This window comes from Artemia sp. Qi Xiang Cuo, chromosome 1 (assembly GCF_049724085.1).
Source record: "Artemia sp. Qi Xiang Cuo chromosome 1, ASM4972408v1, whole genome shotgun sequence".
NCBI lineage: Eukaryota > Metazoa > Arthropoda > Branchiopoda > Anostraca > Artemiidae > Artemia > Artemia sp. Qi Xiang Cuo.
Window position 1 is genome coordinate 39222640 of NC_142794.1, and position 124469 is coordinate 39347108.

The following is a 124469-nucleotide window of genomic DNA, read 5'->3' on the forward strand; positions in this document are numbered from 1 at the left end:
TTGGAATATACTAAATAAAAAGAGCTACAGTTTGAAGTTTATTTTGACTTCGTCGCTTTTATACATGCCCTACAAGAGTCTAAATTGTGAAAACGTAAAACAATCGTGGATGAATAAATTTAAAAAAAAATAGAATGTTCAAATGGGCCAGTTAATTTTAAAAGTTTTTTTTTTAATTTATAGTACTGTCAATTTTTTTTTAATTTTCTATTTTTTACCCTCCAGACCTTTTTCAAAAAAAAGCTACCCAGTTTCACTTTAGATTTTTTTTCCATTTCTTGGGAATTAAATCAGAAAAAACAAAACGGCAAAATTTTAGATCAATTTTCAAAGATCCCTTGTGGAAAAATGTATTCTCCCTGAATAGCTCATATAGTACTGCCTAACATGACTTTTTACTGTGTTTTGTAACGAAATTGATTAATGTCAATGGTCTTAGAATATATTTAGGTTAATATTGTTGAAAGTTTCAAATTAATCCCTTACCTTTCCTTGAGGTGTTCTATTTCACTATTTCAGGAGATTCTTCTCTGTCAAATTCAATATTTTTTGCTTCCCAAGCTTCGTCTAATTCATCTCCATCATCATTCCCAGCTTCTCCTGCCCATGAAAGTTTTTTAGCTAGTTGTACAAGAAAATTCATCACTTGATTTTGGTCCCCATACTTTCAGCGTTCTAGGACCAACTACATTGTCCCATTTGGCCAAGACTACAGCTGCATTCAGGATCTTTGGATTTGGAATAAGCAACAACAAAAATATAATGCAATAAAAGCATTGAGTTCCATATTGGCAATAGCAAAAAATATATCAGTCTCTGATCACAAACTCAAACTTTTAAAGTTCAAACTTGTTCAATTCTAATATTTAATTGACAGTGTCTTTATTATGGGAGTCAGAGAAATGTCTCTTAGAAATTTTGGAAAAATTGCATATTATAGCTTGACCATTTTTTATTATAAAAAAACCTCTCGTCAAGCAAGGAAGATACTTTGCTATTGACAAGATATCCACTATTACAGACCGATTTTAAAGAACGGTTTTTCTAGCCAATAATCGGCAACAATTCAATAAGAAAGAAGAATACAAAATTTTGGTTGAATCAAAACTGACAAACTGTTGTTCCTTATGACATAAATTACTTTCTCTTTGAATTTCTGACAATTCCATAGCTTCTGATTTTCATTTTTTTTTCTTTTTTTTAGAAAAAATGTGTCAACACTTTACTTTTGGATGTATTTACGAAATTCCATTTCAGTTTGGAATTCTAACACAGGGAATAGATTCATAGCACTTTAGGAGCTGAACTGCAATGTTAATTACCTTAATCAGCAATTGGAGGTGAAATGCTGGGAGAAGATCGACCAAAATTAAAGTTTTCAATAAGGAGAAGGGGTTCACCACTAGTGGTGCATTAAAGAAATGAAAATAGCCTATAGAAAATATTTGGGTCTTATAAATTATTTGCGTCTTAAAGGGTATGCCAACAAGGTATACCATCCTGGCCCCTCTAAGTTCTCCGTCTTTGTAATTTATTGTTTGCAAAATAGCCTATGTTTTTGGGAAAAAAATTTGAAGGCCTCACATCAACAAAACTTATCTTCATTACAAATTCTTGTTTCCTATTACTATTATTTGTCTTCTGGGTTCTTTTAAATATTTATTTGTTATATCTATTTCACTCAATTAACCAGAAGGTGGTATTTTCTTGGTCACTTAATAATCAAGACTACTGACAGTCTTTTTGACAGTATTCATACTTTGTAGGATTTATCCTGACATTAAGGATTTTCGGACTTTGGTCAGATTTCCTACAGGGTTTTTGGACAATTTACGATTTCAGACTTTTTCTGAATTTATTAATGACATTAGCAAGAATTCATGAATAATCTTCCTCCCAAATAGAGTCGTGGGGCTCTAGATCTCCCTAAGCGAAGGAGCAGTCCTAGCCCCTTAGTGTAGAGGCCTTCAAGGGAGCTGTGGGCAAAGATTAGTCGTTGGCTCAACATCTTGACTAACACATACCTAGAGGATTATTTGTCGGATAATGTGACTTAAGGTAAACATGGTACTCAGTTGATAAGCTTGCTTCAAGAAATGTTTTTATGCTTGGAGACTTTAACTGCAATTTATTGAAAATTGGGTGTGATAATGAGTCTGACCGTTTTTTGAATCTATTTCTTCCTCTGGCCTTCTTCCTTGCATTTTCTTTCCTACTCGTGTTGATCCAGTCTGATCTTCTGCAACTCTGATCGACAACATTTTTCTGTCTTCTAAAAATGATATTGAATTTTCCTCTGGTACTATTTTCTCTGATCTTTCTGACCATTTTCCAATATATTGTTCTGTTCCCAAATTAAAAATGCTGAGCCAAAAGGATACCAGAGGTGAGTCTTATTCAAGAATTTATAGTCAGAGCAATGTTCATAACCTTATGTCTGATCTTAGTGCCAGTGGTTGGTGTTCAGTAATGAATTACCCTGATTCGTTTAAAATTGCAAAAGTACTCCCTCTTTTTAAGAAGGGTGATCCCATCTTAGTATCAAATTATAAATATATGATCAATTCTCCTAATTTTCTCGAAACTACTGGAAAAAGTTGTGCATAAGAGGCTTTTTTCATTCCTCTCTACTGGTGCTTCAATTGGAAGCGGTTCTGTTCTGTCTCATACCAAGTATGGCTTCCGACCTAAACTCTCTACTGCATGTGCTCTAGTTGACGCTACAGAATTCGTGCGTGTTAACATAGACAAGGATCGCTGTGTTCTAGGACTATTTCTTGATTTTTATAAAGCTTTCGACATGGTAGATCATTTTGTCTTACTGGGAAAACTGTCTCTACTTGGAGTTTGGGGAATTGCCTTTGAATGGTTTAAATCTTACCTGTCTAATAGATCTCAGTTTGTCTGTTACGATGAGAAATGTTCTGATCTAGCTTTGGTTTCCAAAGGGGTACCTCAAGGCTCAGTTTTGGGACCACTCCTCTTTCTTATTTATATTAATGACCTTCCTCCATCTCTCAACCTTGATACCCACACTGTTTTGTTTGCAGACGATAGTAATTTTTTTTTTGGTTTCTAATGATCTGCCATCTGCTGTTGCTAAGGCTCAGCTTCTGCTCAACCATGTGCGTGATTGGTGTGAACAGAACGGGATGCTGTTGAATAGCTCTAAGAGTAGTATTATTCATTTTCGAACCCCATACCACATGTCTGAACCTTCCCCAACAATCTTTGTTTTTTATGGTACTGATTTATTTCCCAGTGCTCTTTTGTTAAACATCTTGGTGTTTAACATCTTGGTGTGCACGTTGATTCTTTTCTTTCTTTCAAAACTCATATTTCCTATACACATTCTATAATTTCTCGTCAAGTGTCTATGCTTCATCGTGCCAATCAATTTCTTCCTCTCGGTGTAATGCTTTCTCTTTACTATGCATTTGTCCTTCCTTATCTTTCTTATTGCTGCACTGTATGGGGCAATACTAACTATTCTTCCCTTCAGCAACTCCGAAGAGTACAGAATAGAGCGGTGGAGGCAACTTTTCGCCTTCCCCGACTCTATCCTACAGATGATCTTTACAGTGATACAGGTCTAGATGCCTTGGATGTGGCTATCAAGAAGCAGAACCTAAAACTAGCTCATCAAGCCTTCAATTTATCACTTCCTCCAAATATCTTATCCTACTTTGATCTAGCAACAACACGTAAATGCTAGACTTTACTTCGGAGCTCTGTTCACCAATTTCGGCTGCCTAAAAGGGTATCCTCAGCAGCTCAGAGGTCACCAATTTATAGAGCAATTGCCCTTTTGAACTCTATTCCCAGTGGACTTTCTCTTATCAAAAACTCTTCTTCCCTCTGCAGAAAAATATTCTCTAAAGCTTGAATTAATTTTGTTTTTTTTTTGTTTATTTCTTTATTAATTTTGCTTTATCTATTTATTCCGCTTTAATTTATATAGCTTTTTTTTCTTTTCTCCTCTCTTATTATGTTGAATGAGTCTCGAACCCAGTTGTTTAATAATATTATTAATGGTTTGGATTTTTAATAAATTAAAGGACATTTTCAGTTCGGATAAAATTAAGTCAAAGGTTATTGTGTAGCAGTTGTTTGTTTTTTTGTTGTTTTTTTCTCGCATTTTGTTTATATTTTTGAGATATGGTTGTATTATTTTTCCTTCCCTGATTTGTTTTGTGTGGATTTTGTGATTGATACGTGGCCCTCTACAAGCTATGCTTCTTGGGACCTCTTGCGCTTAAGTGTATTTATGTATTTATTGTAGTATTTAATAAATTGAATTGAATTGAATTGAATTGAGGGAGTTCAGAGGCATGTCAGAAAGTACAAGGCTGGTTTTCATGATCTCCCTTCCAACAAGAGACTGGAGCATCAGCAGCTGCCAACACTTGTTTTCAGATGCTACTGTGGCAATATATAATACTGGCCTTCAAGTATAACACTCAACTAAAGAACCCCCTTTCTTTACAAAAGCATTAAATGCAGGAACATACGTGAGGCCACTCACAAAAGCTGTCAAACATCTATTTAATGCATGAACACAATAACTTTTCTTCTCTGAGTGTGCTGTCAACAAATGGAATAGTCTTCAAGCTAAAGTGGTAATTGCACCTTTTTAAGTCTAGAACTGACAATAAATGGAATCACAATTTGTGGAGATATTTGTAGAACTGCCCAACCCATTGCGGCCATCTTCATTATACAAGTTTCTTACAGGGAGGCTGATGCTGCTTGCCGTACCTAACCATCTCACACACTCCATCTAAAGTTGCTGTTGTTTAGTGGTATGAACTTTAAACAACTGAAGAAGGGTCATTAGAGGCCGTGCCTATCTTGTTGACACCATTACCGAGTGGTCTTAAATTGTATCTCTCCAGAAGAGCTCTTACAGCATGTCACTAGGTCTAAAAACAGTAACAAAATTTCCCCATCTTCAACATGGAGCACAACATATCCAGTAGGGACCCTAATTTTGCTCCAAAGTGCAAATTAAAGTGAAACAAAAGCAATTTCTGAAAGACTCCTTTCTGTCAGCAAAGATAGAAACAATGACTGTAGAAAACCATCTGTTTATGCAAAAGTACAAAGGTGAACTTCCATACCCCTTACTCTGTATATGCTGTCAAATTATCACTTTTTTTGAATATATCATAATTTACCCATGAAGTTTTCCAAAGCGTTAGGTATTTTTAGATATTGGTGGTATACTTCCTGGAAAATGAAAAAGAGCAACTATCTATCAGTGACCTGTGATCAAAAATGAAAGAGTTTTTGTTGGAAGATGGGCTTGTGCCACATAGCGTATGGTATATAAAAAAAACTGCAAGAACGCATCAAGGAAAGGCTTTTTGTTGCCAATAATGACTGAAAATCTAACATGGTTACTTCTAGCAAGAACACATCTTACATCCTTTACAAATACTACTACTATTAACAACTGACTGCAGCTCCAAGCCGCCTGAGGCCAACACAGCCACGCACGCTCCTCCTCCATCCCAGCCTATTCAAAGCCTCCCGTTTTACACCCTCCCACGAAGTTCCCACTTCCTTTTAATCTTTCTTTATGACTTCATCGCACCCCAGACGAGGACGACTTGCTTTCCATGTAGCCCTAGACGGTTGGCCGAAAAGAACAATCTTCAGCTATCTGTCATCCTTCTTCCACACAACGTGCCCTAGCCACCTCAACCTTTCTTTCATTTTAGCCTTAGAGTGTGGTATTGAACCACATTTTTCGTGCAGCCTTTTGTTTGAAATACGGTCAGTCAGCCGGGTACCCAGAACAATCCTTGAGCAATTTTTCTGGAAAACATGACAAATCTTCATTTGCTTTTCGAAGCCCCATACATCAAAGCCATATTTGACCACTGTCATCACTGTAGCTTCTAATATTCTAATCTTAGCTTGCAAACTAATCTTCCTATTCGTCCAAACTTTTTTGAACTGTGAAAAAACACCCTGAGCCTTGGCTATTCTACTTATAACATCTTCACTTCTCCCACCATCTATACTAATAATTTTAGCAAGGTAAGTGAAGCTGCCCACCTGATCAATGTTTTCATTTCCCAAAGTCAAATTTTCATCTTTACTTATTCCTAACCTTAGTGACTTCGTCTTCTTAACATTAATTTTCACACGTATTCTAGCACCCTGAACTCGCAAAACCTCTAAAAGGTCATTTATTTTGCTCACACTTTCATCTAGGAAGCTTAAATCGTCTGCATAATCTAATTCCAGGAGACTTTTACCCCCCCCCCCTCTCATCTGATTCCGTGGTCTCCCATTACCTATCCTTTGCTCCTTAAGACAAAGTCCATAAAAATAATCCATATAAAGGGGGACAGAACATAACCCTGCTTAACTCCTAATTTAATTCAAAACCAGCTGCTAACCTCATTTCCTACCTTAACCGCAGCAGTGTTATTCTCGTACATAACACTAATCACTTTAATGTATTTGTCTGTTATATTATACAAGGATAAAACCTTTACTAAAGCTCTTCTATCAACAGAATCGAACCCTTGCTCATAATCTATAAAAATGAGGACCAAAGGTGTTTGATAACTCAGGCACCTTTCAATTATTGACCTAAGAGTGAAAATTTGGTCGACACATCCTCTAGCCTACCCTTTCTAAAACCGCTCTTTTCTTCTCTTAAAACTTTGTCTGTGGCATCTCTCAGTCTAAAAAGTATCATATTACTAATTAATTTACTGCCTACAGAGACCATACTAATGCCTCGATAATTACCACACTCACTTTTATCCCCTTTTTTATAAAGTGGCTTAATTAAGGTTTTCCTAAAATCTTTAGGTACTTCCTCTATTTCAAAACCGTATTCATAAACTTCAGTAACTTATTTCTAACCTCAGAGCCACCATATTTAAGAAACTCATTTAACACCCTATCAGCACCTGGAGCCTTATTATTTTTTAATCCTTCTAGTACTGTCGCTAATTCCTCCTCACAAAACAAATCTTCCTTCTCATCCAAGACATCACAAACTTTTTCATTTCCCTCTATATCTAGTTCTGCAACTCTATCTTGGCTTAGCAAATTCTCAAAATGTTCTGCTCATCTTTCTTTAATTCTTCCCTTATCGCTAACTGTGAAAAGTTTTTAAAGTTAATTTCTGCTGGTTTTTATTAATAGTCTTTTTCATGGAAACAAATATTGCATTTTTTTTTAGAAGAACCCATAATTTGGGCTGTTATTTGTATATGGGGGAAACTTTTTCAATTTTTTTTTTTTATCCTAATACAAACAATATTTCTTACATGATTTCCCTTCAACACACTGAAAATTTCAAATTAATAGCATCAATCATTCCTGAAGCATTTCTGATGCATCAGCTTGACAACATGTGTGGGCATAGTGTATTTTGAATTATTTCCATATTGTTTCTATATATCCCAATTTTTTTACCTTAATATCATTAGTTTTAATAGCAGTAGTGATAGAAGTAGCAGTAGAATTAACTGTTGTAGCAAAAGCTTTAGTGGCAGTAGTAGTGATAGAAGTAGTAGCATTAGGATTCAAATATTTTCTTTTGATTGGTTCAACATCCCTCGACATCAACATCTGCTAGTTGGTTCAACATCTGCTACTTTCAACTAAAGCCACCAAACTGTTTTTAAGGTATTGTCTCACATCCTTTTAACAACCTGCATGCAGAGGTTGTCTTGTGATTCAGTTCACCTTTCCTGCTCAAAATCCTAGAAAATTTTACCTTCATACTCTTAAGTATAGTTGTAGTCTAATAGGAACCACAGTAATAGTATTGAATAACAGCAGTACTAATAGCAGTAGTAATAATACCATAGTGCCCTTGATCAGTAGAGCATCCCTCTCATCTAGTCCTGGAAGTTTCAACTTAATACAATTTGTCATTGCTATGATGTTGCTGATATTTCATTTTAATCACCTCTATGTTCATATACTTCTTTAGTTTTCATCTCAATGCTCTTTACCTTACAAGAATTTGATAAGATAAGATATTTATTTCAAAAAATGACTGTCACAAGCCCCGAAGGGCCGAATTCGCATTTCGGGGCCATAAAATGAAAAAAAAACAGAAATAGCACAACAACTAAAAAACTGGCTAAACAATGCCAAAAACAACAATATCCGAAAGGCAAAGCCATTAATTAGTCTAAAAAACAAAAAGTGTCAAATGTAAGAAAGTTAAAAAGGCACAAACTAAAACAAAACCAAAAAAAATGAGATAAAAGTAGTGTTAAAAAGGTTTAAAAGAGAGTAAAGGTTTAAAAGAGAGGAACACAAGCATGGGTATCACCAGTGCAAACAAAAACTAGTGGTTTAGTTGATTATTAATGAAGGAGACACAGTTTTTTTCATATAAACAACGGATGGAGGACAAGATAGGGACGGGTTCAGAAATAGTACGAGGCAGGCGGTGTCTGGATGGGGAGTGTCTTTTGGGGAAAATGTTTTCCGTGCGAGGGTTTATTATTGCATTTTTTTCAAAACGGAGACACAGTGTTCCTCTCCTGTGCGCAAGAGTTTCCAGCTTGGCCTTTTTTAAAAGGAGTGAATATGGTACCAAAGTTTCTTTAAAAATTATTCTTAGGGCTCTTTTTTGAATAGATTCAATTTTATATGATTCATCACGGGAGATGCCAGGATGCCAAACTGGACAAGCATACTCAAGATGCGGGCGGACAAAGGAAGTATAAATTCTTGAAGAATGGGATGGGGGACGTTAAATTTATTCAAGAGCTTAAGGAGAGACATGAACGCATTAGCTCGGCGAACAATATCTTTCACGTGAATACCCCACTTTAAATTAGAGGAAATTGTAACCCCAAGTAATTTAAAGGAAGACACAGACATATCTGGGGGGATAGGGTCAAGGAAGGCGGGAGTAGATTTCAAAAAATTTATCGTCATTATATTTGATTTAGTGGAATTTACTTTCATATTTAGGTTCTTAGCTTCATCCGAAATGTGGGTTAGAATTTTAAGGGGGTCACTTTTAATATTTCTGTGACATATTTCGAGTATCGACAAGTCATCCACGTATTTCCACCTTTGGGGGAAGTCCTTACCAATATCGTTAATCATGACTAGAAATAAAAGTGGTCCCAATAAGGTTCCTTGAGGAATTCCACAATATATAGGGAGGTGGTCAGAGAAAACATTTTTGTATTTAACAACTTGAGATCTATTTGAAAGAAACGATATAACAATATTTATTAACAGAGGATCAAGTTTAAAGTTAACCAGTTGTGGACGAATTAGGGTGGTGTGGTCACCCAGGTCAAAAGCTTTTTGGAAATCAACTAAGACAAGGTTCAGCCAAACATTTGGTTTATCAAGGTTACTTACGATGGTATGCAATAAGTGCCCAAGGTAATGGGTGGTGGAAGTTTTCTTTAAGTTACCAAAGTGCCGGGTGTCAATACGCGGACAAATTTTAACGTTTAAACCTTCATAAGGTTTGGAAAAAACAGAAGTGAGTGTAATGGGGCGGATGTTGGTGAAAGTCAGACTGGTGCATTTTTTAGGGACATGTGTTATAAAACGTTGTTTCCAGCAACTTGGGAATTTACCAGATTTTGTGATGTGGTTGAAAATATTTGATAAAGGCTCAGCAATTTTGTCCGAAAAGGCTTTATTTAAGTCAATTGGGATGTCCAAGAGACAAATACTTGATTTTCTAAGCTTAAGAATTTTATTTATAAAATCAGAGGGAGAAATAAGGGGGAAGGAAGTATTGGGAGGAATAGTTGGACGTGAGCCAGTGAAAGGAGGGAGACTTTGCACGATCAAAGCGAGGTACAAGTTTAAATCGTTGGCAGTCTTATTAGGGGGTTCAGGGAGATGAAAATCAATTTAGGAACGACTTTTTCCGCATATTTCTTTAATTTTTTGTACCATTGCTTAGGTTTGTTACAATATAGATCTTTGACTTTACTATTATAATAATTAGAAGCTGCTTTTCTCAATTTTTTCTTTAAGAACCTCCTTAGACTATTAGCCTCAGTAATACGACCGGCTTTGAAAAAATTGATTTTTTTCTTATGAGTTTTTTAAAAGACTCAGTAACATAAGGCTTATCTGTGGAACACGTTTTAAATTTTTTTTTCTCAGAGAAGTGGAATTCATAATTCCTCCTCAATAAATTTTGGAGGGACAAAGCCAAGTAGTCAACGTCATTGTTTGATACACGGTGGACCAATTTTCAGTAGTAATCCAGGAGCCAAAATTGAAAAGTTCTGAGTCAGTGAGAGGTCTATAAGTGGTTTCAGTTATAGAAAACGACTGTTTAACTTTAGCCAGCGGAGATAGGAAATGGCTAAAGTGGTAACTATCCCATAGAGGGGGCAGAGTGGAGACGGGTTTGTAAAACTTCGAAAGATTAGCGCAAATTAAATCAAGATTAGCATTGCCTTTTGTAGTAGGGACATTAACGACCTGTTTTAAATTAAAAGCGTTACATGTACAATCAAGTCTTATATGTAATTTTTCGATAAAATTTATTTTGTCAGCGGATCTCTGATTAGGGGACTAATAAAAACAACACATGACAATTAAATCAAAAGGACGCTGCAAGACTTTAGGTCGAACACACACCCACATAACTTCATCAAATGGAGTAAGACACGGAATTGGGATTTCACTTGGGTATAAATCATTACGGACAAAGAACAGAATTCCCCCACCTTTCTTGCCCAGAGGGTGGTTTTCTGGTCTGAGTTTAATAAATTGAGAAAAATAGTTAATCTTTAACATGTGCAAATTTTGAGCTTGAACAAATTTAAATTGCAATAGAAGTAGTATTATTAGTAGTAGATGTAGCAGTAAAAGTAGTACAAGAAGTAGTGTACATGTATTGCCTTTTGGAGAGATAAACAGTACATTGTGCCCAGATTATTCTTTGCTTAGGCAGCACTATCACTGCCTATGATGATCTTCCCTCTCAGCATTCTCTAGAAGTTCCAATTTAATACCCAAATCGATTCTTGAGTAATGCTATTTTTACAATTTTCATGCACATAGCATCTTTCAATTTAGTTCAATTTTCCCCTAAATACTAAATGGAGTAGTCCGGTAGTAGTGTTGATGGTAGTTGTAGCAGCCTAGTATTGGTAACATGCAAATACTACCTTTTTAATCTTATCCCCAATGAAAAGTCTAGATCACATACTATGTGTAAAGAATGGACAAAGTATTTAGCAAACAACTCTTGTCCTGAAGACTGTTGGGATATTGACATCCCCTAAAACATAATTACTGGGCCTCTCAACAAGACTGAAATAAATAGATCTATTAAAATTGTGATTGGATAGGTTTCGGGGAATGATAGGCTTGGAGAGAGGGACTTATTGCCCTCGATTCATTATTGACTCATAAAAAAGGCACTAAAACTTTTGACTTCCACTCAAATGAGCTCTATTCAATCCAAAGCTTATACAACCACCCTTTCCAGAAAAATCTTATATGTAATAGGGCATAACTTACAACCCTTGCCCTTACAACCCCCTAAAGGCATTGTTTTGTGATTTTTAGAATACTGGTAACAAAGATAATTTTGGAGACCACACTGCTTTTCCATGACGATAAAATAAAAGTTTATGCTTTACTACTGCTGACGGTCACTGTATATGTGACCGAAATATCTGGTATTTTTTGTGAAATTTATTATACACTGTCTATTTAAAAGGATTTTATCCCTATTTTGAACTTTTATTTTATTGACTGGTAACAAAATAACATTATTGGTAACAATATCATAATTTTGATTGAATTTGTTTTAGGAAAAGAGGAGGCAAGGAAGGAGGAGGGCTAGTTACACTTCATTATATTTGAGTCATAAAAAGGAACTGGAACTAGACATTTCCAACCAAATTAGCCTCTTCCAAAAGTTCATCTACCGTCCCTCCCATAAAAACTTGATTTGCCCTTGGGCATAACTTACAATCCTTACCCCCAGACACTGAGATTTTGTCAACCCCATAGGCCTTATTTTATGATCTTTGACTATTTTTGAACAAATGGCTATCTTGAAATTTCTATATGATGTATTTGGTCAACATACAACACAGGGGGGGGGGGCTGTCCCCAATCACTTTGACTCATAAAAAGGGCACTAGAACATCTGATTGCCTATCAAATTAGCCCATTCCAGAGTTTTTACTATTATTTCCATAAAAACCTTATATGCCCTTGGGGTATAACTTACTACCCTTGTGCTGAGAACTAGGGGAGGGGTTATCATTCTCAAAGACATTATTTCCAGACCTTTTAACTATGCTGAATGAAATTACTCAAAATTTGTCAGAATTGACAGGTGTGGGGGAGGTTGTTATCATACAATCAAATGACCGCTAAAAAAGGCACTAGCTCTTTCCATTTTCAATCAAATGAGGCTTTTTTAAAGCTTCTAAAACCAGGAATGACCATTTCAAAATTCCTATCATGTGCATTTCAGGAAATATGAAATGTGTTGGGGGAATTATCTACTGTCTGATCCCTCTGAATCTTAAGAAGGGCACTAGAACTTTTGATTACCAATGATCCCCTTTCAATATAAACCTTATATAGATTTTTTAAGAGGAACTGACATTTTTCAGCACACAAAAGTGCATGGCATATTTCTGCATAGTAGATATCAAGAGTTAATCTAACCTCATTAATGTCTTTAATGGAAGACTTTTGCAGAGGATGATATGGAACTTGGATCTTGTTTAGGATGCTATCTGAAGTTTCAATTTGCTGTGATATGTTGATTTTTCCCAATTGCAACAAGTATACCATATGAGCCTGTAGCACACCCCAAGGGCATAATTTCAAGACACAATTTAGCAATCCTCAGACATAATTTCTGGGCCTTTCAACTATGTAGAAGAAAATGTCCTTCTCAGAAATTTGGCTGAATATGGTTGGGGAAATGTTGGGCATAAAAAGGGGTTGAGTCACCCTCCAATCAGTTGTTTTGGTTGGTCCCCGAAGCCACGCCACGCCGACATGACGGCGGCGAATGAGTGATTTAGTATCGGCGGTGGCCCGCCGCCAGGCGCGCCGAATTTTTCTGATTAAAAATAATAATAAAATTCCACTTCACCAAGCACGTTCAACCTCGGCTTGGTTTTAGTAGCGATTTTTAAATGGTTGAATAAAAACATACAAGAACAATATGACAAAACAAGAATTTTTTGGGCCGTGCGGAAATTGTTCATGTTCACCGTCGATAAGACCAAGTAGAATTCTCATTTTTAGCCACTAGACCCACGGAAACCTATGTTGTGCTTATGTTTAACATTACATTGTTCCTATAAAATCGCGTGTTTAGTCATTTTCTTCTTGTTAATGATTTGGGCCAATGTGTGTGTAACTTTCAAAGTTTGAAGTTCAAACACCTCCTGTTCATCAAATACATACGAAAAGGAAATGAAAAAACAAATAACAACATCGAAAAAACACTGTATATAAGTCAGATACCATGGCTTAACAACACCAACAATTTTAAGTCAGCGGTTACATTACTTCAGTTACAATTGATGTAACAAAAGTGAGTTGGTTCACCCTGCCTGGAGCCAGTGATCTTTTTGCAATCACTATCAGTCCGGCCGTGCTAAAAATCCGTTTAGCTGGGGAACTTCTGGCCGGTACAGCTAGAACTTCTAGAACTAGAACAGCGGTACAGCGTAAACTGCCACTCGTGGGAGCTGATATTAGCATTGAACCTTGAGGTCCCACAGAATGCCGCAAATGGGCTTCTTCTTTGTATCTGCTGAAATAAGTTGTTTTTATAAGGGAGAACTAACCTGCACCTTTGCTATGGGGCATCTGCACCCTACATTGCAGGGGGAACTAAACTGCACCTTTACCCTCTTTTCTTGTCAACATGGAATAACCCTCCAAAATTCTTTTCTGAAAGAAGTGGTCAAATTATGAAGTTTCAAGTCAAAGTTTAAGGCTACTTCAACTTCAGTGTGCTCTGCTCTCTGTGCAAAAAAAGTAATTCATTTCTATAGATATATTTCTATACTATCTCTAGCTCTTTTCCAGATTAATTAAAAAAACTTTTTCCACAATATAAATTTTTCAAAGAAAAGTAAAAAACTCCATTAAACAAAAAATAAGCAAAAATAAAATCAAACAATCTACCAAGTGGGAAACTACCACAAATCACCATCGATAAATAAATGAAACCCAAAACGATCAGAAATTACAATAAATAACCGATTCAAACTCAAAACGAGCAGAAATTAACATAAATTGGGCTCAAAACCACTATGCCATCCCAAGGCCAGAACATAATTTACACTTTACTGAAAAAATATAAATGTTTTTGCTTTTATAACTTAAATAAATCAAATAATATTAACATTTTGATTACTAAATATCAGTATATGTATAATAAACTGCAATGCAGACACATTTGTATTTTTCTCAGTAAAGTGTAAATTATGTTTTGGCCTTGGGAAGGCATAGGGGTTTTGCGCCCAACTTATGTTAATTTCTGCTCGTTTTGAGTTTGACTTGGTTATTTATTGTAATTTCTGTTCGTTTTGGGTTTCATTTATTTATCGATGCTAATTTGTGATAGTTTCATGCTTGGTAGGTTATTTGATTTTATTTTTGCTCATTTTTTGTTTAATGGAGTTCTTTACTTTTCTTTGAAAAAACTTATTTTGTGGAAACAGTTTTTTTTAATTAATTTCTGTTCGTTTCATACTGACATAGTCTTTTCAGGGAAAAAGAAAATAATACTTTAAATCTTTTCGTTTTGTCAAGAATTCATAGTTTGGCCTGCTATTTGTATGCTGGAAAAAAAAATTTCAGCAATTTTTAACAACCTAGACCCTTTTAAAAATCTGGACACAAATAGTAGTGTTTAATTCAGTTTCATACTTCCTCTAGTTGACCTGAAATGGAAAACCTGATACCATTTGCAAGAAAATCTGTTTAGTTTCTTTGATAGCTTGGATACACTTATGCTATTTTCATTTGGTTAAATTTTAAGAGCAGAAGTAGCCCTGAAAGTTTGAACTCAGTCTCAGTCGTTTTTGGGATGCTGCTGAAATGCCTTATTGGGAATTAGCATTAACACAGTGCATTTTGATTTAACCTTAAGACAACATTTACTTTTTAAACATAAAGGCAAATGGGAGGGTGGGCGTGAGAGGGGAATTAGTTTCCCTCCAATCACTTGCAACTATTAAAAAGGACATCAGCCCTTTCTATTTTCAGTCGAATGAGCCCTTTTCGAATTTCCTATGACAACTCCTTCGACACGAAGTGCCTTGGTCTAAACAACAACAAAAGCAAAAAAAAATGATACATTATACCCAAATCAATCTTTACTATAAAAATGTTGAGCCTTCCAATCATTTTCGATTATTAAAAAGGGCACTAGGCCTTTCGATTTCCAATCGAATGATCCCTTTTTGAGTTTCTACGACAACGCTTTCTATAAACACCTTATATACCCTAGGGGCATAAATTACAACCCTTACCCTATGGGCTGTGAGGGTGGTTGTCATCCTCTAATACCTAATTTCCAGAACTTTGAACTACGTTAAACAAAATGGTTATCTCAAAATTTTGATTCGATGTGTTTTTGGAAATAGTGGGCGTAGAAGGAGTGTTAGTTGCCTTCCAATCACTTTCGACTATTAAAAAGGGCACAAGCCGCTCCAATTTCCAATTGAATGAGCCCTTTTCAAAGTTTCTACGACAACTTCTTCGATACGAAGTGTCCCGATCTAAAGGAAAAAAATAATAAATAGTAAATTGTGCCAACATCGTTGTTATACACCCCTAGGGCATAACTTAAGACCCTTGCCCTAAGAGTTGTAGGGGAGTATCCTCCACAAAAAATATTTTCCCTCTGGAAATCAGTTACTCTGAACAAAATGGCTATTTTAAAATTTTGATTGGATGTTTTTTTTGGAAATGTTGGGCGTGGTAGGGGTGATAGCTTCCTTCCAATCACTGTCGACTTATAAAAAGGGCACCAGCTATTCCAATTTCCAATCGAATTAGCCCTTATTGAAGTTTCTACGACAACTCCTTCGATACGAATTGCCCAGGTATGCAAAAAAAAAAAATGCCCTGCCTATGTTAACATCCTGGATTACCTAATGCTCTGTTACCTACTTCTTTTCATCCGAAAAATCAGAAAGAAAAATAAACAGAATTCTTAAGTGGAAGGTAGAATTTTTGTTTCAAGAAAAATTTCTTCTTCTCCTTCCTGCGAACCGATATACATGGGGAGCCCAAGGTGACAGTATTTATCTTTAAGAAACAGATTAGCCGGGATGACGGTTGAAGCCCGTAGGTCAATATCGATAAGCAAAAAAGAGAAGAAAAAATCAAAAAAACACGGCGGCGGATTAGTGACGCCACCGCCGATAGAATCAGCGGTGGCGTCAGCGCACTGATGCAAGCTCAGCGGTGCGCCACCGTTTTTTTTCGGTGGTGAACCACCGACCTTTCGGCGTGGCTTTGGGGTCTAGTTTTGGGATTTACAGCATGTTTTCTCAGGTAATATACTAGAATGATACCAAGAATCAGGTTGGGAGAAACTTAAATAATTGAAAACGAGTGAAACCACAAGCCAAATGAGAATCAAATATTGACCTAATTTCAATACTTAGAACTTTTGAAATGTTTGTCCTTAACTGGACGACATAATGAAGACAAGTGCGTAGGCAGAATAAGTAAACTATGCCATTATGAGCCGTTATTGCTTGCAAAATCCATAATGAAGAAAGGCTTTTAAAGGGCTAGCCCTTAAGGGTTGGGCACACGCAGCTCATTTCGGGAGCTGATTTCAACAAGGGTGTATTCCACGTCAAGTGATTCTAATTAATGATACTAAGAGGCGGGGCTTTGTGACGGTTTTCGGTGATTCATCATCATTAATTACGTTCTAGACAAGGAATGTACTAGAGCTTTAGGAATGTAATTATTCGTATTTAATGATTATCGTAAATTAATCGTAAATATTGATGCATTAATCACCGAAAAACGTCATTAAGCCCGGCCTCTTAGCATTATTGATTATAATCGGTTGACGTAGAATACACCCTTGCTAATATCGGTTCCCGAAATCAGCTATGTGTGCCTAGCTCTTTAGTTACTTTTTCACTTAAGGGCTAGGCACACGTATCTGATTTCGGGAACCGATTTCAGCAAGGGTGTATTCCACGTCGAGTGATTCTAATTAATGATACTAAGAGGCGGGGCTCAGTGACGGTTTTTCGGTGATCAATCATCATTAATTACGGTTTAGACTAGGAATGTACTAAGGCTTTTGAGCTTTAGGCATGTAAATAATCGTATTTAATGATTATCGTAAATTAATCATAATTAATGATGATTAATCCCCGAAAACCGTCACTAAGCTTTTAAGGGTTAGGCACACGTAGCTGGTTTCGGGAACTGATTTCAGCAAGGGTATATTCCATGTCGACTGATTATAATTAAGGATGCTAAGAGGCGGGACTCAGTGACGGTTTTTCGGTGATTAATCATCATTAATTACGTTCTAGACAAGGAATGTACTAGGGCTTTTGAACTTTAGGCATAAAATTAACTTAAATTACCTTAAATCGCAGCTTGGAGCGAATTTAAGGATTTTCCATCCTTGTAATGCTCCGTGATGACATCTAATGGTGTTTTTTTTGTCGTGATTCACTTGCTACATTCGGGTTGTAGACTCAGCAGCTTCCCAGTTGTAGAGGAACTCCTGCTGTTGCCAATCTTCGTCAAGTCTTCGCTTGAAGGCAATCGTCGAGTCTGCAGACACCGTATCTTCAGAGAGCTGATTCCACAAGTTGGTTATTCGTTGGCTGAAGAAATGGCTTCTCTCTCGGATAGAAGAGGGCTTCTTGAAAATTTTCATTGAATGTCTTCTTGTCACAAGGCATTCTGGGGGAGCAAGGAAACCAGGAAGAGTATTTTTGAAATGACTTTGTGGGTTAGAATCATGTCGCCTCGCTTCCTCCGGTATGTGAGAGTAGGGAGCTTCAGATGACGCAAACGCTCTTCGTATGGCACTTGGTTGAGGCCATCAACCATCTTAGTTGCTCTTCTCTGTACTTTTTCTAGCATTTCCCTGTCCTTCTTAAAATAGGGGGACGCCAGGGACATTCCAATCTCAAGGCGTGGACAAACCAGTGCCTTGTAGAGCTTCATAAATACTTTAGGACGCAGGCTAGAGATAGTTTTTTTAATAAGTCCAAGGGATTGGAAGGCAGAAGAAGATACAGATTTTTCATGAGTACTGAAACTCAGCCGATGATCAACAATGACTCCAAGATCTCTTTCTTCAGTAACTGCAGAGTGGGGGTTACCTTGGAGATGGTACTGCTGATGTGGATTATGTTTGCCAAAATGAATGACATGACATTTTTCAGCATTAAAGGAGAGGAGCCATATATCAGCCCAGCTTCCAAGAATATCAAGGTCCGTTTGTATAGATTGGAGATCAGATGGTATAGCAGCTTTGCCAACAAGTTTTAAGTCATCAGCATAAAGTGTGAGGAGGTTCGAGAGAAGGTTTGGTGCATCATTAATATAAAAATTGAAGAGACTCGTTCCAAGGATGGTCCCCTGGGGGACGCCACTTAACACAGTTATGGATGACGATAAATGAGGAACACCTTGAGAATCATAGACCCTGACGGCTTGTGTTCTTTCTGATAGGAAACTCTGTATCCACTGCACAGTAACACCATCAACAGCTGCTGCCTTCAGTTTGGTGATCAGGAATTCATGACGTACCCTGTCGAAAGCTTTTGAGAGGTCCAGGAGCACCATATCAACAGGAAATCTTCGATCCAGCAGTGATGGTACATACTCGTATGTCTGTATTCGGTTAGTGTCCACGGATCTACCAGATCTGAAGCCATGTTGAGAAGGAGTTAGTATGTTGTTAGTTTCAAAGTGCTCAATGAGAGCTCTATTTACAAATCCCTCGAGCTCCTTTACAACCACAGAAGTGATGCTGATGGGACGGTAATTTTCAGCACAATCCTTGGGGCCTTTTTTGTGGATTGGCTTGACATATGACGTTTTCCAATCTGTAGGTAGCTCTCCGTTTTCTTGGGACAGCTGGAAGAGTCTGCACAGAGGAGAAGCAAGGACAATTCTACACTCTTGAAGAAGCCTTGGATGTAACCCGTCAGGTCCTTTGGACTTGTTAACATCGAGTTTATCAAGGCTAGATAAGACCATTTCTACAGTAACTAACAGGCTAGGCATTGGGGCAGATACAGAATGTGATGGTGCTGCAGGGATGGTTGGACAAGACCGGGTGGTGAAAGCGGAGGCAAACTGGACATTTAGTAAATTAGCTTTATTTATCGGCGACGAGTGCGTTACCCCGCTATGTTTGAGGTCAGGAATGGTGTGACGGTTAGGACTTTTAGCAGAAACATGCCTCCAGAAGGATTTGAGGTTTGCCTTGATATCAATGGCAAGCTTCTCCTTATATTCAGACTTCAGTTTCCTAACTGAGTCTGAGACGAGATTCCGAGCTTTCGCATACCTTAGCCAATTTTCCTGTGTTTTTTTCTTTTTGTACCTTTTCCAAGCTCTGGCTTTCCTATTGATAGTCATCTTTGTATCCTTTGTGAGAAACGAAAGTGTTTTTGGTTGTCTTCGATAAATAACACGGGAGTGCTTCTTTTCTGTTGACAGGAGAGTTTCCTTGACCTTCAACCATGACGTGTTGATATCAGAGGTAATAAGCTCTGACCAATTAATTGATACCAATTCCCGCTGTATTTCATGATAGTCAATAAAAGTTTGAGGGCGCAATTAATCATATTTAATGATTATCGTAAATTAATTGTAATTAATGATGATTAATCACTGAAAACCGTCACTAAGCCCCGCCTCTTAGCATCATTAATTATAATATCCAGACTTGGAGTATACCCTTGCTGAAATCGGTTCAGCCCTTTATTTAATGATTTGTCTATAGATTTATATTTTCGGCAGTGCTGGACTGAACCATTTGAAAGTAAAAGTCATGCTTCGAATTTTGTCAACCAAGAGGCTTTTCACTAGCATGACGAACCTGATATTCGAAACACTTCTTGTTGAACATCCTTCACCTTTTGTTGCTCATGTTCACCTCAATCGGCCAGAGCAATTAAACAGCATGAATCAAACTTTTTGGAGGTAGCAGGCCTACTCCATTACATGATAAACTAGGCCTATTCGATTTACCACACAACAATTAATTTTAAGTTCTAGGCCACAAAAAATGAAGGTAAAATTCTACTTTAGCTACTTTTGGCTATCTTGGGAAGGGGTTAGGTTAGGAAAATGAGACTTTCAGGGATGGGTCTATGGGCTAAAGTATGTCCCGGGAAGGTATTTTGAAGTGCTCACCTCCACTCCTTCTCCCTCTAGAGGGTCCTGAAATGTGCCTACATGACAGGTCTATACCCATTGAAATTTTTACAAAACAACATTTTACATTAATTTTCAGTTATCAGTTTCTATGTCTCTGGCTTTAGCTCTGAAAATCCAAGTTCAGTTATTTGAGCAGAATTTTAAGACATATAAACAGTTTATTTCCAAAATTTAGGAAATGTATTTGCATATCTTTAAAACCTTATAAATTGGGATTGAGCAAAGTTGTGAAGCTGAAAACAATTTTGTTGTACTTCATTTAAGCAGAAGATCTACTTTGCTAGGTTTCACTTCTATAACTCCCATATTTTTTAAAGGTCATCAAAGGTCAGGACCCTCTAGAGGGAGAAGGAGTGGAGGTGGGTACTTCAAAATATCTTCCCGGGACATACTTTCACCTGTAGACCCATCCCTGAAAGTTTCATTTTCTTAACCTAACCCCTTTCCAAGATAGTCAAAAGTAGCTAAAGTAGAATTTTACCAAATCTATTTATAAGAAAGCGGTAAAATTCTATTTTTGGGTAGCCTATCATGGAAAGGGGTTAGATCAGGGAAATATCTCCACTCCTTCTTCCACTAGAGGGTAGGTTAAAATTCTACTTTTGCTACTTTCAGCTATCATGGAAAAGAGTTATGGTAGGAAAATGAAGCTTTCAGGGATGGGTCTACAGTGTAAAGTATGTCCTGGGAAGGGATTTTGAAGTACCTACCTCCTCTCCTTCTTCATTTAGAGGGCCCTGAAATGCACTTGCATGACTGAAATTTTGACAAAACAACATTTTACTTTGATTTTCAGTTATCAGTTTCTTTTTCTCTGGCTTTACTTCTGAAAATGCAATTTCAGTTATTTGAGTAGAATTTTGAGCCATGTCAAGGTTTTTGTTTTTTGTAAATTTTTACCAAATCATATTATTGACTCACAAATAATGTGAATATACCACGTGATGCCTTTTTTATGCTCTTTATGAATATAATAATGATTTTTGTCAGAAATGGATTTCAGCCCCTACCTCAATATATACCAATTCAGGGTATATATTTGCACATTAGGGGGGTGGGGGACAGTTTAATCTTACCTCTCATTTACATTGGAAATAAAATTTGCCCCCCCCCCCGTATGTGCAAATATATACCCTGAATTGGTATAAACATTGGTGGGGGTAAAATTCATTTCCAACAAAAATGATTATTATATTTGGAAAGAGCATAAAAAAGGCATCAAAGTGGTATTTTTACTTTATTCATGAGTCAATAATATGATTTGGTAAAAATGTATCTTTTTTTTCAAATTGTGATTGAGCAAAATTGTGAAGCTGAAAATAATTTTGTTGTACTTCATTTAAGCAGAACATCTATTTTGTATGGTTTCACGTTTATAACAAACAGATTGTTAAAGGTCATCAAGGATCAGAACCCTCTAGAGAGAGAAGGAGTAGAGGTAGGTACTTCAAAATACCTACCTGGGACATACTTTAGCCTGTAGACCCATCCCTAAAAGTTTCATTTTCCTAACCTAACTCCATTCCAAGATAGCCGAAAGTAGCTAAAGTAGAATTTTACCAAGGGTAGTGACTTTTGATGACCTTTAAAAATACTTCTGCAGAAATCAAGTACAAAAAAAAATTCAGCTTCACAACTAGGTAGGCCTATGCTCAATCTGAATTTATGAGGGTTCAAAGATCTAAAAACACATGAAACCATTTATATGGCTTAAAATTGGATGGGGAGGAGGGTGGGAGTTTTATATATTTTTCTAATATATAGGATCTAAGAAATTCATGATTTTCTTGTTAAAAAAAAATATAGGAAAAACAAGGAAAGAAGTGAAGATAAAGGTTTTCCCCCTGCAAAATGTGATAACTATCATTATTCTGTTTATCCTATTATGAAGTAAGAATTCTTTTCTTAACATGTTTCCTTATATCCAGCTGGGCTCCTAGGCTTATGCCCAAATTTCTAAGACTTAGAAATCAGGTAAGGGTTAACATGGAAGCTTGACAATACATTACCAGAGTATATTTTTGGCCATGGATTCATTACTAAAAGTTTTTTTCCTGACCTGACCCTTATCCTAAATCACGGAAAGTTGCTAAACTAGAATCTACCAAAAACTAAGCTATGTCACCAGTCTTGTATATTGAATACCCTGAACTAAAGAAGAGGGCTAGACTATAGTAACAAGCTATAGGATTTATCACCTATATTAAAAATAATAAATGTTTTCACAGCTCTATTCCAGTCAAGTCCCTCCTCCACTGCTGCCTCACTATAGCAGGGCTGTAACATAGGGGGATGCCCCCCCCCCAATGTTTTTGGTCACTTGGTAAAAAAATAAGTTGGTAAAAGCATGGCACAAAGCACTGCAATTTGTCTGATACTGCTAAAATTCTTTGTTCAGTTCAATAAAGATTACAAGAAAACATATCATCTACAGAAATTTTGAACTTGGTTGGTAAATGTGGCAGTTTTACAGAGTCCTGCCATAATTTTATGGATGGTGCCACAATTTTCCATTCAGTTGAATAAACAGCATTAAAATAGTGACATGATATTTACCAAAATCTTAATCTTGGTTGTAAATGCAGTGGTTTTACTGACTTGTGCAGTGATATTACATATTGTATTTGAAATGGAAATTATGCCAATTTCTGACAAAAACAGTCAGTAAAAATGACCAGCCAGTCAGTAAAATCTCTAGCCCCCCCCCCCACACAAAAAAAAATTGGCTAGGAACAACACTGCACTGTAGCACTGGAGTATATAAGAAACTGCAGATTGGTAGTTCATATTAGCCTAAATATTTGGCTATTTTATAGGACAGACTAGATATAAGATACAAAATAAAGCCAGATTAGAAAAACAAAATCAACAAATATGTAATCATTTAAGGTAATATTTGGCTTGATTGGAGATTTTAGATACTACTACTTACTACTCACTGCAGGACCAAGCTGCCTGAGGCCAACACAGCTATGCAGGTTCCTCCTTCATCCAAATATATTCAAAGCCTCCCTCTTTACACCCTCCCAGGAAGTTTCCATTTCCTTTAAATCTTTCTTTATGATATCCTCCTACCCCAGACAAGGACAACCTGCTTTCTGTTTAGTCCTAGACTGTTGGCCAAAAAGGATATTTTTGAAAATTCATCTTAAGTAGGCCACAAAATTATGTTAAGAATTTTTTCATAACCATTTTGTTGTGTTTTTACAAGCAGGGCAAAAAAAAATTAGGGAGTGTAGGTTCAAACCCCCTACCCCTTCCCCCTGAATACAGCCTTGCTGATAACATAATTATTTACATTTCTTAAGTTGGCTTTTTTTTACATAGTATCTGCAGCCTGTCCAGTGTATTGCTAAAGCATAGCTCTGCAGCATAATACACATCTTTGGTCAAAATGTATTTTGAATACAAGTGCATTAAGTTGAGAGTGAGGAAAGAATCTTCAAGTTGATGTAGGAATTTGAGTACATATTGATTGCTGCAGATATTGCACAAACAAGAAAGACTTTGAAAAATTATTGAAGTGAAAAAGATGGCCAGAGCTAGGGAAAATCATTCAAGATGGATATCTTCTGACATCCTATTCAAGAGAATTTAGTTTTAAAAGTTTCTGTTTATTTTGTTATACAACAGTTACCTTTAAGAGAAAACATAAGAAAGGATACTTTGATATCAAGTCAAAATTTATGGATCTGATTTTATTGGATCTAAAGCCTTCAACAAGGTGCCTCAACACTCAGATTAAAGGTTATGGTAGCACTGACAGGGTCAATTGGGTCATGGACTTTCTGACAGGTCAGACTCAGCAGGGGTGAATACTCAGCCAATGGTAAGAAGGTTTTCTCCAGAGCATGTGATAATGTAAGCAGAGTCCCCCAAGGCACTCTTATGGGTTCTAATATATTCCTTCTTAATATCAACAATATGGTGAATGGAATAAAAAACAACACCACTCTCTATGCTGATGCCTTCCTTGCCAAGGTGTTCTGAACAATATTCCCTGATGCTTTACCAGAAGGCTTCTTTTTGATTGCTAGAAAAATGACATACAGTACTTGTTGATGGAGCCTAGTTATCCAAACTTTTGAAAAATTCTAGTCAAATACACCCAGAAATCTCACTTTGTGCTGGAATATGATGAAACAGCAAACAATGGTGAGGTAAAGGAACTCCAAATAAGAATTTGATCAAACAGTTTGTGGTAACGAACTGTAAGTAAGGAGCGACCTGGCTCAATGGTAACCGAAACTCTAGAAAACGGGTTTTTGATACCAATAGATATATCAAAAGAATCAGATTTCAATGCTGATTTCAAATATATACATTTCATCAAGTTTAATGCTACCCATCAATATTTAGGCGCCTGAGAAAATTTTGAGGATTTTCAAAAAAGAGGGGAAAGACCCCCTGAAAACTATAGAACCTTAATGAAACTAACACCATCATATTCAGCGTATCAGAGAACCCTACTCTAGACGTTTCTAGCTCCTATCTACAAAAATGTGGACTTTTGCATTTTTTGCAAGAAGAAAGATCACGGAAGCGTGTTTTTTTGTTGTTTTTTTTTGTTTTTTTTCCCCAGGGGTGATCGTATTGACCCAGTGGCCCTAGAATATCTTAGGAGGGCTCATTGGAACGGAAATTAAAAGTTCTAGTGCCCTTTTTAAGTGACCAAAAAAAATGGAGGGCAACTAGGCCCCCTCCCAGGCTTATTTTTTTCCCAAAGTCACCCGATCAAAATTTTGAGATAGCCATTTTGTTCAGCATGGTCGAAAATATGATAAATATGTCTTTTAGGATGACTTAATCGCCCGATGTTCCCAGTGGGAGGGCTAAATTTTATTAATTTTACCAATTTTTAAATTTTTGTTTGGTTTTTTGGGATTTATACATAAATTTTCAGTTGTTTTTTTTTCTGTTAGTGGGAGGGATGGGTGGGTCGGGGGTTATGTTGGAGGATCTGTTCATGAAGGAAGTTTTCATGGGGGAAGGGAAATTGCCATGAAGGGGGCGCCAGACTTGCCAGCATTATTTGTTGGTTATTGGGAAGTATACAACCATTTTCAGGAAGGATTTTTTCTGGAGGGGGGGGGGCTAGACGAGGGGGTTAATCTGGAGAATATTTCCGTGGAGGATGTTTCTTTGGGGTAAGGGACATTTCTATGAAGGGGGGCGCCGAATTTCCAAGCATTATTTAAAAAACGATCAGAAATTAAATAAAAAAAAACAAGTTTTTTCAACTGAAATGTAAGAAGGAATATTAGAACTTAAAACGAACAGAAATTATAACGTGAGGGGGTTCTCCCCCAAGTCAATACCTTGCTCTTTACACTACAGTTTTTTTTTAGTTATTTAAAAATATATATATTTTATATTTAACCGTCCTTGTTTTTTCTTTTTTTTTTTAATAAAATTTTTTTTTAAATTTTAACTTACATTGCGTGGAATTTACTACGGGTACAACCCCCTCATATACGTAATAACATATACGTAATAAAAAAAACAATAAAAAAACAAGCAATACGGCTCACTAGTAATCAAAACTTTTAAACACGGAATTTTAATGTCAATAAATGTATCAAAAGAATGTGTTTATAATGCTGATTCTAAATATATAAATTTTATTAAGTTTAGTATTACTCATCAAAGGCTACGAGCCTGAGAAAATTTACTCGATTTTTAAGGAGGGGGGAAACATCCCCTGCATTACCTAAAAAACAATCAGAAATTGAATAAAAAAAAAACAAGTTTTTTAAACTGAAAGTAAGGAGCGACATTAAAACTTAAAACGAACAGAAATTATTCCGTATATGAAAGGGGCTGTCCCCTCCTCAACGTCTCACTCTTTACGCTAAAGTTTTTTATTGTTTTAAAAAATAAAGTTGTGAGAAAGAGTCAAACTTTAGCGTAAAGAGCGAGGCGTTGAAGAGGGGACAGCCCCTTTCATATACGGAATAATTTCTGTTCGTTTTAAGTTTTAATGTTGCTCCTTACTTTCAGTTTAAGAAACTTGTTTTTTTTTATTTAATACTGGTCAAAAGAGCAGAAACAAGTGGTTACTTGGTATCTTTGGACATATTATATGGGACATGCAACCAGTGAAGATCTGAGTAAAAAAATCCTGCAGAGTATTGAAGATGAAGGACCTTCACTTGAGATATTGTTAATGCTTGCAAGTAATGGCCCAGCTCTCAATAAGAAAGTGTGGTCAATTGTAGACTCAGAAAAGAGAAAAGGGTATTCAAAAGGCCTATTGAATATTGGAACCTGCAACATTCATGCAATGCATAATGCATTCCTGAAAGGGCTATAAGAACTTGTGGAGGAGGGCTCTGATATGATCATGACTGTTTACCACTTTTTCAGCAGATGGCCGGCTTGTTCTGACAATTTCAGCCAGTGCCAATGGAAAGTTAAAGTTCCTCAGCATGAGTTTGAGAAGGACATTCCCATGAGATTGTTCACCATAGGGGAAGCACCAAGCACCTTGATCAAACAGTGGCCTGCATTGATAGCGTATTTCCTAGAATTTGTGGCAAAGAAAAATAGTCTATATATATATATATATATATATATATATATATATATATATATATATATATATATATATATATAGTACTGGAGTCAAATGCACTGGAAGTACTGGATGTCAAATGCAAAATATTAGAAAATTGTAAGTTGTCTAAAAAAACCAACAATGAAAGCCAAAATTGAGTTTACTGCAAGTTCTGCAACAACTTTTACCACTTTTAGTGGTGTATTTCAAAACAGGAGCCATTAATATCATGCGGTACACTTTGTGATGGTTATGCACAGTTCTTTTGGGGCAGATTGTGCTGGCTGATGATGTCAATCTCCAGATCCTTGGTGTTTTTGAAGGCTTAGATAGTACTGCAGATATTTACCAAGAACAACCCTTGTGTAATGAAAGGGTCCTGGCTGCCCTGGATTATTTGAAAATTATTCTGAAAGATGCACATTTTTTTTTCCTGAGAATCAGGGTTTATATCAAAGCTGCTGTACAGTACCTGTTGACAAAGTGCCATGTGAACAACAAGTTTTTACAAAGCCATGCCTGCTAAAGCCCTCCCAGTCCAGACTGCCAAAGAGCCAGTTGCAGTGATATCCTCCACATTGCAAGAGAACTTCCATTTGAGACAGACATCAAGCAAGTCCAGGGAGGATGGTTGTTGTTACATTCACATCCCATGCTGCCTCCCATGGAGAGTACTCAAATCAACAGCTATTGGCAAAGGATCCTGGAACTGAAGATACCGTCTGGTGAAACCAAATATCAGGCGATAGGTCAGATTGTCCAGGCAGCTGCATTGCTCTGTCATGGAAGTGCAGACATAGAGAGAGGATTTTTTTGGTCAGCTCTGCTGATCTAGCCTTCAAGCGCATACAGAAGAGCAGAGACTGAATGCTAATGCTTTTGTTTTTTATGCATTCTGCAACTATGAGAATAGACAAGAGCATTTGCTGATCACAAAGAAGCTGCTTTGTTTGGCTAGATATATGAACTATACCTTATTGAGTGAAGACAGGAAGAATTAGAGAGAGAGGAGTTTGAAGCTGAGAAGAAAGATGCTGAACAAGAAATCCAGGAGATGGCGTTAATAAAGCAGAAAATAGCAGGCCTAGAGTCAGGCATTGTACACAAAAAAGAGATGGTTAAGCAGAAGAAGGAAATAGGCAATAACCTTCTGAGAGAGGTAGGGGAACAGTTGAAGAAAGCTGTGGAAAAGAAGGAATTCCTGAACATTGGTCTTGCTCAAAGTATGCTGGAAGCAGCATTAAAAGCTTGCTCCAAAGAAAGGGAATGGCAGATGATGCTGAATCAGTTGAAGCACTTGTTCTGATGAGGAAATCTGAACTAATTGATTGCCTTTCGAAAAAGTCAAAGAAGTGATGACATAATATCCAGTGATAGCTTATGCCTAGTGGCAAATGCTTGTTTTTCAATAATGAAGTTTTTTCTTTACTGATGTTCAGTTTTCGTTCCTAGTACCATAATCAAAGTTGTACATTTATCAAAGTTATCGTTTTGTATAAGTAAATAAAATCAGTTTAAGAAAAAAATAAGGATTTTAGCCTTTCTGTTCATAACCTCTTGGACTCATAGACTAGTGATGATCTTACGATAGTAGTTGGGATCCTTGTAATCTATCTGTCTATGCTCTGACAAATTCTGAGTAGTCACTTTTTGTCACTTTTGTGTCCTCAAGTAACTAAAATCACTTACTCGTGCACCTTGTTTTAGCCAACCCCTGAAGTTGGCTAAAAAGCAAACAATGAAAACCAAAATTGAGTTCATTGTAAGATCTGCAGCTTCTTTCACCGCTTCTACTGGTGTATTTCAACAACAAGAGCTGTTAATTCATGTGGTACACTTTGAGCTGAGATGGTTATGCACAGTTCTTTTGGGGTAGATTGTGCTGAATGATAATGTCAATCTCTGGATCCTCTGTGGTTTTGATCCTCTGTGGTCTGTGGTACTGCAGATGTTTACCTACAGCAACCCTTGTGTAATGAAAAGGTCCTGGCTCCCCTGAATTCTTTGAAAGTTGTTCTGAAAGACGGAAATTTGTTTTTCTGAGAATCAGGAAGCATATCAAAGCTGCTGTACAGTACCTGCTGATAAAAAGCCCTGTGAACAGCAACTTTATCCAAAGCTTTGCCTGCCTGATCCCTCCCAGTACAGATTGTCAAAGAGGAAGTTTCAGTGATATCCTCCACATTGCAAGAGAACTTCCATTTGAGACAGATATTGAGCAAGTCCAGGGAGAATGGTTGTTATTACTGTCAGATCCCGTGCCACCACCCATGGAGAGTACTTGAATCAACAGCTATGTGCAGAAGATCCTGGAACTGAAGACACCATCTGGTGAAGCTGAATATCAGGCCTTAGGTTGGATTGTCGGGACAGCTCTGTCACTCTGCCTAGGAAGTGCAGACGTAGAGAGAGGATTTTCTCAGTCAGCTCTGCTGATGACTAGCCTTCAAGCGCATAAAGAAGAGTTGACTCAGAATCCTATGGCTTTGGTTGCAGATGCGCTCTGTGACTATGAGAACAGACCAGAGCGTGTGCTGATCCCGAAGAAGCTGCTTTATCTGGCTAGATCAGCTAGAGCCAGCAATGAACTATAGCTTATTGAGCAGACAGGAAAAATCAGAGACTGAGAAGCTTAAAGCTGGGAAGAAAAATGCTGAACAGGAAATCCAGGAGATTGCATAGAAGAAGCAGAAAAAAGCAGACCTAGAGTCAGAAAGAGTACGAAAAAAAGAGGTTGTTAAACAGAAGAAGGAAGTAGGCGATACCCTTCTGAGAGAGGCAGGGAAACGGTTGAAGAAAGCTGTGGAAGAAAAGGACTTCCTGAACATTGGAAGCAGCATAAAAATCTCGCTCCAAAGAAAGGGAAAGGGCAGATGACACTGAATCGGGTGAAGTACTTGTTCTGAAGAGGAAATCTAAAATAATCGATTGTCTTTCAAAAAAGTCAAAGAAGTAATGGCATAAAGTCCAGTGATTGCTTATACCTAGTCATGGCAGATGCTTGTTTTTCAGTGACTGAAGTTTTTCTTTATGAAAATTCAGTTTTCATTCCTAGTACCATAATCAATACTGTACATATATCGACGTTATCGTTTTGTATAAGTAAATAAAATCAGTTGAAGAAAAAATAAGGATTTCAGCCTTTCTGTCTGTAACTTCTTGGGCTCTCATAGGCCAGTGAGGATCTGACGGTAGTTATTGGGATCCTTGTAATCCATCTGCCTATGCTCTGACTGCATCTGAGTAGTCACTTTTTAGGTGTCCTCAAGTAACTACAGTCATTTTTTTTTGCGTACCTCGTCGTGGCCGACCCCTGTAACATCTAACCGTAAAGAACCACTAACCGTCATAATATCTAAAAAATTTATCTGTTTATATAATAGTAATAAGTATATAATAGGTTATAAACAAATTTCGGCTATATATTCGCACATCAGGGGGATGGGGTTAAAGGATAGCATTAAGTCCAGAACTGCCAAGAAGTGGAATCACAATTTGTGGAGATATAAGTAGAACTGCCCAACCCATTGGGGCCAACTTCATCATACAAGTTTCTTACGGGGGGTTGCTGTTGTTTAGCAGTGTGAACTTTAAACCACTCAAGAAGGGTCATTAGAGGCCATACCTACCTTTTTGGCACCATTACCAAGTGGGCTTAAATTGCAACTCTCCAGAAGACCTCTTACAGCATGTCACTAGGTCCAAAAACAGTAGCAAAATTTCACCATCTTCAACATGGAGCTCAACATATCCAGTAGGGACCCTAATTTTGCTTCCTAAGTACAAATTAAAGTGAAAGAAATGAAATTTGTGAAAGACTCCTTTCTGTCAGCAAAGAAAGAAACAATGACTGGAGAAAACCATCTGTTCATGCAAAAGTACAATGGTGGACTTCCATACCCCTGACACTGTATATGCAGTTGTATGATCACTTCCTTTTTGAATATATCTTAATTTACCCATGAAGTTTGCCAAAGCATTAGATATTTTTAGATATTTGTGGAATACTTCCTGGAAAATGGCAAAGAGCAACTATCTATCAGTGACCTGTGAGCAAAAATGAAAGAGTTTTTGTTGGAAGATGGGCTTGGGCCATATAGCGTATGGTATATCAAAAAAGCTGCAAGAATGCATCAAGGAAAAGCTTTTTGTTGCCAATAATGACTGAAAATCTAACGTGGTTACTTCTAGTAAGAACACATCTTACATCCTTCACAAATACTACTACTACTAAGAACTGACTGCAGCACCAAGCCGCCTGAGGCCAACACAGCGGTACACGCTCCTCCTCCATCCCATTCTATTCAAAGCCTCCCTTTTTACACCCTCCCACTAAGTTCCCATTTCCTTTAAATCTTTCTTTATGACTTCATCCCACCTCAGACGAGGACGACTTGCTTTCCATGTAGCCCTAGACGGTTGTGCGAAAAGAACAATCTTCAGCTATCTGTCATCCTTCTTCCACACAACGTGCCCTAGCCACCTCAACCTTTCTTTCATCATAGCCTTAGAGTGTGGTATTGAACCACATTTTTCGTGCAGCCTTTTGTTTGAAATACGGTCAGTCAGCCGGGTACCCAGAACAATCCTTGAGCAATTTTTCTGGAAAACATGACAAATCTTCATTTGCTTTTCGAAGCCCCATGCTTCAAAGCCATATTTGACCACTGTCATTACTGTAGCTTCTAATATTCTAATCTTAGTTTGTAGACTAATCTTCCTATTCTTTTAAACTTGTTTTAACTGTGAAAAAACACCATGAACCTTTGCTATTCCACCTTTAGCATCTTCACTGCTCTCACCATCCATACTAATAATAAAAGCAAGGTAAGTGAAGCTGCCCACCTGATCAATGTTTTCATTATGCAAAGTCACCTTTTCATCTTTACTTATTCCTAACCTTAGTAACTTCGTCTTCTTAACATTAATTTTCAAACTTATTCTAGTGCCCTGAACTCGCAAAACCTCTAAGAGTTTATTCATTTTGCTCACACTTTCATCTAGGATGCATAAGTCTTCTGCCTAATCTAAGTTCAGGAGACTTTTTCCTCCCCATTTGATCCCGTGGTCTCCCATTGCCTTTCCTGTGCTCCTTAAGACAAAGTCCATAAAAATAATCCATATAAAGGGGGATAGAATATAACCCTGCTTAACTCCTAATTTAATGCAAAACCAGCTGCTAACTTCATTTCCTACCTTAACCACAGCAGTGTTATTCTCGTACATATCACTAATCACTTGAATGTACTTGTCTGGTATACTACACAAGGATAAAACCTTTACTAAAGCTCTTCTATCAACAGAATCGAATGCTTGCTCATAATCTATAAAACTGAGGACCAAAGGTATTTAAAAACTCAGGCACTTCTCAATTATTAACCTAAGAGTGAAAATTTGGTCGACACATCCTCTACCTTTTCTAAAACCGCACTTTTCTTTTCTTAAAACTTTGTCTATGGCATCTCTCAGTCTAAAATGTATCATATTACTTAGTAATTTACTGCCTACAGAGACCAGACTAATGCCTTGATAATTACCACACTTACTTTTATCGCCTTTCTTATAAAGTGGCTTAATAAAGGTTGTTCTAAAATCTTTAGGTACTTCCCCTATTTCAAAAATCGTATTCATAATCTTCAGTAACTTATTTCTAACCTCAGAGCCACCATATTTAAGAAACTCATTTAGCACCCTATCAGCACCTGGAGCTTTCTTATTTTTTAATCCTTTTAGTACTGTCGCTAATTCCTCCTTACAAAACAAATCTTCCTGCATATCCCAGGTATCACAAACTTTTTGATTTTCCTCTATATCTTCTTCTGTAACTCTATCTTGGCTAAGCAAATTCTCAAAATGTTCTGCCCATCTCTCTTTAATTCTTCCCTTATCGCTAATTTTTGCCCCATTCCTATCTTTAACTGGGCGAAGTCTAGATTGACTACTCCCTCTCAATTTATTAACATGCCAGTACAATATTTTACTATTATGCCATCTAGCAGCATCTTCCAGATCTATCGCAATGTTATCCATGTCCTCCACTTCACACCTCCTTAGTTCATATTTTAAAGCTATCTCCACTCTCCTTACAGTCCTTTTATTTTCATATGATCTATCACTCAGACAATTCTTTTACAAGTCCTTTCTCCTTTCTATCAAACATTAAGATTTTTTACTAATATTCTTAGCTGCAGTCCTAGCTTTCTTCCTAAAGACAACTTCAGCAACTTGACGAATTATTTTTCTAAAATTATTCCAACCATATTACACATTGTCAAATTTTAAACTCTCAAGTGTATTATTCAACTGTTCATGGAAAGTTTCTCTCAAATTCTCATCCTGGAGTCTACCAACATCATAACTTCCCGGGAGGTAGTTACCCTTCCGAAATTTGAGCTTTAAACTAACCCTTGACACTACAAGATTGTAATCTTTACTTTTAACATCAATAACAGCACTTCTATATACCTTATTATCTTGTATTGATCCTGCCAGTCTTCAGTTTACTATGACATAATCAATAAGGTTTGCTGTCTTACCATTACGAGAATACCATGTTAACTTATGAGCCATTTTATGACGAAACACCGAATAACTAGATTGTTACACCTGCAAAATTGCAAAAGTCTGTATCCATTACTGTTTTCTTTTCCTATACCAAATTTACCTTGGCTAGGATACCATCTATCCCTATTTCTACTGACTGGGCGTTAAAATCTCCTAGTAAAACCATCATATTTCTACCTGGGACCCTGTCTATTTGCTCCTGTAACTGTAATTAAAATTCGTTTGAGTCATTAGTATCTCCGTCAGTCGGTTCTACAAGGGTGCATACTACTATAACTGATACCCTGAACTTTTTAGTCATAAAATGAGCAATTAGTATTCTATTAATAATACCTTCCCAGCCTAAACAAGACTTAGCAGCTTCCTTATTCATCATGAGCCCTACTCCCTGTTTATGTACCCGATCCATCCTGCCTGAGTAAACAAATTCTATATTCCCTAATTTCATGATTTCTGCCCCTGGGATATGAGTTTCTGAAACTCCTAATAAGTCCAGTTCGAATCATCTGATTCCGTCAGTCAAAATGTCGATACGATGGTCATTGTTTATCATCGTAATATTCCAAGTTTCAATTTTCATGTTCTTTAAATCATTGAAATTATTTTCGCTTCAGGTAAAGGAATCATCCCGGATACCAGTGCAGGATGGGGATCACATATCTTCTCAAGTCTACACTGAAGTGCTTAAGCCAGCTTGGAACTGGACAGCAAGAAGTCCCTGGGACCTCCATGAATGGAGGCTATGTGCAATACTGGGCCCATCTTGGTCACAACATGGTTTTCAGCACTTGCAATGCTCTTCTATCAACAAAAGTCGAAATCCCGCACCGACAATCTCAAGCGTATTACCTCTAACTCATTATATACTCATGCCTATAAATATTTTGCTACTACGGGGAGGCAGCCCATGGTAGATAAATCAGCTAAGAAGAGGTTTTTCAGCCCGAAGACGCTCGTCAAAACATATCTAGCAAAGAAGAATTGTCTATTAATCAGAATCCCTTGCGAATGCTGAGTTGTTTACAAGGCTATAATTTCCATGAGGGGTGCCCTCCTCAAGTGGGAATAGATTTGACCGCAAGGTCCCCAGTCTTGCAGATACCCTGAAAGGGTTGAGGCAACCCTTTGCAGAGGCTGTTGTCCATATATCTGGATCTTACGCCCTGCCGCAGTTGACCTCCTACTGAGGATCCTCCCGCAATGGTGTTCTGCATCACCATGCAATGTAACCCATTACTGGGAGAAGGTTTGTAACTCATGGGACTTGTGGACATACCAGTGGGCCCTTTTGAGTGTACATTTGAGGCGCCTTCTTCCTCCTACGCCAATATTTATGACCCCTGGTGAGGGGTTCAACACTAACGAAGAAGAACAATCAAAAATCATTCTTGCATATGTGGAACATAATCAGAGGGATATCAAGAAGTTGCCATTGAAAAAAGAGACTTACACAATCCTTGAAGACATGTTTTCTGAATAAGAGCTGCACGAGCAGGCCTGTATATGCCAGACAGCTTAGGATTATTCTTTCTGATGCTTTAAAATGAACATTTCAATGAAGATAGGATCAATCTTATGTTATGTTCTTCAAGCAACACATTCCCACACTCCACTTTTGCCTTTGCAACTCAGCCCTGCTGTACAGCTAGGTCATCATCAGAAATCATTTTATTGTTATTGATAGTTTGAATGACTAAGGGTTCTGTTCCTCATACACTGAATTGAAGGAATGTAAAAAGTGTCCAGCTTGTCACCAACAGCCAGTTCAGTAAGGCCAAGTTTGCCCAACATAGGGATCTGTACTTTAGCTGGCAAAGGTAGTTTCTATGGAACAGTCTTGGCTCCTATAATAACTGATTTGTCTTCTGCCCAAGTGTATCTTATGAAAGTTGTGAAGTGGCCTTTAAGCCAAATAGCTGCAACTCAGAAAAGACGCTCATGCAAGAAGTAAGTTCTGGATTGCTCTATAGCTTGCAAATCCTGCTGAGAGATCCCCTGACAGAATGCCACAGAAGCTGAAGATGCTAAATCTGCCTTTAAGTGAAAACACTGAAACCAAAAAGACTTTTCTCAATTGACAGTTTAAGCAAATGGTAGCCAATTCTAGAGAGGAAGTATGTAATTTATGTTCTTTAATATTGCAATTGTTGGTGTTTTGTAGGTTATCAGTCTTTTGCTTTTCATTTATCTATAATCAAGAAAACCTGAGAAAATACTCTTTACTCTCTAATACAGGATGTTTGCTACTTTTTTGGTCTTCGTCCGTGTCACTTCAAACTCTAAGTACAATTTAAGAAAATGATCCTGCAACCTTAGTAACCATATAGAAGACATTATGTTTTATGTATTATCACAAAATAAACTTTCTAGTTGTTTGCTTCCTTCTCCAAATTTTAAGGGCAATTTGGCCCATTCTGCCTCAGGGTAGTGATGCTGATTTTTAATTTGCTAATAAGTGCTTTTTTCTCTATGGAATGGTATAAAAATTATGTCTTTTGTAATCTGTTCAAGGTCTAATTGTATTTTGACTGTACTAACGGACAACTTCACTAATTTTATGGATTATGTTCTTACTAGCCTTATCATGCTAGTTTGTATGATGTCTGTAAGTGGGTCAACTTCTTTCTAAGTTATATGTCATTTGTTTTGACCAATGAATAGACAATTTCACATAGGTCTTTTATGCTTTGTAATTAAGACAAATTTAATAATCACGAAGACACATAAAAATTGTAGAAGTTTGGAAGAGGGGATTTATACTTGCTTGATGACTTTTGTGCCTAATAAATAAAAGAATGAATCGAAAGTCCGAATGTAGGCCCAGGCAGGTTTTCTAAATTCCTACTTGAGCATATCTTATTATGTTGGGGCTGATAGGATACACAACTTTATATGAAGGTAAATCGCCCCAATTAAATTTGGCATGATTACCTACAAAAAAAAAATAAGATAAACAAAATGTATTGGTACAATTAGACATAGTTGATGAATTGTCCTTGGCTGCCTTTAGCACTAAGGAGATGTTCGTGTTTTTAATCTTGGCTTACATCGGTTCATTTTTATTTTTTTTTCTCATGTAACATAACTCTCAGATTTCCGAAGTTGCTTGGAATTCTCATCTAGTGTATTTTTAAATTAAGTAAGTCATTTATATTGCAATTTTTATTGTAAACGGAAAGGCAGGAAAATCAGACATACATTGTGAATAATATGGAAAGGAACACGTCTAATATCAACTGTCCATTGGGGAACCAAGAAGAGAAATAAATAATTGATCATAATATGTCATCAGTTCTTATTTGGTCATCAACTAAAACAAAATAGAATAAAGAACTGATGTGAAAACAAATTAAATGTTATTGGGGTCCATTTTATCGAAGGAAATTATTGCAAATGGATCCAGAAATAAAAAGATGCATTTTTGTTCTTTACATTCGTAACTTTTATTGTTATAGTTTTATGAAATAAGTCTCTCATCATATAAGGTATTGATAAAAACGAATTACTCAATTTAGCAAAGTTAAAGGACATTATAAGATGGAACATTGTGTGAAATTGAATAAAAAAAATCGCCATACCAAAGATGACTGTATACTTTAGTGATTTTGAAAGCAAGACAGAAGAACGTAGATTGCTATTTCCATACTCAAATAAGTATCACCTTATAGTGGAAACCTATTGATAGCCCAAAATATAACGGATGACATTATCAAAGGATTGATGAAACTTCGTCACTGGCCCAATTGCATTATTTTGCTTCTATAAATATCTAGCTTTCACCTTTAATGGTCTTTCTTATTAAATTTGTTGTAATGTTTAAATGCTGAATTGTTAGGTTTTCCCATTTGTTACTATATTATAATGATGCACAGCATTTTCAGTGATTAATTTATTATCCATCTTGTTTTAGTAGTAACAGCTTCATAATATCTGCAAGTTAATTTTAGTATCTGTAAGTGTTTGTAAAAGAATCCAACCAAAAAGATTATTTATCATAGAAAAGAGAAATAAAGGCTTAACTGATTTTTTATTGATGTAGATTGCTACTACTGCTACTAACAACTCACGATAGCATCAAGCCACTTTAGGGCAACACAGTTACGCTTGCTTCACCTCTATCTCGAACCATTCAAAGCCTACTTCTTGACACCCTCCCAGGAAATTCTCATTTCCCTTAAATGTATCCTTACAACATCCTCCCACTCAACTGATGATGACCTGCTTTCCGTTTGAACCTAGACAGTTGGCCCAAAAGGACAATCTTTGGCAACCTGTCATCCTTCATCCACAGAATATGCCCAAGCCATCTCATTCTTTCTCCAACTATAGCACTAGAAAGTGGGATTTACTTTTTGTACAGCCTACTGTCTGAAATATGGTCAGTCAGCTTGGTACCCAATTTCAATTTTAAAAAAGTGCATGTGTTGGCTAAGTTTAAATATTACTGCTACACATATTTTGAAGGAATGTGTTATTCCACTTTTCTCTTTATGGGGTGAAGATCTCACTAAGAAGAATGTTTAAAGTAGTGGCATTTTTAGCAATGCTTATCCTGCCATTATTGATGTCCCTAAAATATTTAATTAACTTGATATCATCACTGAAAAGTTCTACCAAGAAATCATAGGAAGATTATACAATATTGCTAACAGGAAGAAATGCTATAGACTGCAACATACAAACCTGCAGAGAAAAATCGGGGTCACTATACTGTTCCTGGTGCCCAAGCACCTGAACTTTCCTATAGATGCCCTAACAGATGGAAAAAACAATATTCGATTTCTGTTGTAGAAAACGGCAACTTTAAGGTGGTAATTGGCGTAGCTTCGAAATCTGCACTCCCTAACTGTGATGAGAGGGTGGGTTCCATAACGTTAACCTCTTCCAAAATCTGGATGTATGTGGCCTGGGATTTATTGGGGAGAAGACAAAAAGACAAGGTGTAGTGCTGCTATTAAGAAGAGCATAGACTGTGTAGAGCTGATAAAACAGCCATGGGGGGATTTTAAAGGTTTTCTCCACAAACAAGTGATCAGGCTGACGGAGGATATCCAGGTTTTCCTGTGTTTCAATAATGAGCAACCTTTAAAAGTCTTCTACACTACTGTCAAAAAGCAGGAAATTCTTCAAAGTTTCAAGTTTTGGGAAATGGTGGAGGCCATTGATGTCAGCCTTAGAAAATTGATGTCAGCCATGCAGAACAATGGACTGCCTAGTTTTTTTTTACTGAATGACCTGACCAAGGAAAGCCTAACAATAGCTAGGTGAAACGAAGTGTCAAACCTCATGCAACCCTCAGAATAATGTGAGAAGAAGTTTCGGGAGTTTCATTTGCCTATCCTATGATTTCTTGACAGGCAAAAAGGACTTCTTCAGCCTCTGGATTAAGGGGATGGGTATGGTCATTCAACTCTTAAAACCATATTTTTCTCAAGTGCCCAAGCTTTATCCTGCCCTTTTTTTTGGACCTAACACATCCAAAACATGGTAAGCTTTGCGTTCACGCTCCACGTTTCAGATTGCCTAGGAAATGTAAATATATTTTTTGTTTGTTTCAAGTTACAAACTCTTTCCTTACTTCCATCAGAAAATTTCAGTTGTTTAAAGTATTTTAATTTTAGGTTTAAAAAGTATACATAATAAACCTTGCAAAAAGATATTTTTCTGACATATTCAAAGAAACTAAAAAGTCAACATCAGTTTTAGATTACAAAAGGCCACATTAAATAACGCTTTACCTCATACCCCCCCCCCCTCTTTATCTATCTCTCTCTTTCTTTTTCTCTCTCCCTTTCTCTCTTCTCTCTCTCACTCTCTCTCTCTCTCTCTCTCTCTCTCTCTCTCTCTCTCTCTCTCTCTCTCTCTCTCTCTCTCTCTCTCTCTCTCTCTCTCTCTCTCTCTCTCTCTCTCTCTCTCTCTCTCTCTCTCTCTCTCTCTCTCTCTCTCTCTCTCTCTCTATATATATATATATATATATATATATATATATATATATATATATATATATATATATATATATATATATATATATATATATATAATATATATATAAATTGAGTTTTATATAATTTTTATTCCAATTGTTTGGCTTCAATTTCTGATCCAGTATCATTTTCAAAGGGCTTCTGCCATTTTTCGAAATTCGCATGAATTATTTTTTCCTTCAATAAATTTTTACCATTAAAAACCGCACAGTTGCCATTCCCATATCTGGTTGTTATGGTGATTCTTCCTTGCTTCTCAGTTTCTTGTTTTTTTTTTAACCTTGTTTTTAAGTTACAGTTTACTATGGGTTGGAGTACGCTCTTTGTTAGGTTGCAGCAACCACTGTTCTAAAGACGTTCACATAGTCTCTCCACTAGAAGCGAATACCGAGCCCTATAAGGCGTTGCTGTAGCTTAGTTCAAACTCTGGTTCAGTATTACCAGACAACGAGCAATGCCACTGAACCACTGTAGGACACGTAATTGCCCATTACATTGACATTTAAGCAATGTTTAGATTGATCAAATTGCATAATTAAAAGAACCTTTGGATATTCAGGCAGCTAAGGTAGCCTATCCACAGTTATAGTTACGCTCATCTAAGGCTGCTTAAATTTTAAATGAACGTTTAATCCTAGCAACATTGAAGATTCAAATTGGTAGGAAATGTAAACCTGACAATACATGTGCACAAAAACCTTATGGCCCATTACGCCTATTGTGATGTAATTTAAATTTTTAAAGCCTACACATGAACAAATTGTTACTTACTCTTGTCAAAGTAAAATAAAATATGAATATATTTATGTATGTTTGTTTTTAAATTTGAAAAAAAGTCAAAATTTGATTTTGATTTTTGTTGTTATTTAAAGCTTTGCCCCAAGATCAACTAATTTCCAATATTCGCCAACACTCGGAGCTCTCATCTCAAAGATTATTGTTTATTATAGAGAATTTAAAGAATGCTTCAATGGTCTAGCAGAAGATGAAGATTGCCGTGCTATAGTGGTTTCTGGCAATGGAAAACACTTTACTGCAGGTAATATAACTGTTGATGTACAATTTCACCTTAAATAAGTCTTAATGTTCCCAAAATAAGCATATGTCGTCCAAACAGCGAATACCTCAAGATCCTGAAATAAAATTACTATTACGCAGCTGCTGTTTCAATACTCAATTAGTATAACAGTAAATTAGGTTTTGCTTAATAGAAGAGAAAGCAGTAAAATGGAGTTATTGGAGACTAATTTTGTTTTGCCAAACTTTTTTTCCACAATCAAAAATAAACCTTTATTTTTAAATAAAAAAGAAATCACATTCAAGGACTCAATAAACTAGAAATAAATTTATTTGAAATCACATTCTGTAAACTGATAAACTCGCATTCAAGAAAGTAAACAAGGTCATCTGTCTCTGTATGGCAATAACTATTATATAAATATGAAAATTATAATCTCAATCCCCATTGTGAAGTGATTTGGTGAGTGAATGTCTTCAACTGGTTGCATTAAGAAATAATTATCAAATCTCCCATTTTTCAACATTGCCTGTTTTATTACATGTAAGGACTTTTATGGTATACTAAGTTTTATTAATGATTGCTACAAACAATGTTCTGTGTTAGCAAGCAGAAGTAAGTTAATAGAAACATTCAGTGGAACACGAAACGTCTTCCATAGTTGTTTCTTAAAGATAGAGGCTTGTAAGTTGGGCTAAATTTTTTTATTCTCCGCTCAAACTCAATTAAATTTATCTAATTGGGTTTTCAAGTACCAGGAAATTTCACTGCATTTTCTTCACCGGCTATCAGATGCATAACTATGTTAGGGGAACCATTTTTTCGGTTTTGCTTGTTTATTTATTTTTATGTCATGATCTTACCTCTATGGTTCTTACTAAAATTTTGGATCTCAAGGCTGACTTATGTAAATCGTTTACTTTGAAAAGCTGGATATTATTTTTACATGGGACCAAAAGCAATAGCATTGCAAATGCTTAAGCTAGTCCCACACAGTGTAAGCTGAAGTGAAACTATATGATTTCCACTAGAGAGTTAGAGAGGAGATGTTAGAGACGAGCACACTGTATTATTTCTCAAAAGCTTTAAGTTTTCTGGACCATGCTGCTGCCTTCAAGTGGAAAGTTCTATTTTCGATGACAAGCTGGCTGACACTACCGATTGAATCTAGCCTAAAATATAAATGCAAAATGATAAATAAAAATATTTAGATATAAGAGAAAAATAGATTATTGACAAATCGTTTGTATGCACAGCTTCGATAAGGGGGTGAGACAAGAGTATCAGGGGATCTTTATGATGTTGGATCAAAACATCAAGGGGGGCAAACTTGTGCCTCTTTAAAGAGGCGACCCACCACAATGTTAACCGATTTCCGGTCCTAGCGGTCGCAGAGAGGCGGTAGTGATCGCATTTTTAGCCTAAGCTCAAACTAAGAAACATGCAAAATTTCATCCCCCCCCCCCTCCGACTTTATCTTCATGGGGAAAAGTGGGCCGGAAATTTCGACCCTCCCACCACAGCCCCCCTTTAACGTTGTCCGATCGGGCAACGTAACATCTTTGAGGATAAGCTTTTCTAGGGCCTGAGAGCTTATCCTCAAAATTTCAGCTCAATCCAATCACTCCTTCACTGTTTTCCAAAAACCAAATATAGCCACTTAATGTTCATCAATTTTTTTTTATCAGCCACGCTTACAGGCCACAATTGGCAACGGATCCGGGTGAATGAGGACTCATTCGAAGCGGAATTTGACCTCTTAGGGCCTTTTGATATTTTCAGACCGAAAAAATTATCCCCTCGAATTTATATTTACGAAAAACCTCGTTTTGCCATAAGAGCCCATGTTAATTTTTGAAATTCTTAAAAACATAGTATTTCATTATAAAATTAGATCAAAATAGTCCTTTTAACCTGACAAGACCGACTGCAAGCTTCCAAAAATTCCAGCTCTTTCCCAGATGTTTTTTTCTCGAAAAACGAAAATCTTACTTTGTATTTGCTTACGTTGAAAATAGATTTCAGAGACTTCGAAAAAAAAACTGTTGGGTTTTTTCTGTTACCGAGTCAATGAAAATAACTAAACTTGATTCTCTGATAGTACAGTGGTCACTACTCCTGTCTGTCATGCGGAAGACCTGGGTTGGATTCCCCGTCAGAGTAAATTTTTATAGCTTGTTATCGGTTAGGGAAAAATCTCCTGTAAAAAAATCCAGCAAACAGGCTCAATACTGTTTCTAATCAAAGAGATGCAATAGGATGTTCTTACGGTAAAAATTCAAGCAGACTTCGTTCGTGTTGCAAAGCATTTCTTTGCAAGGGGAAAAGCTGGGGTTGAGAGGGGGCGGCAGACCCCCAAAATAAAAATTTTAACAAAAGAGGCTGCAAAAGGGGGGGGGGGCGGCAGCCCCCTACTGTACCTCCTAATCCCTGTACGTTTTAAGGTTCGAACTTGTGGCTCAGCCTCTTTAACTCTTTAGAAAACTTAGTTTTTTTTCAAATAATCACTTACAGGATCCAAAACACTAATTTCTTGAATTGTTCTGAAATTCCTTCAGTTTTATGGGGAGAGTTTTCCAATGTCTCTTGGTGGGATGTCATTGTTAAGGGATCCTTGAATCCAGCGGCTATATCACTAAGAGATCATCATGCATTGGATATAATACCTTTAGATAACATACCTGTAGACATAAGTAAATATTAGATAAAATGCAATAGGGATATTTTTACGAATTGAAAAAAATGGGCAAATACGGAAAAACAAGAACTTACGGTAAATTATGAAACATCTCAAGACTATGGGGTTGCATTGCTTCACATTAATACTAAAAATTCCAGATCTAGGAGAAAAATATATTTTGAACTCTCCGTTTTGAGGGGTTTTCCAGTAATAAGACAGGGAAAACACGGAACATACTGGACACTATTGGGTATATGTAAATACAGCAGAAACATAGTAATGTTGTGTATTCCTATACTTTATGTCTAGTATGATTTATTCTTATATTTTTCTCCTTTTTAGGATTGGATTTAACTGACATGGGTAACCTAAGTGAACAATTTTCGAGTGATGATGACATAGCAAGAAAATCTAAAAGACTCTACAAAATAATTAGAGCATATCAAGATAGTTTTACTGCAATAGAACAGGTACAGAACAATAATAAATAACAGTGGAACGACTCGTCGGTTTTGGTGGCGAGACATTTAATTATTTTTAGTTGTTTGTAAGGACTTGGCTAAAATTCGGACAAATTGCTCAGAATGAACAAAAATGTTCCTGCTGAATACCACATACATCTTGATAAGCTACTCTGGCAACACTGAAAACGCATGCTTAAACACATTCTGGGGCTTACTCTTTTAGCAACAACGTTTCACTCTCATTTGTCAAAGCTTGTTGTTAGTAATTAGTCTTTGTTTATAAGAATTAATAACAGTTAATTTTAAAAGTCTATTCATTAAATGACGAAAACGAGATTTTCTTGTGGCATATAATGTCAATTCGATGACGGCGTGGGTGCCAGCTCTCTCTCTCTCTCTCTCTCTCTCTCTCTCTCTCTCTCTCTCTCTCTCTCTCTCTCTCTCTCTGTCTTCTTCTTCTTCTTCTTCTTCTTCTTCTTCTTCTTCTTCTTCTTCTTCTTCTCTCTCTCTCTCTCTCTCTCTTCTCTCTTCTCTCTCTCTCTCTCTCTCTCTCTCTCTCTCTCTCTCTCTCTCTTCTCTCTCTCTCTCTCTCTCTCTCTCTCTCTCTCTCTCTCTCTCTCTCTCTCTCTCTCTCTCTCTCTCTCTCTCTCTCTCTCTCTCTCTCTCTCTCTCTCTCTCTCTCTCTCTCTCTCTCTCTCTCATTTTTATTAACATTTTTATTACATGCACCATCTTTAGTAATAATAATATTTAGGTGAGTGAAGTTATCCGTTTGATCCATCTTCTCGTTACCCTGTACTACTCTTCGCTCTAACTAATTTTTATTCAATGTAACTTAGTCTTTTTAACATTAATTTTCAAACTTATTTTTGCACCCTTAGCTCTCAGAACCTAAAAAAAAATTCATTCTGCTTACGTTTTCAAAAAGGACAGTCAAATCGTCAGCCAAATCAATATCTGGAACAAGTTTTACTTTTTCTTTTTGATTCCATGACCTTCTATAGCATTTATGGTGTTCTTTTGGACAGAGTCCATCAAACTGATCCGTATAGATGAGCATAAAACGTAACTTCGCTTGACTCTTGAATAAGAACGAACCAAAACAATGTTATCAGAGGCAATGTTTTATCGTTCTCTATAGAAAAGAATATGATGCCATAATTAATAGAATTGCACCTCCCAAGGAAAGGAAGCCCGATAATCTGGCTGCAAAATGTAATTTTTTTCATTTCTTGTGGTGCATGTCTAGATGGTGAATTAACGGGGTCAACTGACCTTCTAGGTATCTGCCGGTTCCTGTCTTTTTCATTTTTCTTTCTGATTTGAAACTGCGTCACTGAAAAAAGATTAAACTTTGCAACATTAATCTTTAGGAAAGAGCATATATTGAGTAATATCAATGACACAAACCAAGTTCTAAAATAGACAGAGGACGGGCTTTGGAAGTACAGAAAGGCACACCGCTATTGTCGTCTGTTCTTTGCTAGAGGTTTGGGATATTAGAACAGCTTTTATTTTATTACTCTTTTATTAGTTTTGATTATTTTATTACTCTTTTTTTAATCCTTTATATTGTAGTTTATTTATTTCATTAATTATATTAATTTTATAATTTTTATATTAATTTATTTTATGACTATACATATATATATATATATATGTGTATGTGTGTATATGTATATATGTATGTGTATGTACGTATGTGTATGTATGTATATGTATATATATAGTGTGTGTGTGTGTGTGTGTGTGTGTGTGTGTGTGTGTGTGTGTGTGTGTGTGTGTATATATGATATATATATATATATATATATATATATATATATATATATATATATATATATATATATATATATATATATATATATATATATATATATATATGTGTGTGTGTGTGTGTGTGTGTGTATATATAACATATATATATTCCATTACTTAGCTTTAATAAATCAAATAATATTAACATTTTGATTACTCAAAACGGGCGGAGGTTAACATGAGTGGGCTCGGGACCCCTTGTGCCTTCCCAAGCTTGTCAGTTTATCTGGCCTCCCCCAGGCCATTCAGCGTGTCCCCAGATGGCGATAGGGGAACGCTCTACAGATATGTAGGGTACCTCCTCAGGAGGCACGGACCAAGGGGGACCTTGTCCCTGGGGGTCCATAATAGAATCTGGGGCACCCTCGCCTGGGGTCATAAATACAGGCGGAGGAGGAAGAAGGCCCCTCAAATGTACACTCAAAAGGGCCCACTGGTTTGTCCACAAGTCCCATGAGTTGCAAACCTTCCCCCAGTAATGGGTTAAATGGCTTGGTGATGCAGAACACCATCACGGGAGGATCCTCTATAGAAGGACAACTGTGGCAGGGCGTAAGATCCAGATCTATGGACAATGGCCTCTGCAAAAGGCTGCCTCGACCTTTTCAAGGTACCTGCAAGACTGGGGACCTTACGGTCAACTCTATTCCCACTTGAGGAGTGGCGCCCCTCGAGGAAATTATAGCCTAGTAAACGACACAGCATTCGCACGGGCTAATTTATCTATTATGGGTTGCCTCCCTGTAGTAGCATAATATCTGTAGGCATGAATATATAATGAGTCAGAGGTAATAGGCTTGAGACTGTCTGTGCATGATTTTGACTCTTGTTGATAGAAGAGCATCGCCAAGTGCTAAAAACCATGTTGTGACCAAGATGGGCCCAGGATTGCACAAAGCCTCCATTCATGGAGGTCCCAGCGACTTCTTGCTGTCCGGTTCTAAGCCGGCTTAAGCACTTCGGTGTTGACTTGAGAAGATATGTGATCCCCATCCTGCACTGGTATCCGGGATCATTGCTTTTCCTGAGGCCAAAATAACTTCAATGATTTAAAGAACATGAAAATTGGAGCTTGGAATGTTACGACATTAAAAAATGACTACCGTATCGACATTTTGACTGACGAATTCGGACGCTTCGAACTGGACTTATTAGGAGTTTCAGAAACTCATATCCCAGGGGTAGGAAACATGAAAATAGGGGATATAGAATTTATTTACTGAGGCAGGAAGAATGGGGTACATAGACAGGGAGTAGGGCTCATGATGAATAAGGAAGCTGCTAAGTCTTGTTTAGGCTGGGAAGGTATTAATAATAGAATACTAATTGCTCATTTTATGACTAGAAAGTTCAGGGTATCAGTTATAGTAGTATACAACCTTGTGGAACCGACTGACGGAGATACGAGTGACTCAGATGAATTTTACTTACAGTTACAGGAGCAAATAGACAAGGTCCCAGGTAGAAATATTATGTTTTTAGTGGGAGATTTTAACGCCCAGGTTGGTAGAAATAGGGATAAACGGTATCCTAGCCTAGGTAAATTTGGTGTAGGAAAAGAAAACACTAATGGATACAGACTTTTGAAATTTTGTAGGTATAACAATCTAGTTATAATCAATACGGTGTTTGGTCATAAAATAGCTCATAAGTTAACATAGTATTCACGTGATGGTAAGACAGCAAACCTTATTGATTATGTTATAGTAAACCAAAGACTGGCAGGATCAATACAAGATACTAGGGTACATATGAGTGCTGTTATTGATGTTAAAAGTAAAGATCACCATCTAGTAGTGTCAAGGGTTAATTTAAAGCTGAAGTATCGGAAGGGTAACTAACTTCCGGGAAGTTATGATGTTGGTAGACTCCAGGATGATAATTTGAGAGAAACTTTCCAGGAACAGTTAAATACTAAACTTGAGAGTTTGAAATTTGATAATGTTGAAGATGGTTGGAATAATTTTAGAAAAATAATTCGTGAAGTTGCTGAAGGTGTATTAGGGAAGAAAGCTCGAACTGCAGCTAAGAATATTTGTGAAAAAGCTTTATGTTTAATAGAAAGGAGAAAGGACTTGTACAAGAATTATCTGAGTGATAGATCGTATGAAAAGAAAAGAAATGTAAAGAAAGTGGAGAAAGCATTAAAATATGAACTAAAGAGGTGTGAAGTGAAGGCCTTGGATAAAATTGCTGAGGATCTGGAAGATACAGCTAGACGGCATTGTACTGGCACGTTAACAAATTGACAGGGAGTAGTCAATCTAGACTTGTCCCAGTTAAACATAGGAATGGGATCGCAATTAGCGATAAGGAAAAAACTAAAGAGAGATGGGCCGAACATTTTGAGAACTTGCTTAACCGAGCTAGAGTTGCAGGAAAAAATATACAGGAAAATTAAAAAGTTTGTGATGGCTTGGATGTGAAGGAAGATTTGTTTTGTGAGGAGGAATTAGCAACAGTACTAAAAGGATTAAAGAATAAGAAGGCTCTAGGTGCTGATAGGGTGGTAAATGAGTTTCTTAAGTATGGTGGCTCTGAGGTTAGAAATAAGTTACTAAAGATTATGAATATGATTTTTAAAAAGGGGGAAATGCCTAACGATTTTAGGAAAACCTTAATTAAGCCACTTTATAAGAAAGGTGATAAAAGTGAGTGTGGTAATTATCGAGGCATTAGTCTGGTCTGTGTAGGTAGCAAATTACTTAGTAATATGATGCTTTTTAGACTGAGAGATGCCGTAGACAAAGTTTTAAGAGAAGAGCAGTGCGGTCTTAGAAAAGGTAGAGGATGTGTCGACCAAATTTTCACTCTTAGACTAATAATTGAGAACTGCCTTAGTTGTCAAACACCTTTGGTCCTCATTTTTACAGATTATGAGCAAGCGTTCGATTCTGGTGACAGAAGAGAGTTAGTAAAGGTTTTATCCCTGCATGGTATACCAGACAAATACATTAAAGTGATTATTGCTATGTACGAGAATAACACTGCTGCGGTTAAGGTAGGAAATGAGATTTGCAGCTGGTTTTGTAATAAATCAGGAGTTCAGCAGGGTTGTGTTCTATCCCCCTTTACATGGATTATTTTGAAGGACTTTGTTTTAAGGAGCACAGGAAAGGCAATGGGAGAGCACGGAATCAAATGGGGAGGAAAAAGTCTCCTGGACTTGGATTTTGCTGATGATTTAAGCATTCTAGATGAAAGTGTGAGCAAAATGAATGAGGTTTTAGAGTTTTTGCGAGTTCAGGGTGCTAGAAATGGTTTGAAAATTAATGTTAGGAAGACTAAGGCTAGGAATAAGTGAAGATTAAAAGGTGACGTTGGGTAGGCTGATGAAAAGATTGATCAGGTGGGCAGCTTCACTTACCTTGGTAGTATTATTAGTAAAGATGGTGGGAGTAGTGAAGATGTTAAAAATAGAATAGCCAAGGCTCAGGGTGTTTTTTCCCAGTTAAAAAAACTCTGGAAGAATAGGAATATAAGTCTGCAAACCGAGATTGGAATATTAGAATCTAAAGGGATGACAGTGGTTACATATGGCTCCTAAGTATGGGCGCTTCGAAGATCGGATGAAAATTTTCCATATCTATTCCAGGGAAATTGCTTAAAGATTGTTCCGGGTACCCGAATGACTGACCGTATTTCAAACAATAGGCAAAACGAAAAATGTGATTAAATACCGCTCTCTAGGGCTATGATGAAAGAAAGGTTGAGGTGGTTAGGGCACGTTGTGTGGATGAAGGATGACAGATTGCCGAAGATTGTTCTTTTTGGCCAACCATCTTGGGCTAAACGGAAACCAGGTCGTCCCCGTCTGGGGTGGAAGGACGTCATAAAGGAAGATTTAAAGGAAATGGGAACTTTGTGGGCGGGTGTAAAAAGGGAGGCTTTGAATAGATTGGGGTGGAGGAGGAGCGTGCGTTGCTGTATTGGCCTCAGGCGGCTTGGTGCTGCGGTGAGTTGTTAGTAGTAGTAGTAATCTCGTAAGCTACTCAACCAATGACCGCTTTCAAAATGAGAGGGTTTTCTTTGCTCTGTTTTTATTGAGATTAATCAAATTAACCTCGGAATGGGTAAATACGAGTTTCAACACGATTTTTTTCACAGTTTCATGTACCCCTGTCCAGGCCTTAACATTTAGAATAGAAAACAATAAAAAAAAATGTCTTATTGATGGGGAGAGGGGGCAGTTGGATCATAAATAAAATTTAATTGCCTGAGCTTGATCAAAGACGAACCGACCATCCTTTTGTATCCACGCAACCTTACATGGCTTTTGAAAAGATTTCATGATAGCCATTTAACTCAAAAAGGTCGAAAGGAAAAATTATGAACCTTCAGGCTATCTAACCCTTGCAGTTTGAGGAACGAAGGCAACAAACTGTACGAATAGCTCATCCTAAAAAGAAAAAATTTTTGTAAGAAGTGGATGTTCTCCAGCTTACAGAAATTAGAGTCATAAGAAAATTACCAATCTGCGCCTTCAATCTGCGATAGAGTGAATATTGGGGAATTTCTATCGACGGTGGATTTTTTCAGGTTCAGTAATCTCCCAGTTTTGTGCAATGTTTACCTTTTTTTTGTCGACGTTTGTCTGCAACAGCATCGATTTAAGACTTGAACATTCATACAGTTTTTTCCTTATGAATTCCTGAGGCAATCTATCTGGTTGGGTTTGTTTCAGGCTGTAGGCGTTTCAAGACTTGATGAGTTTAACCTAGAATAGCTTTGTAAAATTTGTAGTCAAATTATGTACTTCCTCTAAATTTGTTGCCTTTTTATACTATATATTTTTATACTATTTATTGATTTAATTAAAACGCCTATTTTTATTTCCCTCGGTAATATGAAGGTACCTTTTTAGTTTCCAAGAGAATGCTCAGTCCATGAACTGAGCCACAATGTTTTACAATGTTTCTCGTTTGTCTTTTTGGAGGGCGATCTCAAACTAGTAAGCCTTTTATATGAGCGTTTGTGCTTTTATCCCATCCCTTGTCGAGGTAATTTAACTGAAGTATTATTTGGGCTATTTTTCAGTGTCCCAAACCTGTCATAGCTGCAGTGCACTCAGCTTGCATAGGAGGTGGCGTTGACTTAATTACTGCTGCTGATATTAGACTCTGTACCAAGGATGCATATTTCTGTGTCAAAGAAGTAGACATTGGTAAGAATGTTTTCGTCCTGATTTTTTTGTCCATTTTTGTCCTGATTTGTCCTTACTTGATGTCCTGATGGTTTTTTGTCCTGATTTTTTCTTTATTCATAAAGAAAAATCTCAAAACCATGAAACGGAATGTAAAACATAACTCCGTATCACGAAATAAAGCACAAAAACGGAACAGCGATACAATGCTTCAAAAATTTATACAATTTTAAGGAAGGTAAAATTAAAAACCTTAGTGCCAGCATTGGTAATATCATTGGGCTTGGAATGAAAAGCTATACTTCCAAGGGGAAGGGGGCCAAATTATGTAATAACTCAATTAAAAAACAGATACTTCATATACATTTTAACAGGAAAGTGAATACGCTACATCTTATTGAAATCAAGGTCATACAAGGAGTTTAGTCTGCGTTAATAACGTTTTGCAAAGTAGGAGCCGACGCCGCGGGTGCTAGATTTCCTACCCAGCTTTGGTAAATAATGCAGACACTCTGCTTTCGTGAAAAAACGCGCTTGTTTTCAGCGGTACTTGTGTCTCAAGTACAGAATGAACATTATAAGACACAGTTATGGTAAATAATAGCTCCAAGTTCAAAAATAGATACTGCGATAGTCCTAACTGCCACAGCTGTTTGATCAGCTGTTTTATTTCAAACAAATTGATGGTCCTATGTCAATTCTAAATTCTTGGTCAACCTTCTTAAGACCATAGGCGGGTGTGCCTTGTTTACCTCTCATTCCAGGCAATCTAACGGTCCTATGTCAATTTTTAATTTTTTGATCAACATGCCTGAGACTCTAGGCAGGCGTGCCTTTCCTAAAACTAACAATCAAGTGTGCGTCCAATAAGAGTCATACTTACTCTCACCATTTACCCGTGCCGCAGCCATTTAAACATTTGCCTCGCAATTGCTTGGACTATCTGTCTTGGCTTTTCTCTTTCTACAATTAGCCATGTCTTGATGCAACCTACTGCAAAATACTTGATAACTTCAATTGCATCTCAATTACTTGGACTATTTGTCCAAGTAATTGAAGTTATCAAATTGAAGTTGAATTGAAGCTATCAAATATTTTGCAGTAGACTGCATCAAGACATGGCTAATAGTAGAAAGAAAAAAGCCAAGATAGATAGTCCAAGTAATTGAGAGGCAAATGTTTAAATGGCTGCGGCACTGGTAAATGGCGGGAGTAAGTATGACTCTCTTATTGGACGCATACTTGTTTGTTAGTTTATGGGAAGGCACGCCTGCCTAGAGTCTCAGGCATGTTGACCAAGAATTTAAAATTGACATGGGACCGTTAGATTGCCTGGAATGAGAGGCAAACAAGTATGTGAGAGCAAGGATAGTATGTTCAGTATTGTGTCCAGGCCTGAAACCAAATTGGGAATCTGTAAAGAAATTAGATGATTTGAGAAAATCTTAAAACCTCTTATGATTCATATAATGTTTATATCATAAAACATATATTGTTTTTTCAAATATTTTATAAGAAACTGAAAAATAGAAATAGGGTGGTAAATGTATGGGTTTTCAAGAGAGTCACCTCTGTCAAGTGGAATTATCCTCGCTTATTTAAAAGCAGAAGGAAAAACTCGAGTTTTAAATTAAAGATTCATTATATGCTCTAATGGTAAAATTACTGCAGACAAAATTTCTCTAAAAACTATAGAATTATACCCATCTTTTCCCGCTGAATTTAGATTACAGACTATTTTTACTATTTCAAGTTGAGATTTAAGCCCAAGAAAAATCGAGTTACTTCGAGGAGATAGAAATCACGAAAAAATGTTTATTACTGCTTGAATTAAACTGGTTCATTACTGATGATGAAATTTTCTCTCCTATAGTAGCAAAAAAAAATTTCATAATATCAGCCACTTCCTCAGATTAATTAGTAGTCAATCCACCCTCCGAACTAATAACTTCCGGAAACTTAGAATTTTTATTCTTTTTTTATAAAAGAATTAACTAAAGACCACGTTTTACGTTGGCAGTTTTGAGCTTCTTCAAAATAATGTCTATAATACCGTTTTTCGACAGTCTTATAAGTATCGTTAATTTATTTTTAAAAACCTAAAAATTTTTAAGCTTATCATCAGTTTAATATTATAAGGCCATTCCTTATTTCTTATTAACAGCCATAAAATAGGATTTTAGGGAACGTTTTGGGATTAGGTGAACAATAAACGTGACAAAAATTTCGTCAATGACATAGAAATAAAAAATAATACTTTTTCCCCTTTTTCACATCGTTGGTCTATTTTCTATTGTTTTCGCTGTTTTAATCTATTTTTATCCATATTTTTTATTTATGTCTAGTTGTCGTTAAATTTTGACGATAGGCCCTTCTCTCATTACAGATAATTTAACTTGAAAAAAGTATTTGATAGTTTTTCTTTGCAAAAATTAACATCATTTGAAGCATTGGGTTATTCTTTATTTTAAATCGCTAATGCTACAGAGAACTGTGTTTTTGGCAGTTTTTCATTTGCGTTGCAAATAATTGCAAATAACATAACTAAACTATCACCTGTACTTTTAGGAAAAGTAAATGGAACTGTCTTTTACAATCCTATTCCTGGGGTATTTCGCATTCCCAATTCAGCTTCAAATGGTCCTTAGTTTACAGTTTTTTTTTTTCGAAACACGTTTTTAAATTTTAAGCTTTTATGGATTATATATTTTTCTTTTCTTGATTGTCCCAAAGCCATCATTTAGACACAGGACCGCAAATGGGAGGAGAGCAATTGCTCCTTAGATTCCCCCTCCCCCCTGTATTTCAATAAACACCTTTCTTTGTCTGTTTTACTTTTTTAAATGGAAAAACATAATTGCCCATCCCTGGATTTTTAAAAACACCATTTTTATATCTTCATTGTAAAAATTGAAAGAATGGCTCCCCCTTACCTCCCATACACTTTGGTGAATTGGTTTCCTTGTTCGAATAAGAGGAGCCTTTTAATTTTATTTTATTCCTTTTTAAATCTATTGTTGCCACCAGCCGAAGAAGAAGAATAAAAATGTTCGTAACTCCCTTAATTAAAGCTTCTTATTTATAGAAAATAGTTTAACCATTCTTATTTCTGTTCCTGTTTCTAAACAATGTTGGGACATATTACGCGTCATAGTTTTGTTAAGAGTGTTGTAACGTATCGTAGTCTTTTTCTGACTTTTATCGATAAATATATTTTTTATATGTTGCCTTATTTGCTTCATCAGACGTACTACAGCTTGTGTTTGATTTAAACGGATCTACATTAATTTTCACATGCCATAAGAAGAATATAAATATGTCTTAGCGCTATTGAACCGCACCATATAAGGCTGTTCTTCCTCGATTGGTCCAATTCCAAAGGTGACCCTAGCGTAGCTCTTGGGGATACCCATTTTCATATCTAAGTAATCATAAAATACCTTTTTTTGTCCTGAGCAAAAATTCGATTATATGAGCCACTTGCACAGAGACAGAGAAATTTCAACTGCCATAGGTTGAAGGTGGAGACACAATGCATATTGTTTTCAAACTTTTGTTTTTTAGTTTTACTACTATTGATAGGGTCGTTCTTTATTTTCTGATAGCTATTTTGAATTATTTTATTAAAAATACGTCTTGCATATAATTTTGTTTATTTAGTTTTGTTTGTTAATAGTAATTCAGTCTTTGTATGGTTCTTGGTTTGTCACTAATCTTATTAGAAATGTGTACATGATTTATATCTTTTACTGAAAGAGAGATTTATAGAGAGAGAACAAAAACGCACCGAATTATTATTTATGCATCAGCGTTCTATATATTGTATCGATTTAATCATGATTTCGGCTCTTCTTTTGTCTATATTTTACTTCTAATGGTCTCGGCACCATGTTTTTATAAAGATGAATACCCATATCCGTCAGCTTGGCTTAGAATAGAAATTGCAAAGGAAGACGGTATGGTCGAAAAGAAAGCAGTAAAAGTAGGCCTAGCACATACTCTTGCAGTATATGTTTTCGTAGGGGGAGACTTCGGAGATATGCCAGGAATCTCCTATCGCTAGAGGTGACTTCTATGACAATGTGGATGGGCGTGGTGAACCGCTGGAGAATAGATACGTTTAAGCGGAGCCCACCCGTCTTAAGTGATGAAGCACATGTGGCTTCGGTGACAAGAGGATAAGTGTAGAAACCCGTAGGTGAGACAAGAAGATGGGGGAGGTGAACGTAGCTTGTCTAGAAATAAAGCCCTTTACATACCGATTTGGTGTGTAGATAATTCTGCAAAGCAGGGTTTTCCTTGCCACCTTATAACCAAAAATGATATAACTAGAACCGTGTAATTGCCAAGATGAGGTGGCAATAATTTTACGCCAAAACGAGGCACCTAGGGCGGTCAGAAAAGGTTGAGAAGAAGTGAATAGTACGTGCTTTCCCTCGAAAAATTTGAGAGAACAAAGTTGAATATGAGAATGAAATGGGATAAGAAATGAACCGCGGGAATCAAGTTCCCAATTGGTTTTCTGGTGAAATTGAGGTAAAGTAGAAAAGACATAAAAAAAAATGCAAAAAAGAGATTATAGTATGAAAATTCAGACTAAAAAGACAGAAATGAGCATTTGATCCCTAGTAACAATTCAATAAAAACAAACAAACAAGTTTTTCAACTGAAAGTAAGGAGCAATATTTAAATTAAGGATAATATTTAAGTAAGGAGCAATATTACGTATATGAGGGGGGGGGGGGGTCATCCCCTCCTCAATACCTTGCTCTTTACGGTAAAGTTCGAATTTTGTCCTAATTCTTTAAGAATGACTCCTGAATCACAAAGGCGGTTTAATTAGAATTAAAAGTTCTTTGAAAAATACTAAAAAAAACTTTAGCGTAAAGAACGAGGTACTGACGAGGAGGCGACCCTCCTCATATACATAATAATTTCTGTTCGTTCTAAGTTCTAATGTTGCTCCTTACTTTCAGTTGAAAAACTTGTTTATTTTTATTTAATCTCTTATCATTTTTTTTTAAATAATGGTGGAAAATCAGTCTCTCCCTCCATGGAAAATAGCGAAAAATTCCTCCATGGAAAGATCCTCCCACGCCCCCCCCCCCTTCACCTCACAAATACCCCCTGGAAACGTTTTTATACTTCCCAATAACCAATACTAAATATAAACAATAGGCAAAATTGATGACTTGCATTACTTCCCCCAGAGATTGTGAGGGGTTAAGTCATCCTCAAATACATAATTATTATATTTTTCGTCTGTGCTGAAAAAAATGGCTATCTAAAAATTTTGATGGGGTGACTTTGGGAAAATTTTTTGGTTCTTAAAAATGGCACTAGAAGTTTCTATTTCCGATCAAACGAGCCCTCTCCCGATCTTCTACGATTACTTGTTCGATACGATCACCCCTGAAAAAAAAATAATAAACACGCATCCGTGATTTCTCTTCTGGCAAAAAAACTAAATTTCAAGTTGTTGTGGATACGAGTTTGAACCTCTACAGGAGGGTTCTCTGGTGTTCTGAATCTGATGGTGTAATTTTCATTAAGATTACTTGATGTTTTGGGGGTGTTCACTCTTTTTCAAAAATAGGGCAAATTTTCTCAGGCTCGTAACTTTCCATGGGTACCATTAAATTTGATGAATTTTGCATATTTTGAATAAGCATCAAAATTTGATTCTTTTTATATATCTATTGTTATCAAGACTATGTTTGTTAGAGTTTCGGTTACTACTGAGCCACATCGCTCCTTACTCGCTGTTTGCTACCACGAACTGTTTGATGACACCTGTTTTTACCTGGTATGAAACTAAGGAAAAGCAACAGTAGAGAGGGGGGTGCTACTCCGACGGGGACTCCTTATATGGGCATAGAGTCCCTAGGGGAAATGGATTTCTGAGAAATTGATTGCGTAATCAAAGTGTGTCAATGACCTAAATTTCCAAAAGGTGTTTTGGCACGCTCGAGGCGAATGTTATGATCCAGGAAAGAGTATTTGTTGTTGTTGTTTTTGGCCAAGTGCCCGCTAGGGGAGAATGTCAAGGTCGATGTTCTTGTTGTTGTTGTTTTGGCCATGTGCATAGAGTCATTAGGGAGAACACGTGGCTAATTAAAACGATTGGGAATTTGGAACACCTGTGCTGTCACTCATTGATCAAATTGTTTCCGGACAAAGTTTAATAATGTCTGACAGGTACTGTCAATCATTAATCAAATTGTTTCCAGGCGAAGTTTAATAATGTCTGACAGATGATGTCGTGATTGATTGATTGACATGAAAGGGGAATTAATTTGTTGTTTCTAAAGAGAACTGTCTCCGAGCGAATGTTTTGATCTTAGCGATGAAGTGATTAGCGCGCGAAAGGGTTTCTTTGTAATTTCAAATGTGTCAGCGCAGAGAAACCAAACCAAAAGAACACGCTGAAATTACGTTTAAGGATTATTTGGGTGAAACCATTTTAGCTATTTTATGGAATTATTTCGGCGAAACAGTTAGAGACATTTTAAAAGATGACTTTAGAAGAGGATTTGAGTGCGAAACTCTGTGGTCTTTATAATACACAATTTGTATTTTAACAGTGTCGTGAGGTCCCCTTACCCCAACCCCAAAGGGTTCCGATCCCCCAACCCCAACCCCAAAGGGTTACAATACCCCCACCCCTACCCTGAAGGAAGCCCCTGGTCCTCAAAGGTCCCCCAAGCTCCCAAAGGGCCCCCAGACCCCCAAAGGCCCTCCCCAGACCCCAAAGGCCCTCCCCCGGTCCCCAAAGGCCCACCGGGCTCCCAAAAGACCACCAGGCTCCCAAAAGGGCTCCCGGACCCCAAAGCGGCCCCCAGACCCCCAAAGGCCCTCCCCAGACCCCCAAAGGCCCTCCCCCGGTCCCCAAAGGCCCACCGGGCTCCCAAAAGACCACCAGGCCCCCAAAAGGGCTCCCGGACCCCAAAGACCCTCCCCTGGTCCCCAAAGGTCCACCGGGCTCTCAAAAGACCAACCCCCAGACCCCCAAAGGACCCCCCGGGCCCCAAAGGACCCCTCCCCCCTTGACCCCCAAAGGGCCCCGCCCCTCCCTCTCCCTCCCTCTCCTCCCCCTTCATCACCGCCCCCTCCCCCTCCCCTCCTCCTCCCCTTCCCCATTTTTTAATATTTTTTTTGTGCATTGAGACAGAAGGACCCCCTCCCCCCGGCCCCCCCCCCCCCCAAAGGACCCCCGGCGCCCCAAAGGCCTGATTTTTCAAAGTTCATTTTGAATTTCTTTCGTTGAAAAGCAAGAGTTGGAATATTTCAGTAGTGTTTGGTTGTGGTTTACCATGTCAAAGTTACATTATCTTGATTTTTTAAAGTTCATTTTGAATTTCATTCTTTGAAATGCCAGAGTTTGAATATTTAAGTAGTGTTTTGTAGTGGTTTACCATGTCACAGTTACATTCTCTTGATTTTTCAAATTTCATTTTGAATTTCTTTCATTGAAATGCAAGAGTTGGATTATTTCAGTTGTGTTTTGTCATGGTTTACCATGTCAAAATTACATTCTCTTGATTTTTTAAAGTTCATTTTGAATTTCTTTCGTCGAAATGCAAGAATTGGAATATTTGAGTAGTGTTTTGTTGTGGTTTATCTTGTCACAGTTACATTTTATTGATTTTTCAAAGTTCATTTGTATTTTTTATTGAAATGCAAGAGTTGGAATATTTCAGTAGTTTTTTGTTGTGGTTTACCTTGCCACAGTTACATTCTCTTGATTTTTGAAAGATCATTTGGATTTATTTCGTTTGAAATACAAGAGTTGGAATATTTCAGTAGTAGTTTGTTGTGGTTTACAGTGTCACAGTTACATTCTCTTGATTTTTCAACGTTTATTTTGAATTTCTTTCGTTGAAATGCAAGAGTTGTAATATTTCAGTAGTGTTTTCTCGTAGTTTACCTTGTCACAGTTACATTCTCTTAATTTTTCAAAGATCATTTGAATTTCTTCCGTTGAAATGCAAGAGTTGGAATATTTCAGTAGTGTTTTGATGTGATTTACTATATCACATTTACATTCTCTTGATTTTTCAAAGTTCATTTTGAATTTCTTTCGTGGAAATGCAAGAGTTGGAATATTTCAGTAGTATTTTGTCGTGGTTTACCTTGTCACAGTTACATTCTCTTGATTTTTCAAAGTTCATTTTGAATTTATTTCATTTAAATGCAAGAGTGGGATTATTTCAGTAGTGTTTTGTCGTGGTTTACCTTGTCACAGCTACAGTCCCTTGATTTTTCAAAGTTCATTTTCGATTTCCTTCGTTGAAATGCAAGAGTTGGAATATTGCAGTAGTGTTTTGCCATGGTTTACCTTATCACAGTTACATTTTCTGGATTTTTCAAAGCTCATTTTGAATTTCTTATGTTGAAAAGTAAGAGTTGGAATATTTCTGTGGTGTTTTTTTGTGGTTTACCTTGTCACAGTTACATCTCTTTATTTTTAAAACTTAGTTTTGAGTGTCTTTAATTGAAAAGCAAGAGTTGAAATATTTCAGTAGTTTTTTGATGTTGTTTACCTTGTCACAGTTACATTATCTTGATTTTTCAAAGTCTATTTTGGGTATCTTCCGTTGAAATCAAAGAGTTGGATTATTTCAGTATGGTTTTGTCATGGTTTACTTTGTCACATTTACATTTTCTTGATTTTTCAAAGTTCATGTTGAATTTCTTTCGTTGAAATGCAAGAGTTGGAATATTTCAGTAGTGTTTTGTCGTGGTTTACCTTTTCACAGTTACATTTTCTTGATTTTTCAAAGTTCATTTTGGTTTTCTTTCATTGAAATGCAAGAGTTGGAATATTTCAGTAGTGTTTTGTCGTGGTTTACTTTGTCACTGTTACATTCTCTTGATTTTTCAAAGTTCATTTTGGATTTATTTCGTTGAAATGCAAGAGTTGGAGTATTTCAGTAGTGTTTTGTCGTGGTTTACCTTGTCAGAGTTACAATCTCCTGATTTTTCGAAGTTCATTTTGAATTTCTTTCATTGAAATGCAAGAGTTGGAATATTTCAGTAGCGTTTTGTCGTGGTTTACCATGTCACAGTTACATTCCCATGATTTTTCAAAGTTCATTTTCAATTTCCTTCGTTGAAATGCAAGAGTTGGAATATTGCAGTAGTGTTTTGGGTTGGTTTACCTTATCACAGTTATATTCTCTTAATTTTTCAAAATTCATTTTGAATTTCTATCGTTGAAATGCCACAGTTGGAATATTTAAGTAGTGTTTTGTTGTTGGTTTACCTTGTCACAGTTACATTCTCTTGATTTTTCAAAGTTCATTTTGAATTTCTTTCATTGAAATGCAAGAGTTGGAATATTTCACTACTGTTTTTTCCTGGTTTAACTTGTCGCAGTTACATTCTCTTGATTTTTCAAAGATCAGTTTGTATTTCTTTCATTGAAATGCAAGAGTTGGAATATTTCAATAGTGTGTCGTCTTAGTGTTACTTGTCAAAGTTGCATTCTCTTTATTTTTCAAAGTTTATTTTGTATTTATATCGTTGAAATGCAAGAGTTGAATTATTTCAGTAGTGTTTTGTCATGGTTTACCTTGTCACAGTTACATCCTCTTAATTTTTCAAAATTCATTTTGAATTTCTACCGTTAAAATGCAAGAGCTGGAATATTTCAGTAGTGTTTTGTTGTGGTTTACCTTTTCACAGTTACATTTTCTTGATTTTTAAAAGTTCATTTTGAATTTATTTGATTGAAATTACAGAGTTAGAATATTTAAGTATTGTTTTGTCGTGGTTTACATCGTTATAGTTACATTTTAATGATTTTTAAAAGTTCATTTTGAATCTCTTTCGTTGAAATGCAAGAGTTGGAATATTTCACTAGTGTTTTGTTGTGGTTTACCTTGTGACAGTTACATTTTCTTGATTTTTAAAAGATCATTTCGGTTTTCTTTCGTTGAAATGCAAGAGTTGGAATATTTCAGTAGTGTTTTGTCATGGTTTACCTTGTCACAGTTACAATCCCTTGATTTTTGAAAGTTTATTTGGACTTCATTCCTTGAAATGCAACAGTTGGAATATTTCAGTAGCGTTTTGTCGTGGTTTACCATGTCAAAGTTACATTATCTTGATTTTTCAAAGTTCATTTTGGATTTCTTTCGTTGAAATGCAAGAGTGGGATTATTTCAGTAGTTTTTTGACATTGTTTGCCTTGTCAGATTTACACTTTGATGATTTTTCAAAGTTTATTTTGGACTTATTTTGTTGAAATGCAAGAGTTGGAATATTTTAGTAGTGTTTTCTCGTGGTTTACCTCGTCGTACTTACATTATCTGGACTTTTCAAAGTTCATTTTGTATTTATGTCCTTGAAATAAAAGAGTTGTAAAACTTCAGAATTGTTTTGTTGTGGTTTACCTTGTCAAACTTACATTCTCTAGATTTTTCAAAGTTCATTTGAATTTTTTTCGTTGAAATGCAAGAGATGGAATATTTGAGTAGTGTTTTTTTCTGGTTTACCTTGTCACACTTACATTATCTTGATTTTCCAAAGATCAGTTTGGATTTCTTTCATTGAAATGCAAGAGTTGGAATATTTCAATAGTGTTTTGTCGTGGTTTTCCTTGTCAAAGCTACATTCTCTTTATTTTTCAAAGGTCATTTTAGATTTATATCGTTGAAACGCAAGAGTTGAATTATTTCAGTAGTATTTTGTCATGTTTTACCTTGTCACAGTTACATTCTCTTGATTTTTCAAAGTTCATTTTCGATTTCTTTCGTTGAAATGCAAGAGTTGGAATATTTCAGTAGTGTTTTGTTGTGGTTTACCATGTTACAGTTACACTCTCTTGATTATTAAAAGTTCAATTTGAATTTCTTTCATTGAAATGCAAGAGTTGGATTATTTCAGTAGTGTTTTTTAGTGCTTTACCATGTCACAGTTACATTTCCATAATTTTTCAAAGTTCATTTTGAGTTTCTTTCATTGAATTGCAAGAGTTGGAATGTTTCAGTACTGTTTGGTTGTGGTTTACCTTGTCACACTTGCATTTTCTTGATTTTTCAAAGTTCATTTTGGATTTCTTTCGGTGAAAAGCAAGAGTTGGAATATTTCAGTAGCGTTTTGTCGTGGTTTACCTTGTCAAAGTTACGTTTTCTTCATTTTTCAAAGTTCATTTTGGATTTTTTTCCTTGAAAAGCACGAGTGGAATTATTCCAGTAGCGTTTTGTCAAGCTTTAACGAGTCACAGTTACATTCCCTTGATTTTTCAAAGTTCCTTTTGGATTTCTATCGTTGTAATGCAAGAGTTGGAATATTTCAGTAATGTTTTGTCGTGGTTTACCATGTCACAGTTACATTCTCTTGATTTTTCAAAGTTCATTTTGAATTTCATTCGTTGAAATGCAAGAGTTGGAATTTTTCAGTAGTGTTTTGTCGTGGTTTACCTTGTCACAGTTACATTCTCATGATTTTTCAAAGTTCATTTTCAATTTCTTTCATTGAAATGCAAGAGTTGGATTATTTAAGTAGTGTTTTTTTTTGTAGTTTACCTTGTCACAGTTACATTTTCTTGATTTTTCAAAGTTCATTTCGGTTTTCTTTCATTGAAATGCAAGAGTTGGAATATTTCAGTAGTGTTTTGTCGTGGTTTTCCTTGTCACAGTTACATTCCCTTGATTTTTCAAAGTTAATTTTGGATTTTTCTAGTTGAAATGCAAGAGTTGGAATATTTCAGAAGAGTTTTGTTGTGGATTACCTTGTCACAGTTATATTATATTGATTTTTCAAAGTTCATTTTGAATTTCTTTCATTGAAATGAAAGAGTGGGATTATTTCAGTAGTGTTTTGTCGTGGTTTACCATGTCACAGTTACATTCCCTTGATTTTTCAAAGTTCATTTTGGATTTCTTTCATTGAAATGCAAGAGTTGGAATACTTCAGTAGTGTTTTGTTGTGGTTTACCTTGTCACATTTACATTGTCACGATTTTTCAAAGTTCATTTTGGATTTCTTTGTTTGTAATTAAAAAGTTTAAATTATTGCTCTACTTTCGTCCGTGGTAGACATTTTTACACTTACATTTCCTTGGTTTTTTATTGTCCAGGGTGTATTTATTCAAATAAAATTAGAGATTTTTAATAATCAAGTAGCGTTATGTCGTGATTTACCCTTTCGCACTTACATTCTCTTAATTTTTCAAAGTTCATTTTTAATTTCTTTCGTTGAAATGCAAGAGTTGGAATATTTCAGTAGTGTTTTGTCGTGGTTTACCTTGTCACAGTTACATTCTCTTGATTTTTCAAAGTTCATTTTGAATTTCTTTCGTTGAAAAGCAAGAGTTGGAATATTTCAGTAGTTTTTTGCAATGTTTTTACTTGCAACATTTCCTTGCTACAGATTTTTCAAAGTTCATTTTGAACTTATTTCACTGAAATGCAAGGGTTGGAATATTTCAGTGGTGTTGTGTCGTGGTTTACCTTGTCAGAGTTACATTCTCTTGATTTTTCAAAGTTCATTTTGAATTTCCTTCATTGAAATGCAAGAGTTGGAATATTTCAATAGTGTTTTATCGTGGTTTTCCTTGTAACAGTTACATTCTCTTGATTTTTCAAAGTTCATTTTGAATTTCTTTTATTGAAATGCAAGAGTTGGATTATTTCAGTAGTGTTTTGTCGTGGTTTACCTTGTCACAGTTACATTCTCTTTATTTTTAAAAGTTCATTTTGAATTTCTTTCGTTGAAATGCAAGAGTTGGAATATTTCAGTAGTGTTTGGTTGTGGTTTACCTTGTCACAGTTACATTCTCTTGATTTTTCAAAGTTACTTTTGAATTTCTTTCATTGAAATGCAAGAGGTAGAATATTTCACTATTGTTTTCTCGTGGTTTACCTTGTCACAGTTACATTCTCTTGATTTTTCAAAGTTCCTTTTCGATTTATTTCGTTGAAATGCAAGAGTTGGAATATTTCACTATTGTTTTCTCGTGGTTTACCTTACCACACTTACATTCTCTTGATTTTTCAAAGATCATTTTCGATTTATTTCGTTGAAATGCAAGAGTTGGAATATTTCAGTAGTGTTTTGACGTGGTTTACTATGTTAAAGTTACATTCTCTTAATTTTTCAATGTACATTTGGATTTACTTCGTTGAAATGCAAGAGTTGGAATATTTCAGTAGTGTTTTGTCGTGGTTTACTTTGTCACAGTTACATTCTCTTAATTTTTCAAAGTTCATTATGGATTTCTTTCGTTGAAATATGTTTTGTCGGGCTTTACCTTGACACAGTTAAATTTTTTGATTTTTGTTAGGTTAGGTTAGGTTAGGCTAGATCAAGTTAGGTTAGGTTAAGTTAGGTTAGGTTAGCCTACGTACGCGCGCGTACGTAGGCTATATATTCCAACTCTTGCATTTCAACGAAAGAAAACCGAAATGATCTTTGAAGAATCAAGAAAATGTAAGTGTGACAAGGTAAACCACAACAAAATACTACTGAAATATTCCAACTCTTGCTTTTCAACATAAGAAATTCAAAATAAACTTTGAAAAATTAAGAGAATGTAACTTTGATAAGGTAAGACATGACAAAACACTACTGCAATATTCCAGCTCTTGCATTTCAACGAAGGAAATCGAAAATAAACTTTGAAAAATCAAGGGAATGTAACTGTGACATGGTAAACCACGACAAAACGCTACTGAAATATTCCAACTCATGCATTTCAACGAAAGAAATTCAAAATGAACTTTGAAAAATCAAGAGAATGTAACTGTGACAAGATAAATCACATCAAAACACTACTGAAATATTCCGACTCTTGCATTTCAACGGAAGAAATCCAAAATGATCTTTGAAAAATCAAGAGAATGTAACTGTGACAAGGTAAACCACGAGAAAACACTACTGAAATATTCCAACTCTTGCATTTCAACGAAAGAAATTCAAAATAAACTTTGAAAAATCAAGAGAATGTAACTGTGACACTGTAAACCACATCAAACCACTACTGTAATATTCCAACTCTTGCATTTCAACGAAAGAAATCCAAAATAATCTTTGAAAAATCAAGAGAATGTAACTGTGGCAAGGTAAACCACAAGAAAACACTACTGAAATATTCCAACTCTTGCATTTCAATGAAAGAAATTCAAATGAACTTTGAAAAATCAAGAAAATGTAACTGTGACAAGGTAAACCACAACAAAACACTACTGAAATATTCCAACTCTTGCATTTCATCGAAAGAAATTCAAAATGAACTTTGAAAAATCAAGAGAATGTAACTTTGACATGGTAAACCATGACAAAACACTACTGAAATCATCCGACTCTTGCATTTCAACGAAAGAAACTCAAAATGAACTTTGAAAAATGAAGAGAGTGTAAGTGTGACATGGTAAACCACAACAAAACACTACTGAAATATTCCAACTCTGGCATCTCAATGAATTAAATTCAAAATGAACATTAAAAAATTAAGAAAATGTAACTGTGACAAGGTAAACCACAACCATACACTACTGAAATATTCCAACTCTTGCTTTTCAACGAAAGAAATTCAAAATGAACTTTGAAAAATCAGGCCTTTGGGGTGCCGGGGGTCCTTTGGGGGGGGGGGGGCGGGGGAGGGGGTCCTTCTGTGTCTCAATTCACAAAAAAAATATTAAAAAATGGGGGAGGGGAGGAGGGGGAGGGGGCGGTGAGGAGGGGGCGGAGAGGGAGGGGAGGGGCCCTTTGGGGGCCAAGGGGGAGGGGTCCTTTGGGGCCCGGGGGTTCCTTTGGGGGTCTGGGGGTTGGTCTTTTGAGAGCCCGGTGGACCTTTGGGGACCGGGGGAGGGTCTTTGGGGTCCGAGAGCCCTTTTGGGAGCCTGGTGGTCTTTTGGGAGCCCGGTGGGCCTTTGGGGACCGGGGGAGGGCCTTTGGGGGTCTGGGGCCGCTTTGGGGTCCGGGAGCCCTTTTGGGAGCCTGGTGGTCTTTTGGGAGCCCGATGGGCCTTTGGGGACCGGGGGAGGGCCTTTGGGGTCTGGGGAGGGTCTTTGGGGGTCTGGGGGCCCTTTGGGAGCTTCGGGGACCTTTGAGGACCGGGGGCTTCCTTCGGGGTTGGGGTAGGGGGATTGGAACCCTTTGGGGTTGGGGTAGGGGGATCGGAACCCTTTGGGGTTGGGGAAGGGGACCTCACGTCACTGTTAAAATACAACTTGTGTATTATAACGACCACAGAGTTTTACCCTTAAATTCTCTTCTAATATCATCTTTTAAATCATCTTTTAAAATGTCTCTAACTGTTTCGCCGAAATAATTCCATAAAATGGCTAAAATGGCTTCGCCCAAATAATCCCTAAACGTAATTTCAGCGTGTTCCTTTTGTTTGGCATCTCTGCGCTGACACATTTGAAATTACAAAGAAACCCTTTCGCGCGCTAATCACTTCATCGCTAAGATCAAAACATTCGCTTGGAGACAGTTCTCTTTAGAAACAACAAATTAATTCCCCTTTCATGTCAATCAATCAATCAGGACATCATCTGTCAGACATTATTAAACTTCGCCTGGAAACAATTTGATTAATGATTGACAGTACCTGTCAGACATTATTAAACTTTGTCCGGAAACAATTTGATTAATGAGTGACAGCACAGGTGTTCCAAATTCCCAATCGTTTTAATTAGCCACGTGTACTCCCTAATGACTCTATGCACATGGCCAAAACAACAACAACAAGAACATCGACCTTGACATTCTCCCCTAGCGGGCACTTGGCCAAAAACAACAACAACAAATACTCTTTCCTGGATCATAACATTCGCCTCGAGCGTGCCAAAACACCTTTTGGAAATTTAGGTCATTGACACACTTTGATTACGCAATCAATTTCTCATAAATCCATTTCCCCTAGGGACTCTATGCCCATATATGGACTCCCCGTCGGAGTAGCACCCCCCTCTCTACTAGCAACAGCAAAAAATGATAATCAGATAAGACACATAAGTTGAAAATTCAGTCTGATCTGGCGGAAAGTAATATTTTACGGGAGTTATTTCTGTCAGCCCGCAATTGCGAGTTTAAGGGAAAGAACCGCACCGGGTGTTGGAGAAGTTGGGCGATATTTGTAGGATTAAAGATGTGGCTAGATTAAGTTAGCCTGGGAGGGTTTTCGAGGTCCTTTATATCAACTTTTAGAGACACTTGCCCAGAGAAGATGGTGGGAGGAATCCCTACTGGGGATCAGAGATGACAGTCAGTTGGTTCAATCAACTGCTGATTTTAGCCTTGCATGGCCAGTTGTGATTATCTTACCCAGGCTTAGAATTACCGAACTATGGTTCACGGAGGATGCTCTCTCCCATAACCAGGTATTATCTATTCCTCCTGAAGCTTTACCCTATCGTTTTATACCCTTCTTTTATCCCTGATTGGCACCGACATTTCTTCTTTACTTGACTATCCCATGGGTTGGGACCTGGAAGAAGTTGCTTCGTGTTTACTAGAAATTTGTACTCTAAACCCCTGTACTCCATCATTCCCGTGGACTTATGTAGTTTTTGCCTCGAGTAATTTAAACTATGCTAAGGAGAAAGTTTTGTGTTGATTCAGATGGGGTTCTGTTTCCACCAATGGAGGTTAAAAGGCTAGTGAAACCTGTCCCTCGTGACTTCTGGTATCAGCTCATGTATCAAAACCCCATTCTTTGTTTCTCTCATGTGCAAATTCGAGAGGGCGAGAAAATTTCTTCTTTAATCGTGCAAAAATCCCTCAACTGATGATCCAAAACCCAAAAGACTGTTTTCTCTTCTTGGTTGTTCCGTTTTTGTTGGTGGTTTGTTAGGTATATAGGATATATTTTCCCCCAAATGACAGGCCAAGCCCAGCTGGCTCTTCGCTGCATATTAACACGGTAATGTGCGAATTATCTTCTTCAATCCCAAACTTTTTCAATAAATATGTTGCCCATTTTTATTTTGGTTCAGTAGTGGACATACGTAGATGGATGGCAGTGGATCTTTCAGCCAAGCTGTGCCAAGCAGATTTGGTAGCCCACAAATCTTAACATAGGCTATCGAGAAAAAGAAGAGAAGATATAAAGATGAAGGTTTTTGAAGTTTCACTTTTGATTTCGGCCTGGAGGGATGCGACAATAGCCATTTATCTTAGTGGGGGTGTGTAGCATGTCATAGTATGCCGTCCGTTTTATTACCAGATACACATAAATATCTCAGATCAAAAAAAGTAGGTAAATATTTCACCACTGATGGAAATATTGGTTAGATTAATTAAATTACAGTCACGCGGGGACTTCCAATTTGCATGATCGGAGGGCCCATAATAGTGTTCCTGGATGGGTAACACCTCAACCCTTGCTTTTCATCAACGTATATTATACATATATTTACATACATATATATATATATATATATATATATATATATATATATATATATATATATATATATATATATATATATATATATATATATATATATATATATATATATATATATATATATATATATATATATATATATATATATATATATCATATATATATGTATATATATATATAATTTCGGTGCTTGTATGCAATTCATTAAATTGGTGAAATGTGAAGTTTGGTTAATGCTAATGAAATAAAAAATAGGATGAAAATATAACAATTTAGAAACAAATTTGGGCTATATATTTGCACATTTGGAGGGTGGGGGTAAAGAATAGCATATATTAAATACGTAACCTAACCTAACCAAGGTACCTTTTTTGCCCCTTCAACCCCAAAAAACTAAAGATTAAATAGTTTCCACGAAGTGAACAACAACTCACTAGCTAGTGAAACCCGGTTTTGAATAAAATCTTTGACATTCTATATGCGTTTCTCTTTGCGTGTTTACTGGATTGCATACAAGTACCATAATTTCCAACGCTTTCGAATCATAATAATTCAGGATTTTTTACAGAATTGTTCTTAAGGAATGAATGTTGAGCATTAATAATAAAATCTGTGGAATCGTAGTATACTTCCTAAGTACACGAAGGGCATTTTTGACAAATGTTGTTTGATTTCCACTAAAAGTGGCTTTAATGCTATTTCTGAGCCTAATATTGGAATATAAAAGGAAACAGTCCCCGCTAAAGATAAAGCCCTAAAACAAGAAGCTACACTTGGCTCAAATCTTAGATGACAGATAAGTATAACGTCCCTGTGGAAAAATGGTCCCATGTTACAACACTTGCTTTCTCAGTTGGATATAGTGACCAAACTAATTATAGAATAACAGATTGCTGTTGAATTTAAAAGTATGTGGTGACAGGTTTTTTTTTCAGTTATGCCATAATTTACGCACCCGTACTTTCGAGCCGTAAATGAGTCACTTTCAATTGTTAAACCTAAGATTCTCTCTGTTATTCCAGACTCCATGTTTTTATCTTTCCTAGTTACTGCACAAATTAAAATTATAACGATAACTTGCATACTTGTGTAGAACAATCCATATTTTTAACATAACCTTTGCTGATATTTTGCTTTAATTTTCCTTTCCCTCGTACATCCTGTTACTTCACTTCATCTTCCTATCATACCTTTCCTAAGGAGAACTTTTTTTTGACTGTTTTAGAAGTATGATCGTTTAGAGTTCTAACTGAGCCTTGTAAGCGAAGTTTTTTTTTCTCTGCCACTTAAATCGGCTTACTACTGCTCTCTGGATTACTAGAAAGCTGAGCTATGGACTTCTAATTACTTTATTAAAAAAAAAAGGTGCCATACAAATTCGTAAAATTTCAAATCGAAGCTTTGTCGATTTACATAAAGGATTCGCTATGAAGTCAATTGATAATCAATCTTACTAATCAGCATTCAATCTGATTTTATATATTATGGCCTTCAAATCTTGAAGCTCATTTTGTGTTCATATATATATAGAATATATATGAATATATAATTATATGAATATAGAATATATATATAGAATATATAATTGTGTTCATAGAATATATAATACATAATAAATAATATATATAATAAATGGAAGGGTGTTTTTTCGTCCCATATAAACCACACTATGGCCAAGTAAATATTTTTGCGTATTCTCTGAAAGAAATAATATGTTCTCAGAGTACCCACTCAACTGCCAAAATACTTAAGACTTTGCACAAGTTAAAAATCAGCTCATGGCCAAACAAAAGAAAGAGTTTTCAGCAGCATTGGCGTTTCTGTACTTTCAAATCGTAAAATAAATTTGGCTCACTGTACCACTAAATCCTCTTATTACAGGTCTTGCTGCTGACGTTGGGACTTTACAGAGACTCCCAAAGGTAATTGGATCAGATAGTCTTGCTCGTGATTTGGCTTTGACTGCTAGAAGAATGTATGCTGACGAAGCAAAAGAATCTGGACTCGTTTCAAGGCTATTTGATGACAAAACAAGGTGAGGTTTTTTTTTTTGCATTTTTTCCTCTCATTGTGCAGAAGTAGGAGTAGAAGAGAAGTTTACCAACATCAGTGCTGCCAGTAAAAACACTGTCGATCACTTCAAATGAGCTCACGTTAGTTATGTAACAGATTTCCTGGATATCACTCAAAAAGTATATTCTTTTTCCGCGAAGACATGAAATTGACATGATAGGTCAGTTTTTGGGTAAGTAACTTAGGAAAGACCATCTCTTTTTTGCTTTATTTTGGATCTATGGCCACTTGAACTTGAAAAACCAATCTTGTAGCATTTTGTATTATAAATTGTCTTGGCTAACGGGGGGGGGGGGGTCAAGTTCCTAAAAGTGTAAACTCAAATTATATAGCTCAATCTATTATTTGCATGTGTCAATGACTAACTGAAGGTGTCCTACTATTCAAAACGGATTGATAATTTCCCCTTGTCCTATTCAAGTGAGTGAAGTAATATCTACTTAAGTTGTATGTAGAATGATCAATCTTAGGCAGCCCGATAGCATTGCCTAAGTAAAGAGCAAAGTGAGCTCTTTGTATCTCAATGTGCGTCACCGCTGCTGTAACATTGAGCCCACCGCCATGATTGTCAAACAGAGAAGACTGCATTGGCTTGGCCATTTTCTAATAAGACTCAATGACCGTATCATCAAACAAGGGCTTCTAGATGCTCCGTTGGCTGATTGGCACAGAGGACCAGGTGGTCAATTGAAGAATTGGTGGACAACTGTTAAAAACAACCTCGACTCCTTTGGCAGGTTTCGAAAGTTTGGACAAAAGTGGGAAAGCTGCTGGCTCCGGGTTTCTGAAGAGCTGGCACAAGGTCGCAACAAATGGGAGTCAACCATACTTAGTCTTCTTGATGCCGGTTGAGGCGTCTGCGTCTGGTCCCGCAAGAAGTATAAGTAACTAAGTCTGTATTTATTTTTCACCAAGGCACTTCGTAGAAAAGGAATTGCCGTAGAAACTTTAGAGGGGGCTCATTCAATTGGAGATTAAAAGTTCTAGTGCCCTTTTTAAGAATCAAAAGATGGAGGGCAACAAGCTCTTCGATTTATGCTAGGCTGTTCATCTCGCTCACCTCTTCAACATCTTGTGTGGGCTCCTATTTGCGCAAGAATTGGCCTTATCCACTTAAAGGGTAGACTATTCAATATAAGTATCCTAATAGTATATGCTGCGACCCGTGATGCTGCCTACGACTAGATAAATGCGTTCTACGTGACGCTAGAGCATACAGGGAAAAGTTCTCTAAAACAGGACTGCCTTATAGTAGCAGGAGACTGGAACGGCCGAGTTGGCTCAACTGATCAGTCACTCCCTGATGTAATCGGCCACTACAAACGTGTAATACGATGCTAAAATGGCATACACATCGTCCAACTTGCTCGAAATCATAAAGTAGTGGTCGCAAGCCCTCTGCTTCAACACAAGGCTTGACAACGCATCACCTGGCGATCTAATGATGATGTCACTGCAGCCCAGATAGATTATATCCTAATGAGGAGAAAATGATGAGGCTCTCCGTTTAAAATGCCCGTCCTGGGTCCAGAGCAAGCAGTGATCATACCCTAGTTGGAGTAAAGATTCTTCTCAGTGTTAGCACGATAAAGAAGCAGGTACCAATGAGAAGCCTGACCATTGCCAAATTTGATTCTGATCACATGAAACTTGAGTTTTTGCCTTCAGCTCCAAAACAGGTACGATGTCCTACCCACTGATGTACAAAAATCCGGATAAATATGGTGGCAGTTTAAAAACCTCCACTACTGAAGTTGATCTCGATATGCTTAGCTACTCCTGCCCTTTTAAACAGAGCTGAATATCCAAGAAATCCCTAGAGTTGACTGAAGAGAGATGTACTTCAAGCCGTCCTACCCACTGATGTACAAAAATCCGGATAAATATGGTGGCAGTTTAAAAACCTCCACTACTGAAGTTGATCTCGATATGCTTAGCTACTCCTCCCCTTTTAAACAGAGCTGAATATCCAAGAAATCCCTAGAGTTGACTGAAGAGAGATGTACTTCAAGCCACCTTGGCAAGCAGTCGAAAGCTGAACTGAGAAAGTATATTAAACAAAGCGTAAGAAAAGATTGCACCCGCCACTGGGAAGAGGCCTCCCACTATCTAGAAAACGCAGCGCGAAACCACGGTTCTAGAAGTAAATGTCCAGTTCTCAAAGGAGCTAATAGTAAGAAGTCTTCAGTGCCTGACTGAGTTAAAGATAAACAAGGTAATGCCATAACCGGTCGTGCCCAAAAAGTTGAGTGATGGAAAATGCACTTAAGCGAACTTCTAAATCTCAGTGTAAACATGACTGTAGAAGCGGAAAACACGCTACCTTCCGTCTCAAAGAAGTCGTACGGTATAAACACGTTTCCGCCAGACGTTTTTGAATTCATCAGTGTCATCCTAAGTCTCAGACGGCACAAGTTTCCGGGTGAGGACTGTATTCCGTCAGAGATTTACAAAAATTTCTTCCGCCTTATTGCAAACCAACTTCTGAGGTTGTTTACAGAAATTAATTTAAAAAACTTCCACAATATATTTTTTTCAAAGAAAAGCAACTACAATTAAAAATCAATTCAAACTCAAAAGGAGCAGAAACTAAGATGAGTAGGGCTGACGCCTCCATGAATTCTGAAGACCAGAACATAATTTGTACTTTACTAAAACAAATTTTATTTTGAATGTTTTCACTTTTTTAGCTTTGTTAAGTCTCAAATTATTAAGATTTTAAAGAATAAGTATCAGTATTTGTGTCTTAAACTGTGAATCCACATCCATTGTTGTTATTTTTTTTAGTTTTCTTGATTTTACCGTGTGTTTTTTTTTTAATCTTTCGATATTATGAGGAATTCAGCTCGAAGCGGAAAACACGCTACTCTCCGTCTCAAAGGAGCCTAACGGTAAAAAAAACGTTTCCATCAGTCCTTGATGAAATCATTAGTGTCATCCGAAGTCTCAGACGGCACAAGTTTCCTGGTGAGGACGGTATTCCGTCAGAGAATTACAAACTTTCTTCCGCCTGATTGCAAACCAACTTCTGCCGTTATTTACAGAAACTAATTTTAAAAACTTTTTCACAACATAATTTTTTCAAAGAAAAGCAATTACAATTAAAAATTGAGTCAAACTCAAAAGGAGCAGAAACTAAGATGGGTAGGGCTTGACGCCACCATTCATTCTGACGACCAGAACACAATTTGCACTTTACCGAAAACAAATTTTATTTTAAATTTTTTAACTTTTTTACTTTGTTAAATCCCAAATTATTAATATTATCGGTAGGCTAAATGACGTTGATAGTTTTTTTTTTTTTTTTTTTTTGTCAATAATAGTGCCCGTTTCCACTCCTACAATTTATCTATACTCTTTAGATGCTACATCAAAATATATCTGAAAATGGAAGCCGGTCTTGGGTGGTGTTAGAGCTGTCCCTACTAGCCATATTCTACATTCTCTAAAGTAATGCCAAATTAGTTTTAGAGCAACAGTATAATTAGGAGAGCCTCATGTCTCGTATTAGACTTGTGCACATGACTGATTTCAGTGGAGAATGCAGTGCTGGAGAGCGGAGGGTACTGAGTGGAAGAATTTTTTTTCAGTTGAGAATTAAAAAAACAGTTTTTGTCTATTTGTTTAACTAGACTTCAGTCAATTTTTCAAAAACGACCACGAAGCTACTAAAATTGTAGGGTTAATAATAAATTCGAAAGAAGGTGAACAAGGTACCATGGAATAGTTTCTATCTCAAAGATACTGGTTCTAGTTACTATAAGCGAACAATAATAATACATTAATAAAGGAAACACCCTTTCCCTCTTCAACGTAATATATTATTACATAATATATAATGAATATTATTACGTAATATTCAACGTAATACGTTATTTCATCTATTATATGCATACAAAACTGAGCAAGGCTTTAAAAAAGCCTTTCCTTTCCTAAATACGTGTCTACCTGCTAAGTACTTATTCGTTATGTTTACTATACTATTATAAACATGTAGATTATGCATTTTTATCATTCGAATTTCGCTGTTCCTAATTATTGATTTTTCAGCATGATTCAATATGCCTTAGACGTTGCCGAGCTGATTGCTTCTAAATCACCTGTGGCTGTTCAAGGCACAAAAATTCACATGAACTATTCTCGGAACCACACTGTTGAAGAAAGTCTACAATTTATGGTAAGTTTTCACATATAATTTCAATAGTTTTTGCAGCTACTAATTTAATCTCTACATTAATCTAAGATGTCTGAAAGCTCCAGACGAAATCAGGACAAAACTATTAACTGTTAAAAAGAAAAAAGAACCCGGATACATGAATTTGTGTGAAGAGATTTTCTAGAAATACTTATTTATAACAATACTTAAAAGTTATACTTAGTATAATTTCTTAGTAGTTAAAGTTCAAGTTCTTTAATAAACAATAAAAATTTGCAAAAAAAATACTATCAAATTAATGAACCACAGTGAGGTAAACTCGTGTGTGGGTATTTTATTACCTGTTTTATTTAAATAAAATTTATTCTATTCCACTAGAATGTATATAGAATTTAGGTTGGATTTTTTTTTTGGGGGGGGGGGAAGGGTAAAAAATGAATATCCCTCTTCTTCATTACCACCCTGCTTTCTGCATGTGTGTTTATTTAAATATTTATATATTTAATCCTTTACTGAAAAAAACAGAAAACAAAATGACCATTGATTGTCAGTTTAATACACATATAATATTTATTCCTTAAAGTTTCAAGAATTTTTATTCAAGTAAAAAAAGTGAAAACATTCGAAATCTTTTTTTTCCAGTAAAGGGCTAATTATGTTCTGGTCTTGAGAAGGTATGGGGGTTGTCAGCCCTACTATTGTTAATTTTTGCTCGTTTTGAGGTTGACTTTTATGGTAATTTCTGTCCGTTTTGATTATTTATTTATTGATGGTTATTTGTGGTAGCTTTACGCTTGAAAAATTATTTGAAAAATTTGTTTTGTGGAAAAACTGTTTTAAATTAATCAATAATAATAGTAATAATAATAATAGTAATAGTGGTAGTACTAGTAGCAGCAGCAGTATTAACGTACTGCCTTTACAAGTAGTTGCAATAGAAGTAGACGTTGAAGTAGTAGCAGTAGTAATAAAGGTAGGAATGATAGAAGTATTAGTAGTAGCATGCATATATTGCCTTTTCGTCCGATTATTTTTCCCTTTTAGCATTCTCTGAAACTTACAACTTAATAACCAAATCAATTCTTGAGATACATTCTTTTGACAATGTGCATGCATATAGCGTCTTTTGGATTAGTTCGAATTTTCCCTCAAAATTGGAAATGGAGAAGGGGGGTAGTAGTAGTAATTGAAGCAGTAGTGTTAGCATTCAAATGTTCCCTTTTTGATCGTCCCCCTTATATCATTTCAAGAAAGTTCCAAATTACCATACCCAGTCATTCATGAGTCAAACATGCATATCTTTCTCAATAACATATACTATATGTAAACCATGAACGAATTGCCTAACTTACAGCCCTTATCCTGAGGACTTTGTGCAGGTTTACATCCCCACAGACATAACTACTGTACTTTTCAACAATGCTGAACAAAACAGTTCTCTTAAAATTTTGATCTGATGTGTTTTGGAAAATGATGGCATAACTTACAACCCTTGCCCCCCAGACTCTGGGGGGGGGTCAACCCCAAAAACCTTATTATGTGATCTTAGGACAGTTTTTGAACAAATGGATATCTTTCTATCGGAGGCATTTGGGAAAAATAGACCGTAAGGGGGGGGGGGCTAGTTGCCTTCCGATCACTTTGACTCTTAAAAGGGGTACTAGAACTTCTGATCGCCTGCCCAATGAGCCCCTTCCGTAGTTTATACGGCCACCCTTTCTATAAGAAACCTTATATACCCTCAGGGCATAACTTACAACCCTTGCCCTGAGGGCTGTGGGGGGGGGGGGGGGTTGTCATCCACAAAGACATAATTTCTCGACCTTTCAACTACGCTGAAAAAAATGCTGATTAGATGTGTTTGTGGAAGTGATAGGCCTGGGGGGAGGGCTGGTTTCCCTCCAGTTTCTTTCGACTATTATAAAGGGCATTAGCCCTTTCGATTTTCAATGGAATGAGCTCCCTTCGAAGTTACTATCACAACTCCTTCTATACGAAGTGCCCTGATCTAAAATAATAATAATAATACCTTGTGCACACATCGCTCTTTACTTAGGTAGCGCTTTTGCGCTGCCTATGATTTCAATTTGTAAAATCTAATTTTGTGCATTAAAACCTGTGAACCTGAAAAATTTGCCTGATTTTTGAAAAAAGTTGAAAAACACCGAAAAGTTAAGTGAACTTACAATATGTAATATAGTAATCACATGATTAATATATATATATATATATATATATATATATATATATATATATATATATATATATATATATATATATATATATATATATATCGTCTCTTACGACGGTAACGTCTCTTATCGAGTTCTCTTACGACGAACGTCCTATCTTCTTTTGTTTGTTTTTTATTGTATTCCATTGTTTTGTTATTTCTCTAAATAAGGATAGTAAATGATTATCTTACCATCCAGAATTTCAAAACCTCCGTCACTTTAAATAATAATGTCCACTTATCAATGTACCTTTATTAAAAGACTGGTTAATATAATTAACAATAATTATTATTATAATCAACTACTAATCTGGAGTCTTCTTCATTTCTATTAAAAATCCGTCATGCGCTTGTTGCTTCGACATCGGAACCCTGATGTCTTAGTACATCTGGAGGCGGAACTTTCTTCTCACAGTAGTTGGATAAATGCTGAGCAATAAGCAATTTTGTTTCTTTAATGGGGGATAAGGCCAGAAAACCTCCTTCCCTCTTCATTTTCTCATCAAAAAGAGCTTACAGTTAAAGTAATGAAAGATATATTCCACATCCAGTATAGATAGATTTATTTTACACGAAAGCCCATTTGGGCCATGGTGACATACACAAAACAAACGAAAAAAATACAGCAACAAAACATAAACTGAAAAGACACTAAAACTGATCATTTAAGAAAATCCTCGTGATACCTCATACCTACCCGGACGAACTTTCCAATATTATTTATATTTGAGTAACACCTACTTCTCAAAATTTCCAAAATCTAATATGTCCCTCCGACCTCCCTACCAAATATTTCCAAGCGCAACTCTCTCAACTCCCTGCATTCCCCTAAACAATTATGCAAAGACTCATCCATCTCTCCACACATAGGGCAACTGTAAGGACCATCCCTCAATCTGTCCCTCCCTAAATATCTCCTACGTTCTCCGAGAGGCATAAAGTTCTCCCTCACATACATTACCCATTTCAAATCTACCGGAGCCAATTTCATTTTTAAGTAAATTTCTTGGCCCCAGTTCTCCTTGACCTCCGCATATAGCCCAAGGGATGGCGAGGTGGCCTTCTCAGCTTGCCAAACCTGAACTTCCTGAGACTCTAGCCAAATAGCAACTAACTTAGATACAGTCCCTACCATATATTGACATGGGGTCTAATTCCTTTTTTTAATTCTAGGCTGTTTGGAACGCGACAATGTTGCAGTCGGAGGACTTGATGAAGGCTGCAATGGCTATGGCAGCGCGTTCCAAAGAAAACCCCTCTTTCAGTAAACTTTGAAATTGTAATGTTTGGTTTTAAGAACTATAAATTGGTTTAATTTCGGTAAACGTTTATTTCTTAAAAATAATCGACTTGAGTATTCACTGCTGTTACCTACTTTACTCATTTCAAAGAAAAAGACGCTAGTTCTATGCTATATATTTTGCGAGAATATTTTCCTTCTTCTTTCTTTTCTATGATGGGATTTCTGTTTCAGCCCAGTTTTTGGATTGAATAAGAAGTGTGTTTTTTTTTCTTTTACAATTGGTGTAATCTTCGTCAAGTTTGCATTGGCATGAGACTCACAATGTTGCCATTTTTGTATCAAGAACGTCCAGCTTGATTTGCTTCAGGATGGAACACAAAAAGCCAAAAAGAAAACACCTGAAATAGGCGAATTATATGTAATAGGAAAAACTGTACAAATCTCTGGGTTTCCATGAGGGCATAAGTCCGAAGATTCCCGAATACCCCCTCCTCTTAAGTATACTTGTCTTTTTCAGTTCCTCTAGATTTATCCTCTTTTAACTGAAACAACTAGAAAAATACAGAGCGAAACGCAACAAGAATTCGAACTAATGTAAACCACTGACCTCAGAAAATAACAAGAATATAATTCTTAACTATACAAATTGAATGTGGACCAAACTAGTTTAAATGGTTTAAGAACATAAATCATATAAAAAATAACCAGCCCTTGGTTGTTAAACAATTGGAGGAGAGGTGAGTATTTTGGAGATACTGATTAAGACTGAAGAGGGCATTATTTTGGGTGAGCCACATAGAGCTGCAGTCGTCCTGACATACACACAGGGTTGTCACGAATGGCACAAAAGTGTTATTTTAGCACTATTTCATCATGTGTAGCACGCGTTACATTGAATGTAGCACTTTTTATCTTATATGACCAAATTGGAAAAATAGACATATAAAATGCAATTACGTGATGTGTCTCACTTCGAAATATGTGTCAAAACATTTTGTATGCATGACAATAATCTAAATAAATTTAAATGTGGGATATGTGAGTGCGCGTATATTTTCTCATTCGTAGCTCTGATCAGATCAGTTTATGTTTTCGTTTTTTTTTACATTAGAAAACATTAAGAAAAACTGAGGTGAAGACTAATCTAAGTTTGCGCCACGACACGCGGGAACAATTTTTTGACCGTAGCACCGAAAGTCGCTGTGTAGCACGCAAATTTGGGGGCAATTGTAGCACTTTAGAAACTGACCTTAGTGGTAAACCTGCATACACATTCAGCGTAATAGCAAGCCAAACCATCCTTGTTTAAGAAAACTTTTATCGTTTCATAAATGCACAAAATTAAACATGAAAAAGAACATATAACTAATTTTACTTTTGGTGACTGGCTTCGACTTTTCAGCCTATTTTCGGAGTCGTACTTCTTCTTTCAGTAGGCCATTTCTCTTCATTTTGAAAACGAAAAAAAAGACGCAAGATTCAGTGCTGGCTATTAGAATTCATTAATTTTAAGGTTATGGTTGCAGCGGTAGCTGCAATCTAGTAATGAACGAACCACGGCCCATAGTAACCAAAGCTTAAAAACACGTTTAAAAGAAAAGATGACTAATGAGAAAAAATTTACATTTGTAGCTGATTCAGGAATGGTATCTTTTATCTCAATTAGTCTTAAAAGTAAACTAATTATTAGCATTGTATTTATATAAGGCTCAATCATCACAGCGGGAAGAACAGAGGCATTATCTTTGTTTTTAAGGGTAGGACTTAGAATTTTCCTTGGGCATAGGGGAAAACACTGCACATCAGGGTATTACAATTAACCCAATTACTTATTAATTTTCGAACCTTAACGGGAATGTACCCTAGCAATATCCCAATTGGCGATCCTATGAATTTCAGTTTTTTTTTTGTTTTTTTTGTTGTTGTTTTTTTGCAATTGTATACTTATTTTTCTGACTCTCTACTGCTTTACTAGATAAGCTGATCTATAATTACTAAAGAATAAATAAAAACAAATTAACTAAAATCCATTGAAGTACGATGATAATTTGACTAGATAAAGCCTTCCTAATATCAGTAATAAAAAGAAATTCTAAGAACATTCCTGACACCTAATATCGGTAATAAACAAATTCTGGGAACAAACCTCACACCTAGTATCGGTATTAAAAAAATTGTGGGAAAATTCCTGACACCTGATATCGGTAAAAAAAAAAAAAAAAAATTCTGGGAACATTCCTGACTAGCCCATTGTGTCTCACTTCCTTACTCATAGGAAAAAAAATCTTTAGCCCGAAAGGCTGCGGTCATGAGACTCCAGCCACTTTAATTTCAATGTTTCTTTTGTTTTAAGTGAATATAATTTTTAAGGGGCTCAGAAATGTTTAAAAAAAGGATTACAAATAGGTAGGCTAATACCAAAATGATATTCTAACTGAAAATTCAAAACCTTATCCTATGGCAATGATAACATATTAAGTGACTTTGTACTTTATTAGGCTTATAGGTTCACAGGGATATTAAAGAAGAGGGCTTATAATTATACTTTGAAAAAAAAAGTACCATATACAGAATTGATGAATTACATGAAAGATATGAAGAATCATAGAAACATGTTAAAATCTTGACATTTGTAAGGAAAGGGGCTTTGAGTCCCCCCCCCCCCCATCCCCATAAATCCTTATGTTTGTAATAGCTCACCCTATACCACCAGTTAATACATTTTGTTCGCTTGTTTAATAAAATTTCTTCATATCATATAAAATAAACGGATATAATGTAGAACATAAAAGAAATTTTTATTTTCGAGGTTTTGTAAATTTGGAATGAAACAGTCACGGAGTAACGCTTGACTAAGCGGTCGAGTACACATTTTTTTGAGTACACAATCTTGATGTCAGGTGACGCTGAAGCACTGCTGATTATTCTGCTAAAACTTCAATGTTTTTAAACAATTAACTATAGGTCTCTTCAACTCGAAATAAAGTAGAAAATTATATTTTCTTGAAGTTTTGAGCGGTTATATATGCTTTTAGCGGTCCGGTGTATATACATATGCAGTCAAAGATATTTCTGTCTATTTATTTATCATATATTTATCCCTTTTTCCATCAAAACCAAATATAAATTATTTGGAAGCATGAGTACAAATGTGATCAAAAAATTCCAATTAAAAAAAAAAACTGTAAATGTGACATATACACAAAGATATATATTACCTAAGAAAGCGTGTCAAAACCATTTTAAAAGAGTTTAAGAATATGTTCAGTGAAATTATTAGCAAGAAAGCTTTAGCCAACTTCGCCAGCTTTACCTCAGTTCCTTCCACCTGCTAAAGCCTTCGGCCTGCAGAAGGTTCATTCCATGATGTTCATTTCTGTTTTTTTTTTTTTTTTTTACCACTTTCTGTAGGCTTCGTCATTCCCATGGATTCAAAATTATACCATTCTCTGCTCGCTCGCTCCTTTGAGGTCACAGAATTAGCCTTGCAGTTGTAATGCTAGGTTATTATGCCTAGTTTATGACATCACTGCATGTTTACAGACAAACATATCCAACTATCACATTACATTATGTATAATCAGGAGTATGGTAATAGCTGCAACCTAGTAAATAGTAGTAAAAGAATCAGCTCTACTGGCTTTTTGAGACACTTTTCAATAATTCTGACCGGGAATAATGGGTGTGTCCGTGGCCTTAATAAAAACCAAGAGGCGAATTCGACCTCATTGTCAGTTTTTGGCTGAAAGTCGAAAACAATGAACCAAAAAGGCTTAAAAGCACATTTACAAACGAAAAAAATGATTATTATCAATTAGGAGTATGAAATGATAATTTTTATTATGAGAAAAATGGTCGTGCGCAGATGGAATCCCCAGGGTCCTCCCCCAAAATCCTATGTTTTATAAAATTTCTTGGCACTTCTTACGCAAATTGTCAAATACATTCTCACTCTTTTTTATTGACCACTCCCGGTATTTTTTTAAATTATCCCCCCCCCCCCCGTCCCGTAAAAAAAACTCTTTGGTACTAGGAAAGTCAAATGCTCCCTTATAGCCCGGCTATCAGGAAATATCCATCAACAGTTAGTTTTCCCTCATCAAAATAGCATGCTGTAACCACTATAACTCACGCTATTTATGTTTATGATTCTGATGAAAAATAGTGTGAATTTCTTAGTTATAAAAATTGAAATCTTGCAAGATACCCTATTCTGACATTACTAGTTTCCTCCGGCGGTACATTGTTCAAACAGACTAACACACAGCCAGTGCTGTCACGTGGGAGCATTTCCCATCCCAAGATTTGTTTACACCCCCCCCCCCTCGATGTTGAACAAATCTTTTATGGTATTTTACATTGTAAAATTGCTTTTTTGGGGTACTTTCATTGAAAAAAAAAAAACACATGCACCTCTCCAGACCTTGGAAGATACATTTTGCCACTCCCCCCTCTTATTTTGGTGAATTGACGCCAATACACACTGCCGTCTTGTTCGAGTGAATTATTATTTATAAGTTGCATAGTAGTTTGTTTTTTATGACTTTTCACCTCTACGGTTGAATAGATGCAGATTTACATACGAAATTCAGCATCTGGTGCAGTTTTTGAACATATGTAGTGAAAAACTCGTGTAAGTTCTCAAGTCTTCATTACCTTCATATAGTATTTAAAACTCTTCACACATAATTGGCTTTGGCCAATTTTGCCGTTATCAACGTGAACACCACTTAGCGTTTTGGAAAACTATTGTAACCCCACGACACAAGGAATTTTAGTGTGAGCTACTGATCATAGAGTATGAAAAACTCATGAGTAGAAATTGACGACAGTGTCAAAAGGAAAAGTACCCGACGGCATCTAGAATTTGGCAATTTTGTTGCTTTTTACCCAACCTTAAGCTATAGCGTACTTGTCTTTTCACGTATGTTACAATGTGGAAAAGGATAGAGAAAGGAGACTTTTATAGCCAAGCAACCTAAGTAGCTTAATATCAACTAGTCTACTTAACTTGCCAAGATTCTGTCAACATGACTAAGGCCTAATTGTACAGAATAGATTTCGACTTAAATAATTCATGAAAATCAAAAGAATATGGATTAAAACAAAGTTCCTGCTTTAGCGTATAAAATTACAGCACGAAAATGAAGAGGAGGGGGGGGGTGTCCTTTCCGAAACATAATTGGTATTTAATGAGCATCCACTAGAATTTATTTCGTTTCAATGGGACACCAATTTAAATTTTTCTTTAGCATCAAGTTTTAATAGATGGCATAGGTTCCCAAAAACACGTATTGCACTCCCGGCCGAAGGCATGGAAACAGGAAATCGGTACCTGCGCAGCGTAGCCTCATTGCACAACATGCGAAAAAGTTAGTTAGTTTATAGGTTCGAAAAAGTTAAAACATATGAAGGAGGTAACATTATAGTTTTTAAAACTTCACTAATTAGTGTCAATAACAAATTGAAATGCGAAATTTATATCAGTTGGATCTTTGGTAATTCAACACGGAAAGATAGGAATTAAAAATACTAGCATCAAACACAATTTGATGCTAGAACACCACAATAAAACCACAAGTGGTGTTAATTGATGAGGGGAAAATATTTTGAAAAATATCTTTGAACTGCTAACTGAAAAATAGTTTGAACTGCTTACCGAAAAAAAACGTATGTTTTCATTATCTTTACAATAAGACTTCATTCAGCGAAAGTCCACACTCTTTAGAGCCACCGACAAATTACTTTACGGGACATAATTAAGTTTGGTTTTTACTTTGATGGGAAAGTTTTCTTTAAATTAATCAGAAACGTTAATTTATTTTCCTCTGCGTTGGTCTAGGGGTAAAAGATTGCTATTGGCAAAAAGTGTCCTAACTGATTTATAAAGCTAGAAAAGGCTAGGGGAAAAAAATGCATTTTTCAAGTTAGCTTATTTTCAGAAATATTTAAGTTGGATCTGGATAAATTTGTAATCTGCTTAATTAAAAAAAAAACGTATTTAAGCATAGTTCAAAAAACAAATCTTTTTTTATAATAACGTATTCAATTTTATTCGTCAATATCGTATCTCAAAAACTATATAAAACTCCTCATGAAAGAAAAAGGCACTTCTTTATAACAGCCAATAAAACTTGGCTCCAAAACGAACTAAACAAAACCGGGAAAAACTAGTCTCCTCATAAATACGAATTACGAATGCGAAATGAGAAGTACTAAAAAAATTTAGATAAGCGAGTAAGAAATAAGAACCAAAAAGTGAAAGAAGAAAACGGAGAATAAAGCACAAGAACTACGAAGGGAAACGCAGATCCATTCTTCAAGCAGATCACTTTCAAAATGTTCCATAGTCTAGAAAAGAGGAAACTAACTCAACGCACAAATAATTGAAACTTAAAACAACGCAAAACAAGTCTTAATTTTTTTAACTACTAATTTGAATCTCGAATACGTCACAACAATTAATGAATTATGAACGAGACATGAGATATTAATACCGAAGCGAAAAAAAGAGATCATTTCCTCTAATTCTGTGGTAAAGAGTGTGTCAATAGATGACGTATTTTCAGGAGCCAATCATATAATGCCAAACGCATTTGCCCCACCTTTTTAAAACCTGAGTGGCTGTAAAATCTTCTTAATTCATTTTCAAGTCAGTAAAAAGAACAAATCTTGGAAAAACTACAAACTCCCTGTCATTGCTTTAAAGAGAGTTTTGACCAGAAACTTCTTTGGTGGGGTGTTGATGTTAAAAAATATTTCAATTGAGAATTTTTTAGCGTTTTAAGATCGCCCGGGATGAAAAAAGCGAAAATGTTGGTAAACAACCAGCATTTTTTAGTGTGAAGGAAGATGGTGGGGATTAAAACCAATAAATAATTTTCGTGCTGTCTCGATTTAAAATAAAAATATTAGATACAATTTTCTGCTTCCTATCCAATAGCCCGTCACATTTTATTTCCCCTCAGAGTTATAAACGTCCTTTTATCCTGTTTCTAAATAGTTATTTTATCTTGGCTACATTTTTATTACATAAAGTGTAACATGTATTTGGTAAGTTCATTTAATAGTATGAACTCATTCTAATATATGAAATGGTTTTTTTTCTTGATCTTATCCCAGTGAATTTCTGCATATAGTTTCTGCTCTTTTGTTACATTTTTAAGTATTTTAGTCCAGTTTTTATTTTTATTTTAGTCCTATTGTTTAAAATGTGTCCAAAAATATGCTACAAGTACCCTCAGGCGTTGGAGAAGAGTTCAGTAGGGTGCGTGTTGCACCAAAATAGCTCCTTAAAGATAACAGGGATTTGTGGCGGGGCGGGCCTAACTGAATCGAGACTCAGGCCTCAAAAGCACATCGCTTCCTAACTCGAGATGGCTGAGCACTTCCTAGTCCAGGCCAGAATTGGGTCTTGGTGACACCTGTATTCGGAACCGCAGCAAGCAAAAATTGATTATTATTATTATAAAACCATATTCAAGGGAATAAACACTGCCACAACCGAGTTTAAACTATAATCCTTGAATTCATATGGAGAGTACCGTCATCGCTGGGTTGTAAGAACTAACATGCGACTTTATTGACTAATTGTGATTCTTTTTTTTTACTAATATTTGTCACTCTTTATATGACAAAAGTATATATTTTTATTCAGAGAAAATTCAAGAGAAGAGTTGCCATTTGAAGCTGATTCAGGGTAGCTAAACTATTATTCCTATTAATCTTAATGGTAATAGTTCATTGGAAAAACAAATCTACGATAATTTTCAAAAAGAACCTGAAACCCGTCGAAAATCACGTTAGATTAAAATAAAAACTACACCATTGGAATCACTCTAGCGAAACACTCCGAATAGAATAATTACAGTGCCCCATCTTCAGCAACAAGGAAGATCACTTTTTCACATCTGAATCAATGACGTGTCTCCCTTTTCTCCTTTTTTTTTTTTTTTATTTGAAAAAGGCACTATGACGATTTGCTTTCAATAAGCTTTCTTTCAAGATTCTAAGGCCCCTAGGTCCAGTTGTGGCGTAGTGGGTTTGATCTCAGATGGTAATACAGGACCCAGAGATTGAACCCAGCGGTAGCAGCAAACTGGAGGGCCGACGCAAGGACCTTACTAGTCAAGAAGCGTTGTTATTCCGATGCAATGTAATGCTACGACTACTAGTTCGGTAAAAAACACCCTTTCCCCCTAAAAAAGAAGAAGAGATAAATCAATGCTTCTCCAATGCGAAAAAAGGTATTTTTCTTGCTGTTCGAGACAGAAGACTGTAATTCTCCCAAATGGAGTTTTCGGCTGGGGTGATTGAAAAAGTAGAGATTTTATTCCAATCTGACACCATTTTTGAGCTGTTTCAGGCTCTTTCTCAAAATTCCAAAATATTTTTTCACCGCTAACATCAATTATTGAGATTAGCCATAATAACAATTACCATTCCTGAATCAGCTACAAACGGCAATTTTTCGTCACTTAACAATCCTTTTAAATACCTTTTAAACTTGCTATTATTACGGACCGTTGTCCGCTCTTTACGAAGTTGTAGCCACAGTTGCAACCTGGACATAAAACTTTTTAGCCAACTTGATATGAGCAAAACCCACGGTAATTAAAAAAGGAAGATAAATTTAATTTTAAATCTCAGTTTTTTCCACAAAAAATTAAGTTTTTCAGCGAACTTAAAACTGTTTGAAACTTACAATGAACACAAGTTGTTGCTTTGTAGTTTATGCAACATGTGCTTACTATACTGTTTCGAATAAACTGACTCCTATCGTATTCATAGAATTATGTAAAACCAGTGGCACCAGTGTAAAACCATATGGGGTCGTGGGTTCGATTCCCACACCTGACAAATTTTCCAGCGCTGTTAGTTCAGAGTTCAGACGACAGAGCGTTGAACTTTGAATCAGAATGTCAAGGGTTTAAGACCCTTATCGGGCATTATTTAATTACCCACAATACAGTGGAGTAAGGAATTTTCCGTAATTCTGAAGAATGCGAGTTCAACGCACTCTGGCTGAAATCTGAGATTGAATTGTTTTTTTTTTAGACCTGCGCGCCAGTTAAGGACTTTTCCCTGTTCTGTTGCGTAGGTTTTGTGTTTCCAGGAAAGCATAAGTTTTAGCAAAATCTACAAATGCAACGAGATATCACAAGTCTGTTTAATTGAACCCATATTGGAGATGCAGGTCGCATAAACTGCGAAGCAATTTTTTTGTTCATTTTGAGTCTCAAATTCGCTGCTTATTTACATCAGTAGAACTTTGCTCTTTAAAAAACAAAGTAAGGGTAAAGACTTTATAGATTAGTTTATTGTGACAGAAGTGGTCATGGCATTCGTGGGACTACGGTTGCGGGAGTAATTGTGGTTAGATCTATATTTAAATCAAAAAGAGAGGGGCCGAGAGAGGGAGAAAAGAGAGAAATAGAGACGTTTTGATGTAGGGTTCTAGAACAAAAAATGAGAGGTAACTATTCTACATTTGCATGATTTTTTTTTAACTTACCGAAGGTAGCATTCAGATCAAAACTCTTCTTCTCAGTCAAACTGCGGGGATTCCCATTCCCTGGCATAGTCCGCAGAACTGCTTGAGAGACTTTGGGAGTCGCATTGGAGAACATACCAAATTGAAAGGATCCCATGGTGCTTCCTTGGAGTCGACGCTCTGAGGCTGGGGTAACCCTAGGATTCGAACCACTTTTCAAGCGATTACCCAGGGTACCAAACTCTAATCTACGACGGTAATCCTCGTTTGCTGCCTATTGAACTAATCTATTAGAAATGCCTCGTTTCAAGTCTCTGTCATATACATGTCATACGTCATTACCATTACGCAATTTACCATTACGCAGTTTAAAGAAACCTAACAAAAGAAAACTGAGTCACCACATAAAAAAAAGCTGAAATAATGCTATAACAGAGAGTAGATACTTTGAGGAGTCTTTGACAAAGTATTAACAGTAAGTTGTTGAAGCTTAGTGCAAAATCTCTATTTGTTTCGCTGGATTTCGTCCCAAGTAGCTGGTTTTCTTGAGAGGTACAAGTTGTGACCATGAACGTACCCTTTTTCTCAGATTAGAAGTTCTTCTTGGAATAAGGCAGACCCGTTATATTGGCTTGAGGATTATCACAAGGGCAGATTTAAGCTTTTAATTTATGTTGCTTCAGAATCTCTAAGATTTTCTTTAAGAAACTGTTGCATCTAATCTAACTTAGGATAAAATATACACCTCCTACAAGTAACATAACCCTTCAGTGAGCATGTGTAATAGAAATTCAGGAGGAGCTTATAACTACCTAAATCTGACAAGTTCCAAGGCTGCACAATACCCAAGAAAGGCCAATAACGGCATTTTGACAAAAAAAACAATAAGTATGTTTTAGGGGAAATGATATTTTTTGGAGGAAAGAGGGAGGGGGTGGGATGAGCAAGAAAATATTTAATATTAGACAAGGTAGTAGAGTAACAACATGTGGAGTTATTTTCTGTGCTTCTTAACATATGCAGGGTGGATGTTTATTTTTCACAGTGCCAAAGATGTGTATATAGACAAAACGCGAGGCACGAGACTAAACTGTATTTTTTTTTCTTGTTTTTTTTTTTTATAGCGAACAAAAACAACATTCAAGTTTAGGGTGCTACGCTTATTCCCTCCAACCTCCTCAGAGGAAAATTCCCACTCACATATAAAATATAGCTGCCACAGAGGAAGTATGACAGATAAAAATTATAGAATGTGGAATATTCTACCAATATTATAAAATATAGGCAGAATATGGGGTGTGGAACAGGGGTCAGCAACCAAAGACCCGTGTAATTTTATTTTTTATTTTTTAGATCAAACATGCCCCCTTTTTTCTCCAGTATAAAATCTATCTGCAAAGAATTGACAGTTCGCATAAGTTACGGCCTTTATTCCACGGGCTCTGGGGTTATGTCATCCTTAGATGCAGATTTATTGGTATTTTTAATAATTCTGAGCAATACGGGTACCTCGAAATATTGATCAGATGTCTTAAGGATTTATAAAAAGACCGAATAACTAAGTAGGTTCTAGAGCGGGGCTGGTTATTCACCAATCACTTTTGACGATGCATTGAAACTCTCCTTTGACGTTTCTTTTCTTTCTTTATTTCTTTACTTATTATATTATCTCTTAAATTAGCCCCCATCGAAAAATGTAAAAATAAATACTGTAAGATATTCTACGCTGCATATTCTGCCTATATTTGGAATACAGATAGATTATTAAAAAACAACCCTTTTTCTTCTTTATCTACATTTGTCACACTTTTTCTGTATACTCTACCACGCGGGTGAGGGGGGAGATTTTCTAGGGGCGGAATTTTCCGGGGGCGGATTTTCCCATGTGGAACTTTTTTAGGGGTAATTTTCCGCGTTGAGAATTCTCCGGATGAAAATTTCGAGGGTGGTTTTTTTCGGGTGAATTTTCCGGGTGAATAAACCAGACTCTCAAAATTAGACATTTATTACAGAAGAAGATGCAATGAAAATACAAGTTAAGAGAGTCTTTTGCCATAAAGAGAATAATAGAGATATCTGGTTTTAAAACTTTTTTATCGTTTGAATTCATTCCACTTTCTTAAAAATCTTATTTTGGAAATACTATCTTCCTCACGACATCACTGAAAGGCAGCACGATTTAAACCTGCAGCTTTTTTCTTCTTTTTAGGCTTGTCAGCTTAATCTTTACGTATTTTTTTTTCATTTACACAAACGATTTTAATCATTAAAAGCTTGACAAGAAACCAAAAGGGCCATTAACAATATTTTAGTGAAACAGGTTTTTTTTTACTCTGATCCGGAGGAGGTAGACAGAGCGCCTTGACACAGAGGATGACAAAGTACTGAACCTTCTTGAGGAGTTTTTGTATCTCTCACTGATTACATGGTGTATGTACACCCCCAATGCATATAGGATATGGGCACTATACTACTGACATATATTGCAAATATTACTGGAAATGATAAAAACTGAGAGTAAATTTGAAAACAATACCGTTACTGAAATGAAACAAAATCTAAAGCACTACATCTTTGATATTTTATTGGAGTTATTTTTGACGGCAGAGATTTATTAGTTTTCCAAAATAACGAATCCTTCAATCAAACCAAATACATAAGCTTTTACAAAATAAATAGCTTTGAGGTTTTAGGATCTAAAAATTCAACTATGGGGCTCTCATATTAATTGATATTCTCTTGAAAATTAAATGAATAAAAATCGACGCGTTTTTGAAATTGAGGCGAACGACTTTTTTGGTCAACTTCATAATCTCGAAGAGACGGCTGAATAAACGTTTGGATTTTTCTTACTAAAGGGTTTGTTTACACGCCATACTAAAAGGCGTGCAACGACGTCCCTTTTTTAGCCATTAGAAATGAAACACCTAATTTTCAACAATGTACTCATCCTGGGAAGCATTAAGGTGCTTCCCAATCAGAATTTTCCATTAATTCATAGGATTTGCAATACCTTGTTGCAGACAGGGTCGTCAATTTTATACAAAAACGATGTTTTTCAAAACCTAGGGGTAGGGGATAATACCCCCTTCCCAATTTGTACCCCTGGTTATAAATACAGGAGGCTCTTGGATGTAAGGAGTTCTGTAACATTGTTGGCAACATTAATCCTGTATCTCGAGCATTGTTATTTATATCTGCAACTTTTTCTGACTTTTTTTAGCCTGTCAACGTAAATTTCAAAGCGTGAAGCAGGTCGTCCGCGGTTGAGCTGGGAGGATGTCATAAAGAAAGATTTAAAGGAAATGTGAACTTCCTGGGAGGGTGTAAAGAAGGAGGCTTTGAATAGATTGGGATGGAGGAGGAGCGTGCGTAGCTGTGTTGGCTTCTGGCCGCTTGGTGCTGCGGTGAATTTATGTAGTAGTTGTAGTATATAGCAGGCAATCCGATATTGGCTTAAAATAATAAAGCTACGAGAAAATAGATTAGCTAGGGCAGCGTATGAAGAATTACCAAGTATAAGGAGCCAGACGAAAAGGCCATTTCATGTTACAAAGCTGCTTGATGGGGCAGGTTTTTTTGTATTTATGGAATGATAACATGGGCCCAAGAGAAGAAATAGCAGGTCTTTCCAATTAGAGTAAGACTAGAATAGCATGAAATTCAGAAATGGTGGTGTGAACTAAGTCTATACAAGGGTTTAATATTATATAGTCAAGTTAAAACCTAGATATAGAACAGAAGTTTACCATTAGTATAAAATCACCGCTAAATTTTCTTAGGATATGGATCCAGTTGAGAGCAAACTGTCCGACAGTAGGGGGTGGGAGCATATTTTGGAAATTTAGGGGAACTACTGATGCAAACAAAAATTGCCCGCTTTATGAGGCTGAGAAGGATGGTTTGGGCCATTTCCTCTTGAGATGCCGTGACTCGAAGTAACCCGGAACTGGAGGGAAAACTTTGATGAGCCGCTTCTTGGCATCCTTACATCAGGAACTCCACAAAAATTGTTATGGTGGGAAATTTTGTGCATAGTGTTTAGCTTCGATTTTAACCCTTTTGTAGTTAGATGGATGTAATCACAACTTTTTTATATGGTCTTCGGGTCCTCCAATACAAATTATATAATATTATTACTAATATGGGGCACTAGTATAATCCTATTTATGTCAAGTGACATTTTTGAGACGTTTCAGTTTTTAATTTATTTTTAGTTTGCCAAACATTGAAAATATGGCTCGTATAGACATACAAATGTGCGACCCTTGCACTTTTCCAGGGTGCGATATCGGCGACTAATCCCACGTTACAAGAGCAAAATTAACTATTTCTTTTTCGAAGGATGACAATGTTCCAGTGCAGAAGGGTGATCGGTGATCTGACTAGGGATCATCAGAGAAATACACGCTATCCCTTATGGGTTTCAGCGCTTTAAGTTCCTGACTTATGCATAGCGGCGCGCCTGCCATAAGTTATTGAATATGGTATCCCAAGACAGATGAACCTCGTAAAAATCATGCATTAAAATACCCATCAAGAACTAAAAAAAATACAAACAAAAGGAGATTCGATGTATCCCTGTTAGCAACAAACTAGTGAATGGGCACAAAAGAAATTTTAGAAAATGACCTATGTTCAAGAAACCAAGGGTAGCTTAGAAAATAAATTGTTTTATTGGTTGTCGGGAAACCGTTGTAAAATTCAGCAACCTTCCAAGCTGACACGGATACAATATGCCATTTGAATAAAAGAACTCAGATTAGAGAAACAAAGAAAAACTATAAAAAAACAATATTATTTGATAGCATTTCCGTATTTACTTAAAAGTTCATTATATTGGCAACCAATTTTTCTTAACTGCCACGTTATTTTTCATATCTATCGCTAAAACCCATATATTTTCAGCATTGTCTATTCTTACTCTCAAAGCAATTTGCATTGAATCACCACAGATCCTTAGAGGTTAAGCGTAACCCTCATGTTTATGCTTATACTGATAGTAAAGGCAAGTTGCCTTGAATTTAGCTTTTGAATTACGACAGATCCGCAAAGGCTTGCACCTTTGCACAGAGCACTACTATTAGACAGAGGTACAAAATAGACTTTACAACTGTTTCTGAGAACAACTCGATCACATCAATTACATCATATTTTTCCTGAGGAAGAAGATTAAATAGTTACCAATGAGGCCTAAGTGTTTTAACCATGAGAACAACTCGATCACATCCATTACATCATATTTTCCAAGACAAACCGAGGAAGAAGATTAAATAGTTACCATTAAGGCCTAAGCGTTTTAACTGGAGAATAACTCGATCACATCAATTACATAATATTTTCCGAGACAAACCGAGGAAGAAGATTAAATAGTTAAGGCCGAAGCGGTTTAACTCGAGAATAACTCGATCACATCAATTACATCATATTTTCCGATGCAAACCGAGGAAGAAGATTAAATAATTAAGGCCTAAGCGGATTAACTCGAGAATAACTCGATCACATCAATTACATCATATTTTCCGATGCAAACCGAGGACGAAGATTAAATGGTTACCATTGAGGCCTAAGCGTTTTAACTTGAGAACAACTCGATCACATCAATTACATAATATTTTCTGAGGCTAACCGATGAAGAAGTTTAAATAGTTACCATTAAGGCCTTAGCGTTTCATCTTACCTGTAATTTCTGATTTCGTCGCGTCTTCTCCGCAATAATTTTTGTCAACTCACTAACCTGCTTCTGTAGTTTTTCAACATCATGGACTCGATCTATTAAAAAATAAGGGTAAAAACAAACATTATGTAATAAAAAAAACAGCTACAAGGAGAGATAGTAGTGCGACAAATTACAGATATCAAGACTGATAAGATAGCTCACAAGATAATGCATTATCGTCCATCAGAGGCACAGACATTAGATAGGAAAACTTCAAGACTAGTTAAAGCAAGAAAAATATCCACCGGGAATAGCTAAAAGAGAATCATGTTTAGTCTACCATCGTTTCGTCTACTACTTCTCTTAGCTTAAGAGAAGGTATAAAATATAATCTTTACAGATGAAAAAACTAAATTTTCAGGATTAGCGGCATATTACCAGATGATGGCACTGTAAAACATGGTATTAAAAAAAAGCTCAAGATACATGAATTTCGTAACTCATTATTCTCTTTTCAAATTTCTTTTCAACATGGAAGGCCCAGAACTACTCATTTCTAAAAGGAACTATCTATTTGAACAATCTGAATTCAACATTTAGAATAATCCTTTTTCACATACTAATACTCAAGACTCAAGATTTTGTGAACAAAATTAATTTGAGGGGAAAAATATTATCGAACTAATGGGTCGAAGGCCAGTGAAAAAAAAACAACTTTCAACAGACTTAAGAGACCAACAAAAGAGATTTATTAACATTGAATCAATTCGCATGATTTCAAATCATCCTGTAAAAATGTAACTAATGACATTAGTATACTACAGGCTCTTTGCAGCCAAAAAAGACCGGCGGCTATTACTGTGAGAGGTTAGGTCGTCATTCGTTGCTTGTTTCTCTAAGTGCAGTTGATTCTGTTTTTTAAATTTTAATTGTGCTTTATCCTCTGTAAACAATGTTAATATCAATACATTCCTTGCTTTCATGGCTGTTATAATAGGTAGACTGAGGCCCCACCACTCTGAAACCAAATTCTGGGCAATTGTCTTTGATATAATATTATTTTTTATTTATTTGGTTCTCTAAAACAAGGGTCCCATAGGCAAATATAAGGAATAATGCACTTCTTTATTTTATATTTTCTAAATTGTGCTGCTTCTTGGCAGTTCCAAAACAACTAGTCGCCCAAAATAGAAACTCTCACTGCTTCTAACTTTTTTTAAATTCTGACTTTGTTGGCAAAATATTGTCATCCATTCTCAAACAAAAAAAGTCTACAACTAGAAATACTCATGACAAGTGTGTACTTTTAATTTCTTTACCTAGCTAACCCCGCCCATACCCCCCACCTGAAATCTTGCACTATGATAGGTAATTTTCTTTCTCACATGACTGCTATAAAAAGATAGACTGATGCCCCCCCCCCCCCCGAAACAAAATCCTGGATACGCCACTGTCCCAGACCTTAGCGTTTTTCTCATCTTTTTCAAATCCACATAGTCCTTCCTATCTATTGGGTTGGAATCGTTTCCTAGAAAAATTTTCTTCACTTCTCAAAAAAAGGGTCATTGCAATATGGACAGGTTTCCTCAGGAGTTTAAACCGTACTTTATAATGTCCAACTGCTCTGTTATTTGATTGGAATATCATTTTGCTTCTTGCCTAGTTAAACTCTTGTAGATATTTCTCTCTTGCTTCCAGTTTGTTCTTCTAGTGACAAAAATGTTTTCCCTTATTCATTATTTATTATCTCTTATTGGGGGAGCCAGGTTGATTGTCCATTTTTATCAGATCTTCAGAGCAAAAGTTAAACCTCACAACAACCTTTCAATTTTTTCTTCTCAATTTCCACCCTGCACCATCAAGCTGCCTGGTGTCAACACAGCTGTACACGCCCCTTCGCCCCAATCTATTCAAAACCTCACTCCCCCCCTTCTGTGACGTTCCAATTTCCTTTAAATCCTTTCTTTTGACCTGTTTCAATGCATGCTTCATGTATTTCATGCATTCCATTGGAACTACAAAAAAGAAACCTGCACATTGACTAATCTACTTTTTTATTTTGATTGTGTCCACCATCTTCACAAATAATTGAGGAGTTGGAGCCTTTTTTGGGACCTAACCGGAAAAATATCCCTATTTGTCCCTGGATGTCACATAGCCTCATTGTCTCCTCGTATCGTAAAAACAAATTATATAAGTTAGCCTGTAAGACCAGTAGTGAAATTGACCTATCTAATTATAAACATTATAAAAACTTATACACTAAACTCATCTGTGAAGGGAAGAAAAATCATTATTATACAAAAATTCTCAATTGCAAAGGAAACCTGAAAAAGATTTGGTCCACCATTAATGATATACTTTCAAAAAATACAAAATCAAAATCTATACCTATTCGCCTTAAAGACACAAATGGTAGATTAATTGACCTCTTAAATGCACCTGATGCATTTAATAATTATTTTTCTAATGTTCCTCATACTGACTCCCACTCCTCCTCACAGGCTGTATTCCCTTGCTTCAATTTTAGATCCATGTTTTTTTGCCCAACTGATAGCAATAAGGTACTTCAAATCATCGGTTCTCTCCCTATTAGTTTTACACCTGACTGTCTTGGATTAAGTAATAAGCTCCTGAAGACCATATCTCCTTTTGTTGACGATCCCATCGAGCACATTGCCCAACTATCTCTAACCCATGGAGTTTTCCCTGATTTACTAAAGTTAGCCCTTGCTATTCCAGTTCTTAAAAAGGGTAATCCAACTGAGATAGGTAATTATCGTCCAATCTCAATTCTTCCTGTTATATCCAAAGTGCTCAAGAGAATCATCTTCAGACGTCTGTCTCCCTTTCTGTTTGACAGTCAGCACTCCGTATCCTTGATTTCTCCACACCAATATGGCTTTAGGCCGAAATTCTCAACTTCTCATGCTCTAATTGACGCCACACAGTTCATACGCTCACAACTCGACCTTAAAAAAACTGTATTGGGCTTGTTTTTGGATTTTTCTAAGGCCTTTGACATGGTCGATCATAGTATTTTAATAAGTAAATTAAATAGTTATGGTATTCGTGGTGTTCCCCTCTCTTGGTTTGATTCTTATCTATTTGGAAGGATACAGAGTGTGAGCCTGGGTGGAGTATACTCTCAGCCCTTACCTGTTCGGAGGGGTGTCCCGCAAGGCTCCGTTCTAGGCCCTATTTTATTTCTCCTATATATCAATGATCTTGTTATAGACCTGGGCCCTTCAGTGTATCCTCTATTATTTGCTGATGACAGCAACTACTTTATAAGTGGCACCAATCTACTATTGGCAATAACGTCTGCCCAAGTCCTTCTGAACAGAGTCCAGGCATGGTGCCTTGCGAATAACATGACCATTAATAGCAGAAAAAAGTCAAATAGTATTATTCAGAACCCCCTACAACAAAAAAGTTATTCATCCTGCTCTTGGTCTCAGGTACTCCTCCGACATCCTCCCACAAGTGGAGGTTGCCAAGTTTCTTGGTGTATTTATTGACTCATGCTTGTCATTCTCTAATCATATTTCTTAAATAACAGCAATAATTTTGAGACAAGTAGCTATGATTAACTGTGTGAATTATTTTCTTCCTCCTGACATCCTAGTTACCCTCTATTATTCCTTTATTTTTCCTTACCTTTCTTATTGCGGATCTGTTTGGGGAAATACAAAACGGTCCTTCACTAAAAAACTCAAATTTGCCCAAAACCGTGCCATTAAAGCAGTTTTTCGGCTTCCCCGTCTATATCCAACTCGTGATTTGTGTTCAGATTTTGGAATAGCTCCACTTGATCAAATCATACAAAAACTAAACTTATCGCTTGCTTACTCTGCTTTCCACAATAATCTTCCACCTCAACTGCTAACCTATTATAATGTTAATAATTCGGAAGCCCACTGCCTCCGTTCATCCAATAGAGCCTTTAAAATTCCTAAATGTGTTTCAAGTGCTGCCCAGCAATCTCCCATTTACAAATCAATGGAACAAAATTCCCTCCAGTGTTGAACTTGCCACAAGTTTTTGCAAGTTGTATAAAAATGTAACAAAACTTGATATTATAATTTAATTTTTCCATTTTTAACCAATTTGTTCTAATTAGTAATGTTTTATTCTTCTATTATTTTTTTTTCTCAGTGTTACTTTAATTTTTTTTTCCTTTTTTGGTCCTTAACAAGTTATCTTCTAGGATCTTTATTGTTATTGATGTTTGTGTTATGTTTTTATTCAAATAAAATTGAATTGAATTGATTGTACTTATTGATAGTTTTTTTGGTTGAAATATATCTTAGACCTATCTTATTTACCCAGGCAAATAAAGTTATTCACTAGTTTGATTATCTTGTATTCGTACATCATCTCTTCCTCAGTGGCGAAATTTCGACAAAATCCTGAGGGGGGGAGGGGGCACAGTTGGAGGCAACTTTTCAAGATCAAGTGAAAATGACAGTGAAAAATGGAAAATGAGTCATATATTACCATAAAGGCCAAAATATATTAAATAAAACTGACCAGTTTCTCTGGATACTTGAATTATGCAGGCTTATCTTAATTTTGACAAGAATTCTTGCAGAAACTAAATTTCAGCTGGGGGGGGGGGGGGCAAAATGATGTCTGGAAGAACAAACTTGGGTCTGGAGAGGCAGTTGCGCCCCTCCAGACCCATATATATATATATTAATAGATATATTAAAAGATTTTGATTATTATGCTGATTGCAAAAATATAACATTCATTCAGTTTAGTGTTAGCCATCAAAAGCTACAAACCTTGGAAAATTGCCTGATTTTCGAAAAAACAAGAAAACACCCCTTAAAAGTCTAGGAATCTTAATGAAAATCATACCATCAAATTTGGCATATCTGAGAACCTTATTGTGGAAGTTTCAATCCCCCATCTGCAAAATGTGGAATTTTTTATTTTTGCCAGAAGAAAAATCACAGAAGCGCAATTGTTCGTATTATTTTTTTCCAGGGATGATTGCATCAAACCAACAGTCCTAGAATATCGAGAAAGGACTCATTCAAACGGAAATTAAGAGTTTTAGTGCCCTTTCTAAGTGACCAAAAATAAAAGGGGTTGCCCCCTCTTCAAGACCTCACTCTTTATGCTAAGGTTTGATTTCTTGTCCCAATTCTTTAAGAACTGACTACTGAAAAACAAAGGCTGTTTAATTAGAATAATAAGTTGTTTTTTTTAATTCTATAGAAAAATTTAACATAAAAAGCCAAGTCTTGAGAAATTAGGATAGAATTTCATTCAAAATGTTTTCCGGTGTCGACAATCTTATAATGAATAGAAGTCATTATAAAACTTTAATTGTAAAAATTATTGCTGATCAGTTAAAAGGGATAGAAACACAGTTCCTTAAATGTTCTATATTAAATACTGATTCCAAAAAGGTAGCTTGGATTCAAAAGTTGTTTTGAATTGACTTAAGTCAGATTGATTGCCTGCCATTTAAAGCTCAAGAGGAATTTGTTGAGTTTTCCAGTGACTCAAACTTAAAAATACAATTTCCAAAAAAGACCTTGACAGAATTCAGGTTCGGAACTAGAATTGGATTTCCCAAATTGCTGATTGTTGAATCATCTTCTGCCATTCAACATAACATATTTATACTAAGTTATTTTCTCACCTCTAACATACATTAAATCCCAATATCTGTTCATTGCTAAAAAATGTTGAAGAAGTCTTCAACAAGTCAAATGTGACAAACTTCAGAAGTCAAATGTGACAAACAAAAACCACCATTGAAAAACATGGACATCCACCACATGGCTAATAAGGTAATAAATTTTATTTGTGATTTAAATGTATTTTATATTTATATTGAGGATGCAATTCTATTTATATCTTTCCACATGCGGGGGGGGGCGGTATATATTCTGAGAATATTTAGGTTCTAATAAATTCATGAATTTCTAATAAAAGCTGAAAAAACAATTAAAGAAGAAAAGATAAAGGCTCTCCCCTGCAAAATGTATTAACTAGTATCATTCTGCATATCATGGAGTAAGAATTGTTTTCTTAATAAGGTTCCTTATGTCCAGCTGGACTCCTAGGCATAAAATACTGGTTGGCCAGTTGGCTAATTTAAAGATTTGTATATATATACATTGTCAAATTAGCCATCTGGTGGTATCCCGAAAAACATGGACCGTGAAAGAAGTACCAGTTTAGCCCTTTCATCTCAAACCAGTAGCTTTTTCAACCAGGATGAAGTTATTGCTAACAAAAAATACTATTATCCATCTTGCTAGGTTTTCATGCTATAATCTTTATTTACTTATTCAACTAGATGGATATTCTGCGAACTTAATTAAAAAAGAAATAGATTTTTTTTTCTTACTTCCTGATTTTAGACTTCGGACTTATCTAGCATGTTCATATTTTAAATATTTCCTTCTCAATGCCATCTAGAATAAAAAAGGGCCTAGATGACGTAACTGATAACAAGCTCATAAATTATGCTGACCTCAAGAGTTTCGCTCAGACTGCCCCATTTTTTCAATTATATGGATAGATCTTTATTGTTAATAAAAAAGTCACACATCCATAATAATAAATATAATAGCAACTATTAATTTACAAAAGAACAATTCAGCTACGTATACGAGTTGTGATTAAGTACATTAACCAGGAAAAAAAAACAGGGGAGAAACAAAACAAAATATGAAACGAATACATCCGATAAACGTTTTTAACTTAATACACTCACGTCACCAACCTAAAGAATCCCCCCCCCCGAAAAGAAACCAAGCTAAGTAGGGGAGTAGTACATGATTCCACATACTCAAATAAACACCAGACCCAATCCGAGGACATCAACTCCAAGGAAAACCGTGGAAAACTCATTTATTAACAAGAAATTCTCTAATAAATTTGTTGAAGATACCAAACAAGTGGCAGCTCTACACAGAATCTGGGAGAGTGTTCCAGATCATTGTATAAGCTATAAAGGGATTAAGTCAGACAGTTTTTAAGGAGTGTAAGGTTTTCTAAAAGTTATCGGAAGTGTGAAGACAATAAGTCAATTTCTCGGAAATAAAAGATATATTACTACATAGGGCAGCAGGAAGCTGGCCATGCAACCTTAAAAAATTGAAAGAAGCACAAGAAAGATAATAAAAAAAAACAAGTCAAGCAAGGGTTTAAGTAGGGAACAATTAGTGTCTTGTAAAAGAGCCTTTGCTTTATCATATAGTTTTGAAAATGGCTTCAGTGCCAAGGGAGAAGTTGACATACAAATAATATAACAGTATGAAACATAAAGCTGAAATAGGCTGTAAAATAGGATTCTAAGAATTGACGCTGGAAATTTTTCATTTTAATGAAGTCAATATAATGATTGAAAGAAGGATTTTCATCAGGCACGATGCCTAGGAATTGAACGCATCAATCCCTAGGTCTACTAAAGGAGCCCCTTGATATGCGTATTTCATTTAAACCAGAACAAGCCCTTGAAACTCTTGAGAAAATAAGAAAACATGACTAAATTCCTAGACCATTAAATGTGACAAGACCAATCCAAGCATCTAAAGCAAACAGGATTGAAAAAGTATTTGAAGTATTGATAAATGAAAATGAAGAACAAAAAATATAAGGATAGAATCCTTACGAAAACGACAATTAAAACGAGTCAAAAACGAAAGTGAAGAACAAATAAATAAGTGGGTAATGGATAAGCGGCACCGAAAATTGCAACGACTCAAAACGAAAATGATGAGTAAAAAAATGTACGGTTATGAAATAAGCAGCCAGCGAGAATTACAATAGGGTAAAACGAAAGCGAGAGACAAAAAATGCGGTTACAAGACATGCGACAACGAGGATCAGAACAAATCAAAAATGAAAGTGAAAAGAAGTAAATATGTGTTTAAACGATTTGTGATAGTGAGAACAAAGAAAATGTAGTTGGAAGATAAGCAGAAGTGAGAATTACAAACGGCAGGGAGAATCAAAATTGTAATAAATGAAAGCGAAGAACAAAAATTGCGTGATTAATCGACACTCGAAAGCAAGCTTCATAACATGTGAAAAATGAAAGTGAAGAACAAAGAATTGTGCTGTTAGAAGACAAGTCAAAGTGAGCAACAGAACAAGTCCAAAATGAAAGTGGAGAAGAAATAAATATTACGCTAGAAGAACAACACCGTTGTAATCTTCGACGTCAGCACACGGTGATGCAAAACCCACTAGCTGTGGATGCAGGATTGGCCAAGGCGGGGAAGGGCTAGGCGTTTCGGGGGGGGGGGGGGGGGGGGTGTGAAAGCACAGGGGGCTATGAAATTCCCCCCTCCCGTTAAGGTGGGGGGTCTGCCCCCCCCCCCCAAAAAAAAAAAAAAAAAAAAAATCAAAATTTAAGTGTAAAATGACACATTTTTTGGCCGTTTTTAACTCTTTATTAACCAGAGTTTAGAGGCAAAAAAAAAATATGGTTTGACTCAAGAATATTGACTTAAAAAATAAGAGTATTTTAAAGCCATTAGAATTTTTTTTTGCATTAACATATATTATCTGCCCCTTTGACCATAAGAATTTGAACGTTGCCAGCTATTACCTTTTTATTTCAAGTACGGAAATACTTTTAGTACCGCACTCATTTTATAATTTTTCAAATGATTGAGTTTTAAAATAAGCCTGTATGTACATTTTTAGTTATTCTACTTTATAATAAGTTTCTATAATGCATTAATGCATTACCTATTATTCAAATTTTTAGCTGGTTTACTCTTATCCTGAATTTAAAGGGTAACAGTTCAAACAAAGAAGTAAATTGACTTTTTAAAAGGACAGAATAATGTAAAAAAAAGTATTCAAACGAAACTTTAATGTTACAATTTTTTTTAATAGTACAATGCTATGAATAAGTTTTTCGATGGCCCGATTTGATAAACACATTCGTCTTGGTTTTGACTGACTAGGATGATGTAAGAATTTATTTACATCGATTTGCCTTTGCTTATGAATTTGAGCCAGTGCAATCCCATTCAATCAGTTTTCTGTCATGGTTGACCTGAGATAGGTTTTTATTCTTCTCAGTGAAGAAAAACTCCGCTTGGTCGAGGCAGTTTTGACCGATAACATAGCGAATATATGTAACAAAATTGCTACGTTTGGAAAGAAATCTCTGTCACACTTTGACAAAGCAATTTCACAACTTTGTGGAAGATTCTTGGGGATTGCCGATTTTCAATGATGAAGCAGAAATGTCCTCATAGTAGATACTGGCAGCTTAAACAAAGACTAACATAACGCCACTAACGTAAAAAAAGAGCCCTCAAATCACAGAATCGTGCAAACAATCATCACAGACAAGTTAAAACCTAGATAATATAGGACGTATTCAACAATTAAATGCCGCTATTTAATTTTACACGCTTAAAAATTAATTTTATAATCTTAAATTGTAAATGTTTTCGTCTTTTCTTGAAGTAAAAATCAATCATTAAAATTACTTACCTTTGATGTCAAAGGTTTGAACAGAAGCACTCGTTGATGGTTCATCCGTTTTTGCCTCAACACTAATCATAATATCTTTGTCACATTCTTTACCTTTTTGTCATTTATTAACATGAGAAAAATGTCTAGGTAACTTTTTCATCGTTCAAAACTCACTACTGCATGATCACCGACTGAGCGAGCACTGAACACCGAATGAAGCACTAGGACACTAGTGTTGCCACTAGAGGAGTGTGAGGTGCAGGTGAATGACCTTGGCTAGCTAGAGAGTAAATGACCTTGGTCGGGCGCGTGGATTCCTCTTATGTTCGGCAACCGAACAAAACAAATTACCCATTTTATCTAGTGCAAATTGGATACCCAAAGGGGGGGGCTATAGCTCCCTCCTAGCCCCTCTCTGGATCCGCCACAGGTTTGGCTTGTTATGGGACGCCACTTGCTCTCTAAAGAGCTCACAAACAAACACAAAACTTGAACTCATGTTTCTCTTTAGCTTCATTCGACGCAAGCGATGATGGAACCATCAATAGTCGTAATGTTTTCAGATTCAAAGCAAAGTAGCTTATCACAAAATCAATATACCACATCCATTACAGACCCCTAAATGTGATTTTGAACCACCTTCATATGGCCAAAGGTACTTTTTGGACATCAGTAAAGCTGTTAAAGAGCCCCTTGCACATCCACTAAAAAAAAGCCAAAGGTGTCTTAAAAAAAACCTTTAGAATTAAGAAAATTAAGAAGTCGAGAAAGCATAGCTTTTTTCAAAAATTTTACTAAAACACTGATAAGAGAGATACAGGACGATAACATGCTGGATCATTCAGTAAACCACCTTTAAAAAATAATAACACGAGGACGCTTTAAATCACTTTGGAAGACACCATTTTCAAAAGAAATATTGAAATGTTTCGTACGAGCAGAAACAATAACAGCAAGCATGAACTTGGCAACCTTTGTAGAAACACAGCCTGGGCCAGAAGATGAAGAACCTTTCTAACTATTGCAAATTGTGGCTATTTCAACTTCAGAGCTAGCCTCCAAAGCCACTGATTTAAGACAAGACAAGGTGGTCCAAGATAAAACCTAAAATCATTTAGAAAAGAAGAAAGACTTGGAGAAGAGGCTGTAGTTTTCCTGACATTGGCAAAGTAAGAAGTAAGTACATCTTGAACTTTAAGCTCACTTCTACGATTTTACCATTAATCAAAACACTTGAAGGGACAGAAGGGGGCCGATAAAATGGCTTTAAAACAGAATTGATTGCTTGCCATGTTTTCCTAATGTCTTTACCGAACGCATATAATCTACTACAGCAAAATGATGATTTGACCCTCCGGCAAAGCGAATCCTAAACTCTTCTATAAGCTTTGAAAAGTTTAAGTTGAGAATTGCGCGGAGATTGCTTGGAGTATCCTTCCAAACATTATGTAAGCCTTCCAAAGATTATTTTTCTTCCTCCATTTTTTTAACATTCGTCTAGACAACCGAACAGTTGTAATTTTTGGACTTAGGTTTGTATTCAATATCTATAGAGTGTCACATATGTGGAATAAGGTTTTTTCCCACTATCCGAACAAAAACTCTTAGCTAGTATTTCTTCAACTATTCCATTTCCGACGTTCAAACAAAGCGTTATATTAAAAATTATCTTATGCATCAATCATAACATTAAAGACTATTCAGGACTACTAATATTTCTTATTACCACAGTTGCACAAATTAGAGACAAAATCTCATCCAACAAATTGTAAAGAAACTTTTTGGGATAATTGTGACCAGTGGCGGATCCCGTGGGGGAACGATGGGGGCGATCGCCCCCTCCCCTAGACGGGCAGTAATTTTTTGTTTTACTGCACTTACGGAAGTCTGCATTAACGCATGTTCTAACTACTGCAACTAGACTCTAAAACCATTTTTACATTATGTTCAATCAACTGTAGACAATCTAGGCATGCGTCCTGAAAATCTGATCATTTGCCCCTCTTCTGTCTGGGTTGGGATGACAATGTATCCCTATCTTTGAATTTTTCTTCTTTTCTCGTGATAAATTCGTAGGCTTATTCTTGGGACAATTCACTTGCGGCTGAATGAGATATTGCCTTACGATGTGAATTCTCTAGTTGCAAAAATTACGTTACTATTATAGTAAACGTCGTTATTGTAAACAGTAGCTCCGTTCATTTTCGTCGTTCTTTGTAAATCCAATCCTCGATTTTAGAATTAAGCCTTTCGTTTTCGCCTTTCTTTGAAATGCCGTTCTTCGTTCTTAGTACGTCGTTCTTAGAACGACGAACTGAGCCTCATACTCCGTTTAACAAATTCTGTTTTACTTTTGAGCGCCAAGTTTTAAAATAAAAAACCATAACAGAAAGCGAGTTTTATTGATTTATTTAATTTCGTAGATTTAATTGATGGGATCTTTCATTTAAAAAAATGGTAGTGATTTGTTTTTTGTATATGTGGCACGATTTTTAAATCTTCAGCAAGTTCTGGAAGCATTTTTGGCATAAATTGCTTTCCAAGCTTTCAAAAAATTCCTTAGGGGTCATTTGGAAACATTTTGGGAGGAATTCCTAGATATCTTAGATTGCGACTAATACTAAGAAATTCCAGCTAACCCCAGGCTTCAATATCCTTAGGAATATGTTCAATTGTTCAAACGTCTTAAGCTTAAAATTACTTTTCCTATCTCCAAGTCACCATTAGCAAGTGCCAAACATATAGGTGAGCTTCCTGATATAAAAACATCTTCTGCCACAGCTTCCAGTAGGAGCTCATTGTCAGAGTCACTTTCCTCTAGTAACTTTATTGGTTGTTTTGCTACATTCATAAGTATATTTTCCATTTTTGTTGTGCTGGTTGACTGAAATTTTATCTGTGGCCTTGAAATTTTATCTGGCTAGGGAAAGCTCTTATAAGTGGTTTTTTCAGTTAAAACAACGTTCTTAGAACGGCGAAATAAAACGCAATTTAAGAGTAAAACCAAGAACATCTTCTTAGAACTAAGAACGACGAACGGCGAAAACGAACGCAGCTACCGCTTATAAATATTCAAAATGTGGATGAATTTGTAAACATGTAGATCAGCTTTTGAAGACTGTCCTCCTCAAAACATATTTTCTATCTGGAAATCAACTACGCTGAACAAAATTGTTATCTCAAAATTTTGATCGGATGGGTTTGGGGGAATGATAGGCGTGGTGGGGGGGGGTTAGTTGCCCTCCAATCATTTTCGACTATTAAAAAGGGTACTAGCCCTTCGAATTTCCAATCGAATGAGCCTGTTTTGAAGTTTCTACGACAACGCCATCTATAAAAACCTTATATGCCCCCAGGGCATAACTTAAAACCCTTGCCCTGAGGGTTATGGGGGATTGTCCTCCTAAAAACATATTTTCTATCTGGAAATCAATTACGCTGAACCAAATAGCTATCTCAAAATTTTGATTGGATGTGTTTGTGGGAATGATGAGCGCAAGGGGGGTGGGGGCTAGTTGCCCTCGAATCACTTTCGACTAGTAAAAAGGGTACTAGCCACTACAATTTACAATCGAATGAGCCCTTTTAGAAGTTTCTACGACAACTCCTTCGATACGAAGTGCCCGGGTAGGGAGAAAAAAAAACACAATGTGCCCACATCGTTCTTTACTTAGGCAGCGCTAGCGCGCTGCCTATGATTAATGTCGGGAAAACACGGACAAAAGACGCTTGACAGCTTTGTCATTTCAAAGTTTCGCAGAACGGATAGTGTAACTGTAACTGCAAGTAGTTCTTCAGCTAGTTCTGTTGGAAATGGCGAACATGGACAAATTCTAGACACTTTGTACTCTTCTGTCAACTCTGTAAGCGTTCAGAGTGATCATCCAACAGCACCCCCACCCCCAACCCTGTTTCCGGAAAAATATATTGGGATCCACATCGGTGCAATACATGCCGTTGACGAGTTTCTGGAGAGGCCATGGAAACTGCCGACTGGATACCAAATGCCGCATTCTGTTCATTTAAAGCGGGGGAAAGATGTAAAAAGGTACTTGAACGATTCACATTTGCATATTTTCGACTGCCTTGTATATTCTGCTACCCAGAAAGGCCTTTTTTGCAAATACTCCCCTATTTTTGTAACTGGGACTAGCAGGGGTTCAAACAGACAGGTTGCCCTACAAAAGCTGGTCACAAAACCTGTCACAAAATTTGCTAAGTTACTGGGAAAAGATGGAGACCTGACAGTACATGCTACTTCCCAGTACCATCGTGACAAAGTAGAAGCTGGAAAGTCGTTTCTAAGAGCCTACCATTCTCCGCACGAATCTGTAAACAGATTCGTGTGACAGAATCTGCACGAATCTGTCACACGAATTCGTTTAATTCACGGATTAAACAAAAAATCCGCGTTAACGAACAGCGAATGAAGCAAGTAACAGAAAACAGAGAAAAGCTTAAGCCGATTCTGGAATTAATAATATTTCTAGGAAGGCAGAATATTCCACTGAGGGGCCATCGGGATGATGGTAGTTTAAAATTGGATGACATGCCACTTTCCAGCGAAGGAAACTTCAGAGAACTACTACGTTATCGTGTTGAAAGTGGTGACAGTAAATTAAAGGAACAACTGAAAGCATCGGAAAAAAAGGCTACCTATATCTGCAAAACAACTCAAAACCAGTTGAGGGATAACCGGGCAAGAACCTTCAAACCGGTAAAACGTCCCGGTGTACCGGGATGGATGGCAACCCTAAACTAGCAGCACCTGGGGTTTTATTATTTTTTGATCATTTTAGTGTCGTCCTGTCTCTTCCTAGAAAAATAAATCTTCTTTTACTTCCAAAATTTCACTAACTTTTCTCTTCTTTTCTATATGATTGCCTGTAATTTTGTCATGGGCTAGCAAATTCTCAAAATTTTCTGTTTACTTTCTTCAAACCGTTCTTGTTTTTAACTGGGCCAAGTCCGGATTGACTATTTTCTTTCAATTTTTCAACGTGCCAATACAAATTCTACTATTATGCTGTCTGGCTGTATCCTCCTGATCTTTAGTAGTTTTATCCATGGCCTTCACTTCACGCTTCCTTAAGTTGTATTTCAATACTTTCTCTACTTTCCTTAGATTTCCCTCATTTTCATATGAGCCATCACTTAATTAATTTTTGCAGATTAAGTCCTGTAAAAGTCCTAGTGTCTACAGGACTTAAGGCATATTTCATTGATATTCCTAGCTGCGTTTCTAACATCACTCCCTAAGACACCATATGCTACTTCACAAACCATTTTCCTAAAATTACTCAATCCATCTTCTGCATTATCAAATTTTGGGCTCTGCAGCTTAATATGCAATTGTTCCTAAGAAGTTTCTCATCCTTAAGTCTATAAATGTCAAAACTTCCCGGAAGGTTCAGGTTCGTTTTATTTACAAACTAAATACAACTACAATAAGGGTATACCCGGCTGAGAGTCTTTCTCGTATTATCAGGCAACGAATAAAATATAGAAACAAAATAAAATATAACAAGATAGTCAACTTCCCTAAATTTCTGCCTAAGATTTATTCTAGAAACTACTGGACGACAAGTAAGAGATACAACTACCCATTACTTACCTTAAATCGCGCTTGCCAGCGATAAGACAAAATTTTGATCGGATGTGTTTGGGGGAATGATAGGCGTGGTGGGGGGGGGGGGTTAGTTGCCCTCCAATCATTTTCGATTATTAAAAAGGGTACTAGCCCTTCGAATTTCCAATCGAATGAGCCTGTTTTGAAGTTTCTACGACAACGCCATCTATAAAAACCTTATATGCCCCCAGGGCATAACTTAAAACCCTTGCCCTGAGGGTTGTGGGGGATTGTCCTCCTAAAAACATATTTTCTATCTGGAAATCAATTACGCTGAACCAAATAGCTATCTCAAAATTTTGATTGGATGTGTTTGGGGGAATGATGGGCGGGGGGAGGGGCTAGTTGCCCTCCAATCACTTTCGACCATTAAAAAGGGCACTAGCCACTCCAATTTCCAATCGAATGAGCCCTTTTCGAATTTTCTATGACAACTCCTTCGATACGAAGTGCCCGGGTATGGAGAAAAAAAAACACAATGTGCCCACATCGTTCTTTACTTAGGCAGCGCTAGCGCGCTGCCTATGATTAATGTCGGGAAAACACGGACAAAAGACGCTTGACAGCTTTGTCATTTCAAAGTTTCGCAGAACGGATAGTGTAACTGTAACTGCAAGTAGTTCTTCAGCTAGTTCTGTTGGAAATGGTGAACATGGACAAATTCTAGACACTTTGTACTCTTCTGTCAACCCTATAAGCGTTCAGAGTGATCATCCAACAGCACCCCCACCCCCAACCCTGTTTCCAGAAAAATATATTGGGATCCACATCGGTGCAATACATGCTGTTGACGAACTTCTGGAGAGGCCATGGAAACTGCCGACTGGATACTAAATGCCGCATTCTGTTCTTTTAAAGCGGGGGAAAGCTGTAAAAAGGTACTTGAACGATTCACATTTGCAGATTTTCTACTGCCTTGTATATTCTGCTACCCAGAAAGGTTTTTATTGCAAATACTGGCCTATTTTTGTAACTGGGACTAGCGGGGGTTCAAACAGACAGGTTGTCCTACAAAAGCTGGTCACAAAACCTGTCAAAAAATTTGCTAAGTTACTGGGAAAAGATGGAGACCTGACAGTACATGCTGCGTCCCAGTACCATCGTGACACAGTAGAATCTGGAAAGTCGTTTCTAAGATCCTACCATACTCCGCACGAATCTATAAACAGATTCGTGTGACAGAATCTGCACGAATCTGTCACACGAATTAGTTAAATTCACGGATTAAACAAAAAATCCACGTTAACGAACAGCGAATGAAGCAAGTAACAGAAAACAGAGAAAAGCTTAAGCCGATTCTGGAATTAATAATATTTCTAGGAAGGCAGAATATTCCACTGAGGGGCCATCGGGATGATGGTAGTTTAAAATTGGATGACATGCCACTTTCCAGCGAAGGAAACTTCAGAGAACTACTACGTTATCGTGTTGAAAGTGGTGACAGTAAATTAAAGGAACAACTGAAAGCATCGGAAAAAAAGGCTACCTATATCAGCAAAACAACTCAAAACCAGTTGAGGGATAGCCAAGTAAGAACCTTCAAACCGGTAAAACGTCCCGGTGTACCGGGATGGATGGCAACCCTAAACTAGCAGCACCTGGGGTTTTATTATTTTTTGATCATTTTAGTGTCGTCCTGTCTCTTCCTAGAAAAATAAATCTTCTTTTACTTCCAAAATTTCACTAACTTTTCTCTTCTTTTCTATATGATTGCCTGTAATTTTGTCATGGGCTAGCAAATTCTCAAAATGTTCTGCTTACTCTCTTCAAACCGTTCCTGTTTTTAACTGGGCCAAGTCCGGATTGACTATTTTCTTTCAATTTTTTAACGTGCCAATACAAATTCTACTATTATGCTGTCTGGCTGTATCCTCCTGATCTTTAGCAGTTTTATCCATGGCCTTCACTTCACGCTTCCTTAAGTCGTATTTCAATACTTTCTCTACTTTCCTTACATTTCCTCCATTTTCATATGAGCCATCACTTAATTAATTTTTGCAGATTAAGTCCTGTAAAAGTCCTAGTGTCTACAGGACTTAAGGCATATTTCATTAATATTCCTAGCTGCGTTTCTAACATTACTCCCTAAGACACCATATGCTACTTCACAAACCATTTTCCTAAAATTACTCAATCCATCTTCTGCATTATCAAATTTTGGGCTCTGCAGCTTAATATGCAATTGTTCCTAAGAAGTTTCTCATCCTTAACTCTATAAATGTCAAAACTTCCCGGAAGGTTCAGGTTCGTTTTATTTACAAACTAAATACAACTACAATAAGGGTATACCCGGCTGAGAGTCTTTCTCGTATTATCAGGCAACGAATAACATATAGAAACAAAATAAAATATAACAAGATAGTCAACTTCCCTAAATTTCTGCCTAAGATTTATTCTAGAAACTACTGGACGACAAGTAAGAGATACAACTACCCATTACTTACCTTAAATCGCGCTTGCCAGCGATAAGACAAAAGTTTTTGCCAGCGATCATGCATCCACCAGCTTAACGATGGCAGTGCAATGCGTCATCTGTGACGTCCCAAGAAGTGCACCATGGTTTGTTCAGCCCCTCCCTATCCACCAACCACTTGAATCAACGAGAAAATACAAAGCACAAAGAGATGAAAAAAAATATATATTATTCAGGGCTATAGCCTATCTAGGGCTATTGGGGGAGGTGCATTGTTAGGGCAAAGTAGTAAATATTGTGTTAACAAAGAATATCAATTGGACATTCATATGCTCCTTCTCCTTTTTTCATAGCATTTTTTATTCAGAAGAGCTACTCTCTTGCACTGTTAAATACCAGGGTTTTTATATTAATTTGGGTGAGATCAGGACAACTTTTAATGAGTAATAAACACACAGAATAACGTATATCAACAAAACCGGCAAATTTAGTATTTATTTCAGGGCTTGCCCCATTAAGGAGGGCTGGGAAAATCTACAAGGGTGGCAATTATTTCATTAATTACTATAATGAAATAATTGATTGGATATATTTAGGGTAATGATTGGCGTGGGGAGGGGGTAGCTGCCCTCCAATAGCTTTGACTCTTAAAAAAAGCATTAGTACTTCTGATTACCAATCCAATAAGCCCCATCCGAAGCTGTGGGGGATTCTTATCCTCAAGGACATAATTTCCAGACCTTTCAACTACGCTGAACAACATGGCTAAATCAAAAACTTAAATGGATATGTTTGGAGAAATGATGGGCGTGGGAGGGGTTTGGTTGCCCTCCAATATCTTTCAACTATTAAAAAGAGCACTAGTCCCTTCAATTTCCAATTGAATGAGCCCTTTTCAGAGTTTCTACGACAACTCCTTCCATATGAAGTACCCTGGTCTAAAAAATGACAACAAAAACAACAAAATAATACATTGTACCCACATCGCAGTTTACTTTGGCAGCGCTATTACGCTGCCTATGATGATCTCCCCCTACAAGCATTCTCTGGAAGTTCAATTTTATTACCGAAATCAATTCTTGAGATAGGCTATTTTGACAATTTGCATGCACATAGCGTCTCTTAATTTTGTTCGAAATTCCCCTCAATACTGTAAATTGAGTATTCTGGTAGTATTAGTGGTGGCAGTTGTAATAGTATTGGTAGCATGCAAATAATGCCTGTTTGATCATATCCCTTATCATTTCCTGAATTTTCCAAATTAATATAATACTGAGTTATTTCCCTGCTACACCCTTTTGACAATCCTTATACACATAATGTGTTTTGATTTAGTTCAAAATTCTCTGAAAGACTCGTCTGAATACCGTTCATATTCTTGGAAAGTAAAGCTCAAACACGCATATTTTCTCACTAACAAATACTATGTGTAAACAATGAACGAGTTGCCTAGCTTACAGCCCTTATCCTGAGGACTTTGGGGAGGACATCCCCAAAGACATAATTACTGGATCTTTCAACTCCGCTGAACAGAATAGATCTCTTTGATCGGATATGTTTTGGGAACTGATAGGTTTGGGGGGGGGGCGGCTGATCACCCTCCCTTCATTTTTGACTCTTAAAAAGGGCACTAAAACTTTCGACTTCTATACAAATGAGCTCCATCCGATCCAAAGATTATACGACCACCCGTTCCGTAAAAACCTTATATGCCCGGGGGCACAGCTTACAACACTTGCCCATGGGATCTGGGGGATTGTGTCCACCCTATAGACACTGTTATATTATACTTTGACTATTGGTAGCAAAACGGCTATCTCACAATTTTAACTGAATACGGGAAAAGAGGATATCAGGGAGGGGGTGCTAGTTGCTCTCCATCATGTTTGACTCTTAAAAGGGAACTAAACGTATAAATTTCTAATCAAATGAATCTTTTTTAATGTTCCACGAAGATCCCTTCCATAAAAAACCTTATATGCCCCTGGGGCATAACTTACAACACTTACCCCCAGACTCTGGGGGAGTCGGTCAACCTCAAAGGCCTTATTATATGAACTTTTGATTATTTTTGAACAAATGGCTATCTCTCAATTTTTATCGGATGCATTTATGGAAAATACGACGTGGAGGGGTGGCTGCCCTCCGATCTCTTTGACTCATAAAAACTATTCCAGAGTTTTTACGACCACCTTTTCCATGAAAACCTTATATTTCCTCGGGGCATAACTTACAACCTTTGCACCGAGGGATAATGGGGGGGGGTCATCCTCAGATATAATTTCAAGAACTTTCAAATACGCTGAATCAAATGGATCTATCAAAATTGTGATTAGATGTGTTTTGGGAATTGATGGGTGGGACAATTTCCAATCGGATGAGCTCTTTTCGAAATTTCTGATACAACAAATGGCCATCTCAAAATTTCAATTAGATATATTTCGGGAAAATACGAAGCTTGGGGGGGTATCAACCTTTCTGAATCTAAAAAATGGCACTAGAACATCTAATTACCAATCCAATGAGCCCTTTCTAAGTTTATACGATCACCTTTCTATATAAACATTATATGCCCCCAGGGCATAACTTACAATCCTTTCCCTGAGAGCTTTGGTGGGGTTGCCATCCTCAAAGACATAATTTCCGGACTTTCAAACTACGTTGGACAAAATGGATATCTTAAGATTTTAATTGGATGGTTGGGGAAATGGTGGGCGTGGGAGGGGGTTAGTGGCCCTCCAATCACTTTCGACTATGAAAAGGGCACTAGCCCTTAAATGAGCCCTTTTTGAAATTTCAACGACAACTCCTTCTATACGAAGTGCTATGGTCTAAAAATAAAAAAAATAATACATTGTGCCCTGCCCACATCACTCTTTACTTAGGCAGCGGTATTGCGCTGCCTATGTTTACCTGTAACTTTATCATGGGCTAGCACATTTCCAAAATGTTCGGCTTACTCTCTTCAACCCGTTCCTGTTTCATAGGCAGCGCAATCTCGCTGCCTAAGTAAAAAATGATGTTGGCACAATGTATTATGATTTTTTTTATTCTTCTTCCATACCAGGGCACTTCGTATCGAAGAATTTGTCGTAGAAGCTTTAAAAATAGCTCATTTGATCGGAAATTTGAAGGGCCTGCGCTCTTTCTAATAGTCAAAAGCGATTGAAATACAACGAACACCACCTTCACGCCCACCATTTCCCCAAACACATCCAATCAAAATTTTGAGATAGCCATTTTGTTCAGCGTAGTTGATTTCCAAATAGAAAGTATGTTCTTGAGGAGGACACTCCCCACAACCCTCAGGGCAAGGGTTTTAAGTTAGTGCCCTGGGGGCATATAAGCACGATTTTGGCACAATGTATTATTTATTATTTATTTTTCCTTTAGACCAGGCCACTTCGTATCGAAGTTGTCATAGAAACTTTAAAAAGGGCTCATTCAATTGCAAATTGGAGTGGCTTGTGCCCTTTTTAATAGTCGAAAGTGATTGGAAGGCAACTAACATCCCTTCCACACCTACCATTTCATCCAATCAATATTTTGAGATAGCCATTTTGTTCAACGTAGTTAAAAGTTCTGAAAATTAGGTATTTGAGGATGAACCCCCCCCCATATTCCTCAGGGCAAGGGTTGTAACTTATGCCCTGGGGGCATATAAGGTTCTTATAGAAGGCGTTGTCGTAGAAACTTCAAAAAGGGCTCATTCGATTGGAAATTGGAATGGCTAGTGCCGTTTTTAATAGTCGAATGTGATTGGAAGGCGACGAACACCCCTTTCACGGCCACCATTTATCATTTATCACGGCAAACACATCCAATCAAAACTTTGAGATAGCCGTTTTGTTCCACGTAGTTGAAAGTTCTCGAAATTATACCTTTTAGTAGGACACTCCGCCCACAGTCTTCCGGGCAAGGGTTTTAAGTTATGCCTGGTGGGCATATAAGGTTTTTATTGAAATATTTATCGTAAAAACTTGAAAAAGGGGTCATTCGATTGGAAATTCAAAGGGCTAGTGCTCTTTTTAATAGTCGAAAGTGACTTGAGGGCAACTAACCCCCTCTCATGCCCACCATTTTCCCAAACACATCCAATCAAAATTTTGAGATATCCATTTTGTTCAACGTAGTTTAAAATTCTGGAAATTAGGTCTTTGAGGATAATAATCGCCTCAGAGCCATCAGGGCAAGGGTTGTCACTTATACCCTGGGGGTGTATAAGGCTTATATAAAAAGTTGTTGTAGAAATTTCAAAAAGGGCTCATTTGATTGGAAATTGAAATTGCCCTTTTTAATAGTCGAAAGTGAGTGGAAAGTAATTAACCCCCTCTCACGCCCACCATGTCGTAAAAATTTCAAAAGGGGCTCATTCAATTGGAAATTGAAAGGGCTAGTGCACTTTTTAATAGTCGAAAGTGATTGGAAGGTAACTAACACCCCTTTCACTTCCACTATTCCTCTGAATACATCCAACCAAAATTTTCAGATAGCCATTTTGTTCAACGTAGTAGAAAGTTCTAGAAATTATATAGAAAGTTATTGTAAAAATTTCAAAGAGGGCTCATTTGATTGGAAATTGAAATTGCCCTTTTTAATAGTCAAAAGTGAGTGGAGAGTAATTACCTCTCACGCCCACCATTTCCCCAAAAACATTCAATCAAAGTTTACAGATAGCCATTTTGTTCAACGTAGTTGAAAGTTCTGGAAATCATGTATTCAAGGATGACAAACCCCCCCAGAGCCCCCAGGGCAAAGGTTTTAAGTTCTGACCTTGGAACATATAAGGTTATTATAGATGGCGTTGTCGTAAAAACTTAAAAAGGGGCTTATTCAAATGAAAATTCAAAGGTCTAGTGCCCTTTTTAATAGTTGAAAGTGATTGGAGGGTAACTAATCCCCCTCTCACACCCACCATTCCTCCGAACACATTCAATCAAAGTTTTCAGATAGCCATTTTGTTCAACGTAGAAGAAAATTCTGGAAATTAAGTCTAAGAGGATGACAACCCCCCCAGCAATCAGGGCAAGGGTTGTAAGTTATGCCCTGGGGGCATATAAGGTTTTTATTGAAAGCGTTGTCGTACAAACTTCAAAATGGCTCATTTGATTGGAAATTGAAAGGGATAGTGCCCTTTTTAATAGTTGAAAGTGATTAGAGAGTGACTAACGCCCCTCTCACGCCCACCATTTCCCCAAACACATCCAATCAAAATTTTGAGATAGCGATTTTGCTTAACGTAGTTGAAAGTTCTTGAAATTAGGTCTTAAAGGATGACAACCACCCTAACAGCCCTTAGGGTAAGTGTTGTAATTTATGCCCTGGGGGTATATAAGGTGTTTATAGAAAGCGTTGTCGTAGAAACTCAAAAAGGGCTCATTAGATTGAAAATCGAAAGGCCTAGTGCCCTTTTTAATAGTTAAAAGTGATTGGAAGGGTTGACATTTTAATAGTAAAGATCGATTTGGGTATAATGTATTATTTTTGTTGTTGTTTAGACCAGAGGACTTCGTATCGAAGGAGTTGTCGTAAGAACTTCGAAAAGGGCTCTTCGATTGAAAATAAAAAGGGCTGATACCCTTTTTAATAGTCAAAAGTGATTGGAGGGCAACTAATCCTCCTCCCACGCCCACCCTCCCATTTGCCCATTATGTTTAAAAACTAAATGTTGCCTTAAGATTAAAACAAAATGCACTTTGTTAATGCTAATTCCCAATAAGGCATCTCAGCAGTATACCAAGAACAACTGAGAGTATTATGTTCAAACTTTCGGGGCTACTTCTGCTCTTAAAATTTAACCAAATCAAAATAGCGCAAGTGTATCCAAGCTATCAAAGTAAGTAAACAGATTTTTTTGCGAATGGTATCAAGTTTTCCATTTCAGGTCAACTAGAGGAGGTCTGAAACTAAACTAAAAACTACTATTTGTGTCCAGATTTTTAAAAGGGTGTATGTTGTTAAAAATTGCTGAAAATTTTTCTCCAGCATATAAATAGCAGGCCAAACTATGAAATCTTAAAAAAAACGAACAGAAATTAATTAAAAAAAATTTCCCACAAAATAAGTTCTTCAAAGAAAAGTAAAGAACTCCATTAAACAAAAAATGAGGAAAATTAAATCAAATAATCTACCAAGCGTGAAACTACCACAAATCAGAATCGATAAATAAATGATACCCAAAACGAACAGAAATTACAATAAACAACCGAGTCAAACTCAAAACGAGCAGAAATTAACATAAGTTGGGCTCAAAATCCCTATGCCTTCCCAAGGCTAGAACATCATTTGCGCTTTACTAAAAAAAGTACAAATGAATGTGCATTGTCAATTTTAATATATATATATATATACTGATATTTATTAATCAAAATGTTATTATTATTTGATTTATTGAAGTTAAAAAAGTAAAAACATTTATATTTTTGTCAGTAAAGTGCAAATTATGTTCTGGGCTTGGGAAGGCATAGGGGTTTTGAGCCCAACTGATATTAATTTCTGCTCGTTTTGAGTTTGACTCGGCTATTCAAATTGTTGTTGTAATTTCTGTTCGTTTTGGGTATAATTTATTTATCGATGCTGATTTGTGGTAGTTTCACGCTTGGTAGATTATTTGATTTTAGTTTTGCTCATTTTTTGTTTAATGGAGCTCTTTACTTTTCTTTGAAAAACTTATTTTGAAGAACTTTTTTTTTATTAATATTAACTATGTCAAGTCTGGATTGGCTCTTTTCTTTCAATTTTTTAACGTGCCAATACAAAATTTTACTATTATACTGTCTGGCTTCATCCTCCTGATCTTTAGCAATTTTATCCATGGCCTCCACTTCATGCCTCATCAATTCGTATTTTAATCCATTCTCCACTTTCCTTACATTTACCTCATTTTCACATGACCCGTCACTTAAATAATAGATATACAATGACCGACAGATCATTATTTACCTTAAATCGCACTTGTCAGCGATATGACAAATTCTGTATCCACAGACTTAATGATGGCAGTGCAATGTGTCATCTGTAGCGTCCCAAGAAGTCCACCACGGTTTGTTCAGCCACTCGCTACCCACCGAGAAACATGAATTAACAAGAGAATACAAAGCAGAAAGAGATGAAAAAAAAAGAAAAATATATTAGTCTGGGCAATAGCTTATCTAGGGTCATTGGGGGAGGTGCAATGTTAGGGCAGAGTAGCAAATATTGTAGTAAGAAAGACCCTCAATTAAAGATTCATAGAATACTTCTCCTTTTTTATTCAGAAGAGCTGCGCTCCTGCACTGTTAAGCTACCAAGGTTTTATATATATTTGGGTAAGATCAGGACAACTTTTAATGAGAAACAAACACACAAAACAACGTAAATCAACAGAACTGGCAAACTTGTTGTTTATTCTAAGCTTTGCCCCATTAAAAGGGGCTGTAGCATATCTTCAAGTGTAACCATTATTATTTAAGAATCAATGTAAAAAAAAGGCATATCAAGAGCAAACAGTATATAAACATACTGTAAAACAAACATATTGACTTAAAGAAGGTTTGATTTCTACACAAGGGAAAAAATTTTTTTTCTTCCAATGATGCTCAAATTTTTTAATGGTTTCAATAATAAGAATTAATGTGGCAAATAGAGTGAACGAACAAGAAGGTCAGCGATTCAACTGTTGGAACAACATAAGAATATGGTTTCTACGGCATCGTTGTGAAGACAATGGGTGTTATGATTATAAGCCCACTGATTTTTATTTGGCTGTGACGGAATGTGATTCGCCACTTGAGGACACTGTTTGTGACATTGCTTCAAATAAACAAATTGAAACGTGTGAATACTATAGAATGAATGAGAATAGTAACATTGACTACACAAAGAGATATGACAAGAGTGAAGTTACACTCTACTGTAGAAAATGTGGCCCTGACATTGCAGAAAATCAGGATCAGTATACTGTGATAATTCAGATAATTCAGATAATCTACCTGCATTAGTTATTGTCGACAAATACCTATACCTAGTAGAAGATGAAATCTAAAGAGTAGAAAAGTCGTTTTTATCATTTATATACATTTTTTAATTTATTAATAAACAATTTAATATAAAATTTCAGAAAATTTTATTAGTAGGGCACTAAAATCAATATTAAAAACGCTTGTAAGTACATTTTCCATTAGAAAGTCGTTCAATCGAGATAAGTCTATGTAGATGTTGATAAAATGTTTTTAGGCATAGCCACAACATCTGATCATGCAAAAGAGTAGTGCATGAAAGCCACATGTCTTAGACGTTAAATACTGTACTCTTCGTTGATTTTGAATAATAGTTTTCCCACTGCTTTCAATAAAGTTGCTGATGTATGGAGTGTAGAACTTATACGATAGGCCAAGAGGATAAAAAAATTCAACATTCTTCGCTGTTTGAAAGATGCATAGCCCATGGCCGGTCTTCAAAGTCGATGGACTGCTATTCATAATGATTAGGGTATTGTTAACACTTGGAATTTTTTCAATGAAGTCCGATGGTATGCAATAGGCCTTGTACTGGGACATGCATGGATCCATACTAAATACGTTGATTATTTGGTTTGTGTTCATGGTGCTAGGTCTAGTAGAACACTGCCGTCGGGTGTGATTTTCCAAAAGGTTTCAGATCGACTCGATGATATTAGCGTGATACTCTCAGTCAAAGCATCGGCAAATGTACACCCTAAACGTACATTCCCTGTTTGTACTATGCTCATATCCTCGGTCCCCGACAAGTCCAAAACAATTACCCAATGATTTTTTTAAAACATTGAATCGGTTATTCCCATTTAAAATAGTTGGGAGTCATGATCTAGGGATTGCATGGTCAACTCGTACAGAGATCCATGGGATTTTTTATCAAATGATAGAGTGTAAAAAGGAATACCAGTCACTCTATAAACAAGGCTAGATATACAGAAAAATTAAAATCATGGGGGATTCAGTCCAGGATCCAGCGGTACTGCCAGTCTTCACATAGGCCAAATCCAATTTTTATAGCATTTCTCAATTGATAAATGATAAATCGGTGTAGCTACGAGAGCCGGTGGCACTGTGACGTTGATTGGTGATCTTATAGGGGACAAGATGTTTAATGTTGTTGCCATTGGCTCTTAGCTTTTCCACTGCCAATGCAACAGAGCTCATAAACTGTTGTTTTGGGACGTGGAGAATTGCCGATGTGATAATGACATTTGCATCGGGTGCTGCAGGAAGTGTTTTTCTCAAAATGAAATTCGATGGAGCCAGTTGCAACTTTATGTCAATCTTGACATTGGGGGTAGCCATTGGGATATATTGAATGTCTCATGATTTAATTTTCCAACCAGATGATACTCCTGGCTCACTGCAGTAGTCAACTCACCGTCAGTATCAACACCTGATCGATATTCATAGCCCAATGATTGTCCTCTCAACTCTTTGTATGCCTTTGGTGTCATCATCATAAACTGTATGTAGCTTGCATAGTTGTATAAATTATTGATAGTGTTCTCCAATGTTCCATTAATAAATCCATTCATTTGTTTGAACAGATTATGCAGAGCACAGTTTTCTTGGGAGAGACCATTGTCGAGACCTCGCGTTGTATTATCTGACTTTTTCTTCACCGCAACATTTAAATCAATAAATGTTGATGACAAATCAATGAAATAGTCTTCATTAGAAAATATTTGAAAGTGTATATATTCCGAGAGGGGTTATTGGGGGTGAAATCGTTCATAGTAGCCATACTTGACACTGATATCAACATTTTCAGCATTGAATAGATTCAAAGAGGAACTGATTGATGGATGTGATTCCTTGTGGGGGAGATAAGTCATCTTAAGAGAAGAAATCCTTCTTTGATCTAACAATCTTTTTCTTTTTCTTCTTCTTCTGCTTATTGGTCTTCCTTGTTTTATTCCTCAAAGTCCTTGTTGATGTCCTTTACTTCCAGCCTGGGTGGAGACTGATGAGTGAATGACGCGTACGCATGCTTTTCAATCCCTCCCCATTTTGCCAAGATTTTTATTGCTCAACAACGGCTCTTGCTGAAGATCTAATATTTTCCTTAACACTCTCCTTGAAATTCATGCCCGACCCCCAGTCCTGTAGTGTGGAGGCAGCAAAATTTGATGCAGCAGGTACAAGATGTTATCTGGCAAGGGGTAGTGCAGAAAGAAATAGCCTAGCAAACCAGCTACCAAGACCATAGCCAGACATTGTATTACGATCCTTGTAGTAATCCAATCCATTGCCTATTTGACGTAGACTGAAAACAGTCACATAGCAATTAAAATTGGGAAAGAAGAACGGAATTCTCAAATTGTTCATTTTAGGTGGTGTTGGTGACGTCGACAATGGGTAGAAAATGACATGTAATGACTGATAAACCTTTTGTTATTGCTAGAGAATCACCCAATTCACTTTTTAGTTTTAACTGAATGAGTTCCAAATACGAAGTGTTTAGAGGAGCATACTGAAGATGCTTTATATTATAGGGATGCACACGTTCATGGGTTTTTTTTCGTTCAAGAACACGTAGGAGGGGAAAATTTGAATTACCAACGCTTGACGTTTCCACAAAAAATGTATAGTGAAATATTCAAGAGTCCGAAGCGAAACCAGGTGGATAATCAGCAAAAATAACTTGATCCATCCCGTAAACGGTGCCAGAATTTTTCCCATTGAGCACATTCTGTTTAAAGCCAAGAACGTCTCTCAGATTATGATTGAGAATAATTATTTCGGTGTCAACAGGTAAGGTAATGTAAATCCTATCGTGTTCCAATGAATAAGTAAAATGGAATGCACCATTCCTACGATATGAGATTTTTCTATTGATTGTACGACACAAATCTGTCATATTATCGTATTAAATATATTTCAATTTAACATGTTGATATTCGCTAGATTTAAGTGCTTCAACCCATTCATAGTCGACAAAGAGTGACCAACCGAATGGTATATCTTATATTTCATACACAAGAACCTTTCTCAGGATTTCATAGGCAATTTTGAGAATGCAGTTGACAAGAGATACTACATACACACCGTCAAATTTGATGACGAGTGAAAGTTTCTTTCAAAAATCATTTGTTTTAATCAAGTCATTGTAGAGAGTATAGAAAACGTTGGACATAAATGTTATATAGAAATCATTGGACATTGTCAATATCTTCAACACCGATCCAAGAATCAAAATCAGAGTTGTATCCTAGCCACCGAACAAGTAACTGTTTCTTACCCCTGCGAGTACGAGTCTTTAATATCGTTTTAATTTGATAGATTTCAATAGTATTTTTATTTTTTTGTAGCTCATAGTCTTCAAAGCTACCTAGAATTTCTTCATCCTTGGTATGGCGCAGACGATAAGGTGGGGGTTTAGTGTCTAGGAAATTTACAACTTTTAAAAGTTCGGTGGACCACAAGTAATTCTCCTTTTCAAAAACATTAGTTGTTCTATTAATTCGAACAGTATCACCAACATTGAGTTTATTTTTCTTCTTGACAATCGTTTCATTGGAATATTTTTAAGAAAGGTGTCAATTGTACCATGACCAGAATGATGAACTTCGGTTGGGGTTGAGTTGGACAATGATCGATGAGGTCGTTGATTATAAGTCAACATGATTTTATCTAAATCCTGAATAAAAGCCGGTGTATATTTCAATGTACAATATCTTGAAATTAAAAGTCGAATAGTTCTTATAAATCGTTCGGCCAATGCAGCCTTTATGGGACTCTGACTATGATAGAGCAGTGCACTATATTTCACTAGTATTTTGCAACATGGGGATTAACAAATTCACTACCGCGATCCGTTTGAATTTTTTTATAGGAATCCTGTTCGAGAATACTTTCTATAGCCTGAGCAACTTCAATACCTCTCTTCGAGCACAATGGAATTGCATATGCATTTACGACTATAAACACTGATTGCAAGATGAATGTACTTGTATGGTGTATTGTGACGTCGTTGAATCTCATCTAGAGCTGGGAGATCTTCTTGCATGATATTCAATGGAAAAAAGGCTTTAGTTTTTTAATATTGATTAGCACTAAGCCTATAATTTCTATGTCAAGTGTAACTGGGTTTCTTTTGTACATATTCATGTACATTTTTAGAGTGAACACCAGTGAATTTGGAAAGAGTGGTGGGGGAGCTCAAACTTTCCCTCTCACCAATATTTTCATAAACACATTTCAGAGCTTCAACCATTTTGAACGTAAACACGTAGTGTAACGTCCGCTACCCTTTTGTATACTAGTTGTGGTTGGTGATGGGGGTGATGATGACTTGATACGTTTTTGCTTTTGTCTAGCTATCAATGGTATGCTGCTCTTCGCCACCATTGTCAAATTTCCACTAGGTGTGCTAGTATTTTCCAGGATTGATTTAAAATCTTCTTCTTCTTCTTGTTCATATTTTAATGGTGTTGTTGTTGTTGATGATGACGATGGTGTATGTTCATTTAATTTTTTTATAATTTTTCTATTGCTAATAAGACTTTTGGGGAAGTTTAATGTATTTAAAAAGTTGTATAGATGAGCGTCAAATGATAATAGTCCTTTACGATTTGTAACCATATCATAGATTAAATCAAGTAGATTATAGCTCTTGCCCTGAATTATAATCCCTTTCCCATTGCCATCAACTTGAATATAATCTTGACCACTTTCCATGGAGAAGTTAGGAGTCGTTTACATTGTTCACGATATGAGTGGGGCATTAGATTTCCAATTTTCAAAACAATTGAATCCAATTCCTCCTTCTTTAATTGTGTTACAGCAGCAGCAGCAGCAAAATCCTGAGGAGATGATTCTTTTTTTTTGTGATCAATACCACTGGCCTTCACACGGTAGGGCTTATGTTTGTCCACTCGGCGAAGTGCATCTTGAAGTAAAAGCAGTTTTTTATCATCCTCAATATTCTCGTTGTCAATGAATTTACTCAGATTGTTCTCAAAGTGTTCCACGGGTGAGAGAGTGACTTCTATTGGAGTCAATTTATAGGGTTTTGCCATTCTCTCTAGAGAAAACTGTTTACAAGTCCTCCAATTATTGGCAGTAAAAGTGTAAAAAAGCTACCGCCCGCCTGAAGAAAACGTTTCTATTTAAATTTCTTTCCTTTCTTATTAGAGGCCAATGTACGTACAATGGAACGATGTTGCTTTGCCTGTTGCTTAACTACTTCTGGTAGTTGAACATTGCCCTCGGTAAAATTTAAACAAAGTTCAGATATTAGATAAAGGAAATCATAGTCAATACCGTGTTTGAGTAAGGCTTTCTTAAGCGAGGGTTTTGAAGTGCTTAGAACTGAAAATAAATATATATTTTCATTTAGTTTCTTCAGTTTCATGATAGCAACTAATAGGTCTTTTTACTGTTCACAGGGAGATATACTGTAATTTCATTGTAAAAATATCTGGGACTACTCGCAGATCCTCAAGTGTATTTTGATTAAGATCCAATAGGATATAGCCATAGGGTTTATTAGTTGCCTGATTGTATGCTGAGAGCAGAAATTTTGGGGCGCCGGGGTATATTTGTTTATTGAGAGTTATTAGCGAGCTAGAATCACAAACAACTCTGTAGATGATATAGTAGGTGCAGTTCAATGCAAGGTTTTGCATACCTTTGCTCTGATGAAAGAGATTGTGTAGAACCAGAGTGATGGAAATCTGTTCATGATGAGAGCAAACAGTGAACAGTTTTAGGATTTCCTGAGACCATTGTTAAATAGATTCAGCCAGATCGTCAATAATCAGCCAAGAGTTTGGTTCAATAATGCTGAAAACATCAAGTCCCTGTATGAATTGTATCTGCATCAATCCCTTTTATTTTATCGTAAGACTCCTGCTAAATACTGTAACAATAGTAGATTTTTTTCGGCTTTTCCAAAAACATTCTATCGCAATTTTTAATTATTTTAGTTAAGAGTGTTGTTTTTCCTGACATTGACAGCCCATACAGAAACGATCTGAATGGTGTTTTAAATTGATACAAGTTCCCTTCAACAGTTCACCTAGACAACCAACTGTAGAGTATAGCTGTCTAATGACTAAATAATTTCCCTATTAAAAGTCCGTTCAAGAATAATA

At 36.4% G+C, this 124469-nt stretch overlaps 2 protein-coding genes across 2 annotated transcripts; one reads left to right on the top strand and one right to left on the bottom strand.

Annotated features, from left to right (window-relative positions):
* Nucleotides 1-20019: 20019 nt before the first annotated feature.
* On the top strand, nt 20020-77794 carry LOC148956296 (delta(3,5)-Delta(2,4)-dienoyl-CoA isomerase, mitochondrial). Its single transcript, XM_089102942.1, has 7 exons — nt 20020-20181; nt 40473-40561; nt 43563-43690; nt 50540-50666; nt 69889-70042; nt 74131-74257; nt 77643-77794. Exons 1-7 carry the CDS (start codon nt 20030-20032, stop codon nt 77742-77744), a joined length of 879 nt encoding a protein of 292 aa, XP_088959068.1. The 5' UTR covers nt 20020-20029; the 3' UTR covers nt 77745-77794.
* A 152-nt stretch (nt 77795-77946) lies between these two features.
* On the bottom strand, nt 77947-102420 carry LOC148956297 (uncharacterized). Its single transcript, XM_089090312.1, has 5 exons — nt 102351-102420; nt 99238-99258; nt 92886-92977; nt 87227-87479; nt 77947-78110 (listed from the first exon to the last, which is right to left on the bottom strand). The coding sequence occupies exons 1-5, from the start codon at nt 102418-102420 to the stop codon at nt 78076-78078; spliced, it is 471 nt and encodes a 156-aa protein (XP_088946438.1). The 3' UTR covers nt 77947-78075.
* Nucleotides 102421-124469: the final 22049 nt, after the last annotated feature.

Bases quoted from the DNA above. Each gene is read 5' to 3' on its own strand.
- LOC148956296 (XM_089102942.1), top strand. From the start codon at position 20,030: ATGCTTCGAATTTTGTCAACCAAGAGGCTTTTCACTAGCATGACGAAC. The intron at 50,667-69,888 runs GTAAGAATGTTT...CTCTTATTACAG, and splicing joins TGTCAAAGAAGTAGACATTG to GTCTTGCTGCTGACGTTGGG. The intron at 70,043-74,130 runs GTGAGGTTTTTT...TTGATTTTTCAG, and splicing joins CTATTTGATGACAAAACAAG to CATGATTCAATATGCCTTAG.
- LOC148956297 (XM_089090312.1), bottom strand. From the start codon at position 102,420: ATGATTAGTGTTGAGGCAAAAACGGATGAACCATCAACGAGTGCTTCT. The intron at 99,259-102,350 runs GTAAGTAATTTT...ATGCTAGATAAG, and splicing joins TCAAACCTTTGACATCAAAG to TCCGAAGTCTAAAATCAGGA. The intron at 78,111-87,226 runs GTAAGTTAAAAA...CGCCTATTTCAG, and splicing joins TGATCTGAATGCTACCTTCG to GTGTTTTCTTTTTGGCTTTT.